General features: G+C 45.1%; 1 non-coding gene and 1 pseudogene across 2 annotated transcripts; both read left to right on the forward strand.

Annotated features, from left to right (window-relative positions):
• Window positions 1-22,101: 22,101 nt before the first annotated feature.
• LOC143984112 (myeloperoxidase-like) lies at window positions 22,102-118,536 on the forward strand (annotated as a pseudogene). The gene is made up of 14 exons (XR_013274712.1): window positions 22,102-22,184; window positions 35,885-35,978; window positions 39,687-39,862; window positions 43,690-43,810; window positions 48,675-48,804; window positions 53,933-54,139; window positions 57,289-57,601; window positions 62,085-62,245; window positions 85,681-85,933; window positions 96,562-96,666; window positions 101,713-101,778; window positions 108,788-109,025; window positions 110,082-110,290; window positions 118,523-118,536. The product of XR_013274712.1 is annotated as a myeloperoxidase-like (transcript).
• An 18,542-nt stretch (window positions 118,537-137,078) lies between these two features.
• TRNAK-CUU (transfer RNA lysine (anticodon CUU)) lies at window positions 137,079-137,151 on the forward strand. Its single transcript has one exon. It is a non-coding gene; the product is annotated as a tRNA-Lys (tRNA).
• Window positions 137,152-144,179: the final 7,028 nt, after the last annotated feature.

Below are 144,179 nucleotides of genomic sequence, written 5' to 3' on the forward strand. Positions count from 1 at the left end.
TTAAAAAATAGAAGACATACAAGACCACTGATAATCTCCCTCGATCTGGGGCTCCATGCAAGATCTCACCCCGTGGGGTCAAAATGATCACAAGAACGGTGAGCAAAAATCCCAGAACCACACGGGGGGACCTAGTGAATGCCCTGCAGAGAGCTGGGACCAACGTAACAAAGGCTACCATCAGTAACACACTACACCACCAGGGACTCAGATCCTGCAGTGCCAGACGTGTCCCCATGGCAGGGGTTATAACCCACCTTTACTCTATCCAAAATTAAAAGTTTTGCCTTTAGCTCTACTGTAACCGATTTGCAGCAAATGCCTAAAGCGAAGCTCCAGCCCCCACACCAAAAATGTAAAAGTCAGCAGCTGAAAATACTGTAGCTGCTGACTTCTAATATTAGGACACTTACCCGTCCAAAGACCCTGCAATGCCGGCACCCCAGCCATTTTTTTAATCGGGTCTTGGGTGTTGCCTCTGCCATTCCTTGTAAGGGAAGCCAGCAGTGAAGCCTTGGAGCTTCACAGCCAGTTCCCTACTGTGCATACGCGAAGCATGCTGAACTTTGTGAATGGTCCAGTGGTGGGGGGAAGGAGGAGAGGGGCTGCTGTGAAGTCCCCCAAAATTGAGAGAGGGTACCTGTCAAAAATAGGCATTCACTCCCCCCTCACCCCTGAAAGGTGCCAAAGGGAGAGGGGGGAGAAATCAAATAAATGGAGCTTCCCCTTTTGGGTGGAGTTCTGCTTTAAGGCCTCTTGCAGACTGTTGCTCCTAAATTGATGTTTTTGGGGCTTTTGGAATTTATTGGCTAAGCCTCAATAAAAGCCTATGTGTCCATGCATACATAGGCTTTTAGAGAGGTTTAGGAGCAGCAGAGTTTAGAGGTAGTCAAAGCGCCTTCACCTGAACACAAAAGAATTTGGAGAGGAGCTTTGGGCATAAAAATGCCAAATGTGGCTAAATACGCCTCAGCGCTAGGTGCGTTTAATCATCTCAATGGCCAGAATAAATTAAAAAGCTGATCAATGAAATAAACAAATGTATAACTAAATAAATGCTAAACTCGCCTAAACTGGTTTGAAAAAATTAGTTTGTAACCACTTCAATACCAGGCACTTAAACACCTTCCTGCCCAGACCAATTTTGAGCTTTCAGCACTGTCGCACTTTGAATGACAATTGCACGGTCATGCTACACTGTACCCAAATGAAATTTTTATCATTTTTTTCCCACAAATAGAGCTTTCTTTTGGAAAAAAATATGTTTTTTTTTGTTTCAGTTTCAAAACTTTGTAAATAAGTAAGTTTTCTCCTTCACTGATGGGCACTGATGGGGCTACACTGATGGGCACTGATAAGGCGGCACTGATGGGCATCAATGAGGTTGCACCAATGAAGTGGCATTGATGGACACTGATATGTGGCACTGATGGGCACTGATAGGCGGCACTGATGGGTGGCACTGATGGGCGACACGGATGGGCACTGATAGGTGGCACAAATTGGCACTGATAGCTGGCACGGATTGGCATGGATGGGTATGGATAGGCGGTACAGATGGGCATGGATAGGCGGCACAGATGGGCATGGATGGGTACTGATAGGTGGCACGGATGGGCACTGATAGGCGGCAAAGGTGGGCACTGATAGGTGGCATTGTATTACATTATACTGTACTAATGGATGCCAATCAATGCCAAACAATAATGCATGGCAATCAGTGATGCCCATTGTGGGCACTGATTGGCATCCATTATGGCCACTGATTGGCATCCATTGTGGGCACTGACTGGCATCCCTGTTGGTCTAGGGAGGATTACCTTGTGCTGGGCATCCCTGGTGGTCTGCTGGCATCCCTGGCGGTCCAGTGTGGGCATCCTCAGGGAGGCTGCGCTGATAATGGATTAGCACAGACCCCCCCCCCCCCCGTCAGAGGAGCAGCCGATCGGCTCTCCTCTACTCGCGTCTGACAGAGGAAAAGCCGATCACCGGCTTGTCGATTGGACGCGGCTGGACGCGGCTGATCATGTGGTAAAGAGTCTCCATCGGAGACTCTTTACCGAGATCGTAGTTGCAGAGTATCAGACTGACACCCCGCAACAACGATCGCTGCGATGTGCGCCCCGGGGGGCGCGCAGCGGCTCAAAATCCTGATCACATCATATGACGTCCAGTCAAGATTTTGAAACCACTTTGCCGCCGTGTATCTGCTATAGCGTGGACGGCAAGTGGTTAACGTGGATTTTCTCCTGTCAGGTGAAACAACGTTTACAATAAACCAGTGTGCATGAGGCTATTGTATAACATTGAGCTGCTTCTACAGGCAGGAGAAAAAAAAACGAAAACTCCTGTAGAAGCAGCATTTTTTAAGCCCAGTGTGCATGAATCCTAAGGGCCGGTTCACACCAGACCCTACAGGAATCGCTCAGAAACATGCTGTGCTTTGCTGTGCCATTAACATGCAGTTATGTGTGGTGAGATTTCAACCCATTCATTTTCAACGGGTTAAAATTGCACCAATCCAAAAGTGGTACATGCACTACTATTAGAAAGCAGTGCAACCGGATTGCATGGTACAAAAGATCTGATGCGGGCAAATGCACTGAGTTTGTGACCTGTGTTTGTGGTGTCATTAACTTACTATTGACACTCGCTGCAAATCGCAAATGGACTGCGTTTTGAATGCGAGCGCTGGTGTGAACAGACCCTTATAGTATACAATGCATGTGTGGAAATGTTCTGCATTGAGCTCAGGAAAGAAAATAAATTGTAACATTTCACCAGAGGGAGATCATGTTGTGAATGAAAGCTCAATAGAATGTTTTCACAGTTTCTAATATTTCTGTGTGAGTTTTTTTTACAGAATTATCTTCATCTGGTGTAGTGTTAACATGTTAAAAAAAATTGTGAAAAAACAGAACTAAGGGTCCTTTCACACGGGGCGGATCAGTTCTGATCCGCCCCGTGGATATCCGTTTGCTCAGCGGGGATCACTCCGCCGATCCCCGCTGAGCAGGGAGATGACAGCTCCGTCTCTGCACACTGCGCAGGGACGGACCTGTCACAGCGCCGCTCTCCCCTATGGGAGATCGGATGACGACGGACCGCAGTGCCCGTCGTCACCCGATCCGATCCGCAGACGGATGGAAAAATAGCTTTTTCCTCCGTTACACTTTTTCGGATCGGAGCGGGTCGGATGTCAGCGGACATGTCACCGCTGACATCCGACGCTCCATAGAGCTCTATGGAGCACCCGTTCAGGTACGCCTGAAAAACTGACAGGCGGGCCTGAACGGGACGTCAGTGTGAAAGAGGCCTTAATCTACTAAATTTAAGTGATAAATATCACAAAACATAAATAATGAATGCATTTAGTAATTTAGTAAATAATGCATGTTTATCTATTGAAGTGACTTTTGAGATAAATACCACATATTAGAGTTAACCACTTCAATACAGGGCATTTATACAGCTTCCTTACCAGACCAATTTTTAGCTTCCAGCGCTCTCACACTGTGAATGCCAGTTACTCAGTCATACAACACTGTACCCAAACAAAATTTTTATCATTTTTTTCATACAAATAGAGCTTTCTTTTGGTGGTATTTAATCACCACAGGGTTTTTTATTTTTTACGGCATAAGTGAAAAAAGAGCGAAAATTTTGAAAAAAAAAAACACTTTTTTTTTAGTTTCTATGATAAAATTTTGCAAATAAGTCATTTTTGTTCATAAATTTGGGCCAAAATTTATACGGCTACATCTCTTTGGTAAAAATAAACCAAATTAGTGGATATTATTTAGTCTCTTTGAAAGTTATAGAGTCTACAAGCTATGGTGTAAATCATTGAAAATTGATCACATCTGATCACACCTGATGCACTGACGGCCTATCTCATTTCTCGAGGCTCTGAATTGTCAGGAAAGTACAAATACCCCCCAAATGATCCCTTTTTGAAAAGTAGACAGTCTAAGGTATTTAGTAAGAGGCATGGTGAGTTTTTTGAAGTTGTAATTTTTTCCCACAATTCTTGGGAAAAAGAAGAATGTTTTTTTTTTGTTTTTGTTTTTTTACAAAATTGTCATAATAACAAGTTATTTCTCATACACAGCATATGCATACTTCCAGTTACACCCCAAAATACATTCTGCAACTCTTACCGAGTATGGTGATACCACATGTGTGGGACTTTTACACACGCTGGCCACACAGAGAAGTCCAAACTGCAGGGAGCACCGTAAGGGGTTCTAGGAGCATAAATGACACCTCTAATTTCGACCTATTACATTTGTGAAGGCCCTGGAGCACCAGGACAGTAGAATTACCCACAAAATGACCCCATTTTGTAAAGCAAACACCCCAACGTATATTCTATGAGGCATAAAGAGTCTTTTGAACAAAGTTATTGTGAGGTTTCTGGCCTGGGAAGGGGGGATGGTGATTCGCCATAGGGAATTGGAGACCAATGTGGGTCTCTATTTACGGAAAGAGGGGGTTCACCTCACGGACGTGGGCATTGACCTTTGGTCGTTGGGACTTCAGGGTATTCAGGCGGCCCTCTGGGTGTGGAGGTGTCATCAAGGTTGAGGTTTCACCCTTTCAGGCTGTGGCGGTATTTATTTGTTGGTCAGATAGACGGTAGCAGTAAAAGAGGTGGTAAAGTGGGTGGGGGCTCATGGGTAGATGGCCCCTCCGGTGTGTACATCAAAAGTTTTGATGATAATGGTGTTGTTGCACTGCGGGAAAGGTGGTTGTCGCCGAGCAGTACAGCTGGAGGCCGGTAAGGTTGTGGTAAAGGTCCCGCAGTGCCCCCTGGTGTGTATACATATATGTATACGGTAAAAGGAGTTAGCCTCCGCGCCCTGGCCCGACTCTCAGCTGCCGCAGCGCCGGCCAAGTGACGCTGTTGTCTTCCCTCCGTGCACGAAGGTGGGCCAGACCTGGCACCACTCCTGCCGTGTAATTCCCTTCCACTGTCTCCCAGTGGTGTCCGCCCACCCACAGCACCATCCACAGAAACGCCTGCACTTCCACCAGCGGCTGCTGATGAAGTCCCCCTTCTGTCCCCCCCTCGGCCCGTGCAGAGCCACCGAGGGGCTTGTAACTGCCCGTCTTGTCGCCGCCGGCCTCCCTCTTTTTGCAGAGCTGCAGGGGTGACTCTCCCAGAGTCAATGTGTCCAGCTGCCAGCCGCCCCCTAGCCGTGCCATGCGCTGCCTGACTGCTCTTCCCCCTCGGCTTGTGCAGAGCTGCTGAGGGCGACACCAGTGTAGCATCCCTGGCATCCCGACCCACCCGCAAGTCTCCGTCCACTCCTCCTGGGCCTCTGTAAGCCTGTCCACTGGTACCCCCCGACTCGTGCAGAGCCGCTGGGGATGACATTGCTGGGGATCTTCTCCTATCTCCCAGGGAAGCGGCGCCATGTAGGCCCGTGCCCCCGCCCCTGTCACAAAGCCGCGGCGTGCAGGCCGTCCCGGCCCCGCCAGGAATGATGGCTGGCTCCCTTTGACTGGGGGGGTTGAAAGGTCCCCCCTGTGACTTCTGGACCCCCGGGAAGGCCCTGCCACAGCCCCTGGAGAGTACCTGGTTGGCGGCCTGGAAATCCTGCCGCTTGTTGCCGCGCCACCGCCTCCCACACGTCCTTCCTCGGCATGCCGTCCTCCCGCCTCCACCAAAACCGCTGCAACCTGACGCTGTATCCATTCGGACCCTCAGGATGCCGCCATCAGCTGCTCCAACAGGTCCGTCGCATCCACCATCTTGGAAAGTAAAACGAGGAGCAGTGAAAAAACTGCCTCCTCGTGTGCTCTTCTGTTCCGACTGCCCGCTCCTGACTCCGCCCCCTTTTTATAAGGGCCGCTCCCCTTCCTCTGTCCCGCCTACTTTTTCCAAAACCCCACCCACTAGTGTGTCACTTGACACACCGTCATGTCCGGCCCTCCCCTACATTCCTCTTCGCTCCATTTTCGCTCCGATCCTCTCTTGAAAATAGGTGAAAAAGGAACAGATGTCCATAAGTACATAATCATACTTTCATAAACCTGCAATAAAAAAAATTGGTATATTTTCATTTAAATTGCTTCCTCTTTCATTTAACCCTTTCATGCCCAGTCGTTAATGTCATTAATTAAAGTCAACTCTTTTTTGGCATTTGTATCTAGCCTATAATAAGGCTTAACTTTAGGTTCAGTAACAATCTCTTAAACCTGTATGGTTTAGGAGATATTCACACTGCATGCAGCCGGTGACATGACATCTGTAGGACTCTAAGCCCAGTATATTCCATGCTTTTTACTCCGACAGGTGCCCTTCTCCACTTCCCGTACCCCACCTTAAACAAATGACTGGACTACATATGGAGTAAATGGCCATCTGGCCATAATTTATTTAACAAAATCTGTTTCATAAATAACATAAATAACTTTAAAATAACCTTAAACCTTCCCAGCCTTTAAACGGGTCATGGGTACTAGCATAATAATATACTAGTCACTGCGAACGACTTCCAACTTTTGACCTCTTGACCTCCAGACGGAATCCCCTGTCTCGGAGGCTATACGCAAATCGTTGCAGTGACCTACCCCTTTTAACCCTTCCAGGTTAACCCCTCGTAACCTGAAAGTACCATTAAACCACCCCCATCCATGGATGGGTACAACAGTTTACTACCCGTACCTCTCATTATTTCCTTAAAATTCCCAAAGAACCTCCACAGCCCGAAAGGGGTAAAGCCTTACCCTTTTGGGCACCTCCACACGCGCAGCCCTCGCTGAATACCCTCCTGCAAGCCTAACGTCCACAGATCTGTCCCTACATCATTCAAAAGGACGCCATCGCTCCTATAAATGCCTCCACATTTCTATTTCTAATTCCCTATGTCTGACTGCAAGGCCCCCATTTCTGATGAAGAACTTGCTCACCTCCTTGTTAACCTTAACCCTGGCCCTGTCCACCTTCTTGTCCCATAGGGCCCACCTCCAAGCCATCCTACTCACCATGTCTGACCAAACCACAACCATATTAGGGTAAGCAGATTTCAACCGTAAAAAAATCACACTTTATATCCCGGATGAGATCTCTCATCGACCTAGCCCCCATGTCATTGCCCCCCACATGGAAAAGCAACACATCGGGTGACCTGTCCAGGCGGGAAAACCTATGCACTTCTCCCAGCACCCTGTTCCACCTCATGCCAGGGATCCCGATTCAGCAAACTTGCACCTCCTGCCTTGCTATGCGAAGTTGCCTGCCGTTCGGCCGCATATCCGCTCTCTCTTCGCACCCCAAAAAACGTATGAGTGGCCCAGTATCCATACCAAGCCCACTTCATAACCTGAGGAGAAATAAATATTAACACATGTGAAAAACCACTAACAACCCACTCTAACCCCCAGACCAATGCATAAAACTAAAAAAAATTCCCATTAATGTAACAGCTGTGGACGGACATCCAATTTAAACCTGTCCGAGTCCCACCTCCCAAGTCGCCTAACCGCCTTGACACCCAACCCCGCTCTGGAAGCCTCAGTGGCAGCCCCAATCCTGAAGGAGTGAGAGGAAAAATGTGTTGGGTCGAAACCCGCTGCCACCACGCACTTACGAAAAACTGTCACAAACTGAAACTTGGACAAGTAAGAGCCATCCAAATGCAGTAAGAATGGGCCGAGACCTGCGGCCGCACCGCCAGGAAGCTTTCCACAGACCTCACAGGGCAGATAGCCACCTCCCCGATCCTGGCCAACTCCACTCGTAACCCCCTACCCTCCTGGTCGGTCTTAGACCGCCGAATCCGGATTCCAACCCCATCCTGGCCCAGTTCCACATCCTCCCGCGCCAACCCCCCCGCAGCCCGTTTGGACGGGCTGACCAGTTTGCTAATCTGGAAAGCCCCAAAGAAGGCAAGGGCGAAAGCCACCCGGGAAAAGCGCTTGTTCATAGCCCGAACTGCAAACCCCCACCACAGCCCGACTCAGGGCCCGAAGTAGGTCGAAGGAGACTGGTCGCCTCCCGTCCCTCTTCTTGTGCGCCCGCCGGTAACCTTTTACCGCTTGCCTTAGCCAAAATTCCTTTGTGTAGTCCCGCTGTCCCTGCCATTTGAACAAGAAAGCCAGCCCAGCCAGTTTTCGATCAATGGTGGCTGCCGATACTTTCTTAAGAGGTGTTTTAAGAGAAGTCCCAAAAAAGGGTTTACAACCACTTTAATTAATTAACACAAACGTAAAACATTTTATTTAACTAATACTAAATAAATGAATAAAACTATATATACACAGTACAATTAAAAGAAAATACAAACGATAAATGAAAATGCATTATTTCAGAGACAACAGTCAGCAATATTATGCAAATTTGCGCCACAATGGCTCTTTTACAAGGCCACAATACAAGTTAGGGAAACCAAGCAGGTTTGTAATTAAGAAATAAAAATGAGAATGCATTACTTCACAAAAAATACAGAAATATTGTACAGACTTCATGTACATTATGTAAGCAGATTTAGGAAGTTTCAGTCAAAATAGCCTCCCAAATCTTACGATAGTTGGTTAGCCTGAAGAAGTGTTACAGTGCCACCTTCAGGTTTATTGACAAACTCCAACCTAACACCTGATTCAAGTATAGTAAAGTGAAAAATGCCATGCTGAATAACATATGTAATAATAAAACAGCTGCTAGAACCGTGAGATACACACAGATACAAATATACAGTACAAAGTAGCAGTGCTGCAAAAAACATATATAAAGAATAAACTAGTCCAAATCAGTAATTGAATGTGAACTAAAATGCACAAATGTAATAGGTAATAGCACTAAATGAACGGTCCATATATAGCACATAAATGTGAGATCTTGTGATATGACACCTCTAGACGACAGTGCACCTCCACCACATGAATTGTGTGCTTACCATAAGGCAAGCTTTTGGGACCCTGCGGCTAAATACCCAGCCAGGGCCTTTATTCAAAAAGGAAGATGGTTATCCACAGCTAATAATGGGAAGGAGCATAGATTAAGCACCAAATGGCCTGGGAAACTCGAGCATCAGCCACCAAGTAAAGAGTTCAAGTGTTACCCAAAAAATACAAAGAAATACTCCATAGTGTAAAAACATACCAAATGGAATAAAAGAATTGCACTTACAATGTAGAAGATAAAAACAATCATAAAACACAGTTGGCCAGCAAGTAAACACCTGTCCACTGAGTACAGCGCTATAACGTCAGCACGTCAACCTCCCTACACATGTTTTGTCACAATCTGACGTTGTCTCAGGGAACAGGCAATTAGGGATGGGAGAACATAAGTTCGGGCCGAACTTTGGTTGTTTGGATGTACTGTGAACACCGAACAATATGCAGTGTTCAGGGCAAATTTGAAAGCCGCCGGAACACCGTTAAAGTCTATGGCATATTAACATGAAAAATCAAAAGTGTTCATTTTAAAGGCTTATATGCAAATTATTGTTATAAAAAGTGTTTGGGGACCCGGGTCCTGCCCCAGGGGACATGTATCAATGCAAAAAAAAGTTTTAAAAACTGTCGTTTTTTCAGGAGCAGTGATTTTAATAACGCTTAAAGGAAGTGAAATATTCCTTTAAATTTCGTACCTGGGGAGTGTCTATAGTATGCCTGTAAAGAGGCACATTTTTCCCGTGTTTAGAACAGTCCCTGCACAAAATTACATTTCTAAAAGGAAACAAAGTAATTTAAAAGTACTAGTGGCTATAATGAATTGTTGGGTCCTAGCAATACAGTTAAAAGTCATTGAAAAATATGGCATGGGATCCCCCCCAGTCCATTACCAGGCCCTTTGGGTCTGGTATAAATATTAAGGGGAACCCCCCAACCAAAATTTTAAAAAAATATTACGTGGGGATCCCCTCCAAATTCCATACCAGGACCTTCAGGTCTGGTATGGATATTAAACGGAACCCTGCACCAATTTATTATTATTTTTTTTAATTTGTACCTAGTACAGTACCTCTATACTGCACCCACCACCTCTATATTGCAACCAGTACTGCACCCACCTCCATACTGCACATAATACCTCTATGCAACACCAACCTCCATACTGTACCTAGTACCTCAATACTGCATCCACCTCCTCCATATTGCACCTAATACCTTTATACAGCTCCCACCTCCATACTGCACCTAAATCCTCCATACTGCACCCACCTCCATACTGCAACTACCTCCATACTGCACCCACCACCAGCTCCTCCATAGTGAAATCACCTCCATACGGCGCCTACTTGTATATTGCACCCACCTCCATATTGCACCCACCACCATACTGCATCAACATTCTCTATATTGCACCAACTTCCATACTGCACCCACCTCTATATTGCACCCACCTCCACCTCCTCCATACTGGCTCCACCACCAGCTCCTCCATACTGCACCCATCTCCATATTGCACCCACCACCATGCTGCACCCACCTTCTCTATACTGCACCCACCACCATACTGCACACACCTCCGCCTCCTCCATACTGCTCCCACCTCCATACTGCACCCACCACCATACTGCATCCACCTCCAACTCCTCTATACTGCACCCACCTTCATCTTCCCTATACTGCACCCACTTCCATACTGCACCAACCTCCATACTGCACCCACCACTACCTTCTCTATACTGCACCCACCTCCATACTGCACCCACCTCCACCTTCTCTATACTGCACCCACCTCCTTACTGCGCCCACTTCCACCTTATCTATACTGCTCCCACCACCATACTGCACCCACCTTCATACTGCCCCACCTCCACCTTCTCTACCTTTTTTTTTTACATTGTGGTCTGAATGCAAGAGCATTTTTATCCAATTGCTGGTCCTTGACCCTCCATTGAAGCCTTACTGCCTTTGTGTCTGATGAGTTCCTGATCTCGTGGTACCTGGTTGTGCCACACAATCGGATTCATCTCTGGCTGATCGATTGACCATTTGGATTGTCGCGCGATCCTTGCATATGTTCCATTGGAGTTGGTGCCATCATTGCCTGCTTTTAGCTGATATAAGCCTGATTGACCCACTGCTGTATGGTAGGTTGGGTCCACCTTGTCTGGTAAGAAGTATTTATCTACAATTTCTATCTTGAATAATACCCGCCTTTTGAATGTGCTACAAGTCCTTTGTCTGCATCTGTGCACCATTTCACACTAAGGACCTACTATCAAGTCACTTGATTGGACTTTTTGCTCATGAAGTTCATTCAAATTTTTTTGGGGTGTTTAGATACACTTACGTCACAATTTTGAACAATATTTTTGCTTTCTTACAGGACACTAGATCAACATTGTTATCTGTGTTTACAGAACTTGTTCACTTATATGTTTTTGGGGTTCAGACACATTCACATTGTTGTTTGAACACTTTGTTATTTACAGGATATTTAAATATTATGTTATTCAGAAGTTTTATATTGTGTGTATAGCACTAATTTTTGTTTTCCCGAATTTTATTTTTATGTTCACTGTTTACATGGTGTCACATTGATACTTTTAGCACTTCAGCACTTCACTTTTATATATTATATTTATCTAGACTTTGTTTAGTGATAGCAGCTTTATATTGTGTGATTTCGTGTAGCAATTTCCCCCCTTCCCCACATTCCTATGTAGCACTGCAGTTCCCCACAGAGTAGTTTGCTGAAAAATAGTCAAATTGTACCTGTACTTTTGAATATTTATATATGGCTAAACATTTTAACCAATTCTATAGGTTTTGATGCATTAACCAACCAGGTATTACATTTTACAGTTTGCATTCTGAGAATTAGTTGACATTAAAGCGGAGTTCCACTCAAAAGTGGAACTTCCCCTCATCCATGGGCGTCCACAGCAGGGGGCAAGGGGGGTCAAGTGCCCCCCCTGGAATCCTCAAAGTGTTGCAGCCGCCGCCATGCTGCATTTTTTTTTTACTGAGTCCGCAGGCGGCTGCATCCTCTGCTTTCTCCTGGATAACAACGCTGGCTGGCTCTGTGTTCGGCGGGCGCTCTGTAACACAGTCCGGCCCCCCCCCCCTAGACCAGCTCGTGTGATAGTAGAGTGAATCAACGTTCTGCCTATCACATGACCCGGTCTGGGGGGGCGGGGCCGTGTTACAGAGCGCCCGCCGAACACATAGCCAGCCAGCATTGTGATCCAGAGGAGTAGATGCCCATCTGTACAGCCCGCCCTGTGTGCCACATTGCCTGGATAGGAGGATCGAGGGGGGGGGGCTGCAGGGCTCTCCTCCACCACCACACTCTCCTGCCCCCCCAGTGCTCTCCTCCCCCACCACCACCACACTCTCCTGCCCCTCCCCCCGTGCTCTCCTCCACCACCACCACACTCTCCTGCCCCCCCATGCTCTCCTCCACCACTACACTCTCCTGCCCCCCCGTGCTCTCCTCTACCACCACCACACTCTCCTGCCCCCCAAGTGGTCTCCTCCACCACCACACTCTCCTGCCCCCCCCCAGTGCTCTCCTCCACCACCACACACTCCTGCCCCCCACAGTGCTCACCTCCACCACCACACTCTCCTGCCCCCCCAGTGCTCTCCTCCACCACCACACTCTCCTGCCCCCCCCCAGTGCTCTCCTCCACCACCACACTCTCCTGCCCCCCCAGTGCGCTCATCCACCACCGCATTCCCCTGCCCCCCCCCAGTGCTCTCCTCCACCACCACACTCTCCTGCCCCCCCAGTGCTCTCCTGTCCCCCAGTGCTCTCCTCCACCACCACACTCTCCTGCCCCCCCCCCAGTGCTCTCCTCCACCACCACACTCTCCTGCCTCCCCCAGTGCTCTCCTCCACCACCACACACTCCTGCCCCCCCAGTGCTCTCCTCGACCGCCACACTCTCCTGCCCCCCCAGTGCTCTCCTCCACCACCACACTCTCCTGCTCCCCCCCAGTGCTCTCATCCACCACCGCACTCCCCTGCCCCCCCAGTGCTCTCCTCCTCCACCACCACACTCTCCTGCTCCCCCCAGTGCTCTCCTCCACCACCACACCCTCCTGCCCCCAGTACTCTCCTGCCCCCCCCCCCAGTACTCTCCTCCACCACCACACTCTCCTGCCCCCGCTAGTGCTCTCCTCCACCACCATACTCTCCTGCCCCCCCAGTGCTCTCCTCCTCCACCACCACACTCACCTGCCCCCCCCAGTGCTCTCCCCCACCACCACACTCTCCTGCCCCCCCAGTACTCTCCTGCCCCCCCAGTGCTCTCATCCACCACCGCCTCCCCTGCCCCCCCCAGTGCTCTCCTCCACCACCACACTCTCCTGCCCCCCCAGTTCCCTCCTCCACCACCACACTCTCCTGCACCCCCGTGCTCTCCTCCACCGTCACACTCTCCTGCCCCCCCCTCACAGTTCTCTCCTCCCCTGTTCTTGCTGCCCTCCCTGCTCTTCAGCTCTCCCTATCCTTCTCTAGCCACCATCCTAGTGCTCTCCCCCCTTGTCCCTCCCCGTGCTCTCCCCCCGTTCCCCCCAGTGCTCTCCCCCCCTGTTCTTTCTCCCCCCCAGTGCTCCCCCCAATGCTCTCCTCTCCCCACCCAGTGCTCTCCCCCTGTTCTTTCCCCCCCAGTGCTATCCCCCCTGTTCTTTCTCCCCCCCGTGCTCTTCAGCTCTCCCCATCACTCTCCAGCCCCCACCCCAGTGCTCTCTAGCCCCCCATTCTCCCCACCCCTGCTCTTTCTGCCCCCCTGCTGCTCTCCAGCCCCCCCAGTGCTCTCTACCCTCTGTGCTCTCCACCCCTGTTCTTTTTGGTTCCCCCCCAGCACTCTCCACTCCCCACCCCTGTACTCTCCACTGCCCCTGCATTTTGACACCACCCATGTGCTCTCCACCCCCCATAGTGCTCTCCAGTCCCCCGTGCTTTCCACCCCTGTTCTTAATGTCCCCCACTGGTGCTCTCAAGCTCCCCCCCCCGTTGCTCTCCACTCCCCCCTGCTCTTTGTACCCCCCCCCCCCCAGTACTCTCCAGCCCCCGTACTCTCCACCCCTGTTTTTCTGTCCCCCCAGTGCTCTTCACCACCCCACACTCTTAGCCCCCCAGTGCTCTCAGCCTACCATGCTCTCTACTCCTGTTCTTATTGTCCCCCCCCAGTGCTCTCAAGTTTCCCCCCCAGCGCTTTCTGCTCCCCACCCCTGTGAACTCCACTCCCCCTAACTCTTCCCCCCCCCACCCATGCGTTCTCCAACTCCACCAGTACTCTTTGCACCACCTTTGCACCCCCTTCTCTCCAACTCCCTCCCATTGCTCTCCACTTCCCCAGGACCAGAGGGCAGGCTGACTGGGGCCGGAAAATGAGGAAGGTTGAAGGTGCAGGTGGGACCACTCCATCTCACAGCAGACAGATCCTCTGGAAGGAGCACCGTCCCCATCCAAAACGAGAACAGACCCTGCCTGCTGCTGGCCGTCATGGATATCCTGCTGGCATGCAATGTACCGTACCAAGCATCAACAACACACCTTCCCACAGACAGGGACTGCAGACTGGGATATTGGGCACAGGAGGGGCTGCAATGATGGGTACAGTGAGACTGCATTCACGGCACAGTAAAGCTGCATTTGATGGACACAGTGAGGCTGCATTTGATGGACACAGTGAGGCTGCATTTGATGGACACAGTGAGGCTGCATTTGATGTGCACCGTGAGGCTGCATTTGATGTGCACCGTGAGGCTGCATTTGATGTGCACCATGAGGCTGCATTTGATGGGCAATGGTGAGGCTGCATTGAGCTCTTGCATCAAGTTTGCAGTCTCTGACCATCTCCTGTAGCATGTCTGCAGTCTCTGAGGGAGTCTGGAGAGGAGTCAAGAGTGGGAGCACCGCCGGGATGGGGGTTATGGGAGAAGTCAGACTTGTGTGGACTGTGGACAGGAGACTATAGGATAAAACCAGAGCCACCAAGCTGGAGCTGACTGACTGAGCCCTGCACAGTGCACCTGAGAGGTCAGTGAAAGCACCACCAGGCCAGTCGGGGTCACTGATGTAAGGGGGGAGTGAATACGATAATGTAAGGGGCACTGATATAAAGGGTTTCCTCCTTATATTAGTAACCCACTCCCCTTACCTTAGAGTATTCTTTCTGCAGAAGGTGGTCCCCCTTGATCATTGATCACTTACCACTATTAACTGGAATTTGAATATACAATATAATTTGAATATATATATATATATATATATATATATATATACATACAGCAAGCCCTATGTGATTGCATATCTATATCTAATACTCTCTTCATCAAATGTGCTTTAAAATGTATGGTTTTCCCTTTCATGAACAAGAAAATAATGACGTTATGCTGTTGGGCTGGTATAATAATGCTGTGAGGCTGGTATGAAATTTTTTACAGGGCTGGTTTTTGAAAGCATGGGCATCCGCAAGGTTACTCAGGTGGCTTCATACCATGCCCATATAGCCTAGAGAATGTACATCTTTTTACATTGCAATACATCTGTTGTTGCCATATTTTTATCTTGATGAAAACAGCCTATACAGTGACAGTATAAGATCAAAATATGGCCACAACAGATGTATTGCAATGTAAAAAGATATACATTCTCTAGGCTATATGGACATTGAACACAGCCGCCAGAGTAACTTCCAATACAAAGTGAAGATGAATTATCTGCTATATAACACATATGTAGTAACAGTGGAATGGAATTGTCGAAAATAGTCCCTCTTCATTGCACTCTGTTTGATGCTTTGGGATGGTGCGTCAGCAAGCCCAGACAGAGATCTACCAGTCGCCTGTCCGTGATCTACTGGTAGATTGTGATCTACAGGGTGCCCCAGACGATGCCACATATGGCGAAACGTACGTAGGGTGGTCTTGACGTGCTTGACGCAAATCACGTGACATTTGGGCGTTCGCTTTGCCGGCCGGCTTTTCTTAACGCTGATTTGACCTTTATGTTTGTGAGTATGTTTTTTATTATGGAATAAAAGATTTTGGTTTACGGTTTTACGCTATGGGAGTCTTTGCTTGCCTTTTATGAATGGTCCAACCACGTGAAAACGAGGTGATGTCCCTGTGTGATGACCCCTAAGATTTCTGATATCAAATGCCTTTCTGATTCTGGGATTTGGTAAGCGCACATTTTTACCATTTATCAGCACGGTATTGGTGAAGGAAATTCTCTCTCTTGTACCCGCATAGGATTTCTTGAGAAGAAACACTTATGATTATTGGACTGCTATGCCCACGATTACATCTTGATGAAGAACTGTTTTCTTATATATAATTTCTGAGCACTTTATTCATAATATTTCTGATTGTTCACAAAAATTCTGTGCACTTTACCACTTATGCTCATTACTACGTCTTTATGAGGAACTGTTGTTTATATATAATTTTTGAGCACTTAATATATATATTATTATTTTTTTCTGTACACTTGATTATTGTATGAGTTATAGAGTACATTTTTATTATTCACTTAGTTGTGTTTCTATACTATAATTTTTGACTAGTTATAGTGTATACATATTATTCTGTTATAGGTTTTAGATATATTTTTTTAAATTTTTGTAATTGTGAGCGCGGTTGAAATTTCTGACTTGTGATCTACAGGTTGCTGACCTCCGGCTTAAAGCTTGTAGGAAGAATGTTTGATGCCACGTACACACGACCGGACTTTCTGGCAGAAAAGGTCTGACTGTCTTCCCGACGGAGTTCCAACGGACTTCCGACCGAACAGACTTGCCCACACACGAACGAACCAACTTGGTTTTCCAGATAGAAATTGATTCCGTCGGACAGATTTGAAACATGTTCTATTTCTAGGTCCGTCTGAATTTTTCAAGAGAAAAGTCAGATGAAGCCCACACACGATCGTAATATCCGACGGAATGATTCTGTCTCACCTTTTCTGCTAGAAAGTCTGGTCGTGTGTACGCGGAATTATTCTCCTCTGGCTATCCTGTGGGGCTCCATGACTCCTACCCTCTGTATTGCCCCTGTATTGATCACAAAAAAAAAAAACTCTCGCAATACACACCAAACTGAGCATGTGCAGAGTGCCTCCTAAGGCTCAGTGCTATCAGCAGATTACTTGTGGACACTAAGCCCTTGTACACACGGTCGGAGATTCCGATCGGACCGTTTTGACGGATATTCCGACTGTGTGCGGTCTACATTGGACTGTTACCGTCGGAGTATCCGACGGACCAAGTTTTCCAACTTGTTGGTAAAATTTTCTGACAAAATGCTCTGGTCGGACATACTCCGATCATATGTAGAGAATTCCGATCGGACAAAGTGCCACGCATGCGCAGATCAAATTCCTACACCAAAGCTATTGGCTACTAGCGTGAAAGTAGTCCCGTCGTAACGAAATAACGTAATCACGTCGGATTTTCCGACAACTTTGTCCGACCGTGTGTATGCAACAGTTTCGGACAAAATCCGTCCGACAAAATCCGACGGATTTGGTTGTCGGAATCTCCGACCGTGTGTACAAGGGCTAAAAGAAGGGGGAAATCAGGGAAGATAGGATCAAACAGCATTTTTACAGTGTGGAAGATTAACCCCTTAGGTTCAATAGTGCGTATAACAAGCATGCTTCACTGCATATACAGACTGATTTTTACTGTTGTGGGTTTAGTAACACTTTAAGGACAAATCTATTTAAAATGTTCATAGAAAGTAAAGCCGGTCACTTGGTGTACTCTTTGACGTGAATCTTTATTAGACATGTGCAGAGTAAAATATTTCGTTTCGGAATTTAGTTTTCGTCCGAAAAATTAATTTATTTAGTTACTCCCGAAATTCGTTTTTATTTATTTTATTTTTCGTTCAAAAATTGCATTCGTCTGAAAATCCACATGAATTACGGTCGAATCTCTCTTTGAAGGCTTATGGTGTCTGTCAAATGTATAAAGAAGATTCGACGGAGCTAGTATATAGCATACTTCATGTGAACTTTAGAACCCTATTAAAGTTTATGGGACTCCAACGTTCAAAATCTAAAGTGCTAATTTTAAAGACTAATTTGCAAGTTACTGTCCTAAAAAGTGTTTGGGGACCCGGGTCCTGCCCCAAGGGACATGGATCAATGCAAAAAAAAGTTTTAAAAACTGCCATTTTTTCGGGAGCAGTGATTTTAATAATGATTAAAGTGAAACAATAAAAGTGTAATATTCCATTAAATTTCGTAAGGGGGGGGGGGGGGGGGGTTGTCTATAATATGCCTGTGAAGGGGCGCATGTTTCTGGTGCTTAGAACTGTCCCTGCACAAAGTGTAATTTATGCAGAAAAAAAAAGTCCTTTAAAATCACTCGCAGCTATTATGAATTGTCGGCTCCGTAATACAGAGAACACTCATTGAAAGTCATTGATAAAAAATAAATAAATAAAAAAGCATGGGGGTCCCCCAAATTCAATTACCAGGCCCTTCAGGTCTGGTATGGATATTAAGGGGAACCCTGCCTCAAATTTAAGAAAAAAATTGACATGGGGTTCCCCCTAAATATCCATAACCAGACCCTTCAGGTCTGGTATGGATATTAAGGGGAACCCCGCGTCAAATTTAAAAAAAAATTGACGTGGGGGTCCCCCTAAAAATCCATACCAGACCCTTTATCCGAGCACGCAACCTGGCAGGCCGCAGGAAAAGGGGGGGGGGACGAGAGAGCGGCCCCTCCTCCCTCCTGAACCGTACCAGGCCACATGCCCTTAACATTGGGAGGATGTAACAGAAATCTGCCTGTGTTACATCAGAGGGGTGCGGGGTCACCCATACGTCACAGGGAACCCTGGGTTTCCCCTTGCATCAGAGGGGGGCGGGGTCAGGTGACGGGTGGCCCCGCCCTCCATATATAAGAAACGTCAGGCCGCCGGAATCCCTGCAGTGTCTCCTCCGTGGAGACAGAAGGTGGATGGATTCGCTGCGCTGATTCAGATCAGCCATCGCTGGAGAGATGATCGTCCGTCGCTGGATGGCAAGAGTGGATTACCACCGCTGGAATCTTTTTTTTATTTTTTTTTATTTTTAATAAAGGAATTTTTCAAAAGTGTGTTTGTCTTATTTAACTATTTTTTACACTTTCTTTGTGAAATGGTAGGGGTACTTTTGTACCCCCTTACCATTTCAAACAGGGGGGGGCGGGATCTGGGGGTCCCCGCAGACCCCCACAACCACCGGCCAGGGTTGTGGGGATGAGGCCCTTGTCCTCATCAACATGGGGACAAGGTGCTTTGAGGGGCCACAGACCCCCAAAGCATCCTCCCAATGTTGAGGGCATGTGGCCTGGTACGGTTCAGGAGGGAGGGGGGGCCGCTCTCTAGTCCCCCCTCTTTTCCTGCGGCCTGCCAGGTTGCGTGCTTGGATAAAGGGTCTGGTATGGATTTTTAGGGGGACCCCCACGTCAATTTTTTTTAAATTTGACGCGGGGTTCCCCTTAATATCCATACCAGACCTGAAGGGTCTGGTTATGGATATTTAGGGGGAACCCCACGTCAAATTTTTTCTTAAATTTGAGGCAGGGTTCCCCTTAATATCCATACAAGACCTGAAGGGCCTGGTAATTGAATTTGGGGGACCCCCACGCTTTTTATTTATTTATTTTTTTATCAATGACTTTCAATGAGTGTTCTCTGTATTACGGAGCTGACAATTCATAATAGCTGCGAGTGATTTTAAAGGACTTTTTTTCCTTCATAAATGACACTTTGTGCAGGGACAGTTCTAAGCACGGGGAAACATGCGCCCCTTCACAGGCATACTATAGACACCCCCCTACGAAATTTAAAGGAATATTACACTTTTATTGTTTCACTTTAATCATTATTAAAATCACTGCTCCCGAAAAAAACTGCAGTTTTTAAAACTTTTTTTTTGCATTGATACATGTCCCCTGGGGCAGGACCCGGGTCCCCAAACACTTTTTAGGACAATAACTTGCAGAATCTTTTCTCTCCGTCAAATCTTTTTTCTCTGTCGAATATTTTCTCTATATAATCTTGGACTAATAGAGGTAAGGTTAGGCAGACTTCTATAGACACAGATTGTTGTCATTGTCAGAGTCACATCGAATCTCCTATTCTATATCAAACTGTTGTAACAATGAAAACGAAAATGAAGCATTTATTTATGTCAGATCTTTTGTTTTTCGGATTCTGTGCTTTCGTTATCGTTTGTCAAAACGAAAACGAAAATAGCTGAAATTCGGACGAAAATGCATTCGGACGAAAACGAATGCACATGTCTAATCTTTATAGGCTACATATATATATTTATATTGTAAAGCGCTGCGTAAATTGCTGGCGCTATATAAATCCTGAATAATAATAATAATAATATATAATGACACAGTATACAGACCGGCTTTACTTGCTATGGACTATTTGTATTAGGGACAGAACATCCCAGCCAGAGCACCGGCCTTCAGCTTTTGAATACTGAATGAATCAGGTGAGCTGGGGTATGGTTTTGTATCTATTTAACCACTTGCCCACCACCCCATAGCAGATTTACTGCTATAGCGCAGCTGTGCTGTGTAGAATCACACATATATACGTAATTCTGCACTTACGGATTTTGGGTGCCAGTGCACGCTGCCAACAGCTTGCTCCTACTGTGATTTTACACGCTGATCAGCGGGTCCCACAGACACGATTTCCACCACTACCCACTAAACGTTGGTTACACAATCTTCCTATGTAAACAAGGCAGACTGTCATTCTATCAGTACAGAGGACATGGATCCTGTGCCTCTGTAAAGCAAACATACCGATCCATGGTTTCCAGTGGTAAAAGCACCCCCCCCCCCCCCACAGTATTAGAACACTAAGCTAGGCACACATTTAATCCTTTGATCGCCCCTGATGTTAATCCCTTCCCTGCCAGTGTCATTAGTACAGTGACAGTGCATATTTGTAGCACTGATCACTGCAATAATGCCACTGGTCCCCCCCCCCCCAAAAAAGTGTCAAAGGTGTCACTTAGGTGTCCGACTTGTCCGCCACAATATCACAGTCCCACTATAAGTCAGTGATCACTGCCCTTACTAGAAAAATAAAATAAATAAAAATATCCCATATTTTGTAGACGCTGTAACTTTTGCGCAAACCAATCAATATATGCTTATTGGAAATTTTTTACCAAAAATATGTAGAAAAATATATATTAACCTAAATTGATGAAGAAATTAGATTTTAAAAAAAATGTATGGGTGTGCTGTAGAGCAGAATGTAAAAAATATTGGATTTTTTTTTTTTTTTTGTCGTTTTGTTTCTAGCGCAAAAGATAACTCAGAGGTGATCAAATACAACAAAAAGACATTTCTATTTGTGGGGGGGGGAATGACATTTTATTTGGGTATAACGTCGCACGACCGTGCAATTGTCAGTTAAAGTAACGCAGTGCGGTATCGTAAAAAAAATGACCTGGTCATTGATGAAGGGGGTAAACCTTCTGGAGGTGACATGGTTAAAATGGTTAGTCGCCACCGGAGAAAACAATAAGTTTGCATGAGGTAAAACGATTGTGCTGACGTTCCAAACTGATGAATTGTTAAAACTTCTTAGGTTAATTTGTTTAAAAAATCCCAATCCTAAAGCCTGTCCAGAAGCAGTTTTTATTCCAGTCATTGTTTGGTGGTTCTACATCAATTTTTGAAACACATTGAGTAATGCAATTTCTCAGGTGAAAAATGTTTGCTATGAAATTTGCATAATTTTTTTTTTTTGTAAGTAAACAGCAATCTGCACGTCTACACTGGAAAAAGACAACAGTGTTCATTTATTGTTAAATTATAGAAAAGAATGATTGATTAATCTGTATAAACAAAACATTTACTGTGTGGCCACCAGGAAGGAACCAGTCTGTAGGTGCTGTCCCATTAATGGTGGCCAAGACCAACCCATTGGCTGTCTCTCTAGAAATTAAACCTTACAAATTCACAGTGTGAAGGGGGTGAGTAACACTCAGGGTTACACCGGTAGGTGATGCTTAGAATCTGCTTAAGACATTCAAATTATTTACTATGATTGCTTTTTATTTTAATTACTATAACAATATATTGTATTTTAAATGCATTGAAACTATGTAAATTACTAATGCATTCAATTCTATTTTTAGGCACACGGAAGAAAAAAAAAAATGAAGTTTCTATTAATATGCACTGTTGTCATTGTGGCATCTAAGACAGAAGCATTCTACAATGAAGGTAGCTATTTCTTTTTGTTTAAGACAATTATTATACTGAATCTATAGCTGAAAACCAACCAAACTAAATTTGATTAGAATTCTGTTCAGTGCTGGTGAATTAAACCCAAAACCTAATATGTAATATATTGCAGTTTACAAAGTATTAGATGTGGTGGCTGCATTCGTTTTTTTTTTTTTTTTAGCCTTTTTTTTTTTCACCTGATGATCCGGCCAAGGAGACCTCCTTTATTAGAGTGCCCTCACTATAGTTGAGATAACACAGGGGGCATATTTGGACAGAGGCATTGTCAGTTTAGGGGGAGGGGAGTGTAAGATGTACTAGTAGATTTAGATACACTAACAAATTGAAGCCAAACTCCAGCTAAAGCCCCATACACACTATCAGATTTTCTGCTGATTTTTGTCTTCAGATTTACCAAAACCTTATAATATGAGGTCAAACCTTAGGAGTTTCAATGTGTATGCTATCAGGCAGGCCCTTCTACTACATGGTTTTGGTAAATCTGAAGACAAAAATCTGCAGAAAATTTGATAGTGTGTATGGGGCTTAATAATGTATAAGCAGTTGGAGAAAAAGTTTTGTCCTTTGGGTTAAAGGTTTTGCAGAAATAAATAAAAGCTCATCATTGTAAGCATCCCTGTCAGCGGTGAATGGTTTATCTCATCTGTGCAACGGATACATCAGCAGAGTGCTTGTTTTATTAAAAACAGACTTGCTGGCCAGATCACCAGATGAGAATAAGAAAAAGAAAGACTAAAAAGAAAAGAAAACAAATGCAGCTACAAGATGGAAGAAATGGTAAGCTGAAATATAATAAATGTATGCTTTTGGTTTTATACTGCTTTAATGTATGTATGTATCTATACATTTTAAATACTTCTGCCTGTAAACATAAAGGTAATCTTTTTCCCCAAAGACGAATGCTTGAACATGTACAAGTTGGTTTAAAAAATGACCTAGACTGGCATATTTTCAGAGTCTTACAGAACAGAATAATGCTGCTCATATGTGGCATGATAAAACAAAGCAATGCTCCCAATATCAAACATCTCTTTTATTTATTGTACTATTTGCCTGATGCTGCTGGGTAAATGGAGTATCATGGTTAGTAGCAGGTTTCTGAAGTAAGCCATTCTTGGGGAGATATTTGAGCATCTGTGGCTAGTGTTGAATTTGAATAATATTAGTTTCACTGCGTAAAGGGTAATTCCACTTTTTTGGGGGAAAGAAAACAGCAAATAAAGAAAAAAGATATATAGTGTATACAAATGCGACACAAGTCATATTGTAATTGAATGTTATTAAAAATGACCTTTCCTTTTCAATCTGCAGTTGCTGTAATTTTCTAAAAATGTAATGCATTATGGCCACCTAGAGGTGCTCTGTAAACCACCTATTAGCCCTAGGAACACACGGTCGGACATTCCAACGGAAAATGTCCGATCGGACCGTGTTGTCAGTTAATCCGACCGTGTGTGGGCTCCATCGGACTGTTTCCGTCGGAATATCTGACAAACAAAGTTTTAGAGCAGGGCTATAAAATTTTCCGACAACATGATCCGATCAGACTTTGTCCGATCGTTTGTAGAGAATTCCGATCGGACAAAGTGCCACGCATGCTCAGATCAAATTCCTAGACCAAAGCTATTGGCTACTAGCCTGAACATAGTCCCATCGTAATTAAATATCATCATCACGTTCTGAACGATCGGATTTTCCGACAACTTTGTCCGACCGTGTGTATGCAACAGTTTCAGACAAAATCCGTCGGACAAAATCCAACGGATTTGGTTGTCAGAATGTCCGACCGTGTGTACAAGGGCTTAGAAACATAATTTCCTGCTTGTGTTATTGGCTCACAAATTTTTCAAAAAGTCGACACTAAGGCCCCTTTCACACCGAGTCGGTTTTCAGGCGCTACAGCGCTAAAAATAGCTCTTGCGTAGCACCTGAAAAAAACGGTCCCTTTCACTCCAGTATGAAAGCCAGAGGGCTTTCACACTGGAGCGGTGCGCTGGCAGCACGGTGAAAAAAGTCCTGCTAGCTCCATCTTTGGAGCAGTGTGTTCACCACTCCTAAACCGCTCCTAGCCATTGAAATCAGTGGCGCTTTGTGGGCGGTTTTAACCTTTTTTCAGCTGCTAGCGAGGGATTAATACCGCCCCGCTAGCGGCCGCATACCGCAGCTAAAACGACGGTAAAGCGCATCTAAAAATAGCAGCGCTTTACTGCCGATGCCCGCACCACCCCAGTGTGAAAGGAGCCTTAGATAAAAGTCAGATTTCAGGCATCCCTGCAACAAAAATTAAATTTTTGGTTGTATACTCCCCAATAGGAATACATCTAAAGGGACGCAGGCCTAGCAGATCTCCTCATTGCTCTGCAGCTGCACAGCTTGTTGATAATTATGAAACCACTCCCATTAGACCCAATGAGCACAGAGGAATAAACAGGGTTTCTTCAAAATAACAAAAAGGTAGTAATGTGCAACAAAGGTTGTTATAATCCTTGCAATGTACATACAGTATCTCACAAAAGTGAGTACACCCCTCACAATTTTGAAAATATTTTATTATATCTTTTCATGTGACAACACTGAAGAAATGACACTTTGCTACAATGTAAAGTAGTGAGTGTACAGCTTGTATAACAGTGTAAATTTGCTGTCCCCTCAAAATAACTCAACACACAGCCATTAATGTCTGAACCACTGGCAACAAAAGTGAGTACACCCCTAAGTGAAAATGTCCAAATTGGGTCCAATTAGCCATTTTCTCTCCCCAGTGTTATGTGACTCGTTAGTGTTACAAGGTCTCAGGTGTGAATAGGGAGCAGGTGTGTTAAATTTGGTGTTATCGTTCTCACTCTCTCATACTGGTCACTGGAAGTTCAGCATGCCACCTCATGGCAAAGAACTCTCTGAGGGGGGGAGGGTGTCAGCCTGCCAGTGCTCAGACCATACACTGCCTACAGTCAAACATGGTGGTGGGAGTGTCATGGTCTGGGGCTGCATGAGTGAGTGTTTCCAGAACTGGGGAGCTACGGTTCATTGAGGGAACCATGAATGCTAACATGTACTGTGACATACTGAAGCAGAGCAAGATCCCCTCCCTTTGGAGACTGGGCCACAGGGCAGTATTCCAACATGATAACGATCCCAAACACAACTTCAAGACAACCACTGTCTTGCTAAAGAAGCTAAGGGTAAAGGTGATGGACTGGTCAAGCATGTCTCCAGACCTAAACCCTATTGAGCATCTGTGGGGCATCCTCAAACGGAAGGTGGAGGAGTGCAAGGTCTCTAACATCCACCAGCTCCGTGATGTCGTCATGAAGGAGTGGAAGAGGACTCCAGTGGCAACCTCTGAAGCTCTGGTGAATTGCATGCCCAAGAGGGTTAAGGCAGTGCTGGAAAATAATGGTGGCCACACAAAATATTAACAAATTGGGCCCAATTTGGACATTTTCATTTTTGTTGCCAGCGGTTTAGACATCAATGGCTGTGTGTTGAGTTATTTTGAGGGGACAGCAAACTTATACTGTTATAGCAAAATATAATTTCTTCAGTGTTGTCACATAAAAAGAAATAATAAAATATTTACAAAAATGTGAGGGGTGTACTTACTTTTGTGAGATACTGTAGATCACCCAGAGGGAAAAAAAAATTCTCAACAAAAGTGGAGTTATGCTTTAAATATATTCAGTATATCTATAGTTTTCATATACACAGCAGTGTTAAAGTGAATCCCCAGTCTCTTATGTGAAAGTTAAAAGACAGCAGCTATAAAAACTGTGGCTGCTGACTCACAACTGGGCACCCACTGCGTATGCGTGAGCAACGCTGCTCTCTGTGACTGGTCCCGCAGTCTTCTGGGACACATGACAGGTCCCAGAAGACTTCAGGAGGGAAGGGAGAAGGAGAACTTCCGCTTCTGATCAGCTAAGGCGAGCAGCTACCTGTCAAAATCAGGTACCCGCTCCCCTCTCCTCCTTTCCCCAATAGCTCCATTTCATAAACAGGAACCGAGGAGGAGGCCTTAAAGCGGAACTTCACCGCTTTAAAACTTCTGATTGCAATCCTGCTAGAAAGTCACAGATGTACAGAACGTCCACGGAGCAGCAGCAGCAGGCTGTGGGCGTAGGGACGGCATGACAGCTGCTTTGAATGCACTGTCGACGTTTTAAGGGGGGTAAGGAGAGTGGCCGCTTTAAGAAGACTGGAGTAGGCGGGGCGGTGGGCGGAGCCTGCCGTTTTGCAGTCACGAGGCAGAGAAAGCCAGGGGCAGTCGGAGAGCGGAGGAGGAAGTGATAGGACATACACCCTCGCCGCTCCGACGGGCAGCATGGCGTCTGCAGCATTTTTAGAGCAGCTGAGAGCGGCAGTGGAGAGAGAGGGCGCCGCATGGCTACAGGCGCAGATAGCGGCTGTGGCGGCGGAACGCGAGGCGGCAGTGAGGGGGGACGGCAGAGACACCTCGGGCGCGGCGTTCCGGGCCGCCCGAACGGTTCAGCCCGGAAGTAGGCCGCAGGGGCCCCCCGCGGACGGCGCACAGCACCCCCGGTAGTGACACAGGCGTGCAGCAGCAACCTCAGGGAGAAGAGATGACCCCGGCCTCCGCCCCATCTGGGGAAGGGAGCAGCAGGTATGCCGCCAGGAGCAGGGCCCGGAGGAGGGGACAAGCGAGTCCGGCGGGGGGGTCAGGAGCGTCCCAGTAGTCGGCGCCCCCTGCATGGCACCAGTGCGTGGACCAGGCCGTGGCGGTTGCGGGAGCGGTGGGGGGCGGCCTGAGGGGATCAGGGGTACAGCGGGTGGGGGTTCGGCCCGGCAGGGTGGCCCCCAGTCCCAGGGACAACAGCAGTGGTCATTTGGCCAGCCAGGGCCCAGGAGGGGCGTCTGAGGGGACACGCAGGGTGAGGAGTCGGTGCACCGGGAGACGCAGGAGCCCTTCTCCCAGGCAGGGAGGCGGGGCTGGCAGCAGGAGGGGCCGGGATTCCAGAGCGCTGCACCACAGACCCCTGGACGGTGGAGCAGGCCCCTCTGGGCGTCCTACTTCTGTGAACGTGTCGGCTGTGGAGAACGGGAGATTGGAGGGTGAGCTGTCCGAGTCTGACGGTGGAGAAGATCGCAGAGAGGATACGGCGCTGGGTCCGAGAGTGGCGGCTGCGAGGCCCAGTCCTGGGCAGCCTGGTGAGTGTAACCCTTCTATTGTGATGTCTACTTTGTTGCATGATTTATTGGGTCTGGGTAGCTTGTAGGGGTCACCTGGTGGGGGTGGGGGGATCGGGGCTGTGGGGCCAGCGGGCCAGCCCCCGGTTTCAAGGGCCTCAGTGGGAGACAAGGGGCAGGAGGGCCTTGGGGGCTTGTTGTTGGGCCTAAAAGAATTGGTGCAGCGGTTTGAGAGTGGGGTGGTGAGCAGGCCAGCCCAGGCATGGACACAGGCCTAGGCTGCGGCCGTGGCGGGGACGACGGGGGGAGCATCTTCGCCTGCGGTCGCTCCGGGGGCACCGGTGGCGGGGGGAGAAGTCCGCGGGTGCTTCTGCCACCGCGGCGGACGTGGTTTCGGAGAAGGTGGGTGAGAAAAGTGCGGATCAGGTGTAGTTGGCTGAGGCGGCGAGAAGCGAGGTCTACGTCTGCTTCGAGGGACCGTTAGGGGCGCATCTGAAGCCGGAAGTGAAAGAAAAAATTTGGAAGGGTGAGTACGTTGAGATTTTCACCCTGCTACCGCTGGAGAAATTCAACCTGGATAGGTTGAAGCCCGAGGAGCGGAAGAAGGAAGACGAGGAGAAGCGGAGGTACCGGTTGATTCCCAGGACCTTCGCTAACTGGCTCCAGGCGTTTGCCATTTTGGCAAGTGTGGTGGGTGAGAAGGCGCCGGAACATTGCTCGGCATTGTTCGTGTATCTGGAAGCCATTAGTGAAGCACACCGGACGTATGGCGGCACAGCGTGGCTCCGGTATGATGAACAGTTCAGGCAGCGGATGGCGCTTCGCTTCGCTGGGACCACCAGGACATTAGCTTGTGGATGAAGCTGATGACGGCGGCGAGGGCTCCTAATCAGTTTTTTCAGCCGGGGGTCGGAGGTTCTGCCACCCCAGGACAACCGGCCGAAAAGCGATGGGGTTATTGTTGGCAGTTTAACGAGGGATCTTGCAAATTCGGGTCGAACTGCCGTTTCAAGCACTTGTGTTCGGGCTGCGGGGGGTCCCATGCCCTTGCAAAATGTTTCAAAAAAGGGAAAGGGCGCCCCGGAGATTCTGTCAACAAAAGGGACGACTCCGGTTCAGGTGGGAAGGATGCTGCCTTTCCTCAATAGATACTCTGACAGGGCAGGGGCACAATTGCTGGAGGCGGGGTTTACTTCAGGTTTTCGGATTCCTTGCTCATTGACGTCGGTGCCCCCATTGGCAAACAATTTAAAATCGGCTCTGCAGCATGCGTCGGTGGTGACGGAGAAGTTGGGTAAAGAAGTCGCGTTGGGCCGCATGGCCGGCCCGTTTCAGGAGGCACCTCTCACAAATCTGGTGGCTTCTCCGCTGGGGGTGGTTCCTAAAAAGGAGCCGAACAAGTTTCGGTTGATCCATCACCTATCATTTCCGAAAGGGGGATCGTGAACGATGCCATCGCACCGGAGGACTGTGCGGTTACGTACACTTCCTTTGACGCGGCGGTGTCGTGGGTTCGGCGGTATGGCCGCGGGACGCTCATGGCAAAGTCAGGCGTTGAATCGGCGTTCTGGCTTTTACCAGTTCACCCGGATAGTTTTTGGCTTTTGGGGTGCCGTTGGGAGGGGGCATTTTACGTGGACCGCTGCCTACCCATGGGGTGTTTGATTTCTTGCGCCCTGTTCGAACAATTCAGTTCCTTTCTGGAGTGGGCCGTTAGGGATGTGTCGGGCATTAACTCGGTCGTCCATTACTTGGACGATTTTTTGTGTGTTGGCCCGGCGGGCTCGAACGTCTACGCGGTCCTCTTAGGAACGCTGCAATACTTGGCGGAACGCTTTTGGTGTTCCTTTGGCTCCGGGTAAGACTGAAGGGCCTAGGAACTGCATCACGTTCTTGGGGATCGAGATCGATTCGGTCAAGATGGAATGCCGCCTGCCCTTGGACAAGTTAGAGTCGTTGCAGGGGGAAATTCGGGGGACCGTAGGGGTCCGCAAGCTGCAGTTGCGGCAGTTACAATCCCTTTTAGGCAAGCTCAATTCCGCGTGTCGGATTATTCCGATGGGGTAAATTTTTTGCCGCAGGTTGGCCATGGCTACGGCCGGGGTTCGGGTCCCCACGCATTTCGTGACACTGAAGCGGGAACACAGGGAGGACCTGAGGGTGTGGCAGGAGTTCCAGGCGGCGTACAATGGACGGGCACTGTGGATGGCGGGTCCCATTAGTAATTGGGATCTGGAGTTGTTTACGGATGCTGCAGGGTCTTCCGGTTTTGGTGCCTATTTCAAGGGACATTGGTGCGTGGCACCGTGGCCCACGGAGTGGGCGGAGGCCGGGTTTCTGAAGAACCTGGTGCTGTTGGAATTGTTTCCCATTGTAGTGGCATTGGAAATTTGGGGGGAGTCGTTTCGGAACCCTAAGGTGCGCTTCAATTGCGAAACCATGGGGGTGGTACAGGTGGTCAATCGGCTGACCGCGGCCTCCGGGCCGGTGGTTAGGCTTGTACGCCGTTGGACTCGCAACAAGGTGGATTGAGTTGTCCGTGAGTAGGACTTATTCGAGGGTGTGGCGGGAATGGTCTGACTGTTTGACAGCGATCGGCATGGCCCTGGGCGATGCGGGCATGGCTCAGGCTGTGTTCTACTTCATTAGCATAGCTATGGAAAAGGGGGTTTCGGCGGCCTCGATTGACAGGAAGCTGGCGGGGTTGGCCTTTTTGTTTAAATGGGAGGAAGGTCAGGACTATACCAAAGAATTCTGTTTGTGTCAGGCGGTGAAGGGTTACCGGAAGGAGCATAGACGGAGAGACGGGCGGCGTCCGGTTTCTTTTCAGGTGCTCCGCGGTCTGTGCGGGGTGTTAGAGACAGTATGTAGTTCCATATACGAACAGTTATTGTTTCGGGTGGCTTTTTCCTTAACCTTTTTTGGGGCTTTCCGGATTGGCGAGATGTTTTGCCCGGCCAGGGCACGACGTGGGGGGTTGGCAATGGGGGAGGTCGAGCTGGGTCAAGGGGTGGTGAGGATTTGGTTATGCAGGTCCAAGACAGATCAGGAAGCGAGGGGGATGCTGGTGGAAGTGGGTTCGATTGCCGAGAGCACTATTTGTCCTGTGGGGGCGGTGGGGGCTTTCCTGCAAGTGAGGCCTCCGGGTCCGGGCCCCTTTTTCGTGCACAGAGATGGTTCCTTTTTGTCCACATTTCAATTCAGGGCTGTTTTTAAAAAATGTGTGATAGCAGCGGGCTTGGATCCAAAAAAATTTTCATCGCACTGCTTCCGCATCGGGGCGGCTACAGAGGCAGCTAGGGCCGGGCTGAGTGCAGGGGCGGTTCGGAGAATTGGGAGGTGGGACTCCGAGAGGTTTAGGCTTTATGTTCGGCCAGAACTGTTAGCATGAGCATGTTGGGGGGTTTAGGTGGGGATATATGTATGTTTTCTGGGGTGGAGTTATGGTTGTAGTGTATTTACTTGGTTTTTGTTTGCAGGATATGATGTTGGCTTAGTATGGATTCTGGGACACTCATACGTGTTTTGGGGTTCGAAGAGAGCAGACATTCGGCCGAATGGGAGACAGCTTCGGATTCCTAGGAACGAGGCGCAGGTTCGCTGGATTGGGGTCCCCAGTATGAGGTGGAACAGGGTGTTGGGTGAGGTGCACAGATTTTCTCGCCTGGATCGTCCGCCTGATGTTCTACTTTTGCACGTGGGGGGTAATGACATGGGGGTCAGGTCCATGAGGGACCTCATCAGAGACATTAAATGTGATTTTCTTAGGCTTAAAGCCGCTTACCCGGGCATGGTCATGATATGGTCAGACATGGTTAGCAGGACGTCGTGGAGGTGGGCGTTGTCGGATAAAAGGAAGTGAGTAGGTTTTTTATCAGGAATGGGGGATTGGCGGGTCGGCATCGGGAACTGGAGTTTGAGACCTGGAGGTATTTGAGGAGTGATGGGGTTCATTTGAACGAGGTGGGACGGATCTGTGGACTTTGGGTCTCCAGGAAGGGATTCAAAGGGGTTTGTGTGTGTGGCGGTGCTCGAAAGGGTAAGGTTTTACCACCTTTCGAGCTGTGGCAGTTTTTTGGGGTCAGTTGAGAAGGTCAAGTGGTGCAGGTGGAAAATAGGTGGTACCCATCCATGGTGATGGGGGTGGTTGGATTTGTACTTCACGGTTACATGGGGTTAACCAGGAAGAGTAAAAGGGGTAGGTCACTGCATTGGTTGGGTATAGCCTCCGAGACAGGGGTTTCCGTCTGGAGGTCAAGAGGTTAAAGGTAATGTGCAGTGACCAGTAGGGTCTATTTATGCTATGACCCAGGATACAGTTTTACAGGAAAGTTGTTTACATGTTAATTATGGTTATTTATTGAAAGTTATATTTTGGTTTAATAAATCAAGGCTTGTCGGCCATTTACTCCAAACATAGTCTGGTCTGGTTTATGGGGGGGTGTTTGGTTTGGAGAGAGGTGGAAGTATTTTGGGTAAGAGTGACATTGAGGTGAGGTGTCAGACAATACAGAGGTCAAGTAAATATTGGGTGTCAAAACTGATTGTTGAGCAATGAAATATGAGATTAAAAAGCAGAATGTATTTCTGCATTGTTTCAGTCCTCTCAACAAATAACAGATTTCACTCCAAATATCTGAGATTTTTTACAAATATTTCAATTTTTTGCAGATCCTGGAGCATTAAAGTGGTTGTAAACTACCCTAACATTACTTTTTTAGGGGCCCCCAGGTGGGTTATGCCATATTGTAGAGAATATTATCACATTATGGCATACTTACCTGTCGAACCAAGCCCTCCAGCTCTTCGATGTGATCAATCCGGTGAGTCTAGGGCGCTTCTATCTTCGCCCGATCCTCCTTACAGGTTCCGTGCCTTTAGCTGCTTGATTGCCCGGGACGCAGTGATGTCACTCCCATGCGCATGGGAGTCACATTGCAGCATTACAGATTGGGATCCTAAAAGTTCACTGAGCTGCGCATGCACAGCTCAATGAACATGATGGCTGATAGGCAGAAGGAAGCATTTATGGCAGAAGAGACCAATAGCAATTTTCTAGCAAACAAACTTTACTACCACTGTAAATCATCTGGCAGTCTTTTCAATTCTAGGCACAGGTCTCCAATTAGACAGTCTTGATAATACATAGTTACATAATAGGTAAGGTTGAAAAAAGACACAAGTCCATCAAGTACAACCTGTGTGTGTGTGCTTTTATGTCAATATTACATTGTATATCCCTGTATGTTATGGTCGTTTAGGTGCTTATCTAATCGTTTTTTGAAATTATCGATGTTCCCCGCTGAAACTACTGCTTGTGGAAGAGAATTCCACATTCTTACCGCTCTTACCGTTTTTCTTCTAATTTTAGTGAATGGCCACGAGTCTTTTTAAATGCCCTTTCGCAGAAAAGTTTTATGCCTATTGTGGGGTCACCAGTACAGTATTTGTACATTGAAATCGTATCCCCTCTCAAGCATCTCTTCTCCAGAGAGAATAAGTGCAATGCTTGTAATCTTTCCTCATAACTAAGATTCTCCAGTCCCTTTATCAGCTTTGTTGCCCTTCTTTGGACTCACTCTAATTCCAGCACATCCTTCCCGAGGACTGGTGCCCAGAACTGGACAGTATACTCCAGGTACGGCCAGACCAGAGTCTTGTAGATTGGGATAATTATCGTTTTATCTCTGGAGTTAATTGCATGCCATTTCTACTAGGACCCCCAGGTCCTTTTCCATCCTTCCACAGAGGTTTTTTCCCCTAGTGAGTAGATTGCATTCATGTTTTTGCCACCCAAATGCATTATTTTAAATTTTTCTACATTAAACCTCATTTGCCATGTGGTTGCCCACCCCATTCATTTTTCTTTTTGCCTAGGGCCCACTTTTTATCTTGCACATGGGCCCACTGATTTCATGATATGCCCCTGATCAGGGGTATGACTTAAAACTGTAAGAGATCTGGTTGCTAAAACTTTCTTCCAGCTGAGGTTCGAATATCTCTTTAATGAACCATAAAAGTAGGCCACATTTCATGTAAAAGAAAATAGAACCAACTTAAGGTGTCGACACCAGAATACCTCTTACATCAGGCTTCCCCATCAGAGTACTTCCATAGGTCAGTTGTCCCCATCAGAGTTCCCCCATACATAAGGTGTCCCCACCAGAGTACCCCCTTACATCAGTTATCACTGTCAGGGTGCCCCCTTACAACAGGTGTCCTCATCAGCGTTCCCTCATAAATAAGTTCCACTATTGTACCCCTGTAGATCAGTTGCCCCCATCACAATACTCCCTTATATCTCGTGTCCCCATCAGAGTGCTCCCTTACATCAGGTGTTCACATCAAAGTTTCCTCTGGTATCAGGTGTTCCCATCAGGGTGGCCCCTTAAATAATGTGTTCCCATCAGAATGCTTCTTACACCAGGTGTCCCCATCACAGAGCCCCTTACATAAGATGTTCCCATCAAGGTACCCCTTACATAAGAAGTTCCCTCCAAAGTGCCCCCATACATCTGGTTACCCCATCAAAGTGCCCCCATACATCAGGGTTTCCCCTCAGAGTAACCCCTTACATCAGGTGCTCTAATCACAGTGCCCCTTCATAATGTGTTCCCATCAATATATTCCCTAATATAAGAAGTCTCCATCAGAGTTCCCCCCAATACATCTGCTGCCCCTATCAGAATACACTCTTTTATCAGTTTCCCCCATCAGAGTGCCCCTATACATCTGGTGCCCCTTATCAGAATAACCCAAAAATAAAGGGACCCTGGATGCTCTCATTTATCGGTTTCCCCCATCAGAGTGCCCCCATACATCAGGTGTCCTACTCAAAGTGCTCCCTTATATCAAGCGTTCTCTTCGCAGTCCCACTTATATAAGGTGTTACCATCAGGGTACCCACTAGGAAGTCGCCATCAGAGTGCCATCCATACGTGTAACCTCATAAAACAGGAACCTCAATCAGAATACCCTCATATATCAGTTTCCCTCATCAGTGTGCCCCTTACATAAGGTGTCCCCATCAGAGTGCCCTAAACATCAAGTTCCCCGATCAAAGTGCCATCAAACATCAAGTTTTCCCATCAGAGTGCCCCCATACATGAGGTTCCCCCATCAGTGTGTGCCCATTTGTCAGCTGCCTCATCAGAGTGCCCACATACATCAGGTATCCATATCATAGTGCCCCTTCCATAAAGTGTTCCCATCAAGGTACCCCCCTACATCTGGTGCCCCTATCAGAGTAAATTATTACATGAGTTGCCCCTATAAGAGTAACCCCATAAAACAGGAACTCCAATCAGAATACCCTCATATGTCAGTTGCCCTATCAGTGTGCCCCCTTACATAAGGTGTCCCTATACATCAGGAGTCTGCATCAGAATTCCCCCATATACAATGTTTCCCCATCAGTGTGCTCCAAACTAGCAGCACCATCAGAGTGCCCCCATACATTAGGTGTCTCCATCAGTGTGTCCCTTTAAATCAGGTGCCACCATCAAAGTGCCCCCTTACATAATATGTTCCCATCAGAGTGCCCCCATATATCAGGTGCCCTATCAGAGTGCCCTAATACATCAGGTACCCCTATACATCAGGTGCCCCATCAGAGTGCCTCTATACATCAGGTGCCCCCATCAGGTTTCCCCATACATCAAGTGTCCTCATCAGAGTGCCCCCACATTCTCAATCGGGGTGCCCCCTTACATAATGTGTCTCCATCAGAGTGCCCCCTTATATAATGTGTCTCCATCAGAGTGCCCCTAACATCAGATTCCCCCATCAGAGTTTCCCCATAAATCAGGTATCCCCTTACATAAGGTGTTTCCATCAGGGTACCCCTTACATAAGCAGTCCCCATCAAAGTGTGCCCATACATCTGATGGTCTCATCAGAATACCCTCATATTAGTTGCCCCCACCAGAGTGCCCCCAAACATCAAGTTCCCCCATCAGAGTTCCCCTCATGCAACAGGTGTCCTCATCAGAGTGCCCCCATACATCAGGTGTCCCCCTCACAGTGCGCCCTTACATCAGGTGTCCCCAGTTGAGTGCCCCCTAATATAATGTGTGCCTATTACAGTGCCCCCATACATCAGATGCCCATGACAGTGCCCCTATACATCAAGTGCCCCATCAGAGTGCCCCATACATTACGTGTCTCCAACAGGGTGCCCCCTTAAATAATATGTCCCTATCAGAGTGCTCCCATACACCAGAATCTCCCCTTACATATTGTATCCCCATTAGAGTGCCCTATGCATCAGATTCCCCTATCAGAATACTTACATAATGTGTCTCTATCAGAGTACCCCTTTCATTGGATTCCCCTATAAGAATCTCACTATAGATCAGTAGATTCCATTACAGCCAGGCAGGCAGACATGTAATGACGTTGGTTTCTATGATGTGGTCCACCATTTAATGAGGACTGGTCTAGATAATGATATCAAAACATCCGACAGCTTTTTAATATCTTTTTTTCTAAACTGACATTGTTTTTCAATGTAGCTATTTTTTATTTTTTAGGTGAGATGAAAAAGATTGATGATAGCTTACTTCACGATAGCCTGATACGAGCAAAGCGCTTAGTCGATAACGCTTATACTGAAACTCGTAAAAGGTAAGGTAAGCTAGGGATGTTGAAATGCAACTTATGTCTTGTTTAATTTCATTTTTTTTTTTCAAAATTTCAGAAAATCACAAACATTATCTTGAAACATATACAATACAATTTATCCTATTAGTTCCTATCCCCTCCCCTGCGATAGCAAAATAGAGGGAGGGGGGTTGGAACCACACAAAATGGTGGGGGGGCGGGATCTGAGGGTGCTCGCTCACCCCCCATCCTATACTCCAGGCTGCATGCTCGGATAAGGGTCTGGTATAGATTTTGGGAGTGGACCCCACGCCAATTATTTTTGTTACATTATGGTGTGGCGTTCCCCTTAATATCCATACCAGACCTGAAGGGTCTGGAATGAACTGGGAGGAAACCACTCCAATTTTAGATTTTTATCTATATTGTCGGGAGCCGGCAATTCATTACAGCCACAAGCAATTTTAAATGAGATTTTTTCCTTTAGAAATATAATTTTGCTGTGGTACTGTAATACACATCGGCCAGGTGCACTACTTTACAGGCAGACTAAGGCGACCCCCCAGGTACGATATTTAAAGGAATATTTAATTTTTATAGAATTTTTTATTTTATTAAATATTGAATTTTTTCACTGTAAGCATTTTTAAAATCACTGCGCCTGAAAAAAATGCAGTTTTTAAAACTTTTTTTTGCATTGATATATGTCCCCTGGGGCAGTACCCAGGTTCCCAAACACTTTTTATGGCAATAACTTGTATAAAAGCCTTTAAAATTAACACCTGATTTTTCATGTTCGTGTCCTATAAACTTTAATGGTGTTTTCATGTTCGCACACATTTTTTGCCTGTTCGTGGTGTACTGGTGCGAACCGAACTGGGGGGGGGGGGGGGTTTCAGCTCATCCCTAATGATTATAATCGTCTCAGCACAACTTAATGCTAGGGTCTACTGCTGTAATCTGTTTATTAGGGTGTTATGTGTTCACTGTTAAAATAGTACTTAGCCCACAACAGTAAAAACAGTCTATATATGCAGTAAAGCATCCTTGTTATACTCACTGTGGAACCTAAGGGGTTAATCATCTGCATTGTGGAAAAAGGCTGTTTGAACCTGTCTTCTTTGACCCTTCCCTTCTTACACAGTCCTCAAACCATCTCCTGATAGTACAGAGTCTTGGGGTGCTCTGCATAGCTCAGTTTGGTGTGTATTGCTAGAGAGCTTTGTTTTCTTTCTTATGAGAGTGCATGTGATCAACACTGGGTCTATCAGCACTGTCCAGACAGAGGGTCAGGTATACTGCAGCCTCATAGGACAATCAGCGTAAAATGAAAACTCCTCCTACAAGCTTTAACCAGACACTGATAGAAATCACAAGACTGCTCTAACTGTTGAGAAAAGTTATTTAGCAGTTTATATTTACTAAAATATTTGCATTTCCATGTTCTCTGTACTTTACTATACCAGATATAGAGCTCAGTGGAACCACAAAAAAATGCAGTTTAAAAGAAAGTAACTATTGTTTCTATGGGGGGGGGGGGGGGGGTGTTGGGACAGACACCTCCTTCTATGCCTTTCCTAAAGATACTCCTACTCCAGGTTTTCATACGGCTGGTCACATGGTCAAAAACTGACCAAGTTGTAGCCACTGTAAGCCACTGTCGTATGCTAAGGTGACCAGATTTTTAAAATGAAATCCGGGGACATCTTTTTTTTTTTTACTAGTAATGGCAGCAATCAGCGACTCATATCGGGACTGCGATATTGCGGTGGACAAATCGGACACTAATGCCGCGTACACACAACCGGTTTTCCCGTCGGAATAAGCTCCAAAGGTTTTTCAGACGGAGTTCCGCTGAAACTGTCTTGCCTGCACACGATCACACCAAAGTCCAACCATCTAGAATGCGGTGACGTACGACGGGGCTAGAAAAAGGAAGTTCAATAGCCAGTAGCCAATAGCTGCCATCTCGTACTTGCTTCAGAGCATGCGTAGTTTTTAGTCTGTCGGAACAGCATACAGACGAGCGGTTTTTACAATAGGAATTGGTTCCATCGTAAATATTTAAAACATGTTCTATTTCTAGGTCCGTCAGAATTTTCGAAAAAAAAAGTAAGATGATGCCCACACACGATCAGAATATCCGATGAAAAGATTCAGTCTGGCTTTTTCTGTCGGACATTCCACTCGTGTGTACGTGGCATTAGTGACACTTTTCACACTTTGTGGGAACCAGTGACACTAATACAGTGATCAGTGCTAAAAATATGTACTGTCACTGTACTAATGAAACTGGCTGGGAAGGGGCTAACATCTAGGACAATCAATGGGTTAAATGTGTGCCTAACAAGTGTTTTCTCACTGTGGGGCAGGTGATTTTACTAAGGGAAAACATAGATCCTTGTACCTGCTTTGCAGTAACACTGGATCAATGTCTTACTGGCAGAATGGCAAACTGCCTTGTTTACATAGGCAGACCACTAGGTGAGTCCGCCGGATCCGATGATTGGCTCTGATACCCAGAAATGCAGGATCACGTATATAAGTGATCCTGCTATCAGGTGATCCGCAACTGGTTAAGATCATCAGCATTATGACAAATCACAGGCAGCAGGCACTCTATCATGGCTCTGGCTGGCTCTGTCACAGTGTGTCACATAACTTGACTGCTGGGTGCTGATTTTGTTAACTTATGACCAATAAGTGCCCGCTGCCTGTGAGTTCTGATACCATCCATTATGCCAGAGAGACAGACACAGTGCAATGTAGTCTATTCACAGACACCCCCAAAACACACCTGTATTGAAGCCTTGAAGGCACTGGCAGCCCCATGATTGGATCTGCTTCCCCTCTATTCCTGCTGCTGGACATCATCAGCTGAGCTCTGCTGCCTCTCTCTGCCCGTTGCCTCCTCCGCCTGCCTCACAGCCTCTCAGGTCTCACTCCGGATCGATTTCTTCAGTTTCAGCACATGCCCATTCAGCTCCACTCACACGTTCTTCTGCCTTGGCTCAAATCCCTACCAGCCGCCTACCTGATTATCTCCTTGCCTTCCCCGGCAGAGTCATTTTCCTCCGCTCCCCACCCAGTTGTAGACAGGGCCCGGAGGAAAATGACTCTGCCAGGGAAGGTAAGGAGACAAGCAGGCGGGCGGCTGGTCGGGATTTGAGCCAAGGCAGAAGAACATGTGAGCGGAGCTGAAACTGAAGAAATAGTCCATCCGCTCTGACCAGCACATTTAATCATAAAGGGGCACAGATAATGGAAAAAATACACCTCCCTAAGCTAGTAGGAGCGGGGGGAGTGTAATTCAGATTATTTTTTTTTATTCTGCACTGACTGTCTTTGAAAATTGCCCCAGCTCCTGTTGAAGTCAATCCGGGGACAAAACCGGGGACAGAATTGGTCCGGGGACAGTGTCCTCAATCCGGGGACTGTCCCCTGAAACCAGGGACATCTGGTCACCCTACGCTATGCAAAAACCCACTCTGAGAAATCACTTGCATCCATTATTGCAGCATATAAATATAGAGGGGAAGGCAAAATAAATATCATTCAGTTAGTGTTTAAAGGCCTGTGAGTGGTTTGATCAGCTAAATGGCACCATGACAAAGGGCACAGGCATACATAAAACAAAGAGGAACACCAGTCTCCTGCATTCTATGGTAGGTTTTTACCTTTGTCAGAATATTTAGTGCAACTTGCAGAATAATGTGTTTTTTGTCTTCTCAGCCTGAAGGAACGAGCAAAGAGAGAGTCTCCGAGACCTGCTGATATTATAGCATACTTAAGACAACCCGTAGGCCAATGCAGAAACTTAATAAGAGCTGCTGATTACATGGATGTGACCCTCAAGCTTACTGCTGAGAAACTAAAATATATCTATCCAAATTCCGTTAATATTTCAGGTATCACATTAAAATAAATATTTCAGAACTGCCCAGAAAACTAGAAATGTTATAATTTTTAAAATAAAAAGCACAAACTGTATACTGTGCAGCCATGACCAAAATTTTTCAGAATGACACACAAATATTCATTTTCACAGTCTGCTGCTTCAGTGTTTTTAGATCTTTTTGTCAGATGTTACTATGGTGTACTGAAGTATAATTACAAGCATTTCAAGCGTCAAAGGCTTTTATTGGCAATTAGATTAAGTTATGCAAAGAGTCAATATTTTCAGGGTTGACCCTTCTTTTTCAAGACCTCTGCAACTCGTCCTGGCATGTTGTCAATCAACTTCTGGGCCTGACTGATGGCAGCCCATTCATGCATAATCAGGAGTTTGTCAGAATTTGTGGGGTTTTTTTGTTCACCCGCCTCTTGAGGAATGACTACAAGTTCTCAATGGGATTAAGGTCTGGGGAAATTCCTGGCCATAGACCCAAACTGTTGATGTTTTGTTCCCCAAGACACTTGGTTATTACGTTTGCCTTATGGCAAGATGCTCCACCATGCTGGAAAAGGCATTGTTCGTCATCAAAATGTTCTTGGATGGTTGGGAGGGGTTGTTTTTAGAGGATGTTTTGTACTATCCTTTATTCATGGTTGTGTTCTTGTGAATTTCAAAATTGTGAGTGAGCCCACTCCCTTGGCTGAGAAGCAACCCACACATCAATGGTCTCAGGATGCTTTACTGTTGACATGACACAGGACTGATGGTAGTGCTCACCTTTTCTTCTCCAGATTCTCAAGGTTTTTTCTGGATGCCCCAAACAATCAGAAAGGGGATTCATCAGAGAAAATGACTTTACCCCAGTCCTCAGCAGTCCAATCCATGTACATTTTGCAGAATATCAGTCTGTTCCTGAAGTTTTTCCTCAAGAGAAGGGGCTTGAAGATAATTCTATGCATGAAGATAAAAAAAACCTTCTGTGTGTAGCAGCCTCCCCAGCACCCTCTAATTACTTAGCTGAGCCCCATCTCTCTCCAGCGATGTCTACGAGTATTCTAGCCATCTGGGACTCTCCTGATTGGCTGAGACACAGCAGCAGCACCATTGGCTCCTGCGGCTGTCAAAGTCAGTTAGCCAATCAGGGGAGAGAGGGGGTGCAGCCGGGTTAGGGCTCCATGTCTGAATTGACACAGGGAGCTGTGACTTGGCTTGGATGCCCCCATAGCAAGCTGCTTGCTGTAGGGGCACTTGACAGGAGAGAGGGGCCAGGAGCACCGAAGAGGAACCCAAGAAGAGGAGGATCCAGGCTGCTCTGTGCAAAACCAACTGCACAGAGGAGGTAAGTATAACATGTTTGTTATTAGAAAAAAAAAAAGATACTTTACAATCACTTTAAGCCTGCTTTTCTCCTTGAAGTTCTTGATGATCCGATAAATGGTTGATTTAGGCACAATCTTGGTAGCAGAAATATCCTTGCTTGTGAATCCCTTTTTTGCAGGTAGCCATGAAACAGAGGAAGAACAGTGGTTTCAAGCATCACCCTTCTTTTAAAGCTTCCATTCTGTTATTCTAACTCAATCGGCATTACAGAGTGATTTCCAGCCTTGGCCTCATCAACACTGACACCTGTGTTAACGAGAGAATCACTGACATGATGTCAGCTGGTCCTTTTGTGGTAGAACTGAAATGCTGTGGAAATGTTTTTGTTAGGGGATTCATCTTCATGGGAAAGAGGGACTTTGCAATTAATTGCAATTCATCTGATCACTCTTCATAACATTCTGGAGTATATGCAAATTGCGATCATAAAAAATAAAAAAAATGAGGCAGTAGACTTTGTTAAAAATTAATATTTGTGTCATTCTCAAAACTTCTGGCCAGGGCTGTATTATCCAAATTTAGAAATTATATTTCAAATATGGCTATGATTTCTACTTTAGATAATTTGTTAATTGTGTGTTAATTTCATGTTTTTTGAAATAGCATTGTCAGCAAATCACAAAATTCAGATACATTAAATTCAGATTTTCAACAAGAATTGGAATAAATACACCCTCTTTTCTCCCCCCAGTCAAAGAGGGATATTCATACAAGTGTACATGAAGCCAGTTGATGTCAATTAATAATACTAGGCTCTTTCCTGTAATAATCATCTATACCATTCACAGCTGCAGACTGTTAGTAGAGTTGCCTGTATCTAGCAGGGAGATCTGGACTCCAGTACACTTATTTCGCTGCTGTATTCCTGTGTAGCCTTGCCCCTATCCTGACCAATAGTAGTGTGTATAGTTGGCAAAAGCAAAGAACTTAATATCATTCTTCAAACTTAAAGGAGCTGGAGAGTCCATTATATACATTGCTCAGGATACAGCCTCAACACATTTCACCCTTTTCCAGTTAAATAGAGAGTGGCTCATATAAAGAAAAATTGTAGGAACTACTGTGTAAAAGTTCCTGAAGCTCTAAATAGGGTAGACAAAGCAGACACAGTGGGGGTTATTCACGAAAGGAAAATCCACTTTTGTACTTGAAAGTAAAGTTGCTGTAGATCCGAGCGGGACATACAAGGAAAATAAAAAACTGAATTTTAGCTTTTACATGATTGTATGATAAAATCAGCAGAGCTTCCACTTTCAGATCTACCCCTTAGATCTAGAGCAGAAATAAGCAATTAGCGGACCTCCAGCTGTTGCTGAACTACAAGTCCCATAAGGCATAGCAAGACTCTGACAGCCACAAGCATGACACCCAGAGGCAGAGGCATGATGGGACTTGTAGTTTTGCAACAGCTGGAGGTCCGCTAATTGCATATCCCTGATCTAGAGCAACTGCATTTTCAAGTGCACTTGTAGTGCAAAGTGGATTTTCTTTTCGTAAATAACCCCCGTATACTTACATATAAAATTATACTTTGGAAGTACAGTATCTCATGCATTTAAAACAAACATTTTAACCAGGCCTTTTTTTCTCAGAAAATAGGTTCAGGAACTCAACCACAACCTCCCAGAAACCCCCTACCCCCACACACACCCTCCAAAGCACATCGAATAGTGGATGTGGTCAAATTTCACAAACAGTTGAAGTGTCTTAAAGGGGCATTAAATACCAGGAGTGCATTATGTACAGAATGTAGAGTTTGGGTTTTGTTACACACCTTCTTCAACAGGGGCCTACCTCTGCATCCCCTATTCACATCTCACTTTCACCCCTCTTCAGCTCTGACCTTTGTATGCAACCCCCTTCCACTGCCACTATCTTCTTCCTCATTAAAAGCTCCACCATCTTCTACTTGTCTTAATTGTGTTGCTGTATTAAGCTGAAGCGCCCAGGGGGCTCTAGTACCTACCTACACACTGTAGGTGGCTCTGCCTCTCTCACTTGCAGGGAGATCATCTAGTGGGGGTATCAGCACCTGCACCTCCCTTGTCTCCATCATACACTCAGTGGGAGCCACTCAGATGATCAGATCTGTGGGAGCTGTTGGGAGACAAGCTGTCACTTGTAAACACAGAAGCCAAACTTCTGTGTTTACAAGTGATAGTGTTGAACAGGAAGCTGAGGGCCTGAGCCAGAGGTATTGGAAGTTGAGTTCCACCAAAAATCCCTGAACTATTCCTAACTTCTGATTTCTTTTGAGAGATACTGTATAGCAGTATAGCAGTTATGGTGAAACGTGGCACCCCAGATGTTTTGGAACTACATTTCCCATGATGCTCATGCACTCTGCAGTGTAGTTGAGCATCATGGGAAACGTAGTTCCAAAACATCTGGGGTGTCAAGGTTTTCCATCACTGCCCTATGGGAAAAGATGCCAATTAATGTGTTTCCATTATTGTCTAGATGTGCTGACTGCCCAGCAGAAGGAAATTCTTAATAAACTGACGGGATGTGCATACCAGTTCCTGCCTAAGGTTTGCTCTGAATCTCCCTACCGCACTATCAATGGGGAGTGTAATAATAGGTGAGAACCCCTCGTTATTTGCAGCACTCACTCCCAGGATGTTCCCAGTCAACCTGTTTTACAAAAGCATCATCTCAAAAAAAAGAAAAAAGACAGAAAAGGAAATGAATGGAACTCTTTGTGACAGTGACAAAGGCAGCACTAAAAACATGTGTAGCACTAACCCCCGAAGGAGCTGCTGATTATTTTTGAGCTTACTGTTACCTTCCGCTTCTTCTTATGGCACGCTTGGGTGATGTCCCGTGGTAGATGACCCAGCAACTTGAGACTGACAATAGATCCAGTTGAATGGATTTTATTTGCAATCTTCAACCATTGAACCGTCTTTAACTTGGGATCAGAGGGTTGGAAAGGAAAGTTCAGGTACTCTCAATGTCAAAGTCAAAAACGTTAAGGAACTTGCTTACTTTGATTGCATCCAGAGAATAGCCATTCGCAGCTGGATGAACACTCAGGTTGGACAGTCCCTCTCTCACAAGGCCTAGCAGCCAACAAGGTGCTTACTCAGGAACAAAGTCTGTATCACCGACGTTGTTGCAGAACACATAGGAAATTAAGCTGTAGAACACTTGTAGGATACCTGGATCTTTCAACCAGCTTGGTGATATCCACAAGACCGAATTCTCTCGGTTACTTCAGCCCTTCCAGGCTCAAGAAACCGTAGACGGCACCCAACTACCTCAGAATCCTCCTTTAGTTTCCCTGCCATGAGCTAGCTAGCCCCGAGGCATTCAAGTTGGGTGGATCCGCACCCCAGGCCATAGCCTTCCTGTGGGCTGGTCAGGAGGACCAGGACCAAGTACTCAACACTTCATACGGGATTAGAACCCCCGAACCACATGACAGCCGTGTCTTAAACACCCTCTCCCAGAAGGCACAGCAGGAGGGCCATTCCCACTGACCTGGCTCCGAAAGAGAGTAACTAAACCTGACTAGACCATAGTTACACGCCTGCCACCAGAGACAGCGCCCCCTTGTGGTCAGACTGAACATTTCACAGCCCAGTCAGACTAACACAAAAGTCCAATTTAGACAAATAGGCCCAAACCAAACTTTAGTCTGGGTAAGTTTTAACTTTGAAAAACATAGAGGGTGCTCTTCAGGAGCCCACCGCTACACATGTTTTTTCTACTTAAAATCTCTCTTAGGGGTTTTATTGCTGTATTTGCCCCTTTTATAAATAGGATCAGGAAATCAGGGGAAACGTCAACTGCATTTAAAGCCCAAAACTACCTTAAGGCCGGGTTCACACCGCTGCGATGCGGGAACGCCGCGAATCCGCGGCGTTTTCCCGCATCGCATGACTCCCGCCGGCAGTTCACACTGCCCTATGCGGACGGCTGGGAGTGTCAATGATATGTTAATGACACCCCCAGATCCGTCCGCATATCGCAGTGCGATCTGCCGACCCGCACAGGAATCGGATCGCATGGTGTGAACCCCCATGCGATCCGATTCTGTTGCGGACCAAAAAAAGGGTCCCGTGCGAGTTTGCTGCGGGAGCGATGCGAATTCAGCCATACTATCTGTATGGCTGAACTCGCATCGCTACGGAGATCGGATGTGATTTGCGGTGCGAATCACATCCGGATCTCCCCCCGCAGCAGTGTGAACCCGGCCTAAAGAAGACCTTACCTCCTTCACCCCTATTTTCCCCCCTCCCTTATTTCATTCTTTTTTTGGCGGGGGGTTGTTTTTTGGGTCATTTGTTATGACCGAAATTAGTACTTTTGAATAAATTTGTAAACTCAAAAATTTGAAAATAAGAAAGAAAATCTGAAAATTCTAAATAATAACTAACTAATAATAACTAACTATTAAATTATAGATATTGGAATTTCCTTTCAAATTTGGCTGTTTGTGAACCTAACAAATATGAATTTATCAGAGATTAAGAATTATTCAAAATAACGAATGCCGCATCTAAACAAATGTTATGTAATGAAGTAATAATAATGAATAAAAATATTAAAAAAAGGTTTTATTATTTATTATTATTAATTTGTTATGTTCCATTCGTTTAGATGCTGCATTGGTTATTTTGGATAATTCATAACTTGGAAATTCCAATACCTATTATTTAATAGTTAGTAATAGTTATTAGTTATTTCAGATTTTCGGATTTTCGGTTTTTCTAATTTTCAAATTTCCTAATTTTCGAATTATCGAATTTACAGTTTTTGGATTTTCAAATATTTGAATTTTCGGATTTTCATTCTTATTTTTGGATTTTCTGATTTTCAAATTTTATAATTTCCTAATTTTCTAATTATCGAATTTCCAGTTTTCAGATTTTTGGATTTTGAAATATTAGAATTTTCGGATTTTTTGAATTCCACATTTTTGAATTTTCAATTTTACTATTTACGAATTTCCAAATCTTCAAATTTGGTAAAATTTCATTAAACAGGTTTTCATTAATTAGAATATTTCCGAATGAATGAATTTGTCTAATTTCGGTGAAAAATTCATTCGGAACAAAACAAATTGCACTTGTCTAATAGCCAGGTTGTTAAATAAAATCATAGTCAGAAGCATGGTGATCAAGTGGTGTTCTTTAGGGGTCCTTTTCACCACAGCACACCTGGTCCCACACCACCATATTCTTCTAATGTCACTAGGGGGCCATCTGTCTCTAATGGGTTGATGAGCAAGTGTTTTGTGCATAATCGGGGGGGGTTGTGACTGCAAAAAAAAAAAACATGATTGCAAAGCTAGCCCCTCTGACCCTCTGATGATGCAGTGCATGTGTCATAGAGTACACCAGGAACTAGGATATGGGTATCCCAGGCAAATGTCATTCTAGCTTGAGCAGAAAAGAGGAAGTATAAGGAGAGGTCCCCCAAAAATATATCCCCCCCCCAAAAAAAAACATCCAATTCTGTTAAATAAAGTAGATATGTAAAGTTCTGCTTTAGGGTCAGTGCAGGTGGCAAAAAAGTGCGATACGACTGGTGAGGGGTTGAGGGATTTAATATACAGGAAAGGAGGCCCGGATATCAACTGCAGCATGGATTCGCTTCAATGCACAGTAAGGACCACTGGATAGCAAGGGCTCAAACTTGATTATTACAGTAAACTTTATCTTACAATATTCAAAACTAAGAAAAAAAAAATATTTGTTTTCAGTCATACTAAAGTAAAACTCCAGGGAGACATACAGCGGTGATTATTGTAATTATTTTATGTCAAATCATTGAAATTATAAATCGTTTGTACACTGGTGCACAGTCATGGTGGAACAGGAAGGGGCCATCCCCAAACTGTTCCCACAAAGTTGGGAGCATGAAATCGTCCAAAATGTCTTGGTATGCTGCCACCTTAAGAGTTCCCTTCAGTGGAACTAAGGGGCCAAGCCCAACCCCTGAAGAACAACCCCAAACCATAAACCCCCCTTCCACTAAATGATTTGGACTAGTACTCAAAGCAAGGTCCATAAAGATATGAATAAGCGAGTTTGGGGTGGAGAAAAAAGACGGGCCTCAACCCGATAGAACACCTTTGAGATGAATTAGAGTGGAGACTGCGAGCCAAGCCTTATCGTCCACATGAGTGCCTGACCTCACAAATTGGCTTCTGGAAGAATGGTGAAACGTTCCCATAAACACACTCCTAAACCTTGTGGACAGCCTTCCCAGAAGTGTTGAAGCTGTTATAGCTGCAAAGGGTGGGCCAACTCAATATTGAACCCTACAGACTAAAGGCTAGTTAACACAATCGGACTTTCCGCCAACAAAACTGTAGATTTTTGTCCGTAGGATGTCTCAAACTAGTCTTGCATACACACTGTGACACAAATGTTGGCCCAAAATTCCGAACGTGGGAACGCGGTGACGTACAAGAAGTACGTCGAGCTGAGAAAAAGGAAGTTCAATAGCCTTCTGTTTGATTCAGAGCATGCGTAAATTTTTGTGTTATGGACTTGTGTACACACGATCAGACTTTCCAACAACAAGTTTTGTTGGCGGAAAATTTGAGAACCTGCTCTCAAACATTTGTGGGCGGAAATTCCAACAGCAAATGTTCGATGGAGCATACACACAGTTGGACTTTCCGACAACAAGCTCACATTGAACATTTGTGTGTCTGTGTGTATATATATATATATATATATATATATATAGCTTGTTTTGGATGTGTTTGTGTATATAATGAAAAGATGATTAACTAGAATGGCCAAATCAAAATTGGTGAGGTGCTCCGTTACAGTTAGCGATAGAATTTAAGAAAAGTTATAGTTTCTGTTATCTGATAATGGCTAATGCCGCGTACACATGATCGGAATTCCGGACAGAAAAAGACAGATGAGAGCTTTTCATCGGAAAATGTGACCGTGGGTATGTTCCATTGGAATTTAGCTGTCCGAATTTCCGCCAGACAAAAATTTATAGCATGTTCTCAATTTTCCTGACGGAAAAACTTTCTATTGGAAATTCCGATCGTGTGTATGCAATTCCGACACGCCAAAAATCACGCACGCTCAGATTCAACTACGAGACAAAAGCTATTGGTTACTGGCTATTGAACTTCCTTTTTCTAGTCCCATTGTACGTGTTGTATGTCACCGCTTTATAAACGATTGGAATTTGGTGAGACCGTGTGTAGGCAAGACAGCTTGAGCGGAATTCGGTCAGGAAAACCATCAGAGCTTTTTCGGACGAGAATTCTGATCGTGTGTACGCGGTATATGAGTTTAATACACAGTTCAGAAAATATAGGTCCTGTATGAGTGGAGTCAGTGTAAGTCATTGTGCAAGAAACTTGATGTACAGTCTAAATTGTGAGTTTACATTTGCTGTCTTTATTATCAAAGTGCCCATTGTTTTTTTCAAAAGCTGATTTGGTTCTTATGCACATTTTGCAGGAGGAACCCAATGCTTGGTGCTTCAAACACAGCTTTCATGCGTCTCCTTCCACCAGAGTACGACGATGGTTTCTCTCTTCCCAAAGGATGGACAGAAAATCATAATATCAATGGATTCCCTCTACCCAAGGTAATATTAGCTTTCCAAGGCAAAAATAAAATAAAAAATTCTATGTGTTTATGTGTAAATAGTCATTTAAGTTTTGCTATGACATGCCGCATATAAATGTTGTCATTAGTGAAGCCGGCATATCTTTCATGAATACTGTGTACAAGTACATAAAAAAGATGCACATATATGGAAACACGGGTAATACCTTAGAAAAAGAAGGATCCTGCTGAGATCACTGCATCACCCACAAGTAACAAGGAAGCTGTTAATACATGTTCTAGTAGCCCAGTGAGAATGCAGTGAAAGAGGCAAAGATGGGGACATGCATTAACTACTTTAGACCACCGTTCTCTAAGACGTGGTCGTAGATGTGGACGAGGGTTGTCTTATTGATTGTTTGTTTAAGTACATTTGTTAAACCTCTCTTCTTTTAAAGCGGTTGTAAAGAGAGAAGTTCTTTTATCTTAAGGGGTAAGTTCACCTTTACAGAAAAATCTGTAAGGTGAACTTACACTGGATCCCCTCCCCATCCCTCCCGTTCCCGCTGACCTGAAGTCCCACGATCACCTGCTCTGACACATTGTTAACCTGATTAACCATTGTTATTCTGACACCACTTTAAAAAAAGAGAGGTCCAGTGTAAGTTCACCTCACAGACTTTCTGTTTTTCTGTAAAGTTGAACTTACACTTTAATGCATTCTATGCAATAAGATAAAAAGCCTTCTGTGTCCAGCAGTCCCCTCTCAGTCCCCCTAATACTTACCTGACCCCCCTCTTGATCCAGCGATGTTCACAAGTGCCTCTAGTCCCTCCTGATTGGCTGAGACACAGCAGCAGTGCCATTGGCTCCCGGCTCCCGCTGCTGTCAATCAAAGTCAGTTAGCCAATGAGAAGAGAGAGGGTACAGGGCTGAACTGTGGCTCCATGGCTGAATGGGCACACAGAGCTGCCGCTCGGCTCAGGTGCCCCCATAGCAAGCTGCTTCCTGTGGGATCACTAAACAAGAGGGAGGGGCTAAGAGCACCAAAGAGGGAACCGAGAAGGAGGATCTGGGCTGTTCCTTCCTGCCCAGACCAACACCCTTCCTGCCCAGACCAATTTTCAGCTTTCGGTGCTCTCACACTTTGATTGACAATTACTCAGTCATGCAACACTGTACCCAAATGAAATTTGTGTCCTTTTTTTCCCACAAATAGAGCTTTCTTTTGGTGGTATTTGATCACCTCTGGGGATTATATTTTTTGTGCTATAAATGAAAATTTCTTTGTTTCTGTGACAGAATTATGCAAATTATTAATTTTTCTTCATAAAATTTGGCCACAATTTATACTGCTACATATCTTTGGTAAAAATAACCCAAATTAGTGGATATTATTTGGTCTTTGTGAAAGTTAGAGAGTCTACAAGCTGTGGTGTGAATCGCACAAAATTGATCACATCTCGTGTACTGGTGGTCTATCTCGCTTCTTGTGACCCGAACAAGTCAGGAAAGTACAAATACCCCCCAAATGACCCCTTTTTGGAAAGTAGACATTCCAAGGTATTTAGTAAGAGGCATGGTGAGCTTTTTCATGTTGTCATTTTTTTCCCACAATTCTTTGCAAAATTAAGATTTTTCATTTTTTTTATTTTTTTCCACAAAATTGTCATTGTAATAGGTTATTTCTCTCACATGGCATGTGTATACCACAAATGACACCCCCAAAAAAATTCTGCTACTCCTCTTGAGTATTACAATACCACATGTGTGGGACTTTTTTGCAGCCTGGCCACATAGAGAGGCCCAACATGCAGGGAGCGTCATCACGTGTTCTAGGAGCATAAATTATACATCTAACTTGTTGACTACCTATTACACTTTTGAAGGCCCTGGAGCACCAGGACAATGACACGTGACACTGATGACATATGGCACTGATACGTGGCAATGATGACACTTATACGTGGCACTGATGACAGATGGCACTAATATGTGGCACTGATGACAGATGGCACTTATACGTGGCACTGATGACACGTGGCACTAATACGTGGCACTAATAAGTGGCACTGAAGACACGTGGCACTAATACGTGGCACTGATGACAGATGGCACTAATACGTGGCACTGATATGTGCCACCGATGACAGATGCCACTAATATGTGGCACCGATGACGCGTGACACTGATGACAGATGGCACCGATAAGTGGCATTGATGACACGTGACACTGACAACAGATGGCATGTGACACTGGCAGGTGGAACTGATGACAAATGGCACTGATACGTGGCACTGATGACAGATGGCACTAATATGTGGCACTGATGACAGATGGCACTAATATGTGGCACTGATGACAGATGGCACTATGTGGCACTGATGACACATGGCACTGATGACAGATGGCACTTATACGTGGCACTGATGACAGATGGCACTGGGGACAAATGGCACTGACAACAGGTGGCTCTGGGGACAGATAGCACTAACAGGTGGCACTGGGGACAGATAGCACTGGGGTGGATGGCACTGGGGTGGATGGCACTGGGGCAGGATGGTTCGGGGGAGAATGGCACTGGGGGAGAATGGCACTGGGGGAGGATGGCACTGGGGCGGATGGCACTTTTTTAACTTTTTTTTTTTACACTTACGGCCGCTGCAGCCGTTCATCTCTCCCCTCTCACACGCTGTCTGTGTGAGGAGGGAGAGCGGTGCTGAGAGATGATCTCATATGTTTACATATGAGATCATCTCCATTGGACACACCGATCGCACTGTAAGTGATCTGTGTTTGCCTGTCTCCGGGGGACACAGCAAACACAGAACTTCCCCAATGCGCGCCCGCGGCGGCGCGCATTGCGGAGGTAAACAACAGGGCGTCCAGGGACGGCCTCCCGGACGAAATCGCCTGCTTTATAGCCGTCATTCGGCTATAGGGCGGGCGGGAAGAGGTTAAAGTGGTTGTAAACCTTCAAGGTTTTTCACCTCAATGCATTCTATGCATTGAGGTGAAAACCTCCTGTAATGCTGCAGCCCCCCCCCCCCCCCGAGCCCCGCGTTTTACCTACCTGTACCCTCTCTACCTCATCCTGGGACAAGCACACCAGCAAAAGCCAGTGTCTCGGGTCCCGATTGGATGGATGGATTGATAGCAGTGCAGCCATTGGCTCCCGCTGCTGTCAATCAAATCCAATGACGCTGGTCCTGGGGGTGGGGCCGAGTCTAGCATTCATGTCTATGGACACAAATGATGGACTTGGGAGCGCGCCTGCAATTTAACCCCCCTTGGGAGAGTGCTTCTCCTAGGGGGTTATTTGATGCAGGGAGGAGCCATGAGAGCCACCGGGTGACTCCAGAAGAGGATGTTTGGGGCCACTGTGTGCAAAATGAGCTGCACAGTGAAGGCAAGTATGACATGTTTGTTATTTTAAACAAATAAAAAAACAAACCTTTAGTATCACTTTAACCATTACCGCTCGAACCATTTTGCTGGCCAAAGACCAGACCACTTTTTGCGATTCGGCACTGCGTTGTTTTAACTGACAATTGTGCGTCCATGCGACGTGGCTCCCAAACAAAATTGATGTCCTTTTTAACCCACAAATAGAGATTTCTTTTGGTGGTATTTGATCACCCCTGCGGTTTTTATTTTTTGCGCTATAAACAAAAATAGAGCGACAATTTTGAAAAAAAAAACGCATTATTTTTTACTTTTTGTTATAATAAATATCCCCCAAAATTATATAAAAAAAAAACATTTTTTTCCCTCAGTTAAGACCTATATGTATTCTTCTACATATTTTTGGTAAAAAAAAAAAAAATCACAATAAGCGATTATTGATTGGTTTGCGCAAAAGTTATAGCGTTTACAAAATAGGAGATAGTTTTATGGCATTTTTATTAATAATTTTTTTTACTAGTAATGGCGGCGATCAGCGTTTTTTATTGTGACTGCGACATTATGGCGGACACATCAGATATTTTGGACACATTTTTGGGACCATTGTCATTTGTACAGCAATCACTGCTATACAAATGCAGTGATTCCTGTGTAAATGTCACTGGCAATAAAGGGGTTAACCAGTGGGTGGCAGTGTAGGGGTTAAGTGTCCCTAGGAGTGTGTTACTAACTGTTGGGGGCTGGGATTTTATTTAGTGAACACTGATCTCTGCTCCAATCACATGGAGCAGAGATCAGCGTCACTTGTTGCTAGGCAGAACGGGGAGATGCTGTTTACAACGGCATCTCTCCATTCAGCCCCCCATGAGACGATCACGGGTATGCCCACGGCGATCGCGACCGGACTCACGGGGGCCCCGACCAGCGATGGCAGGGCGGCATTAAAGATTGGACGTACCTGTACGCCAATATGCCTGCCCGTGCCATTCTGCCGACGTACATCGGCGTGCGCCGGTCGGGAACTGGTTAAGCTATGCTTGGCCAAAGAAATTTTTGAAATACCTCAAGGTCTGTCAGTAAGTACTGATTGAATGGAGTGTGTCATTTCCAAGTGTGCAGAGAAATCACAAAACAATTCCGCTGCTCCTCTGGGGGTAGCGCTACAATAATTGCCCACAATTCTACTTTAAAGTTTCTCTAAAACACAAACCAAAAAGTAAGATAAGAACTGCACACATGTCCTCTTCCTTTCCATTACATTGGGAACAGAGCTATTGGTAGTTTACAGAAGATAGTGAAGAAGGAAGGTATTTCTTGCTACAGCTTACACAAAGTGAGTCAAAGGCACACTGCATTTCTGGCAGGAGATTTCTGCGTTCGCTGAAAATGTTCTTAGCTTTAAAAACAAAAAACAAAGCACAAAGATTGCATCTAATGACTGTAAGCTGCAAGTAATTGCATTTTTGTTGTCGGATATAATTATCCTTTAAAAACACCTTACATGCAGAGTCACATGACACTAAAACAAACCTTTGAACAGTAACACATTTTCTAGTTAATATAAATACATGCAGTCTACATAAATTTATAAATGTATATATACTGCATATGCAATAAATGGGAAAGGGGAATAATTATTAATTGGGGGATGGGGGTTCGGCAAGGCACATCACATGAGCTCTAGGTCTTGTTTGCTGTCTTTGCTACTACTGTTGCTATATTTGTTTCCTCAGTCTCAAAACTCTACCCATACTTTCCCCAGGCACGTGAAGTATCAAATAAGATTGTCTATTACAATAAGAGTCTACCGATAGGGGATGCAGACAGATCACAAATGTTCATGCAATTTGGACAGTTCATTGATCACGACATGACCTTCTCTCCTGATACACCAGCAAGAACGGCATTCTATGAAGGCGTGGACTGCGAAACCAGCTGTGTTAAGGCACATCCCTGTTTTCCTCTAAAGGTAAGGATAATGGTGAAAAATTGGGACTGGAATGAGGTTTTCTAAGATATTTATTGATAAATACTTACATTTATTTAGGCATCAAAGATCACATAATATCCTAAAATCTACTACCACTCTGAATATAACCTTCCCTTCTCCACTCTCATTTTCTCATACTTCTGCATCCTGAACTTCTCATGAGCCTTTTCCTTTCTCTTGGGGTTCTTTATGTAGTGGGTTCCCAGCGGCCCCGCACTTCCTGCCGGCCACCACTGGGACTGACACACGCTCAGGGAGACACAGCCTGTCAGCTTCTGCAAGGAATACTCCCCCTTCCTCTACCTCTCTTCCTCGCTCTGCAGTGTGTACAAGCAGCGCTTGCAGGGAGACCAGCTGCCCATTCTGTTCCCTCCCCTGCTTACCTATTGGCAGGGGGAGGGAACCAATGAAAATTAAGGAGTGCCGTAACGGTGCATCTTGTAGATGACATGTAGTCCCCATTACAAAATGGGGACAGGACTACATACACCAGCAGGCAGTGGAGGAACAAGAAGAAAAGACACAGAGGCTGGGACAGATGCCACGAGTGGAGGGAGAAGACTGGACCCAGGGGAGAGGTGCTGCCTCCTGGGTCAGTGTGCCATTCCTCCCACAGATCCACGGCCGGTTGGGGACATCCTGCCTGAAAGGGGGGATTCCAGGTGCATTCTCCAGGTGCAACTGCACAGATGGTGTGAAGCGTTCCAGTTGTGAGGTATCTAGTCGGGCTACCTGAAGAACGTGCCTGATCCAGGACACTTTGCTTGGGCCTTGATCACCGGATCGGTGAGTGGGCACTTGCACATTTTATAGAGATATAGAGACACTGCATGCAGACAACATTGCCTGTGGTTACCTACACTAAAAGAACACTGTGCTGCACTCTGCCAAACAATAAAAGTGTATACAGTACACTTTGCATCACTCCTACTAAAAAGGATTTCTAAGTGCGCCAACTAAAGTGGCTAGCTGAAAATTCAAAGCCTTCTTCTTTCAATTGACAGAAGTTATTGATGCTATATGAGCACACACACACACCCAGGGCTGAGTATGTGTAGTGTTTTAGCGGGGTAGTCTAACTTGGGAATTAAACTATTGACCACTTAACTAGGTGCAGTGTTTATAGTTTGTGGGCCTGTGGTGTCAGGAGACAGAAGGGAGAAGTCTGCCATAAGAGAGGGTCATTCCTATGCTCTCCTCCTGCCTGGACTCATAAAGCCCAAATAGAGTAGTGACCAATCGTTAAAGTGTTTTGCCTCTGCTCTCGGTGTTACTCACCTTGAGGAGTCCCTTAAGAGCAGCCATATAGTACTATTAAATTCTATTGCTCCTGCTTTCAGTCATTACTACAGAGTTGACTTGTTTGAGATACATTTGTCTACTGTATAACCATATTGCTTTTGTTTGATTCAATTTAAGAAATTTCCCAGTAAAGACCATTTTTTGTGTTTTACTATAACATGTGCCTTTTATTGGTGGTGTTCACACTAACACTTACACTAGGTGTGCCAGACTACTGGCTATGAACTTCCTTATTCTAGTCCAGTCGTACGTCATCACGTTCAAATCCGTCGGACTTTGGTGTGATTGTGTGTGGCCAAGTCCATTCATTCGGAAAGTCCATCAGAACTCTGTCAGAACTCCGTCAGAACTCCGTCAAAAGTCTGTCGGACTTAGTCCCTCGAAAAGTCTGGTCATGTGTACGCGGCATAACTGGACTGGGAGTGAAATGGGAGTGAAATGCAAAAAGCCCTGAGTACTAATACCCTTTGAACTTCTAAGTTACAGCTCTCTTGCCACAACTGGATCAGTTATAGAGATTATACTGTAAGTGCTTACAGCGGGGTTCCACCTATTTTATGCACTTTCTCTTGATGGTATCCCCTTAGCTCATCCTTTTTCCAATGGAATTTTTTTTTATTTTCTAAATTGAAATGCCTTTTATTTCCTTCTTTATCCTGCACTTCCGGCAGTCCCCGCCTAGGCGATTACATCACTAGACAATTCACAAGGGTTCCTGGGATCCCATGTATCTCATGTATCCCAGGAGCCCTTTGCGAATCGCCTACTGCCGAAATCTCGTAGGAAAGAAAGAGAGCTGCGCAGAGGCATTACTGAGCATGCATGAGATCGGGAGGTGCATGCTGGGTAGCCAGCTGCATGGAAATCCCGGAAATTAAGACAGGAGGGCTTTAGTTGCCCACAGCTAAAATGGAACCTGCCTGCTTCAGAGATCTGTAAGTAATAAACAATTTTCAAAGAAAGTAAAATTGCAACACATATGACATGTGGTATATGCCTGCTGCCAATCGCAAAGTGAGCGGACCTGATGAGGAACTAGTGTGTGCGAATCCCCATCAAGCTTTGTCAGTGCTGTCTGCATGACAGCAGCAATGGAGAGAGGGAGTGCAGCTGCACTGAGAGTGGATTGTCCTTATGGTCCTAGTGCATCTTTGCACATGGTGCATGCCCCAGATTCATGTACCAGTTTATAACACGTATGTGAATTTGATGCTCACATCGACATTTGTTGTGTGTAGGCACTTTGGAATTCCAAAGAGTGTCAACAGAAAGGCAACTCTTAAAAACTTAATTTTATTTAATGTTTGTGTTTTTTTTTTTTCAGTCTATGAGATAAACAGAAGAGGTTTATTTAAAGTTATCTGAATCCTCTTTAGATCCAGCACTGTGCTCATCTGCAACTACTCTTGTCTCTCTCCCTGCGAGGAGAGGAGCATGCCAGCGGGGGACTCCAGAATAGAAAGAAGGGGGCCATTTTGGGCAATATCCTTTTTTGGTAAAAAAGTGATCTTTTGGTATCACTTTAAACAATGTTCTAAAATAAAAACGTATAATTAAGTTTGCAAATAAGCTATAGAGTTGTTGGCAACATTTAGCATGGGCATCTAGGCATAAATTGCCTCTGGTCACATAATGATTAATATAACACTAGCAAAGTAAAGTGCAATTTAAAGAATGGATGCTATTTTTAAAGTGTGGCATAGTGTTATTGTGTAAATCACACAGCAGAAAAACAAAGTCTGCAATAGTAAAGAGAAATAATACTGGGTGTTTTTTGTAGATACATGTGCATGTTTTAGTACTAAGTAACACTGTTCTGTTTGCAGATTCCAGCAAATGACCCTAGTAGAGACCAGAATGACTGTATTCCGCTTTTCCGCTCAGCACCTGTGTGCAATCTGGCCACTAGTTTTCGGGAGCAAATCAATATTCGGACAGCGTTTATTGATGGAAGCCAAGTGTATGGAAGTTACATCTCTATTGCTGCTAAGCTTCGTAACAATACCAACAATCTGGGGCTATTGGCTATTAACCAGAATTACACAGACAATGGCCGATCGTTTCTGCCATTTGATGAAAATAATTGAGAGGCATGTAAAACCTCAAACTTATCAGCTGGAATTCCTTGTTTCTTGGCAGGTGGGTTTACAGTGGTCTCTTAATGAGACTTAATATTTTTGTAGCCACTGTAACATAATTTGTATCTGGTGCTGGTAATAGTTTACTGCCTTTACATCCATTTCCAATAAGATCACCTTAAGCGATAGACTACATTAAACATATTGAAGATATGTGCACACGATAATCAAGCATTTCTATCTTCAGGAACATTAACATTTCAATTACGGTAACCACTTGATCACTGGGCACTTAAACCCCCTTTTTAATCAGACCAATTTTCAGCTTTCGGTGCTTTCAGATTATGAATGACAATTACTCAGTCATGCAACACTCTATCTATATGAAATTTTCGTCCTTTTATTTCACACAAATAGAGCTTTCTTTTGGTGGTATTTAATCACCATTAGGTTTTTTTTATTTTTGCACTATATAAGAAAATTCTGTAAATTAATTTTTCTTTGTTTCTGTTATAAAATTTAGAAAAATTAGTAATCTTTCTTCATAAATTTTGGTCAAAATGTATACTGCTACATATCTTTGGTCAAAATAAGTACAAATCGGTATATATTATTTGGTCTTTGTGAAAGTTATAGAGTCTACAAGCTATGGTGCCAATATCTGAAAATTTATCACACTTGAAGTATTGATGGCCTATCTCATTTCTTGAGACCCTAACATGCCAGAAAAGTACAAATACCCCCCCCCCCCCCATGACCCCTTTTTTGGAAAGAAGACATTCCAAGGTATTTTCGAAAGAGACATGTTGAGTTTTTTGAAGTTGTCATTTTTTTCCACAATTCTTTGCAAAATCAAGATTTTTTTTTTCTTTTTTTCCACAAAATTGTCATATTAGCAGGTTATTTCTAACACACAGCATATGCATACCACAAATTACACCCCAAAACACATTCTGCTATTACTCCAGAATATGGCGATACCTCATGTGTATGACTTTTACACAGCGTGGCCACATACAGAGGCCCAACATGCAGGGAACACTTTCAGATGTTCTGGAGCACCCAGCCAAATTCTGACATTTCTCTACTACATGTAAAAATCATCATTTATTTGCTGAAAATTACATTTTTTTTTTTTAGCAAAGACCCTAGAGAATACAATGGCGGTCATTACAACTTTTTATCTCACATGGTATTTGTGCAGCAATTTTTCAAACGCGTTTTTTTTTGGAAAAAAACTGTTTTGTGCTTTTAAAAAAACAAAGCCTTTAGTCAAAAAAAGTTAGCCTAATGTTTTTTGCATAATGTGAAAGACGAAGTTACGCTGAGTAAATAGATGCCTAACATGTCCCCCTTCAAAATTACACACATTCGTGGAATGGCGCCAAACTTCGCTACTTAAAAATCTAAAAATTAAAAAGACAATTTTTAATTTTTTACTGGTTCATGTTTTGAGTTACAGAGGAGGTCTCGGGCACTTTGATCTAGGTATTTTTTTTAATTCTTTGATTTTTTTATTATTATTTTTTTAAACACAGTTTTTTTTTTCTCTCTGCAAAGGGAAGAAAGCAATGCGATGTATTTCTCTCGTCCATTCGAAGACTTAAAACACGGACGCGGGTGTCACAGTGACTGATCACTGGGATAGCCAATTACAGACTATCCTGGCGATCAGGTGACCTGGAATCGAGAGTTCTGGGTCCCGATTGTTAGCACAGAGCTTGGGCTCTTGGTGTAACCCTGGTCTCTGTTCTGGGAGCATGCCCAGCACAAAGTCAGATATGAAAATATGCAGCCCCACGTTAAAAAAAAAAAGCCCATTATGGTGCCGACGTTGCTGGACTTCAGGACAGGTAAGTGTCCTATTATTAAAAGCCAGCAGCTTCAGTATGTGTAGCTGCTGGCTTTTAATTTTTTTGGGGGCGGACCTCCGCTTTAAGGACATGACATGGCCTAGCCAGTCTCCAGACCTTAATCCTATAGAAAATCCAGGGAGGAAGCTGAAACTTCGAGTTGCCAAGCGATAGCCAAGAAACCTTAAGGATTTAGAGAAGCACTGTTATAAAAAAAGATTTATTGCGCATGGGGATTGGTACTTACAAAAAATACGATAAAAGCAGGCATAAACATGGAGCTGTAGATGCAGAAAACGCTGTTCATAGCGTGTATTCCACCAGACTGGAAGTGACGTCAATCAGAACTAGAAATTACGTGAAGCCTGAAGTGACCCCTAAACTGAAAAGCTGGGGGTTGTTTCGTTCTGGTGAGTGGGGACACATAAGGGGGTGTTTCTGCACACCTGAAAGTCTGTGAAGCAATTTGCACTTTTTCCACTGTTGATTAATACTTCAGTCACATTTATTTGGACTCTTATATTTATTTTGTTTCACTTACATTGTGTGTTGCGAGCGCTGTAAATCCGTATCCACAAGAAACGTTTAACCTCTGTGCTTGCCACCTAGGGTTTCTCCACCAAGTACTAAGACATGTTTTACTTGGGGATCAAATATTTATATTACTGAACTGCAACTTAATTTATAGCAGTTTTATGTATTTTTCTGGAATTTTGGTTGATATCCTGCCTCCATCATTTAAAATACACCCTTCATTTCTTTGTAAGTGGGCAAATTTACAAAATCTATCTATCTATCTATCTATCTATCTATCTATCTATCTATCTATCTATCTATCTATCTATCTATCTATCTATCTATATAGATATGATGTAGATACAAGTTGGTCTTGAGCTCTATCAAAAGGCATGAAGAAATCACTGGAGTACAGTATTTTCCAGGTCACATTTTAATGACACATATAGGGTTATATGCTATTTTAAACATAGTTTGGTGCAGTATATCATGTTTACAAAGCCTCAACAACTTAAAGAATATGTAAACCTAGCATTTCATATTTCTGTGTGCCTGCTATACCATGTACCTGCACAAAAAAGTATCCTCTTTTCTTTGTAATGCTTCCTTTGTGTGAAATCCCTGGTGTTCATGCCAGCCCTTCTGCTTCCCTATTAATAACTGCCCACACTAAGCAGAAGAACACACTGTGGTCAATTCTTTAGCTGGTGCTTTTTTTTTGGGGGGGGCTCAAACTAACTGAAAAACTCATCAATTGCAGCCTCATTGTGCCATCAAATGCCGCCACTGTGCCATCACATGCAGCCACTGTGCCCCATCAAACGCAGCCACTGTGCCCCATCAAAAGCAGCCACTGTGCCCCATCAAAAGCAGCCAATATGGCCATCAATTGCAGCCACTATGCCCATCACTTGCAGCCACTGTGCCCATCAAATGCAGCCACTGTGCCCATCAAACGCAGCCACTGTGCCCATCAAACGCAGCCATTGTGCCCATCAATTGCAGCCACTGTTCCCATTAATTGCAGCGCCTGTGCCCATCATATGCAGCCTGTGTCCGCATCATATGCAGCTTGCCCCGATCATATATATAGCCCGTGTGCCCATCATATGTAGCCTGTGTGCCCATCAATTTCAGCGCCTGTGCCCATCATATGCAGCCTGTGTGCTCATCATATGCAGCTTGTTCCCATCATATGCAGCCTGTGTGTCCATCATATGTAGCCTCTGTGACCCATCATATGTAGCCTCTGTGACCCATCATATGTAGCCTGTGTGCCCATCATATGCAGCCTCTGTGACCCCCCCACTCGCCGTCTGACCTGCACACACTTACCCCATTCTGGTGGCGAGTTAACAGCGGTAAGCTGTTGGAAATGCAGCAGATGACAGCGGCGAGCTCCTGTGTCCTCCACAGATCTCTGTCCTCTGCGGTTCCATTCCTCTGCTCTCTTGCATTCCGTTAGGCGTCCAATCAGGACGCCTGTGCCTTCAGCCAATCAGGTGACGGGTATTAGATCCACGCCTCTTGATTGGCTGAGAGGTGGTTCAGTGTTAGCAAAGCAAATATTAATTTGCTTTGCTAACCCACCTGGGTGAACTGGGAGCGCAATGCTTTGCGCTCGCAGTTCACCTTTTTTTGAAGCCTATTAGAGCCTATGGCTCTAATCGGGTGTATCGAAAACATCCCCCACCACTTTAATTCAGGCACCCAGTGACCGAAAAGGGGACAGTGGCCATGGATAGATTAATGCAATGCATGAATCTATCCATTATACACAGAGGGGGGTCGCTGGAGAGAGGGGGCAGCACTCGTGCGCCCTTATGGACACACTGCCACTGCTGGGAACTCAGCCTGCTCTTCTCCAATGATCAAGCTTGACCTGACACCCCCCCCCCCCCCACATGCACGCAAACACACACACACACAGCCTTTCCCTACTGGGAAGTTCAGTTTAATGGTGCTTCTCCTCCCCCAGCTCTTATGCAGCTGAGAACAGATGGAATGTAATCACTTATAAAGGGGGAAAAGGAATTTATCATTTTTTTATATCTATACACAAATGTTTTGACTTTCATTTCTATTTTAAACTGTTTTGCAAGGTGATCGTTTACAATCACTCCAAATTCACTTAGCATTATATCAGAATGTCCTAATTAATTTTACCTTTTACAGGAGATTCTCGGGCGAATGAACAGCTTGGTCTTACAACATTCCAAACACTCTTTCTTCGGGAACATAACCGCATTGCCTATAAGCTCCATGAATTAAACCCTCATTGGTCTGGGGAGACGTTATACCAACAGACCCGCAAGATCATAGGGAGCACTATGCAGGTGTGTAACTTTAATGGACCACAGTTATCAAAGCATATGATAAATAACCTGCACTTTTTTTCCCCATATCCAGAAGTTTAAAAGTGGACCTTCAGTTTAAATCAACTGAGTACATTCAGGTGCATTAAAAAAGGCATGTAAATTTGTCGTTTTTTTCTTAGAAAGTAGCCACAGTTTGAGTAGAAAAGGCTGTCCCCTGCCAACAAGCTGCAGGTAAAACCCTTGCTTTCTGTGTGGAAGCAATGGACTACAGAGGTCCAATATGTCCTCTGCTGAGTCAGAGCTGGAGCTCTCCAATTAGCAGGGAGTATGAGCTTTCTCATAGCAGAGCTACTTGAGCTATAGAGACCATTGCATCATTCCACAGTACCAATACCTAAAAAAGTTGGGCCTTTTAAATTCCCAAAATATCTTGGATTTTTATAATACTGTACAAGTTTCTGAATAAAATGAAATCTAGATTTCATATATTCTGCTTTTTTTTCTTCCCTTTTTTGCACACCTAGTTCCTACTCAAGTTAAGAGCAGACTTTCACACCTCTCCTGGGAGAGCTGCCTAATGCCGTGTACACACGGTCGGACTTTCCGGCGGAAAAAGTCAGACGGAATTCCGATCCTGTGTGGACTTCATCTGACTTTTTTTTTTTTAAATTCTGATGGACCTAGAAATAGAACATGTTTTAAATCTTTCCAACGGAATCAATTTCTATCGGGAAAACCGTTCGTCTGTATGCTGTTCCGACGGACTAAAAAAAGACACAAGGGCAGCTACTGGCCATTGAACTTCCTTTTTCTAGTCCCGTCCTACGTCACCGCATTCTAAACTATCGGACTTTGGTGTGATCATGTGTAGGCAAGTCCGTTTCAGCGAAACTCCATCGGAACTCCGTTGGAAAGACCGTCAGAGATTATTCTGATGGAAAAAACAGTCATGTGTATGCGGCATAAGGGTAATTATTCACTCTTTGCTGCTTAACCACTTCAGCTCTCGGAATGTGTCCTATCGGACCGTGTTGTCGGATAATCCGACTGTGTGTGGTATGCATCAGACTGATTCCGTCGGAATATCCGTCGGACCCAATTTTCCAACTTGTTGGAAATATTTTCCGACAAACTGGTCCGATCGGACATACTGCGATCATGTGTAGAGAATTCCGATCGGACAAAGTGCCACACATGCTCAGATCAAATTCCTACACCAAAGCTATTGGCTATTAGCCTGAACGTAGTCCCGTCGTAACGAAATAACGTCATCACGTTCTGAATGATTGGATTTTCCGACAACTTGGTCCGAACGTGTGTATGCAACAGTTTCGGACACAATCCGTCGGACAAAATTGGCAGAATGTCTGACCGTGTGTACAGGGGCTTATGGTCCAAAGCAATTTTCAAATTTCTGCTATGAGCCTGTTTATTCAGTGATAATTATTTCACTATTTTAAGATAAAACAATACATACAGGTCTATTGTTTTTTTTAATGCTAAACAAGGCTTTCTTTTTGTGACTATTGTCCTGCAACAATTATTTTTTTCCTCAATCCTTAGACAAGTAAATGAAATAAAACTAAACAAAAGGCACATTTTCTTTTTTTGAGCAGTGTTAGTGTAAAAATAAATAGTGTTATTGCACATAAACAATGTGCATTTTATTCTACAATATGTCCTGTTTAAAACAAACAAGTTCTAACTCTATATTCCCAAGGGAATTTGTGAATTTGTGATCACTGGTATCTAATCTGGAACACTTGATTCAAATTTTCTTGAATTTGAAATAGAGGTAAATGAAGTAGTGTATTTACTCTTTACCATGTGACATCTGTATGGATATGCTGGAAAAACAAGTCTGATCCTTGAAGGACCCACTTCACAACTTACAGGACTTTAAAGCGGAGCTCCACCCTAAAGTGGAGCTTCCGCTCATTGGAACCCTCCCCCCCTCCGGCGCCACAAATGGCACCTTTCAGGGGGAGGGGGGTGCAGGTACCTGTACAGTACAGGTATCTGCACCCACGTCCGGCATAGATATCTGCAGAATATACGCCCCTTTCCGCAGAATCTACGCCCCTTTCCGCAGGTCCCCCGCTGTCTGCTGGGAAACACACCATCCTTATTGCGCAGAGCGACTCGCGCATGCGCAGTAGGGAACCGGGAAATGAAACCGCAAGGTTTCACTTCCTGATTCCCATACCCAAGATGGCGGCGGCAGCACCCGAGAGACGATTGAGAGATCGGCTTCGGGTGCCGACATCGCGGGCGCGCTGGGCGGTTAAGTGTCCTTATTTTAAAAGTCAGTAGCTGCAGTATTTGTAGCTGCTGGCTTTTAAAAAAAAAATGGCGGAACTCCCGCTTTAAGTGGTTGTAAACCCTGTTACACCACTTTTACCTATGGGTAAGCTTATAATAATTGTTGTGGGCTGTTGGCGCTACCTCAGGCTGGTGTTAAATCCGAACCTGCCTTAACCATTTATTATCCCTAAAGGCTATATGTATATATATATATTGCACCCGTGTTTAATATTGTATTCCTATTATTGTGATTATACCAAAAAAGGTTTTTTTCTTTATATCCTTAATCCAACCAAATGTGACTATACACCACTTCTGTTAATTACCACATATAAATTCACTGGTTTCAAAAGAGCTGAAAACAAAAGCCATACCCAAAACACAGAAAATCAAAAACCGAATAATATTCACACTATTCTGTGATGGTGAAAAAAATCCCTATATATATGGGAAGTATAACATCTATACCTCCACTGCACGTGCACAATCCTTGTGCTAATTGTTATTTATTATACTATAAAGGCCCCCAAGCCTTAATAGCTAGATTTGTGTGTACCACCAAAACCTAAAAAATGCAACCTTATTCAAAACCAAAAAAAAATTCTTATAAACAAAAAACAAAAAACAGAAAATGTGAAAAAATAAATGTGAACAGAAACATATAAAAAATCATATATATAGTCCAAAGATAGTCTTTCTTCAGGTATTCCCAGAAGTACAATTATTTTGCTTCAAGTGACAGGAAGGTGACTTTTGTGATTATGCCTATTTATTGGTGACTTCCGTGCTTTTCCCCCTCAAGGGTCCCCACTCACCGAATCCACGCACCCCCTAGGGGGTTACACGCCTGTAATCTGTGTTCCACTTTATTGAGGATCCCACTGCTTGGCTCTGTCTTCAACAGGTCCTCTCCAGGATTTTTAAAGGAGATGGGAGAAAAACTCTCTTGTCCGCCAGTAGTTCCTCAAAATGAAAAAAATCCACTCATGGTGTAGTATTTTGGTTTACTAAATACTTAAGTTGGGGAGAAGGGGAGCAAGCTACAAAAATCTTAAAAAACTTAAAAAAAGGAAAGATTTTCTTTATAAATATGTATATATGGTGGGAGACTGGTAGCCACTTAAAAAATGCTTTATTGCAGAAAAATTATTACAAAAAGATAATAATTAAAAAACTTTTCCATATGCCACAAAAATTTCTGCACAACACTTTGTACAAAAAAATCTTTTTAGATTTTCCACAACATTGCAATCTATAACAGTTGCACTGCAAAAAAAAATTTCTTATATATGTATAGCAGTCATACACTTCAGAAGATATAAAAAATAAAAATAAAAATATATAAAAAATTGTATAAGAAAGCAACAATACAGTCCTTCTTTATATACTTATGTATAGCAGCGCTGTGCTCAGTCATATGAGGCCTATATCCCTAAGTATACACCCTCCTTCTATGGTGGGGAGCTCTGATCTCTCTTTAGGGGGTACCGTTTTCCAAATATAAAGAAGGACTGTATTGTTGCTTTCTTATACAATTTTTTATATATTTTTATTTTTATTATTGCCAATTCTTTTTGATTTTTTATATCTTCTGAAGTGTATGACTGCTATACATATATAAGAAAAATTTTTTTTGCAGTGCAACTGTTATAGATTGCAATGTTGTGGAAAATCTAAAAAGATTTTTTTGTACAAAGTGTTGTGCAGAAATTTTTGTGCCATATGGAAAAGTTTTTTAATTATTATCTTTTTGTAATAATTTTTCTGCAATAAAGCATTTTTTAAGTGGCTACCAGTCTCCCACCATATATACATATTTATAAAGAAAATCTTTCCTTTTTTTAAGTTTTTTAAGATTTTTGTAGCTTGCTCCCCTTCTCCCCAACTTAAGTATTTAGTAAACCAAAATACTACACCATGAGTGGATTTTTTTCATTTTGAGGAACTACTGGCGGACAAGAGAGTTTTTCTCCCATCTCCTTTAAAAATCCTGGAGAGGACCTGTTGAAGACAGAGCCAAGCAGTGGGATCCTCAATAAAGTGGAACACAGATTACAGGCGTGTAACCCCCTAGGGGGTGCGTGGATTCGGTGAGTGGGGACCCTTGAGGGGGAAAAGCACGGAAGTCACCAATAAATAGGCATAATCACAAAAGTCACCTTCCTGTCACTTGAAGCAAAATAATTGTACTTCTGGGAATACCTGAAGAAAGACTATCTTTGGACTATATATATGATTTTTTATATGTTTCTGTTCACATTTATTTTTTCACATTTTCTGTTTTTTGTTTTTTGTTTATAAGAATTTTTTTTTGGTTTTGAATAAGGTTGCATTTTTTAGGTTTTGGTGGTACACACAAATCTAGCTATTAAGGCTTGGGGGCCTTTATAGTATAATAAATAACAATTAGCACAAGGATTGTGCACGTGCAGTGGAGGTATAGATGTTATACTTCCCATATATATAGGGATTTTTTTCACCATCACAGAATAGTGTGAATATTATTCGGTTTTTGATTTTCTGTGTTTTGGGTATGGCTTTTGTTTTCAGCTCTTTTGAAACCAGTGAATTTATATGTGGTAATTAACAGAAGTGGTGTATAGTCACATTTGGTTGGATTAAGGATATAAAGAAAAAAACCTTTTTTGGTATAATCACAATAATAGGAATACAATATTAAACACGGGTGCAATATATATATACATATAGCCTTTAGGGATAATAAATGGTTAAGGCAGGTTCGGATTTAACACCAGCCTGAGGTAGCGCCAACAGCCCACAACAATTATTCAATTTTCAAACCCAGGTTGTTTTATGCAGCCTGTGGTTTTCAGGGAGGCAGCAACCTCATAAAAACAATTACATTTTTTTGCGAAATTAATTATTAAGAGAAAAAGGATCTGGGGGTACATAAATATTCATATATATCACTGTTCGATTGTAGCCTATTCCATAAGCGCGGCTTTTTTTGCATAATTAAGCTTATAATAAGGCTTACCTGCAGGTTCCCTTGAATATCTCCTAAACTTGTACAGTTTAGGAGATATTCACTGTATCTGCATGTGCCGACGTCATCGACACATGCGCACTGATGGTGGGTGATCATAACGTTATAGCTGATTGGTGTGTGTGTACATATACATTTACTGTATATTGTCATCTGGAAAGCCCAAGACCGCCAGCCAGCCACTTGTAAAAGTGAGTAATCTTCATTGCACTTTTAAAACACATAAACCTAAAGTGTCTTTCTTTGGAAAACCTAAAGCAAACAGCTTAGAACTAACATCAGCCAGGGTGTTGAATTTGCATGGTAGATTTGGTATGGTTTGTGCTTCCTGGGTTGGGGTACTTTAAATTTTACCTCACCAATCGTTTCTGCCACTTTGAATAGTCCATGCCACCTGGCCAGGAACTTACTTTCGACTGTGGGCATAAGTGCACTCACATGGAACTGTCTAAGCTGGGTTGTACAATAATCTTTGTGCTACTTGTGCTTTCTGCAAATGTTGTCTTCTCTCCCATCTGGGTTAAATGTTTCGCCACCATCCTGTGCAGAGAAGATACTGTTTCTCAGGTTTTTTTTTACCAGTTCAAGCAACCAAAGTGACCTTCACCCGTACATCAACTTGAGAAACCAGAGAATACTGTAAACAGACATGGGCCAAATGTTCGGTCGCAGCAGAAATTTTGAACATCGCAAAAGTTTGTAACCGAATAATGAACTCCATTAAAGTCCATTTAAAGACCATTTAAAGACCATTTTGAAAGCTTATATACAAGTAATTGGGCATACAATGGTTATGGGGGTCTGGGTACTGCCCTGGGGGACATGTATCACTGAAAAATTAAGTTTGTAAAAAAACATAATTTTTAAATGAGCAGTGATTTACTGATGCTTAAAGTAAAACCATCAAAATGAGAAATACAAATAAAAACAAAAAATCCTTTAAATATAGTGCCTAGGGGTCCCCTTAGTCTGCCTGTAAAGTGGTGCAGCTGTACCTTGTATAGAACCTGCTGCAGCAATAATGATATTTATAAAGCCAAAAAATGGCATTTTCCCTGCAAGCTTTCTTTATTTTGCACACAACAACTTGGGGAGCCAGTCTGTGTGATGAAGTCACAATTTAGTGCACTCGGAACAAAATTAGAGATTTTTTTGGATAAATTCTGGTGTTATTTTCACAGACTTTGGATAGAAGTAACAGCTGCACAAAAATTGGGCTTTGGGTGTTAGTGGTGCTTTCACATCGTAACCCTATAGAGATACCCTTGATGAAAGCAAGAATTGGCCTTGCTAACCCAAAATTGAAATTATATTCCTCCGGCCAAACAGTGGCAGAGAAATTGGTCTTTGGGTGTCGGTGGTGCCTTCACACCAAACCCTATACAGGTACTGTTGATGAAAGCAAGAATTGGCCTTGCTGTCAAAAATTGAAATGATATTCACCTGTCAAAGTTTCTTCCCGATAAAATCAACACCCACAAAACTAGGCAGCCTAGACAGTCTTACACAGATTCCACATGACAAAAAAACGTAATCGTCAACATCGGCATCAGAGTTTGACGGCTGCTGCTAATCCAGGACTGATTAATTTTGATACATGTAAGCTGCTCCACTCCACTGAGAGATTCCCCCGTCGCTGGATATGATCATCCATCGCTGGACCCCGGAGATCCGTCGCTGGATAGCAAGAGTGGATTAGCACCGCTGGAATCTTTTTTTTTTTTTTCATTTTTAATAAAGGAATTTTTCAAAAGTGTGTTTGTCTTATTTAACCATTTTGACACTTTCTTTGTGAAATGGTAGGGGTACTTTTGTACCCCCTTACCATTTCAAACAGGGGGGGGCCGGGATCTGGGGGTCCCCTTGTTAAAGGGGGCTTCCAGATTCTGATAAGCCACCCGCCCACAGACCATCACAACCAACGGCCAGGGTTGTGAGGATGAGGCCCTTGTCCTTATCAACATGGGGACAAGGTGCTTTGAGGGGTCACAGACCCCCAAAGCATCCTCCCAATGTTGAGGGTATGTGGCCTGGTACGGTTCAGGAGGGAGGGGGGGCCGCTCTCTCGTCCCCCCCTCTTTTCCTGCGGCCTGCCAGGTTGCGTGCTCGGATAAAGGGTCTGATATGGATTTTTAGGGGACCCCCACGTCAATTTTTTTTTAAAATTTGATGCGGGGTTCCCCTTAATATCCATATCAGACCTGAAGGGTCTGGTATGGATATTTGGGGGGACCCCCACGTCAATTTTTTTTAAAATTTGACACGGGGTTCCCCTTAATATCCATGTCAGACCTGAAGGGCCTGGTAATTGAATTTAGGGGAACCCCCACGCTTTTTTTTTTTTTTTTTTTTTTTTTTAATCAATGAATGAATGAATTGTCGGCTAATACAGAGAACACTCATTGAGTGTTCTCTGTATTACGGAGACCCGACAATTTAGCCGCAAGTGATTTTAAAAGACTTTTTTTCCTGCACAAATGACACTTTGTGCAGCGACAGTTCTAAGCACCAGAAACATGCGCCCCTTCACAGGCATACTATAGATACCCCCCAGCTACGAAATTTAAAGGAATATTACACTTTTATTGTTTCACTTTAATCATTATTAAAATCACTGCTCCTGAAAAAACGGCAGTTTTTAAAACTTTTTTTTGCATTGATCCATGTCCCCTGGGGCAGGACCCGGGTCCCCAAACACTTTTTAGGACAGTAACTTGCATATTACCCTTTAAAATGAGCACTTTAGATTGTGAACGTTCGAGTCCCATAGACTTTAATAAGGTTCTAAAGTTCACACGAAGTTTAGGTCTGTTCGCAGGTTCTGGTGCGAACCGAACAGGGGGGTGTTCGGCTCATCCCTACTCATGACCCAGTAACCCAGTGGATCGTCAACTGGAAAGTTTGCAGAGGCATGAGAAGCAGGCTCCTTGGCGTCACTGAAGATTATAGTATCTGGAACTGCCTCCCCCCAGCCGTATACTACTCCCAAGGGCTCTGGGGATAGAAAACCATCTGTTAAGGGTTGACATATGTCTTCCTCTGCTTCAATGCCTCCAAATCTGCCAGAATCCTCCTCCTCCTCCCTCTACTCTTGTGTGTTGTGTGGTATCGCAAGAATGGTGTCTGCATAAAGCGGATCTTGAGAGGAAAAGAAGTCCTCCTCTTCCACCCACTGCTCTGCCTCCAGTGCCCTGTCCATAATGCCATGGAGAGCCTGCTCCAGCAGGAACACAGTAGGGATTATCCATTGTCATGGCTCACCATCCTTGTCAGCTACTCAAACGGTGACAGTACTATGCATGCATCCTTTATCAGCAGCCTTTGGCGTGGGGAGAAAAAAAGCTCAGCCGGCCTGAGCCTGTCATTGTGCCATACTCACACAGGTACTCGATGGCGGCCCTCTGCTGCATGTACAGCCGCTGCAGCATTGCCAAATTCGAGTTCTACCTGGTGGACATGTCACAAATCAGGCGGTTTACAGGCAGGTGGAATTCCTGCTGAATTTCAGCCAACTGAGCACTGGCTGTGTATGCCTAAAATGGCTACAGACTTTTCTGGCCAGCTTTAACAGATCTTCCAACCCTCGGTACATATTTAACAAATGCTGCACCACCAAATTGAGGACATGTACCAGGAATGACACATGTTTCAACCTTCCCTGTCTAAGTGTGGACAGGTAGTTTGTGCCATTACCGCACACCACCAATCCTGGCTTCAGTTGGCATGGCATGAACCACCTCTGCAACTGCTCCTGCAGAACTGCAAGAATCTCTGCTCCAGTATGGCTCTTGTCCCCGACACAGACCAGCTGAAGCACTGCATGGTGCTTTTTAGCCTGACTCATTGAATAGCCCCTTAAACGCTTAGGGGGTACTGGTGGTTTATAGGACAATTCAGTAGAGGAGGGCATGGAAGTGGAGGAGGGAGTGGAACTGACAAATCTCACATCACCACTAGCTGTATGGAGACGTGGCTGCACAACAAGCTGCAGCACTGAGCTCTGTCCGGCATCCTTCCGAATTACAAGCAGAGTTACCCAGTGTGCTGTGAATGAAATATATCAGCCCTGACCATGCTTGCTGGACCACGTGTCAGCAGTAATGTGAACCTTGAGGCTGACTGCCTTGCCCAACGATGCCACAACATTACCTTCCATGTGATGGTACAGAGCTGGAATAGCTTCATGTGCAAAGAAATAGCAACTGGGAACCTGTTATGCCCTGTACACACATTCAGACATTCCGATGACAAAATCCGTTGGATTATTTCCCATGGATTTTGCCCCAACCTTGTCTTGCATACACACGGTTGTTGGAAAATCCAATCGTTTAGAACGCGGTGACGTACAACACGTACAACGGGACTATAAAAAGGGCAGTAGCCAATAGCTTTTGTCTCGTAATCTATTCTGAACATGCGTGGCACTTTGTCCATCGGAATTGTCCACACACGATCGGAATTTAAACGATCGGATTTTGTTGTGGGAAAATTTTAGATCCTGCTCTCAAACTTTGTGTGTCGCAAATTCCGATGGAAAAAGTCAGATGGAGCCTACACACGATCGGATTTTCCGACAACAAGATCCGATCGCACCTTTTCCATCGGAAAGTCCAACCGTGTTTTCAGGGCATTATTGTGGTACAGCACCTTAAAGAGGAAGTAAACCCTGATGGGTTTACTTCCTCTTTCATTCCCTGCAAAGGCAAAGCATAATGGACTACTATGCATCGCATAGTAGTCCATTATGTGTCACTTACCTGACAGAGGAGCCAGCGAAGTCACCGCTGTCCCCTGTAGTCCGGCGCTTCCATCTTCTCGGTGGGGTCTCACAGCTCCGCCGCTGTAATTCGGCGAAGCCGCGATGACGTCACTCCCGCGCATGCGCGCGGGAGCCGACACACGCGGCATCTTCGTCGTTGACGATGCCACGCTCAGTGCGTCTGCGCGCTGCTGTCTACGCATGCGCCATAGACAGCGGTGCCTGTCTTCGGGCAAATATCTCCTAAACCGTATAGGTTTAGGAGATATTTCTTGGACCTACAGGTAAGCCTTAATCTAGGCTTACATGTAGATCAAAGTGTGTTGTAAGGGTAGACACTGGGAATGTGGGTGGCAGTGACTGTATTTTTTTTTCGCTGCAGCAGATGGGGCAGAGAAATTTGCCTGCTATAACCTACAGCTGGCAGTGTGCTACTGGCAGCCATGCTGCAAAGACCTGTGACACCCTTCCCTATACTATCATTCCTGTCAGTGGAGGCTGCTGAAAGGTCATGAGGTATAGCTGGGGTAGACCAGAAAGGGGAGGAGGAGCAGAACTGTGCCCCTTTTGTGCGGCTTTCAGGTGCTCTTGTCAATAGACTGATTGGTGGGAGGGTAAATGCCTTGTCAAGCATGTAATACCCAAATGGCTGGTGTTTGTAATTTTCAACAGTGCGATCGGCTGCACGTGTGCTAAAAAAGCCCAGGCAGCTGAGCTGTGGGAATTGGGCCGGGAAATAATAGCCCCACAATCTGGGGGAATAGGGTGGCTGCTTTCCACTTTTCCATGATGGCGGCCTCGTTGGGGTTGTGCCTCACCCTCATTTTCCTCCTCCGCTCTATCCGACCCAAGTTGCATCAGTGACCTCATCGTCATCATCCCCTCCATCCTCATAATCAATGGAGCCAACTTGGCAATACATTGCAGCTGGGGGGAACATGACTGCCAATTTGTTGTTTAACAGGGTTCTCCCCTCTCTGTAAACTCATGTTCCTACCTTTCCCAACCTCAGAACCAACATCAGAATCAAGTAATGCCTGTGCATTGTCAAGGAGCAAGTGGCTGATGCTGTGTTCAAATAACTCATCTGACTCCTCCATGCATGATTTTGGGCAGTGGCGGGACAAGGCCATCCAGTGCCCAGGGCTAAGATGGCAAACTGCACCCCCCCGTCCCAATGTGTACTTACAGTTCCCATCTCGGTCTCAGTATAGCACTCACTGGGCATAGAGACAACTTCTCCTTTCCCTTCTCCTTTCCTTCTCCTTTCTGGTTATGTGATATGTCACATCACAAGGGGAGACTGGGGTGTGACTAATGCCGCGTACACACGATCAGACTTTCCGGCGGACTTAGTCTGGCAGACAAACCACCGGACTGTCTGCTGGACTGTCCGAACGAGCGGACCTGCTCACACACGGGACTTTTCCGGCAGACTAGATCCACCGGACTATCCTTCGTATAGTCCGCCGGACTATCCGCCGTACTTTTTGAAATGAAAAGACTTGCCCACACACGGAGAAAAGTCTGTTCATTTTGAACACGGCTCCAGGTAGCCGGGACTAGCGAAGGAAGTCAATTGACACATCGCTGGCCCTGTCACCTGGTATGGAGTTAAAGGGGAAGCCCTACACCGAAAAAACAGCGTGAAGGGTCCCCCCTAGGTCCATATCAGACCCTTATCCAACCCTTTAATAAGGGGGCCCCGGATACCGGCCCCCCACCCTATGTGAATGAGTATGGGGTACAATGTACCCCTACCCATTCACCTGTGAAATTTTTTTTAAATAAAACACAACACACAAGGGTTAAAAATAATTTATTGCACAGCTCCGGGGTCTTCTTCCGTCTTGGGGGGTCTTCTTGCTGGACTCCTCCGATATCTTCTGCTAGCTCTTTTACTAGCGGAGGAGCCCAGCTTTCTTCTTCGTCGCCTCCCTCTTCTTCTGACTTCGGGGGTCTTGTCCCCCTCTTCGATTTTTTTTTGCTGGGCCTCCGCGCCTTCTTCCAGCTCTTTTACAAGCAGTGGGCCGGTCTTCTATCACCGCCGCCGCCTCCTTCTGTTCTTCTCTTCTTCTTCCTTGAGGTGTTAACTTGTCGCTGTCTCTGGCCGCAATGACTAGGATGGGAATGCGGCAACTTATATAGGGACATCGCCGGGTGATGTCCCCACCCATTATGATGTCACAGTCCCAGAGGCAAGAAAAACCGAAAAGGGGGACAAGACCCCCGAAGAGGGGGACAAGACCCCCGAAGTCGGAAGAAGAGGGCGGCGACAAAGAAGAAAGCCGGGCTCCTCCGCTAGTAAAAGAGCTGTCCAGTCATGGCTCTGACAGTGCTATGTGTCCTGATCGGGCAAAGCTTTCATTGCTTCAGCCAATCATGGCTTCCAATACACTGTGCAGCGGGCTGAACAAACAGTCAAACGTCCCAATAATTTAGGAGTTCATCGAACGGACGAACAGCCAATGTTCAGCCCAGACTCATGCTCGGGCCAAGCCATTTTCCCAACACTAACTGTAAATCAGTCCTCTCTTCTCTGACCAGATTGCCCTAGATCCCCTCACCCTTCAGGACATATTCCCAGTTTCCGGTTATATATATATATATATATATATATATATATATATATATATATATATATATGCACACACACATACACATACACAGTGATACCTTGGTTCCTGGTAGGGATGAACCGAACACCCCCCGGTTCGGATTGTACCAAAACCTGCGAACTTTAGAACCTTGTTAAAGTCTATGGGACTCAAACGTTCAAAATCAAAAGTGCTAATTTTAAAGGCTAATATGCAAGTTATTGTCATAAAAAGTGTTCAGGGACCCGGGTCCTGCCCCAAGGGACATGTGTAAAGGCTGGCCGGAGGCCAGTCTGTATTTGTGGGAGGAGTCAGAGAGGCTATTTAATCCTCCTCCTCTATCAGGGCCAGTGTTGGCGCTTTCTGGGTTCAGAAGGGGTGGGGCCGGTACAAGTCACTTCAGGGTCCTGGCCAAGACATCTTCAGCTGGAACTGTGGGGGCGGTGCCTCTTGGAGCCCGCCCACCCACCCGCCTCGTTGCCCTGGGTACAGCTGACAGCACAACGGGGCCGCCCACTTCTCCTGGTGTTTGCTCGGGCGGGGTCGATCGATCGGCTGCCCGCCAGCCCACCAGCTCCCTTCTCCCTGAGCAGATCCAGATTCAGGAGGGGCCGCCCCGCCCTCTCCTCCACATGTTTGCGTGGGGGGAAGTTGATTGGCCGCCCGCCGACTCCCCATGCACATTCAGCTCCACGAGGGAGCTGCCCGTCTGGTAATCGGCCGCCCGCCAGCTACTCTCTCCCCATGCACATCTTGCTCCATGTGGGGGCCGCCCGCTGATTCTCCCGGTGTTCGGGAGGGGTGATCAGCCGCCGACGACTCCTCCCCCCATGCACATCCATTGCTATGAGACAGCTGCACGCCTGGTGTGGGGGGGGGGTGGGTTCAGCCGTTCCACTGATCTTCTTCTCATGTACATCTAGCTCCATGAGGGGGGCGAGCCACCAGTTTCTCCCAGTGCTCATGGGGGGGATGGGCAGCCACCCGCCCGTCGCTCCTCTCTCCCCACAAAACTGGCATCTCTGCAGCACAGTAACAGAGGACATCAGACCTACCCACAGCAGTCATGGCAATGGCCAGACGTGAGGTGACAGGTCTGCTGAGGTTTACAGTAGCTGTACCATGCTGGAGTATCATGGTGTAGTCGAATGTCATTCTCAAGCTTGCATAGGTCACATTCATTGTCAGCAGGGCTTGGCATACCTGGGAGGCTGGCAAGACAAGGAGGATGTAAACCATATACATTGCTGCTTTTACTTTATTTTGCTTTCTTTTGTCAGTGTTTCTATCATAGCATTTCCCAGGACTTCTGTCACAGCGTTTTTCTTTCACAGCATTTCTGCCCGGCATTTCTGTCATAGCGTTCTGCCCAGCATGTCTGTCATAGCGTTCTACATAGCATTTCTGTCAGCGTTCTGCACAGCATTTCTGTTACAGCATTTCTGCCCGGCATTTCTGTCATAGCGTTCTGCCCAGCATGTCTGTCATAGCGTTTCACACGGCATTTCTGTCAGCATTCTGCACAGCATTTCTGCCCCAGGGTTGCTGTCATAGCGTTTCTGCCCCAGGATTTCTGTCATAGCATTTTTCTGTCATAGCGGTCTGCCCCGGCATGTCTGTCATAGCGTTTCTGCCCCAGCATTTCTGTCATAGCGTTCTGTCCCAGCATTTGTCATAGCTTTCTGCCCCGGCATTTCTGTCATAGCGTTCTGCCCCGAAATTTCTGTTATAGTGTTCTGCCCCAGCATTTCTGTCATAGCGTTCTGCCCCGGCATTTTTTGTCATAACGCTCTGTCCCGGCATTTCTGTCATAGCGTTCTGCCCCTGCATTTCTGTCATAGCATTCTGCTCCTGCATTTCTGTCTTAGCGTTTCTGTCACAGGATTTCCGTCTTAGCGTTTCTGTCCCAGGATTTCTGTCTTAGCGTTTCTGCCCCAGGATATCTGTCTTAGCATTTCTGCCCCAGGATTTCTGTCATTGCATCCCTGCTTCAGGATTTCTGTCATTGCATCCCTGCCCCAGGATTTCTGTCATTGCATCCCTGCCCCAGGATTTCTGTCATAGCATATCTGCCCAGGATTTCTATCATTGCGTCATGCCCCAGCATTTCTGTCGTTGCGTCATGCCCCGGCATTTTGTCTCGCCGTACAGTCTCTGCGTTTCTGTCATAGCATTTCCTGCCCTAGCATTTCCTGCCCTAGCATTTCTGTCTTAGTGTTCTGCCCACTATTTCTGGCTCAGCGTTCAGTCTCAGCATTTCTGTCATAGCATTTCTGCTCCAGGATTTCTGTCATGGCATTGCTGCCTCAGCGTTTCTGCCCCAGGATTTCTGTCATTGCATTTCTGCCTCAGCGTGTTTCTGTCATTTACATTTCTGCCCAGGATTTCTGTCATGGCATTTCTGCCTCAGTGTTTTGCCATAGCGTTCTGCCCCAGGATTTCTGTCATTGCATTTCCGCCTCAGCATTTCTGCCTTATCGTTTCTGCCCAGGATTTCTGTCATTGCATTTCTGCCTCAGCGTTTCTGCCCAGGATTTCTGTTATTGCTTTTCTGCCTCAGTGTCCTGTCATAACGTTTCTGCCTCAGCGATTCTGCCACAGGATTTATGTCATTGCATTTCTGCCTCAGCGTTCTGTCATTGTGTTTGTGCCCCTGGATTTCTGTTGTTACATTTCTGCCTTAGCATTCAGTTTCAGAGTTTTCTGTCATAGCGTTGTTTTCTGTCATGGCGTTTCTTCCCCAGGATTTATGTCATTTAATTTCTGCCTCAGCATTCAGTTTCAGCATTTCTATCACAGCGTTCTGTCATAGCATTGCTATTCCTATTTCTGCCCCAGCATTTCTGTCTTAGCCTTTCAGCCTTGGTGTTTAGCCTCAGCATTTCTCAGAGGGGCGTTGTTCACTCATGGCATACTCCGGTAGCTGTTTTCAACTTCGTTGGTTGTCATGTCTCATCGTTTGTGTGTTCATGTTTTTACCTGGGGGGCAGTTAGCTAGGGCTCACACGTCAGGATCTGTCATGTCTACAGATCCATACAGGCTGAGGTTTCGTTTGTTAACGATTGTTGACCACAATCTTCTTGCCCGTATACCATACATCATACGATGCATGTTCATTCACCACACCTGTACGACTACCCACCACGGTCTGTGGGTACACTAGCCCTAAGTTTTCTGTTAATTAGCCGCCTCTGCGCTGCAAGTTACTCGGGCTCACTCACTACTTACATGGGGGGGGGGGGTTCAGTGGTCTTGACATTTCTGCTCATGTTCTCATTCTTAGGTAGGCATAGAGGGGCAGTATTGTTCTCATGTCTGGTTGTCTGCATCCATACCGATATCAACCATGCCTGCACTCACTTCCATCAGCCCTGCCCATTGCTGGGGCTAATTGATTGGTGCAGATGTTGTTTCGCCACTGGGCTCACCCTTGGGTCAGAAGCAGTCGTCAATTTTCTTTAGCTGACATCATCTTGCATAGAGGCCCTGGTTACCTCCCTGGTATTTATAGTCTCTCAGGGTGTGTCCTAAGCCATGGTCCTTAGGTGGTAGGTTTGGGCAACATCGTCATGATTCTGGATTCCACTCTCAGCTCCGATCTCTTGTCTAGGAGGTTGCCTGGAGTGCTGCTCAGGGAAGTTGGTCCAGTCATATTTTCCGATCCCCAGCCTGTTCCAGGTAGGGGGGGCTTCAGTCACTTTGGGTATGACTGTATCATACCATGGGACTTATTTCCCTGGGATGGAGTCTGACCCTCCTTCCTCGGTTCAGGATTCAGTCTCGGTTGTTAGGTCTCAGGCTGAAGCTTGATCCGATCATATCAGGTGGGACCAGTGTTGGCATGGTTTCGCCATGTTTGACGATGCTCATTGCCATGGCACCTACTCCATCACATCCATCAGGCATCCAGCATTTTGCACTCTTGCCAGTGGTCTTTTTTTGCACTCTCACTTCCTCATACCAAGTATGGGTAGGCCAGGGGTTGGGGGGCATTTCACTGAGCTACTTCACTGGTGTCCGTTGAAGTATTTCAATCTTCTTGGCCATCCTTTTGCAGGGGTTTCTCGGCCCAGCCCTTGCTCCCTTTCCCCCACATATCCTCTCATTCACAAGTAGTTCATTTTCATGTCTGGGTTGCCTTGGGCATCAGGCTCAATCCTATCCTTCATGGGATGTTCAGTTGGGTTCTGCGTAGCTTCGCAGGTTCTACAGGGGGTTCCTTCTCATCACCAAGTCAGGAGTCGGTGGGTTCCCCTGTCACAGCAGATACTTACCAGTTACTTACTGTTGCCATCCGGGCACGCGTTATTCTACGTGTTGGATCATTACCTTCCCTTCTTCACCTACTTGTGTCTTTTTGCCCTCTTTCCAGGCATACGGACCAGCTAGGCCATGGCACACCTCAGGCCTTGGTTCTTAGGAATATCGCATTTCCCACTTTAAGACTCTGACTACAAGTGTAAAGGCTGGCCTGTATTTGTGGCAGGAGTCAGAGAGGCTAGTTAATCCTCCTCCTCTGTCAGGGCCAGTGTTGGCGTTTTCTGGGTTCCCACCCACCCTTTACCCCCAGCCTTTCATACATACTCATAGTATTTTCTTATTCTTACATTCAGGGTATGCCCTCTATTCAGGCATACTGACCAGCTAGGCCATGGCACACCTCAGGCCTTGATTCTTAGGAATATCGCATTTCCAACTTGAAGACTCTGACTACAAGTATCAATGCAAAAAAAAGTTTTAAAAACTGCAGTTTTTTTTCGGGAGCAGCGATTTTAATGATGCTTAAAGTGAAATAAAAATGAAATATTTCTTTAAATATCAGACCTGGTGGGTGTCTATAGTATGCCTATAAAGTGGCGCATGTTTCCCGTGCTTAGAACAGTACCTGCACAAAAGGACCCTTTTAAAGGAATAAAAGTAATTTAAAACTGCTTGCGGCTTTAATGTAATGTCTGGTCTTGACAATATGGATGAAAATCAGTGAGGCATGGGTACCCCCCGCCGCAGTCCATTACCAGGCCCTTTGGGTCTTGTATGGATATTAAGGGGAACCCTGCACCCAAATTACAAAAAGGAAAGGCGTGAGGCCCCTAGGCCCTATATACTCTGAACAGCGGTATACAGGTGATGCAAACAAGACAGGGACTGTAGGTTTGTTGTTAAGTAGAATCTGTTTGTAATTTTGAACTGGTACATTTTTAAAATGTAGCTCCAGCCAAAAAATCTATTTTTAAGCTTTTTGGAAAACATAGCGAAGGGTTGTCATCCCTGTAACATTTGTGTTGCTGTCTGTGCACCTCTTCAGAAGATTTCATCTCACTTTCTGTCCCGATAACAAATGTTTTTTTTTTTTAATTTGTGGTTTTTAGTGAAACAAGGATTGGTGATAAAGCACCAGTGGAGAGGAGACACTTTTTTCCCATATAAACGCTTACAGGAGAGAATTTCCCTTCCTAGGGGTAGATTTCATCTAACTTCCTTTTGTCTCCTCCCGTTTGCAAGTAGGAGTCGTTTGTAAGTTGGATGTGTAAAACTAGGGGCCTGCCCTATATGCTCTGCAGAAATTTGGGCCTTAGGTGTTGGTGTTGCCACAACACTGTAAGCCCTCACAGTTACTCTTGGTGGGCGCTGGAACTCCCTGCTGTGAACTATTATATCAAGAATTGTAATTACATGCCATTGTTGAACAGTGGTAGAAAAATTGGGCCTTTGGTGGTGGTGCTGGTGCCACAACGCTGTAAGTCCTCACAGTTACTCTTGGTGGGTGCTGGAACGGGCCCTGCTGTGAAATATATCAAGAATTGTAATCACATGCACCTGTTGAACAGGGGCAGAAAAATTGGGCCTTTGGTGGTGGTGTTGCCACAACACTGTACGCCCTCACAGTTACTCTTGGTGGGCGCAGGAATGGGCCCTGCCGTGAAATATTAGATCAAGAATTGTAATTACATGTCCCTGTTGAACAGGGGCTGAAAAAGTGGGCCTTAGCCACTGGTGCTGGTGCCACAACACTGCAACCCCTCACAGATACTCTAGTTGGAGTGCAGGAATGAGCCCTGCTGCAAATTACTGCCTCAAAAATTGTAAATACACGCCCCTGTTAAACATGGGCTGAAAAATTGGGCCTATACCCACTGGTGGCAGCGCCCAGAACTAAAAATGTTCTTAAAAGCTATCAGCATGATCTTTGAGGAGGAAGAGGATAGTCACTCAGCATCAGCATAGGCAGTCTTGAAGGGATCTGACATTTCCCAAAAAATTATTCAGATACATCAGCATCAGGTGCTTGGTAGCTGGTGGTGATCCAAGACTGATTCATTTTTATGAAGGTCAGTCGATCAACCGAGTCAGTGGACAGGCGCACCCTGTGATCAGTTACAAAGCCTCCAGCAGCACTGAATGTACGTTCCGACAGAACGCTGGATACAGGACAGGCCAGTAGCTCAATTGTGTACTGTGCAAGCTCTGGCCAGTGATCCATCCTCAAGACCCAATAACCCAGAGGATTTTCGGTGGGAAAGGTGTCCAAGTCTGATCTTGCCCCTAGGTTTTCCTGCACCATGTAAATCAGACGCTGGCGATGGTTGCTGGAACCGATCATACCTTGGGGCTGCGGATTAAAAAAATTATCTGAATGCATCGGTCAGATGGCCACCTTCTCCACCACTCCTTCTGTGACTGACCGAAGCCCGAGCAACACGTTGTCCAGGACCAGGAATTTGTAACCTCCCAGTCTCTGGGAACGCATTGCACAGACCGTTCTGCAAGGCCTCCCGAAGATGTTTGATCATGTGCTCTCGCTGCGACGGCAAGAAAAGGTCTGCAACCTTACACTTGTAACGTGGATCAGGGAGGATTGCCAGACAGTAATGATCCCTCTCCTTGATCCGATGAATATGAGGATTCTTCCGCATCCTTTGCAGGATCAGGGAGGTCATGCAGTGTAGGTTAGCTGAGCCATTCAGACCGGAGTCCTCTGAGTCACTAAGGACGACATGATCTGCAGCCACCTCCTCTCAGCCACGTACAAGTCCATGGGTTTCTTGGGAAGGTAAATGATCCCTTAAAGACTGCTGCTGATGCTAGGCTCCACCTCCATGCTGACACAATCCTTCTCCTCCTCTTCGTCCTCTTCCTGCGTGATCGGCGGGCCAACAGGAACACTGTCCAGACAAAGGGGGCCTTGAGAGGTAAGGAAGTCCTCCTCTTTCTGCTTCTGTTCTGCCTCAAGTGCCCTGTCCAGCTGGGGCAGGGAAATTTGCCTGGTACAATGTGACGTTGATGTACCGATAGCAGATTGCCCGCAAGTACTTGGATGTGACACACCTAATTCTACACCTTCATTCCTCTCAGTGCAGGTTTCAGAGAGGAATAAAGGTATAGTGAGGTTGGAGATCCCAGCTGATGAGGAGCAAGGAGAGGACCACTTTGTTCTTTGGTGAGGGTCTTTTAGGAACGCTTGCCAACGAACTGCGTGGCAGGTCGACATATGTCTGGTCAAGCATGTGGTGCCCAAGCGGCTGATGTTTTGGCCACGTGAGATACCCTTGAAACATATGTTGCAAATAGCAGTGGTGCGATCTGATGCACTCATTTAAAAAAAGGCCCACACCAAAGAACTTTTGGAATAACGCACAGAGACAACAGCGCCTTGCACCACACTGCGGTGTGATGCATTCAGTGTGCTGCCCTTAAGCTGGCCCCTGGAGGGTATCCTGCCTCATTGGAGATGTTCCTCCTCCTCCCCCTCCCTCCTATCAGGCACCCACGTGGAGTCAGTGACCTCATCATCCCCTCCCTCCTCATTACTGGAGCAAACTTGGGAGTATGCTACAACTGGGGGAACATGACTGTCAGATTGCTGCCCTTCTTCGGCACCCCCTCTCTCTGGGCTCATGTTACTGCCTTCTTCTAGCTGGGTACCATCATCAGAGCCTTCAAAACGCTGGGCATCCTCCTGATGCATGTACCCAACACTGTGGTCAAACAGTTTGGGGGACACCTCAAGAGAATATAGTGGAGCAAGGGAAAGAGTGACTGATGCCATTTAGCCGAGGGAAGAGGCCGCGTTGGCAGCTGCTTTGCCAGACAAAGTACCCTGAGCCTGGGTGAGAGAGGATGAGGAGGATGAGGACAGCTTGGTCATCCACTCTGCCAAGTCTTCAGCATGTTGCGGCTCAACGCGGCCAGCTGCCGAAAAAAAGGACAAGCATGTCCCATGGCTACATGCTGATGAAGACGCACCGTGTCCACGACCAGCACTGTTGCCTCTAGACACAGTCTGCTTGCCCTCTTTTACTGGCCTGTGATCTCCTTGTTGGCCTTCCAGACATACTAATGGCCTGTAGGGAGATGTAGCTGCACAAACGGTATATATATTCTGATTATACTGCAGCTAGCAGAATCAACTGCCTGCCTGTAGTATTATTAGTATGAGAACACCGGCAATTGTATTCGGGTAAGCTTTAGGTGCACACTGTGCAAAGGACACTAATACAAAATACTGCAGCTCCTTGCCTGTATTTGTATGAGAACACCGGCAATTGTATTCAGGTAAGCTTTAGGTGCACACTGTGCAAAGGACACTAAAACAAAATACTGCAGCTCCCTACCTGTATTTGTATGAGAACACCGGAAATTGTATTGAGGTAAGCTTTAGGTGCACACTGTGCAAAGGACACTAAAACAAAATACTGCAGCTCCCTGCCTGTATTTGTATGAGAACACCGGCAATTGTATTCAGGTGAGCTTTAGGTGCACACTGTGTGAAGGACACTAAAACAAAATACTGCAGCTCCCTGCCTGTATTTGTATGAGAACACCGGCAACTGTATTCAGGTAAAGCTTTAGGTGCACACTGTGCAAAGGACACTAAAACAAAATACTGCAGCTCTCTGCCTGTATTTGTTTGAGAACACCGGCAATTGTATTCAGGTAAAGCTTTAGATGCACACTGTACAGAGGACACTAAAACAAAATACTGCAGCTCCCTGCCTGTATTTGTATGAGAACACCGGCAATTGTATTCAGGTAAAGCTTTAGATGCACACTGTGCAAAGGACACTAAAACAAAATCCTGCAACTCCCTGCCTGTATTTGTATGAGAACACCGACAATTGTATTCAGGTAAAGCTTTAGATGCACACTGTGCAAAGGACACTAAAACAAAATACTGCAGCTCCCTGCCTGTATTTGTATGAGAACACCAGCAATTGTATTCAGGTAAGCTTTAGGTGCACACTGTGCAAATGACACTAAAACAAAATACTGCAGCTCCCTGCCTGTATTTGTATCAGAACACCGGCAATTGTATTCAGGTAAAGCTTTAGGTGCACACTGTGCAAAGGACACTAAAACAAAATCCTGCAACTCCCTGCCTGTATTTGTATGAGAACACCGACAATTGTATTCAGGTAAAGCTTTAGATGCACACTGTGCAAACGACACTAAAACAAAATACTGCAGCTCCCTGCCTGTATTTGTATGAGAACACCAGCAATTGTATTCAGGTAAGCTTTAGGTGCACACTGTGCAAATGACACAGTACACTTATTGAAAATACTGCAGCTCCCTGTCTGTCAGTATATTATGAAGAAAATAACAGGAATGGATCTAGCTAAACTGAATACAGTGTATAAATATATATACAACACCTGGGATGCATATATATCCTCTACACACTGTAACTGAAGCTAACTGACTCGCCTGCCTACTCTATCTAACTCAAATTAAATGACACTGTTTCTCTCTCTCTCTCTGTCTTTAACCACCGCTGCAACACACTACACAAGGCCACCACGCAGGCAGTCTTATATAGTGTGGAGCGTGTACTAAACCCCCTGAGACATAATTGGCCAAAGCCACGCTGCCTTTGGCCAATTATGGCTCTCTGCATGCTTGGCCAATCAGCAGCCAGCAATGCACTGCGATGCCGCAGTGATTTATGGGACTTGACGCACCACTCGAATTTGGCGCGAGCGGATCATAATGTTTGGAATTCGGCGAACAGACGATGTTCGCGACGAACATGGGTTTGACTCGAACTCAAAGCTCATCCCTAGTTCACGGACTTAATTCATGAAATGACTCGTGAATCTAATTGGTTGTGAACCGAGGCAAACTTTCCCATAGGGTTCCATGTTAATCAGGTTAATCCATTCTGAACTTTTTTCTTGTTTATATATACAGTAAAATTATAAAATGTATGTGCAAAAAAAGGATTTTAAACATGTATTACATAGGATCTTTTACATTAAGCTGACCTCTTTCATGTGTACACCTAAAAAGGAAAAAAAAACGATAGCTCCTCTTTAATCCTTGTTTGAAACAATCCCAAACTCCAATTTAAATAACTAATCTAGGGATCAGAAAACAGCACTGGGCATCCAGGAAAAGATCACCTGATGGCATGATAAAGTTGTAGAATTCATATGAACTGTTTTTTCCATGATTCCCAATCAAGTGAGCCCACCCTCATGGTAGTCAGGGGGCAGACACCCCTATCTGAGTGCACAGGTTCACTGCTCTTCTCAATATGAACGTGTCAGAGCAGAGAAGATGGCCCTCATGTTTGTGAACCGAAGTGGAGTCCGTGAACCAGAGCAAATTTTTGTGAACGCTTCTGTTCATGAGCCAACTTGTTTGCGTTTGTGAAAAGAGGTATTACTGTATATATATCCTCAACACAAACTATTTATCTGTCATCTATCTATCTTTGTCTGACTGTCGATTTGTTTATGTAAAGTATGTGATTTTTTTAAAATATATATATATTCTCATTGATAGAAAATACTATACAAGGATTGGCTTCCCCTAATGCTGGGCAGTGAGATGCCACACGTTCTACCTCCATATACTGGTTATAATGAGACAGAAGACCCAAGAGTGTCAAATGTATTCACTAATGCTCTGCGTATAGGGCACACTCTGGTGTTTCCATTGGTGTACCGTCTAGGAGTTGGATATCAGCCCCATGAAATAGATCCTGTTCTCCCCTTTCATATGCTTTTCTCTGCCACATGGAGGATAATACAAACAGGTAAGCTAGCCCATTATGATAATGTTGCTTGTCAGTTTATTAAGTAATCTGTCCTATGCACTAGCTTTTCTCAACTTAAGAGAAGAGACATTGCACTAAAAAAAGCTACGTCTGCTTAATACATCAAACCTTCCTCCCCCAAATATGATAGCGACAAGTTAGACAGAGGAAAAACATATTCCTTATTCCTACCTCCACTCCCGGCCAGCAGGTTTTGGGAAATGATGAGTATCCTGAATCTAATGAAAAGACACTCTTGCACAATGCTAGAGTGTCTTCTCTTCCGATTAGGAATACTGAGCATTTCTCAGGATCTGCTGTGGGAAACTCGTGGGTAAGGTAATAATGACAGGATTATCATGACAATTATAATCAATTGGGATAATTATGACATTATGACAGGAAAATGGTATGTAGTGGCGCTAGAGAGTTATGTTAAAGCACATATAGCTTGAACATCATTGTAAGTTGAATCAGACAATGAAAAGTCCAAAAAAAATGGGGAATGGCAAAGCACATAATTAAAAAAACATCACAGTATCAGTCCATGAAGGAAGTCCATGAAAGTTTTCAAAACACACTTGATGGCAGCACCCTTAGAGCAAAGCAGTCAACTCTGTGGGTAAAAGCAGGAACAGAGGGGCGCTAGACAAAGCGCAGCATATAAAATCAATGGTTTAATAAAAAATGACAAATGGCAAGTCATGAGCTAAATAATACAGGCATAATGTGTATAAGAACTCTGGCTTCTCCAGACCGTCCTGATGCTGTCGCAGCCTCGCGTACAAGTTGCGTTGCCTGGATGGAAGCGGGAAGCGGCCGAATGCCGGCGTAACTAGCTTGGAATGCAAGATGCCACTGGACCGGACATTATGTCACATGGAGGGCGTGTTGGACATGCTGAGGTGGAGTGAGCGGTAACGCTCTTCGAAGCAACAATTTTATATAAAGGAAACAATTCAAAGGAACAGGCGCAATTGGCTGGCGAATGTGTCAGTTATTTATAAGGAAATGATGGGAGCGAACGGGCTAAAAGGATGGCATAATATTCTATCTAGTAGAATGGGACTATCGTGTCTTAAGACTATTGTTATATACACATACTAAGCGGGTATATATATATATATATATATATATATATATATATATATATATATATATATATATACACACACACACATACATACACATTAAAATGAAATACATTGAAAGGAAAGGAAAGTGAGATATAAAATGAAATAAAAAAAATGAAAATAAAAGGTATAATAAAAATGAAAATGAAAGTAAGAATAGATAATAAGGTATACAAATTATAAGTAAGAAAAGAAGAAGAAATAAAAAAAAAAAAAAAATTCAATAAAACAAAGAATAATAATAAAAAATAAAATCTAATATATATAATTATCATTTTTATTTCATATTTTTTCATTTTATTTTTTATTACTATTCTTTCTTTTCTTTTTATTTTTCTTATTATAATTTGTATCCCTTATTATCTATTCTTACTTTTATTTTCATTTTTATTATAACCTTTTCTTTATTTTTGTTTCCATTTTCATTTTTATTTCATTTATATCTCACTTTCCTGTATTGTCTTAATTTTGATTTTTTTTTTATATAACATCTTCTTAGACAGATAATCCATTTCTTCCTTCATTGTATTTCATTTGAATATACAGTATCTCACAAAAGTGAGTACACCCCTCACAATTTTGTAAATATTTTATTTTATCTTTATATGTAACAATACTGAAGAAATTACACATTTCTACAATGTAAAGTAGTGTACAGCTTGTATAACAGTGTAAATTTTATGTCCTCACAAAATAATACAAAACACACAGCCATTAATGTCTAAACCGCTGGCAACAAAAGTGAGTGCACCCCTAAGTGAAAATGTCAAAATTGGGCCCAATTTGCAATTTTTCCTCCCCGGTGTCACGTGACTCGTTAGTGTTACAAGGTTTCATGTGTAAATGGGGAGCAGGTGTGTTAAATTTGGTGTTATCACTCTCATTCTTTCATACTGGTAACTGGAAGTTCAATAATGGCACCTCATGGCAAAGAACTCTCGGAGGATCTGAAAAAAAGATTTGTTGCTCTACATAAATATGGCCTAGGCTATAAGAAGATTGCCAAGACCCTGGAACTGAGCTGCAGCACAGTGGCCAAGACCATACAGTGGTTGAACAGGACAGATTCCACATGCTCAGCTTCATATCCAGAGGTTGCCTTTGGGAAATAGACATATGAGTGCTGCCAGCATTGCTGCAGAGGTTGACTGGTTGGGGGGTCAGTCTGTCAGTGCTCAGATCATACGCCGCACACTGCATCAAATTGGTCTGCGTGGCTGTCAACCCAGAAGGAAGCCTCTTCTAAACATGATTCACAAGAAAGCTGCAAACCGCAGACTAAGGATATGGATTACTGGAACCATGTCCTGTGGTCTGATGAGACCAAGATAAACTTATTTGGTTAAGATGGTGTCAAGTGTGTGTGGTGGCAACCAGGTGAGGAGTACAAAGACAAGTGTGTCTTGCCTACAGTCAAGCATGGTGGTTGGAGTATCATGGTCTGGGGCTGCATGAGTGCTGTCGGCACTGGAGTGCTACAGTTCATTGAGGGAACCATGAATGCCAACATGTACTGTGACATACTGAAGCAGAGCATGATCCCCTCCCTCCGGGAGACTGGGACGCAGGGCAGTATTCTAACATAACGACCCCAAATACACCTCCGAGATGACCGCTGCCATGCTAAAGAAACTGAGGGTAAAGGTGATGGGCTGGCCAAGCATGTCTCCAGACCTAAACCCTAATGAGCATCTGTGGGGCATCCTCAAATGGAAGGTGGAGGAGCGCAAGGTCTCTAACATCCATCAGCTCCATGATGCCTCCATGGAGGAGTGGAAGAGGACTCCAGTGGCAACCTGTGGAAATCTGGTGAATTCCATACCCAAGAGGGTTAAGGCAGTGCTAGAAAATAATAGTGGCCACACAAAATATTCACACTTGTACTTGTATTGACTTTGTACATTTTTACTTAGGGGTGTATTCACTTTTGTTGCCAGCGGTTTAGACATTAATAGCTGTGTGTTGAGCTATTTTGAGGGGACAGCAAATTTACACTGTTATACAAGCTGTACACTCATTACTTTACATTGTAGCAAAGTGTCATTTCTTCAGTGTTGTCACATGAAAAGATATAATAAAATATTTACAAAAATGTGAGGGGTGTACTCACTATTGTGAGATACTGTATATGTACCCGCTTAGTATGTGTAAACAATAGTCTTAATACACAATAGTCCCATTCTACTGGATAGACTATTATGCCATCTTTTAGCCTGTTCTCTCCTTTCACTTCCTTAAATAACCGATACATTCGCCATCCAATGTTTCTTTGCATGTTTCCTTTTATATAAGATTGACAGGTCTGCTGGTCAATCCGATCTGAAGAAGAAGCTTGTTGCTTCAAAACGCATTACCGCCCACTTCACGTGAGGACGTCCAACATGCCCTCCATGTGACAGCCCATCCAGTTTGGTGCCATCTTGCGTTCCACGCTGGTTGCGGCAACGTTCCCCCGCTTCCTGCCTCCATCCAGGCAACACAGCTTGTAAGTGAGCCTGCCGCGGCATCATGAAGGTCTGAAGCAGTCCTGAGACGGATGTTTTTATATACATTATGCCTGTATTATTCAGCGTGAGTTGCCATTTTTTTGAAATTATTGATTTTATATGCTGCACTTAGTCTGGTGCCCCTCTGTTCCTGCCATAACATTAACCCAACTGACAGGTAAAGTGAATATATTAGGCAGCAAGTGAATATGTTGTCTCTGAAGTTGATGTGTTGAAAGCAGAAAAATAGGCCAGCATAAGGAATTTAGCGGCTTGCACAAGGCCAAATTGTAACGGCTAGATGACTGGGTTAGAGGAACTCCAAAACTGCAACTCTTGTGCGATGTTCCTGGTCTGCAGTGGTCAGGACCTACCAAAAGTGGTCCAAAGAAGAAAAAACTGGTGACAGGGTCATGGGTGGCAAAGGCTCAATAACACACATGGGGAGCATAAGATGGCCTCAAATTGCTGAAATAGTTAATGCTGGTACTGATAGAAAGCATTAAAATGTGACCACATAGCAATTGTCTTTAAAGAGGACGTAAAGGCACTTTTTTTTTAATGCAACCTGCAAGGAAAAGGCACAATGAGCTAGTATGCATAGCATAACTTACCTGAAAACGAAGCCCCCGAAGAGGTCCTCCTCCTTTATCTTCACCGCTGCTATGTATCCCGGAGGGCCTTCCAGGTCTTGCTGCTCCGGCGCTGTGATTCGCTGGATGCCGTGATGTCACTCCTGTGCATGCTCACGGGAGCCGACATAAGCGGCATATTGCCGTGATCTGCAGCGTGCTCAGTGTGCCTGCGCGCCGCTGTCTACGGCGCATGCGTGGTAGACAGCGGTGCCTGTCTTTTTGTAAATATCGACTAAACCGTATAAGTTTAGGAGATATTTCTTGGACCTACAGGTAAGCCTTAATCTAGGCTTACCTTTAGGTCAAAGTGGTTTGTAAGGGTTTACAACCACTTTAAGGTGTTGACTTGGACTCCAAATTCTCCAGCTCTCAATCCAATCGAGCATCTATGGGATGTGCTGAAAAAACATCAAATACATAGAGACCCCTCTTGCAGCTTTTTTTCTTTTTTTTTTTAACAATCCAGAGTGCTTCATTAAAGCAGAGTATAGTACATTACAGGAAAAGGAAAAAAGAAACTGTTTGACATGGCATAACATAAGAGCACATTAATGCCACGTACACACGGTCGGAATTTCTGGCAACAAATGTTCGATGGGAGCTTATTGTTAGAAATTCGACCGTGTGTAGGCTCCATCGGAAATTTTTTGTTGCAATTTCCGACAACAAAAATGTGAGAGCTGGATCTCAAATTTTCTGACAACAAAATCCGTTGTCGTCTATTCCGAGCATGAGTACACAACACACAAAATTCCACGCATGCTTTGAATCAAGTACAAGACGGAAGCCCTCGGTCTGGTAAAACTAGCGTTTGTAATGGAGATAGCACATTTGTTATGCTGCACATTTTTTAAACGTTTAATGCAGCGTGTTCTCTTCTTTATAATGCTAGAATTATGAAGTTGTTTTGCTGCCGATATTCACACAAATGTCATTCTGACAAACTTCTTTCTTTATTATTTCTTGTGATCCCATCAATAATCTTTTTTTATTTTTTCTCCAGATCTCCAGAATAATGTTTATAATTTTTGTTCATAGTGATCTCCTTTCTTTTTATTTTAAATCAAGATCTCCTCTTTTTTTTTCTTCTAGTGATCTCCATATTATTTTTTCTCGTTTTGTGTGTCAAGTTACCACAACACCATTATTATTGTCAGGTCACCTTGAGGCGAGGTGACAGGTGCACACCGTAGGGATGCGGAGTGCACCGCGAGGTTGTGGACGCTACGGCTGACTGCTGCAGACGGGGACAGATCCCACTGGGGATAGAGCGTGAGATTCCCTGGGGCGCGGAGTCTAAGAGCCAGCTGGTGTTCACCAGAGCTTCGAGTGGTGAAGATGGTCTTGGCTGCAACTGGCTCCAGGTCGCGACCCCCAGGGTCCCCCAGCTCACACCCACAGTAGGCAACAGGAGGATAGGGATGGTGAGGGACAAAGCCAAGGTCGGGGCCACAAGCAGAACAGAATAGTCGTGTACACGCCAATAGGTCAGGGTCACAGGCAAGCAGGGATGGTCAGAACACGCCAAGGTCGGTAACGGAAATCAGAAGCAGAGCACACGACAGGAAACAGGAAGCTAATACACAAAGGAATACACAATGGTTGATCAGCACTGTTGGCTTGCAGTGTACAGGTTTATATAGGCTCCCTGATAGGGCCTGGGGTGGAGCCATGCTTAGAGGAGAGGTTATAAAAACCACCAGGTGGAAGTAGCTGGCTTCTTAGTCTGAAGACATGAGGGAAGGTAAGCAAACACAGGAAGATCACTGCATAACCATGACAGTACCCTCCCTCTTACGAGGCCTCCCCCTTCCCTGCCTGGGTCCAGGCTTAAAGGGAAACTCCAGATGGAACCTCCCTAACAGACAGGGAGCAAAGACCTCAGATGCAGTGATCCAAGACCTCTCCTCAGGACCCAACCCTTTCCAAAGTACGAGGTATTGAAGAATGCCTTTACGGAGCCGGGAATCCAAAACTTGACTAACCTCGTATTTTAGATTATCCTCAGAAACCAAAGCAGAGGTAGGGAGAGGACGAGAGGACTTGAGGACTAAAGGCTTTTTAGGAATGGGTAAGGGCATGAGAAGATCAGGAGTCTGAGCAGGGACCCCCTCACCCTTAAAGTTGAGTTGGGCATCCATCACAAGACCACCAAACTGGGCAGAGGTCAGTGGATCCCTGAGGTCAGGTTGGTTAGAGGGTGACATGTCGCAAGATTTAAGCTGGATAGCAGAAACACAAACAGAACCCTGAGAAAAAGATTGAAAACCCCTCTTGGCCGAATGAGGTATTCTATCCAAAGGATGGATTGAGCCTCTTAAATGGGTTTGAACGGACATAGTAGTAGTAGGGTGAGACTGGGTCACAGAAGGTCCTGAACAAGAAGCAGGAAGCTCATAGGGCATGGGCTGGACTGGCATAAGTGGTGTGGAGGCCGACTGATTAGTATAGTCAGATATAGCGACCATCGCATCACAAGGCATAGCGACTCTGGAACTTGCAGACAAGTTAACCTGGCTGTGTGTCCAAGGGAGATTAGGGACAGGCAAAGGTAAATGGTTATGCGAACTGGAGTGAATGATCGACTCAGGTTCATAGGTGGGCTCCTCATCCAGAGTACCACATGACCTAGAGACTGCTCCAGTCCGACTATTGCAGGACGTATCGCAGGGATCGCTATATACAGCAGGAAAAGCAGAAGATACTGGGATGGTGGAAACAGGAAGTCTCTCCTTTGGGGTACCCTTGAGTAGGCAGGAAGAGGAACAGGAGGAACCCCAAGCCAGGATCTGTCCAGCAGACCAGTCAACGTGTGGAGAATGGAGCCGAAACCAAGGAAGACCTAATATGATAGGAGATGAAGCCTTAGGTAAGACAAGGAAGGAAATCCACTCCTGGTGGAGGGTCCCTACTGACATCTTAACAGGAATAGTCTGGAAGCGGATAGGGCCCTCTGGGAGGACCGTGCCATCAATCGCCAAGACCACCAATGGTGTAGTAAGGGGCAAAAGGGTAAGTCTCATGGAGGATGCAGTTTCCCAATCCATGAAATTGGCAGCGGCTCCGGAATCCAGATGTGCTGAGACCGAACGAGAGGAAGCACCGACATGAAGCAACACAGAAAGGAGAAAACGAGAAGGTGAAGGTGATATTTCAGGGTCTAATACTCCACCTTCCAGATGTATTAGCCCTGAGCGCTTTTCCGGACGAAGAGAACAAGTGTCACGGAAATGACCTTTGGCCCCACAATAGAGGCATAGGCCCAGAGTTCTGCGCCTAGCGCGTTCTTCGGGAGATAACTTAGTCCAGCCCAACTGCATAGGTTCCTCGGTAGGCAGGGGGTGCTCCTCGGATCGAGGAGAAGGGACTGGGGACTCAGGCTGCCTAAAGAACGGGGAGTGCTGGCGTCTTTTTTCCAGGGCCCTCTCCTGAAAGCGAATATCGATCTGGTTACACAAGGTGATGACACTATCCAGATCAGCAGGAAGGGATCTTCCTGCTAATTCATCCTTCACTCTATCAGAGAGGCCATGTAAAAAGGTTGCAACTAGGGCCTCATTATTCCAGCTCAATTCAGCTGTGAGGATACGGAACTGAAGAGCATACTGTCCCACAGAAGCGGACTCTTGACGGAGACGTAAAAGAGCGCTAGCCGCTGAGGAGACACGACCCGGTTCCTCGAAGATATTCCGAAAAAGTTTCAAGAAATCAGACAGGTTAGAAACCACTGGATCATTCAGTTCCCACAGAGGAGCGGCCCAGGCTAACGCCTCGCCGGACAGGAGGGATATGATATATGCGACTTTTGCCCGATCGGACAGGAAGTTTTGGGGCAGAAGTTCAAAATGAATTGTGCATTGGCTGAGGAAGCCCCTGCAGGCCTTGGAGTCCCCAGAGAAACGGGACGGAGCTGGCAGTACTAATGAATGCGTGGATGCGACTGGTGCGATAGGTGCAGTCGCAGATAGCGGTTGAGGTTGTTGAACTGGGGGTCCTAATGAGGCCTGAACCTGTTCAAAACGGGATGCCAAATCCTGAAGGAATTGCATCACCTGCGTCTGATGCGATTCTTGGGTCTCAAGTCGCCGAACTAAGCTCTGCAATGGATCATCTGCAGGAAGCGGCACGTCAGCCGGGTCCATGGCTGATCAAACTGTCAGGTCACCTTGAGGCGAGGTGACAGGTGCACACCGTAGGGATGCGGAGTGCACCGCGAGGTTGTGGACCCTACGGCTGACTGCTGCAGACGGGGACAGATCCCACTGGGGATAGAGCGTGAGATTCCCTGGGGCGCGGAGTCTAAGAGCCAGCTGGTGTTCACCAGAGCTTCGAGTGGTGAAGATGGTCTTGGCTGCAACTGGCTCCAGGTCGCGACCCCCAGGGTCCCCCAGCTCACACCCACAGTAGGCAACAGGAGGATAGGGATGGTGAGGGACAAAGCCAAGGTCGGGGCCACAAGCAGAACAGAATAGTCGGGTACACGCCAATAGGTCAGGGTCACAGGCAAGCAGGGATGGTCAGAACACGCCAAGGTCGGTAACGGAAATCAGAAGCAGAGCACACGACAGGAAACAGGAAGCTAATACACAAAGGAATACACAATGGTTGATCAGCACTGAGCCCTGCAGAGCACAGGTTTATATAGGCTCCCTGATAGGGCCTGGGGTGGAGCCATGCTTAGAGGAGAGGTTATAAAAACCACCAGGTGGAAGTAGCTGGCTTCTTAGTCTGAAGACATGAGGGAAGGTAAGCAAACACAGGAAGATCACTGCATAACCATGACAATTATCCTGTATTTTTTAACCTAAAGGATGTTGGTTGGTGTTGGTTTCCCCATGTTAAGTTGACATTGTATTTTTGAAATGTACCTGCCTACTCATAAACAAACTGTCCTTTTTTAATTATAACACATAGCCAATGATTTACGAAAAAATATACATTTATTAAGGGTTCATAACAAAATAAAGAGGAAGGCAACACTGGATAAACTGGTGAAATTAGAAAAGCCTTTGTACCCCAGGGGACACATCACCTATTTGACATGCAAAATTGGGAGTCTGAGGAGTCCATTTAATAGGGAGCACAATCCGTCCAGGACTCAGAGAGATCAGGAACAGCAGCAGGTGACATATATGTCCCCAGGTTGTGGCCTTACAACAGGCTGCGTCAGACCAGACCGAACCCAGGCTATCACTCTCTTGTCTTCCTTCCACGCTTCCTTCCACGCGTGCTTCCAGACTGTGGCTCTGGTGTTGGAGTTGTGGCAGGAGGTGGAGGAGGAGGAGAAAGAGGAGGATGGTCCAACTCACACAGGTGGGCTTTGCTTGTGAGTTTGCCCCTCAACTGCTTATTTAGGACCAGATAGATCACTTCCTCACAAAAGAGGCGTTGGCCCACCTCCATTTCCTGCATTTTGTTGGCAGCCTGAGCTGAGGTGCAGGAAGAAACAATGAGCGATGAGGACACTTACCAGCAGTGCACTCTCACAGTTCATTGAGAACTACAAGTTGTCTGCCACGGTGGAAGGCAGGACTTGTAGTTAATTTATTTAGAGGACTCTCTGAATGAAGGGCCTTGCTTTGTCTTACATGTTACACCCTAAATACAATTGTACCATGTTACATGTTACAAAAGGTGAACTTATCTTTTAAGAACTTAGACTTCCAGAGCCAAAAAAAAGCATATACAGTATCTCACAAAAGTACACCTCTCACATTATGGTAAATATTTTAATCTTTTCATGTGACAACACTGAAGAAGTTTGCAACAATGTAAAGTAGTGAGTGTACAGCTTGTATAACAGTGTAAATTGTCTGTCCTCTCAAAATAACTCAACACACAGCCATTAATGTCTAAAGAGCTGGCAACAAAAGTGAGTACACACATAAGTGAAACTGTCCAAATTGGTCCCAAAGTGGCCACCATTATTTTCCAGCACCGCCTTAACCCTCTGGGGCATGAAGTTCACCAGAGCTTCACAGGTTCCTCTTCTACTCCTCCATAATGACACCACGTAGCTGGTGGATGTTAGAGACCTTGCACTTTTGTGAGATACTGCAAATGTTTTCCAAACAGTCCAATATGTTTTAAAATGCCTGATTTCTATTTTACATGCTGTATGATGTCATATTTGTTGAAACTGTTATGATAAATGTACCTGAAGAAGTTGTCTTCCCTTGAATTCATCAAAGTTCCCTTGGGGAGGCAAATATCTCAGTGGTTGAGGAACAACTGGTAGAAAGCTATACAAAATTTATAAAATGAAAGTAGCATTTTGCAGAAAACTTTTACAGAATATAGTTCGAGCAAAGCAAGTTTGTAAGCACTCCTCCTACATTCATGTTTACAATACTACCAGTGTTTTCTACTTGTAGGTGGAATTGACCCTTTTGTTCGGGGTATGATGGCCCATTCTGCCAAACTGAACAAACAAGATCAGATTATGGATGATCAGTTGAGGAATCAAATGTTTAAATTGGACAGCCCTACTGATCTCAATCCAGCAGAAACCAATAAACGGAGAAAGAGAGAAGGAGAAAGAGATCCTGGCCTGCCAGGTAACATAAAACAAAATCTGAAGATAAACTTTTTGTTCTGAAACAATATAATCAAGCATCTCTTTAATAAGGGGCGTGTATTTGTATGCATTTTTCTCTATGGGATAAAAATGTAATAAATATTCCCATCCACAACACCACCACTCTCTCACAACTTTTGAAACAAAATAATATAATTGACAGCACCGACGTTTACAGGAGAATTCCAGCACATGCAAGGTAGGGGTAAATGCAGAGCCGGTGCTACAGTAGCGGCCCGTCCATAAGGGGCGCCCGGGCGCCACCCCTCCCATAAAAAAAAGTTTAAAAAAAAAGTTTAATTTTTTTTTTATTTAAGCATGTCCCTTTAAAAAAAAATGTTTTAAATGTCCTTTGGTTCACTGTTTCCTGGTGCCAGGCACCAGGCAATGTACTTTAGTGCACTGTTTCCTGGCGCCAGGCACCGGGCGCAGTGCAATATGGGAAGCGCCATGTCTGTGCAATCACGAGACTGCAGACACGGCACTTCATTTGCCCCCCAAAAATTGGCTCTGTGGCGCGGTCGACCACGCCACAGCTTCCGGCGTGGTGTCCTGGCCGGGCAGCGAGTGCATAGACTTGCACTTTCAGTTATAATGGGTGGTGCTTCTGATGTCACTCCAGGAAGTGGAGAGGAGCAGGTAAGCCATGCTTTTCATTGTTCGGCAGCAGAACCCCCCCCCCCCCCCCTCTTCTCTTAACAGCAGTGTTACCACTTATCACCTGCACACTTTCGCTGGTCGGCGGCAGGACACCTCAAAGCCCCCACCCCCCCCTCGCTTGTCATCTCTCACATATTTGGAGGTATCGCACAACATGGTTTTTATTCGGTGGTCGGCGGTACCCCCCCCCCCCCGGGCTCAACAACATGATCTTTCTTATTCGGTGGTCAGCAGCAGAACTGAACACACACACACAGAATGCAGATATGTGAAACTTAAAGGTTGCAGAATGCAGATATGTGCGATTTACAGAATGCAGATATGTGCGATTTATAGGTTGCAGTTATGTGCAATTTACAGTTTGCAGAATTCAGTTATGTGCAATTTAGAGTGTGCAGATATGTGCAATTTACAGGTTGTTGAATGCAGTTATGTGCGATTTACAGTGTGCGGATATGTGCAATTTACAGGTTGTTGAATGCAGTTATGTGCGATTTACAGTTTGCAGAATGCAGTTATGTGCGATTTACAGTTTGCATAATCCAGTTATGTGCAATTTACAGTTTGCAGATATGTGCAATTTACAGGTTTCTGAATACAGTTATGTGCGATTTACAGTTTGCAGATATGTGCAATTTGCAGGTTGAAGAATGCAGATATGTATGATTTATAGGTTGCAGAATGCAGATATGTGCGATTTCCAGGTTGCAGATATGTGTATAATGTGAAGCCTGGTATATGATAGAGATTCTGTAAGGGGTGTGGCTTATGAGAAGTGGGATGGAAATGGGATTTGGGTGCTGGTCCCTTTGAGGGCGCCTTATCCACGCAATGTCAGATTACTCCTGTGCCATGTCAAGATAAGGAGGATGCCCCCCAGTAGTGTAATATTGTATGGTAATGCTTTATTTTAATTTAATATGTGTTAACATAACATTAATGGCAATCACATCACTTCTGCTCCGCGATTCCACAGGCTCCGCTCTACACACCGCGTGACTTCATCAGGGGAAAAACCCTGATTTCCATTGATAAGGCTATGGGGCATGGGGATTAATAAGCGTAGTGATATTAACTTCACTCATTCAGAAATATGTCCCTTCACGAATACTTAATACGTTTGAAAAGTTTATAGATGCCAGGAAACGTACCTAATCCCTACACTGACCTACTTGATTCCTACACTGTCCACTACACTGACCTACCTACACTGACCTACCTGATTCCTACACTGTCCATCACACTGACCTACCTGATTCCTACACTGACCTACCCGATCCCTACACCGACCATTACACTGACCTACCTGATTCCTACACTGATTGCTGCACTACTCACCCATACCCCCTTCATGTACAGTGTACATTCGGTTGCTCACCTCTTATTTGCCTCCATGATAATCCATGGGAACAGGGCTCCATTGATAAGGCAAAGGGGCATGGGGATTAATAAGCGTAGTGATATTAATTTCACTCATTCAGAAATATGTCCCTTCACGAATACTTAATACGTTTGAAAAGTTTATAGATGCCAGGAAACTTACCTGATCCCTACACTGACCTACCTGATACCTACACTGTCCATTACACTGACCTTCCTGATCCCTACACTGACCCACCTGATTCCTACACTGTCCACAACACTGACCTACCTGATTCCTACACTGACCTACCTGATCCCTACACTGACCATTACACTGACCTACCTGATTCCTACACTGATTTCTGCACTACTCACCCGTGCCCCCTTCATGTACAGTGTAGATTTGGTTGCTCACCTCTTCATTGCCTTCATGATAATCCATGGGAACAAGGCTCTCCCCAGCACCAGGTACTGTTGCAGCCATCCAGCCACTCCTCTGCTGAAAGCTCCTCCAACAGCCTCTGCCACACGCTCTGTACCACCCCGCCCCCTCCGCTGTTCTCACACACATGGCGTGCCCACACCTGAGGGATCATGAGGGACACAGGATGGGTTGGACCATAGAGGTCCCTGGGCAGCGGGCGGAGGGGGAGAGGCTGTGCACAGCAATGACTGGGACATGCCACACCAGAGGTGTAGGTGGCAGAAGAAGGCGTGCTGCATGTGCCCACCCTCCCCCCCCCCACACCACTGCAATCCGGGGACACATCCGGGGACAGTGTCTTACTGGGGACTTACTTTCTGGGGACTGTCCCCAGAAAAATGATCACCATAGATTACACATCAAGTGGGACATCAATTGTTTTATTGGTGCGGTGGGCCATGCTTGCTGGGTTCCAGAGGGACTAGCAGGTACCAGGATCTGTCGGTAGCTGTAGTAATATTGTTGCAGGAGAGCCGTGGACCAGGAGCTCTGGAAAAAAGCCTCCTCATGCCACCATGCCAAGACCAAGCACCCAATATCGTCACTTCTCCCCTCGGTCAATCGAGTCTCCGAACCCACTTCCTGATTGGCCTGGAGGAGAAGCAGGGAGACAATAGTAAATATATTAATTTGCTATTGTCACACAACTGGCACGAGCCCACCCTTTTTGAAAGCCAATTAGAGCCTAATGCCGCGTACACATGAGCGGACTTTCTGGCAGACATGGTCCAACGGAACGATTCCGTCAGACATTCTGCTCGTGTGTGGGCTTCATCTGACTTTTTTTTCCCCAAAATTCTGACAGACCTAAAAATAGAACAAATCTTTCTGCCGGAACTCCACTGGAACCAGTTCCTATCGAGAAAACCATTTGTCTGTATGCTGTTCCGATGGACCAAAAATGACGCAAGGGCAGCTACTGGCTACTGAACTTCCTTTTTCTAGTCCCATCGTATGTCATCGCGTTGTAAACAATTTGACTTTGGTGTGATAGTGTGTAGGCAATTCTGTTTTGGCAGAATTCAGTCGAAAAGTCCTTGGGAGTTCAGTCCAACGAGAAGTCTGTTCGTGTGTATGCGGCATCAGGCTCTAAACATGTGCTTCAAAAAAACAAAACCCTATTGAAATCCATGCATCCAGCACCTTGCATGTAGATTAAGGGCCGGGCGCATGGACTGGGGGGCGACGCCCCTGCTCCCATAATGGAGCAGCCACCACTGGTCACTGGATCAAATATTTTTGGTGGACTTTTATATATTTAACTCTTTATGTGATTTTGCACAATTGGGTAATAACTTATACACATTGATTTAATAATGCAAAGGTATAGTGCAATATTTCTATTTGATTGATAGGTACAGTGCAACAGTTTTTTGTATTTTATTTCACAGAATCTGCAGTGTGAAACCTGTGCGTAAGATATTAAGTTTTTTCTTTTAGGCTCCATGCACACTGAAGCTGATAAACTGCAGTTTATTGGCGTTTGGGCGTTTTTTGTAAAAGCCCATAAACTCCACTCTATGTTAGCCTATGTGTCCATGCACACATGGACGTTTTTCAGCTTTAATGAGCAGTGGAGTTTATGGGCTTTTTTCTGAACGCCAGAAATTCGCGTTCAAAGTGCCGTTTTCAGCGGCAAAAAACGACAAACGCTCATTAACGCTCATTAACGCTCATTAACGCTCGTTCATTAGTGTTCGGCATTCTATTTTTCAATGCATTGTGGGATTTTTGGAGTGTCCTCTGTGTATTTTTATAAAAAACGCCCATTAACGCTAACGCTGTAAAACGCTCATTAACGCTCATTAACGCTAGCATAAAACGCTGTTAAAAGCAGGTTTTTCAACCAGCGTTTTCTGCCAGCAATCTGGCGTCCAGAAATAGCTTTTTTGAGCTTCAGTGTGCATGGAGCCTTACTGAGAAGTTTGTAACTGTTTTTAACTTTTAATAGAAGCCAGTGTTTACTACAGTATGTACCTTGTGGGTCACCTAATCTGAAGTGTACCTAAAATACTTATAACTCCCCCTTCTGGGGCCTCCAGCTGTCTGTAAATGTTTTCCAAATAATTCAACATGTTTTAAAATGCTTGATATTTATTTTTTATATAATTTATTATGATATATTTACCTGAAGAAGTTTTCCTCCCTTGAATCCATCGGTGTCATCGGGGGAATATTGTATTGGCTGAGGAACAATTGGTAGAGCGATATACACAATTAATACAATTTGAGTGTCATTCTGCAGAAAACTAATACAGAATATAATTCAAGCAAAGTGGCTTTTTACTCACTCCCTACTACTACTTTCATGTTTACAATACTACCAGCGTTTCCAACTAATAGGTGGAATCAAACTAATCAAATCTTCCTTTCTAGATACGTCAGTGGATTCAGTCGAACAGATTGTGGATGAGGAGGTATTGGAACCCCCGCCTAACAAGTTGAACTCTACTGGTCTTGATCTAGCAGCAATCAATATACAAAGAGGGAGAGATCATGGCCTGCCAGGTAACATAAAACCAAATATGAAGGTTAGCTTTATGTTTTAAAATTATAAGATCAAAACATCTCTTTAACTACTTCAGCCCCAGAAGGATTTGCCCCCTTCCTGACCAGGCCATTTTTTTGCGACACAGCATTGTGTGGCTTTAACCACTTCAATACAGGGCATTTATACATCTTCCTTACCAGACCAATTTTTAGCTTCCAGCGCTCTCACATTGTGAATGCCAGTTACTCAGTCATGCAACACTGTACCCAAATAAAATTTTTAGCATTTTTTTCATACAAATAGAGCTTTCTTTTGGTGGTATTTAATCACCACAGGGTTTTTTATTTTTTGCAGCATAAATGAAAAAAGAGCGAAAATTTTGAAAAAAAAACACTTTTTTTTAGTTTCTATGATAAAATTTAGCAAAATTCATTTTTGTTCATAAATTTGGGCCAAAATGTATACGGCTACATCTCTTTGGTAAAAATAAACCAAATTAGTGGATATTATTTAGTCTCTTTGAAAGTTATAGAGTCTACAAGCTATGGTGCAAATCATTGAAAGTTGATCACATCTGATCACACCTGATGCACTGATGGCCTATCTCATTTCTTAAGGCTCTGAAATGTCAGGAAAGCACAATAACCCCCCAAATGAGCCTTTTGAAGTTGTATTTTTTTCCCACAATTCTTGGGAAAAGAAAAATGTTTTTTTTTGTCTGTTTTTTACAAAATTGTCATAATAACAAGTTATTTCTCATACACAGCATATGCATGCTTCCAATTACACCCCAAAATACATTCTGCAACTCTTTCCGAGTATGACGATACCACATGTGTGGGACTTTTACACAGGCTGACCACACAGAGAGGTCCAACATGCAGGGAGGACTGTAAGGGGTTCTAGGAGCATAAATGACACCTCTAATTTCCTAACGACCTATTACATTTGTGAAGGCCCTGGAGCACCAGGACAGTAGAATTACCCACAAAATGACCCCATTTTGGAAAGCAAACACCCCAACGTATATTCTATGAGGCATAATGAGTCTTTTGAACAGTTAATTTTTTTCCACAAGTCTTCGGAAAACGTGGAAAGAAAATGAAAACATATTTTTTTTTACACAAAGTGGTCAGTTTATAAGATATTTCTAACTCAAAGCATGTACATAGCAAAAATTACACCCCAAAATACATTCTGCTACTCATCCTGAGTATGGCGATACCACATGTGTGTGACTTTTACACAGCGTGTCCACATACAAAGGCCCAACATGCAGGGAGCACCATCAGGTGTTCTAGGAGCATAAATTACACCTCTAATTTCCTAACAACCTATTACATTTGTGAAGGCCCTGGAGCACCAGGACGATGGAATTTCCCGCAAAATTACCCAATTTTGAAAAAAAAACACCCCAAAGTATATTCTATGAAGCATTATGAGTCTTTTGAGCGGTTCATTTTTTTAAACAAGTCTTCAGAAAATGTGAAAAGAAAATTAAAAACTTTTTTTTTTTTTTTACACAAAGTTGTCAATTTATAAGATATTTCTAACACATAGCATGTATATAGCAAAAATTACACCCCAAAACACATTCTGCTACTCCTCCTGAGTATTGTGATACCACATATGTGAGACTTTTACACAGCCAGGCCATATACAGAGGTCCAACGTGGAAGTGGTACCTTCAGGCATTCTAGGAGCATAAATTACACATCTCATTTCGTTCCTACCTATCACACTTTTGAAGGTCCTGGAGCACCAGGACAATAGAATTACCCACAAAATGACCCCATTTTGGAAAGCAAACACCCCAATGTGTATTCTATGAGGCATGGGCTGCAAATAGGTACTTGGATACTCTGACAGGCTGGTGACAGGTACTCTGTTACTCCGGGCTGGTGACAAGTACTTGGATACTCCGACGGGCTGGTGACAGGTAGTCGGGTACTCAGACGGGCTGATGACAGGCATTCGGGTACTCAGATGAACTGTGAAAGGTGCTCAGGTACTCAGATGGGCCGTGACAGGTACTCAGGTACTCGGGTACTCAGATGGACTGTGACAGGTACTCAGATGGACTGTGACAGGTACTCGGGTACTCAGATGGGCTGTGACAGGTACTCGGGTACTCAGATGGGCTGTGACAGGTACTCGGGTACTCAGATGGGCTGTGACAGGTACTCGGGTACTCAGATGGGCTGTGACATGTACTCGGATACTCAGGTACTCAGATGGGCTGACAGGTACTCGGGTACTCAGATGGGCTGACAGGTACTCGGGTGCTCGGGTACTCAGATGGGCTGGGACAGGTACTCAGGTACCCGGGTACTCAGATGGGCTGGGACAGGTACTCGGGTACTCAGATGGGCTGACAGATACTCAGGTACACAGATGGGCTGACAGATACTCAGGTACACAGATGGGCTGGGACAGGTACTCGGGTACTCAGATGGGCTGGGAAAGGTACTCGGGTACACAGATGGGCTGACAGATACTCAGGTACTCGGGTGCTCAGACAGGCTGGGACAGGTACTCAGGTACTCGGGTACTCAGATGGCCTGGGACAGGTACTCGGGTACTCAGATGGGCTGACAGGTACTCGGGTACTCAGATGGGCTGACAGGTACTCGGGTACTCAGATGGGCTGTGATGGGTGATGACAGTTACTTTGATGGGTGGTGACAGGTACTTTGATGGGTGGTGACAGGTCCTCTTTATTGGGGGGGTAATCGGTGTGTGTTGGTGTACACTGAGCGGTAACGAGATGTTACCGCAATCTCCTCCTCACACACGATCAGTGTGTGAGGAGGAGAACCCGGTATCATCTCGTTACCGTGGTTTGTTTACATTCTGTGACCGGCTGTGATTGGACACAGCCGGTCATGTGGTAAAGAGCCAATTTCATTGGCTCTTTACTGCAATCAGGGTTGGGCTGTGTCAGGGTGACAAGTCGCATCCCCGCTCCCTATGCGTGTGCACGAGCGCTGTAATGCCATAGTACATGTGACTGGCTGTGATTGGACACGGCTGGTCACATGTATCGGGGGGGTCGATGGGGAAAATCCCACAGATCGGGGATGGGCTGTGTCCGAGGGACACATCTCATCTACGCTTGCCGCGCTGCGGGCCCCCTGGGGGCCCGCAGGAGCGATGCAATACCGAGGCCATCATATGATGTCCACCCAGGATGGGAGATCCCATCTGTGGCCGTCATATGACTATGGCCGGGTATTGAAGTGGTTAATAGACAATTGCGAGGTTGTGGGACATTGTACCCAAATAAAATGTATTTTCCTTTTTCCCCACAAATAGAGCTTTCTTTTGGTGATATTTAATCACCTCTGCAGTTTTATTTTTTGCGCTATAAACAAAAAAAGTTTTTTGGAAAAAAAAACAATTTTGGAAAAAAAACACATTTTGTACTTTTTACTATAATAAATATCCCCCCAAAAAATGTAAAAAAACAAAATTTCTTCATCAGTTTAAGCCGATATGTATTCTTCTACATATTTTTGGTGAAAAAAAATCTCAATAAGCGTATATTGATTGGTTTTCACAAAAGTTATAGCGTCTACAAAATAGGGGATAGATTATTCTTTTTTACTAGTAATGGCATTTGATTTTTATCGGGACTGAGACATTGCAGTGGATAGATCAGACACTTTTTTGGGACCAGTGACATTTATACAGTGATCAGTGCTATAAATAGCCACTGATTACTGTATAAATGTCACTGGCAGGGTTAACACTAGGGGGCGATAAAGGGGTTAAATGTGTTCCCTCAGTGTGTGTTCTAACTGTGGGGGGAATGTGGCTGACTAGAGGAGGAGAAAGATCGTTGTTACTACTTGGTAGGAACACACGATCTGTCTCCTCTCCCCTGACAGAACCGGGATTTGTGTGTTTCCACATACAGATGCCGGTTCTCGCTCTATGAAGAGTGATCGCGGGTGCCTGGCAGTCGTCGTGCATGCCAGGCACGTGCATGGGCTCTGGGGACACGCTGTGTGCTGTATGGGGGGGACTCTAGCGCATGCAAGGTATAGGGCAAATGGAATTTGGGAGTTGTGAGGTGAAGAAACTCTCGCACTAGTTAAAAATGTAAAACAAATTGTAACAAAAATTTTATTTCTCACATAATCTTACAAAAATGGCAAAGAGTGTCCAAAATTAATTATATGGCCATTATTATTTGTCCTTGTTTGGCTTTGCTGACATTTTAGGAATAATCCTCTTTGTGTCTCTTTTGGTCCCAGTATAGTAAAGTTTAAGAATCTCTGCACTAAATTAAGTTCTAACAACACTTAACCCCCTTTCACACTCCCCTTATCCTTACCAGGAGACTTCATGCCATGCCAATTACGATCTGCATTAAAAGCATGCAGTGGCAAAATTCTGGCACCAAGATAACCCACTTCATCCTTTGGTGTATGCTTGTCAGCATTTTTTTCATGGACCTTAAACTTTTCAGAATTGAAAATAAGCCTTGAGAAGAAAACAGGAAGCTAGGCTTGCTTGATGAATACGTCATGCAGACATTGCAGTAGTGTGCCAGCCCACCCCTGGTAAACTAAGAACTCTTTTAATAGAGCTATTCCCAGACATGCTCACAGCAGGGTCATTGCTGTTTCTTTTAAGGTTGCACTTTCACTGTCACTTTGAACTGATCCTGGGTGCGGTTCACCTCCAGGGGCTGGTTCATCTGTATAGTGTGAGTGCTGCAAACATCATCTGGGATTTTTTAAGTCTACCATGCCTGGAACCACTTGGAAGATTTGGTCTTGGGCATGGTAGACCTGTGTTCTGTAATGGTTCACACTGATACGATAATCGCTCCTACTTTGGAGCACTTGTTGCATCAGAAGTGGGACCCCATTCGGTGCAATGGAAATGTTCTAATCGGCTAAGCCTGGATTAACACTGCCCGGGACTCAAGTTGCACTGATTAGAACAGTTAAATTGCACTGAATGGGGTCTGACTTCTGCTGCGACAAGTGCTCCAAAATTGGAGCGATTGTCACATCCGTGTTAACCAGGCCTTAGTGTGATTGTAGACAGTGCCAGAGCACAGAAGTTGCTGTAGAAGTCTAGCAGGGATGACTGTGGGCTGTTTAGCTTGTAAGTGTACCCAGACACTCTTCCTTTTAGTGCAGTGTGAGTGCAGATCAGTGGGGAAGTGGGGAGGGGGCACGGGTCCGTTAGAATGTTACCAGTGTGAGTGCATCCTTACTTTCAGTGTAAAAATGTCAGTACTAATAATTTTCTCTAAGCCACCTATTAGATATACTGTATGATTGGTTATAGAGAAAGCATAGAGAGAGGAAGTCACACTTTGGGAAGTCTATGTCCAGTGACTTTTTTTGAGGAGCTACATAAAAGCTTGTTGCAATCATTGCAGACAGTTCAGAGGGTCATGTCTAGTGGTCCTGTGAGGAGCTACATATGGGCTAATTGCAGTGATCCCAGAGAAGTCAGAATGGGATAAATTAAAGAAAAGCTCCAGTCTCCTATTTAAAAATTTAAAGTCAGCAGCTACAAAAAACTGTAGCTGCTGATTTTTAATAAACAGTCACTCACCTGTCCCATGAACCAGTGCTGTGCTCGGCCAAGCCGTTTTTACCTTGTGCACCATCATCTTTACTATGGGCACATGACTGACAGCTTGTGGATTCACAACTGGGTGCAGGGGCGTAACTATAGGGGGTGCAGCAGTCGCGACCGCAACTGGGCCCTGTACTGCAGGGGGCCCATGCAGCTCCCTCTACATATGGCTGGCAGCAGCATAGGCAGCTAGGGGTACCAGTGCACCATGCACACGGGTGGCTGGAGGTGGAGGGTGACTAGCAGAGCTCCATGCTCGACCATCGCACTGGGTGCTCTTTAGTTGTGCATTCGCCGCATGACCTGTGTCCTCAGCCGGCTCCTCAGAGTACCCCTCTCCTGCTCCATGCATTGCCGCTCAGTCCGATGTCTGTTCTCCCCAGCCAGAGTCCCGCCCCCCCCCCCCCCGAGTCCGGCCCACACTGCACTGCATACTTCTCCCGGGTAAACAAACTTTAAGCACACAGATGCAGTGCAGCCCTATGAGAGCCCCCCGGAGGACACTGCAGGCTTGTCTGCCAGGCCCCCTCCTCCCCCATCATACACAGATGATGAAAGGTCTTTGTGGGAGATATGCTGATCACCCGTCCAGCACACTGGATGGAGCCCAGGCCAACATGGATGAGTGCACGGCCTGCAGCTTGGTCATGGTGAGGGAGAGGACCCCATCCCCCACACCATTACATACCCCGTCCATCTCCCCCTGGGGACAGGGACCCCTTTTCACCTGGGGGCAGTAACTTCATCTGCCCTGGAGAAAAGGACCTCATCTCTTCTGGGGACAGGGACCCCATCCTGCCTAGGGGCAGTCCCCCAATGGGGCACCTAAAAATAAAAAAAATAAAATAATAAAAGAAACTACTGATGCCAGTGGTGGAACTACAGGGCTCACAAAGGTCATACCTGTGACCACGCCCTGGAGTTCCACCGCCGGACTCGGAGGGAAGGGCCCTGGCTGGGATTCAGGGGGGCCCTTCATGGTTTCTTGCATCGGGGGCCCTGAAGGTTCTAGTTACGCCATTGACTGGGTGCCTTCTGTGCATGCGCAAATGGCGCTGCACATTGTGAATGGTCTGCCAGTCTTCTGGGACCTGTCACATGTCCTAGAAGACAGCTGGGGGGATGGGGGGACTTCTAGTTCTGATTGCCTAGGCAAATGTCAAAATTGGGTACCCGCTACCCCCTTCCCCAATAGCTCCATTTCAAAAACAGGAGTGGGGGAGGAGCTCTTAAAGATGGAGTTCCCCTCGTGTGTGGGGCTCCAATTTGCATGAATCTGTTGATTTTAGTACAGCTGCAGTGTTTTAGAATGCATTATTAACTGACTGATCAATATCACTTACATGCCAAGAAATTGTTCTCTAACAGTCTTGTTTGCCTTTTTTTTTTTTTTTGTCTGTCATATTTTTTCGTTCTACCTAGGATACAATTCATGGAGGAGATTTTGTAAACTTTCTGCCCCCAGCAATCTGGATGAGTTGGCCATTGTTCTAAATAATACGGAACTAGCCACAAAATTTATGGATTTGTATAAAACAACTGAGAACATAGACATCTGGCCTGGAGGAGTTTCTGAACCCTTGGTGAAGGGTGGAAGAGTAGGAAAGTTGCTGGCTTGTCTTATTGGAATCCAAATGCGCAGGATCCGAGATGGAGATCGGTATGCTTCATTTACTAAAATACACTGAAGGCTCACAGGCAAAATATATTTCATTCATTAGTAAGACCCACAATGAGCATTCAATGTGTTGCTTTACAGCAGGGATATACAATTAGCGGACCTCCAGCTGCTGCAGAACTACGAGTCCCATGAGGCACAGCTACAACCATGACACCCAAAGGCAGAGGCATGATGGGACTTGTAGTTTTGCAACAGCTGAAGGTCCGCTAATTTCATATCCCTGCTTTACAGGGATAAAAAGCAGAGAAATCATTCCCCCCGCAGCAGGGATAAGAAACAAAGTGATGTGGTATTAAAAGTAGCACATATTACACACATTACACATTGTTAGGCACACATTTACCCCTTTATTGCTCTAATCTTAACCCCTTCCCATCCAGTGTCATTAGAACAGTGACAGTGTATAGTATGTTCACTGATCACTATATTAGTGTCACTGGTGATGTCAGTGGCAGTTAGTCAGTTCCCCCCAAGTGTTAGATTACCCGCCCATTATAAGTCGCTAATCACCACTATTAGTAGTATAAAAAAAATCCAATATATATACCATAGTTCGTAGACCCTATAACTTTCATGCAAACCAATCAATACACACTTATTGAGGTTTTGTTTTGTACCAAAGGCACGGAGCAGAATGCATTCTGGCCAAAATCTATGAGAAAATTTGATCTTTTTATTTTTTTTATTAGATATGTTTTATAGCAGAAAGTAAAAAAAAAAAAAAGTTTTTTTTTTAATTAGCGTTTTTTTTTTGTTTTGTTTATATAAAAGAAAAAAAACCCAGTGGTGATCAAATACTACCAAGAGAAAGCTTTATTTGTGTGAAAAAATGACTGAGCAATTACCAGTTAAATTAGCACAGTGCTAAATAGTAAAAAGTGGCCTGGACATGTAAAGGGTAAAAACTTTCGGAGCTGAAGTGGTTAAAAATATCATGTATATGATATGCAAAATAACTACATTATGGTTAGGTTAAAGTTCATATACAAGTTTATGCAAAAGGGTAATTGATTAATAAGTTATTCTTCTGTTTAGATATTATTATGAGAATGGTTCAGTTCTCAGCGAAGCTCAGAGACATTCCATAGAGAATGTGTCTATGTCCCAGATTATTTGTGCCAACACAAACATCACTGAGGTTCCTATAAACGTCTTCTCGGGGAATCAGTACCCTATAGATTTTGTTCCATGTTCCAGTATCTCAGCAATGAACTTGTCCCCATGGAAGGAGGAGCCTAAACCTGGTAAGTGCATAGATACTTTTACCTGTCTTGCATTTAGCTATTGCCTACGATAATGTAAATTTTATAGATTAACATTGATAATAAAACATACCTGATTTGATTTTTTTTTACATAATTTACACATTTACATAAGTTTGCATAATGTGCATTTAGGTAAAAAACCTTCTTTGCCACAGATTCCCCCCCAAGTCCCCATTTATACTTACCTGAGCCTCATTGCGATCCAGTGCTGTGCATAAGAGCTGTTGCTCTCCTGGTTTTGTCCCTCCTCCCAGGGCATATCGATAGCAGCAGGAGCCATTGGCTCACACTCCTGTCAATCATCTTTAGTGAACGGGGGGCAGGGCCGACTCCAGCTGTCTGTCAGCAGCGAGTCTCAGGAGGGAGTCCGCATGAGTGCCCCCATGAGAATCGGCTTCCTATTTGAGGTACCATTAAGAGGGGAAGAACCAGAAGAAGACCCAAGAAGAAGATGATCGGGGCCGCTCTGTGCAATTCTATTACATGTTTGTTATTGTTTTTGTTTTAATTTCCATTACAATCACTTTAATGTGGCCTGCCATTATAAAACTAAAGCTTTACCTGTCCTTGTGTGAGGGATAAGCTGCTAATGACTAGATCAAAAGGGTCTACTCTTTACCAAGGTATCCAAATAGTACAGGTGGCAAAAGTAGCAATGTGATGCGATGTGAAAGCCATATGCAAGAACATATGTCTCTGCACACTTATATTTTGCATAATCTACATGGTATTGTTCAAAACATTTGAAGGCCTCTTGAGCCCCTCCCTAGGGAAAGAGAGCCTTGACTGATGGGGGCATGGCTAGGTGCTGGACAAGGAGAAAGATTCGGACATGTGGAATGGGATGGGCCTGAGCTCAGGAAATCGTGAGCCCCAGGGAATTCTGGGTCTTTCGGAAGAATTGTTGGAAGAGCTGCTGTGGACCCTGCACGCTCTACCATAGACACTGATCTTCTGCTGGCCTGGGTCCACAAACTGGCTCTCCAAGGCTAAGCTGGCTGGTTATTCTCCCTCCTTACTCCTGGGATGACCCCCCTCTTATCACACTTCTTTCCCAGGGGTCTCAGGCTCCTATGGCCAGGAGACATACAGTAGGTGCCGCCGACATTGTGTTTCCAGCGCGACAGGCTTCTCTAACCAGCGTGATCCCGTTGCGCTGGCTGCAATAGGAAAATGTCATTTTCCTATAGCAGCCAGAGCGAGGCGACAATGTCGCCTCACTCATGAAGCCTGCATGCCTTCTCGGGGGCATACCAGGCCCTTAGGTCTGGCAGGGATTTTAAGGGGAATCCCCTTCACCGAAAAAAACGGCGTGGGGTTCCCCCACAATATCCATACCAGGCCCCTATCCGAGCACGCAGCCGGCCGGTCAGGAAAGGGGGTGGGGACGAGCGAGCACCCCCCCTCCTGAGCCATACCAGGCCGCGTGCCCTCAACATGGGGGGTGCCTTGGGGAAGGGGGGGCCACACGCCAAAGCACCTTGTCCCCATGTTGATGAGGACAAGGGCCTCTTCCCGACAACCCTGGCCGTTGGTTGTCGGGGTCTGCGGGCGGGGGGCTTATCAGAATCTGGGAGCCCCCTTTAATAAGGGGGCCCCCAGATCCCGGCCCCTTGTCCCTATATAAGTCGCCACGCACCGCGTCCCTGGCATTGCGGCCGGAGAGAGCGTTGAGTCAACATCTCCAGGAGAAGAAGAACGGAAGGCGGCGGCGACAGAAGACCGGGCCACCGCTAGTAAAAGAGCTGGAAGAAAGCGCGGTGGCCCGGCAAGAAGCACCGAAGAGGGGGACAAGACCCCCGAAGTCGGAAGAAGAGGGCGGTGGCGAAGAAGAAAGCCGGGCTCCTCCGCTAGCAAAAGAGCTAGCAGAAGATAGCGGAGGAGTCCGGCGAGAAGACCCCCGAAGACGGAAGACCCCCGGAGCTGTGCAATAAACTATTTTAACCCTTGTGTGTGTGTTTTTTGTACATTTTTTTCACAGGTGAATGGGTAGGGGTACATTGTACCCCATACTCAGTCACATAGGGTGGGGGGCCGGGATCCAGGGGCCCCCTTATTAAAGGGGGCTCCCAGATTCCGATAAGCCCCCTGCCGGCAGATCCTGACAACCAACGGCCAGGGTTGTCGGGAAGAGGCCCTTGTCCTCATCAACATGGGGACAAGGTGCTTTGGGGTGTGGGGCCGCGCGGCCCCCCCTTCCCCAAGGCACCCCCCATGTTGAGGGCACGCGGCCTGGTACGGCTCAGGAGGGGGGCCGCTCGCTCGTCCCCACCCCCTTTCCTGACCGGCCGGGCTGCGTGCTCGAATAGGGGTCTGGTGTGGATTTTGGGGGGGACCCCACGCCGTTTTTTTCGGCGAAGGGGATTCCCCTTAAAATCCCTGCCGGACCTAAGGGCCTGGTATGCCTCCCAAGGGGGAACCCATGCCGTTTTTTTTTTTACATTTGGCGTGGAGTTCTCCCTTAGGATTCATACCAAACAGTGCCTGGCAGGGCTCGAGTCCTGCGGGAACGCATGGGAACGGCGTTCCCGTACTATTTCCACAACGGGAACGCCGTTCCCATTAGCAGTCCAAGTAGCCCGCCGCTCGTGCGTAGCCCGCAGCTCCTCTGCCGCCCGAGTCAGTGACTGGTTGCTAGGCTAGGGCCGCTCCGCGTCTAGCAACCGGTCACATGACATCGGCCGTACACGTGGGCACGCACGGAGTCAGTGGGCAGTGCGCATGCGGCCTCCAGCGCAGCCAGCGGCAGACACACGCCGCTGGCATACGGACTGTCTCCTCCCTCCCCTCTACCCAGTTCTCTACCCAATACTCTGCATTACTCCACCAATACTCTGCATTACCCCTCCGCCAATACTCTGAATTACTCTGCCAATACTCTGAATTACTCTGCCAATACTCTGCATTACTCCGCCCATACTCTGCATTACTCCGCCCATACTCTGCATTACTCCGCCCATACTCTGCATTACTCTGCCAATACTCTGCATTACTCCGCCAATACTCTGCATTACTCCGCCCATACTCTGCATTACTCCGCCAATACTCTGCTTTACTCTGCCCATACTCTGCATTACTCCGCCAATACTCTGCATTACTCCGCCAATACTCTGCATTACTCTGCCCATACTCTGCATTACTCCGCCAATACTCTGCATTACTCCACCAATACTCTGCATTACTCTACCAATACTCTGCATTACTCTACCAATACTCTGCATTACTCTACCAATACTCTGCATTACTCCACCAATACTCTGCATTACTCCACCAATACTCTGCATTACTCCACCAATACTCTGCATTACTCCACCAATACTCCGCCAATACTCTGCATTACTCCGCCAATACTCTGCATTACTCCACCAATACTCTGCATTACTCCACCAATACTCCGCCAATACTCTGCATTACTCCACCAATACTCCGCCAATACTCTGCATTACTCCACCAATACTCTGCATTACTCCACCAATACTCCGCCAATACTCTGCATTACTCCACCAATACTCTGCTATACCCTGCCAATACTCTGCAATACATACCCTGCCGATACTTACTCTGCAATACTTACCCTGCCAAGACTCTGCAATACTTACCCTGCAATGCCCTGCCAATAATCTGCAATACCCAGCAATAATCTGCCATACCCTGCCAATACTCTGCAATACCCTGCCAATACTTATCCTGCCAATATTCTGCAATACCCTGCCAATACTTACCCTGCCAATACATATTCTGCTAATACCCAGCCATACCCATCCATGCTCAGCCAAAATATTATTTGAGGAGATGACGTGGATATTACAGTAGGGGAGATGTATATTGCAGTGGGGACTATATGGTGGTGACATTTTTCACAGGTTTTTGCAAATTCAATTATTATTTTCTGATCCGAAAAAAGATCCGATCTGTGACTCAGATCCAAGGAATGATCCGATCCGTGAGTTTTTTGATCCGTTGCCGATAATCTTGCACGGCAAGGGCAACGTTATTCCAGTTTGTGTGATATTTTCTAATTTGCTGTATTTGAATATGGAACAGGGTGTATTTGTGTTAGAAATTCCCTGCGAGGGAAAGATCATCACCCATTGTGTTGATTATTCTGTTTGACAAGTTAACTTATTTTGTATTTGTAAACTGGCACTTTACAATAAATGTACTGTATTTTCTGTGAAATATATATGCATATGAGCGTACCTTTATTTATTTTTATTTTTTTTGGTGGGGGAGTGGATCTTGGGTGAGAGTTCCCACACTTTTTTCCCCAGCACCCCAGCACCCCTGGTGCCTGGTATTGGCGGGAATCCAATTCGGATCCCGGCACCAGTGTCAACCCGGCCAGCGATGCTTGTCGCTTATCGGGAAAGGAAAAGAAACATTTTTCCTTTCCCGATGCGAGGCAGCTCGGCACCGGCTCCTGCGACGAAGCTCGTAGGGTGTCAATCTCGCGGTCACCTACTGTACCCGCCTGTGCTCCTGCCTTAGCCCCAGTCCCTCCAGGCCTTCTTACTTGCCACCCACCCCTCCAGCTTCCTCCAAAGCCCCGGTTGCCATGCTTACTGGCTCTCCCCAAACCCCCGTGTCTCCCCATTTCTCCCACCGCTCTCTCACGCCTCTAGTCTGGTACACTCCAGGAGCCCCAGAGTCTGGCTGCCAGTGGAGTGGGGGATGGGGGTACCAGTCTGAGATCACCCCGTGGTGCCAGATACCGGGAACACCAGCCCGGAGCTGCTGAGCTGGCCGCCCATCCTCCTCCCTCCTCCATGTTGCACAGGATGTCTCAGCCAGTGTATCTCCCTGCGCCCAGCTGGGCGGGAGATTCACACATGACTCCAGTCACACAGCCTGTGCAATGTTTCCTGTGCAGCCACATCCCCCTGCACCCGGCTGGGTGGGGGATGGCAGGGCTACACAGGCTGCTCACCCCCTGCCACTGACCCCTACTTTCCTGCATCCCCCTGCACCCAGATGGGTGGGGGATGGCAGGTCGGCACATGCCACTCACCTCCTGCCTCTGCCTCCGACCGTCCCGCATTCCCCCTCCCTTAGCTGGGTGGGGGATGGCAGAGCCGCACAGGCTGCTCACCCCTGCCACTGACCCCTGCCTTCCTGCATCCCCCTGCACCCGGCTGGGTGGGGGATGGCAGAGCCGCACAGGATGCTCACCCCTGCCACTGACCCCTGCCTTCCTGCATCCCCCTGCACCCGGTTGGGTGGGGGATGGCAGAGCCGCAGAGGCTGCTCACCCCTCCCACCGACCCCTGCCTTCTTGCATCCCCCTGCACCCGGCTGGGTGGGGGATGGCAGGGCTGCACAGGCTGCCCACCCCCCGCCACTGACCCCTGCCTTCCTGCATCCCCCTGCATCCAGCCGGGTGGGGGATGGTGGGGCGGCACATGTTGCTCACCCCCTGCTGCTTCCCCCTACTGTCCAGTGTCCCCCTGCGCCCGGCTGAGTGGGGGATGCCTGTGCTGCTCACCCCCTGCCTCAGACCCCTGCCTTATCACATCCCCCTGTGCCTACCTGGGCGGGGGAAGGCCAGCGGTCGTCTGCTCCCCTCCCCTCATCATTGACCTCTGCCCACCGTCAGCTGCCTGCGCACGGCTGGGTGGAAGATTCCGTCCAGACGTCCGCTGACACAGCCTTGCCCCTGCCTGTGGCTCAGCACCATCTCTCTGCGCCCGACAGGGTGAGAGATGCCCATTTGATGCCTGCCCCTGCGGCCTTGCCCCTGCCTCGGGCTTGGCACCATCTCCCTGCGCACGCCACGCCTAGGATGTGGGCTGCACCTGGGCCGCTCCAGAGGCTGCTCGGCAGCCAAAATCGCCCCCCCCCCCCCCCCCCCGGGCTCCTCAGGTTTGGTGGCCGGACCGCCACCCCTGAACCTCTCCTTCCTCCATCCCTTGGCCTCGCCAGCCATCAACATTCCCTAATAAGGATGGACGTCGCCTGCCAGCTCCTCCCACGGATGATCCTGCACCGGGCGTTCCTCCAGTACCTGCCTTTGGTCACCCTTCTTCGGCCAGATGTCCGCACCTCAGTCAGTACGATTGTGATTTGATTTGGGGTAGGAACAGTGACACTGCCGTATTGGGTCCGCTGGACGAACGCATTGTTACAGTTGTAAAATCGGTCCTGTCGCGCATGGGTGTGTTGGATCCGGCATGCAGTACGGCGTTGCAAATTTATGGATTTCCCCACTTTAGTCCCTCCCAATCGAGAGACGATCAACAAATTCCATCGGGTTGACGTTACTGCGCAGGGCGAAAAATCTAAGCAGCTTCCTCGGACGTTCAGAAACTGGCTGCAGGGATTCTTTGCTTACGCCAGAGTGCTTCTCTTCATTCGAGACCCTTCTCTTCCAAGTGGCTTTCTCGTGGCCGTTTTTTCAGGGCCTTTCACATCGGCAAACTCGTTTTGAAATCCACCTCCTCCACGGGCAGCGTTCTGGCAGGGGTCTTCACCTTCCCTGGGCGCTGTGTGTTGTTTTTGTTGCGCACATCAAAAACTGTCAGCTTTGACAAGGGCAGAAGGGTTGTTTTGTACCCTTGTGGGACCCCATTCTACCCTGTTTCTTTGGCATACCCCTTCCTGTCCTTACGTCCCTCGTCCCCTTATTTTCTTTGTCCGCGCCGATTCCTCCTCTGTAGCAGGTTCCAATTTCTGCGTTTTTTTCTTTTGTTGGTGCCTCAAAAGTAAAACAAAAAAACTGGGTCTCCCTTCCCGTGTGTTGCGACCCACTCCTTTTGAATCCACGCTGTCACCGTGGCTTTGGGTATGGTTTTTTTCTGATACTGATTTAGCGTTTGGGTAGGTGGGAATCGTCCCATTTTCCTTGTATGTCTGCCCATACCTGTTTTTTTTATTTCAGATTGTTAACCGGCCATGGTATGGAGCGTGGGAGATTTTTTCCCTATGATCTCACCAGGATTGGTTTGGGATTCGCAGTTTACGCTGGCCTCAGGTTCTTCCAGAGTGTTTACGCCTTCGGTCCCACGTGTCTGGCCCTATCATCTTGATTCTTCATGCTGGGGGGAATGATGTGGGTTATACACGTTCTGTGGATCTCTGCCATCAAGCAGTATATTGCTCAATGTTATGCAGTTTACACCAATTTGGTGTTTATCTGGTCGGAAATTGTGCCTCGTCTGCTGCGGGCCGAGGAATTACCTGGCCCCTGGCTATAACGCTTCCATCTGAAACGCTCAGGTCGCCAAGTTTGTTTGGCAATTAGGGGGGTTCTTCATCCGTCACAAGGATCTGGGGGGTTATAATGATGATCTGTTGAGACTAGATGGCATTCACCTTAATGACATTGGGTTGAACATATTCAGCCTTGGCCTGCAGCGGGGTGTGGAATAGGCGCTGGCTGCGGCGGGGCGCTCATCAGTCATTAACTGATGGGCAGTGGTGGTTTTCTTGACCTTGCCAGCAGTTAAAGTTGCTGTAATGGGCTATGCCCTTGATGGAAAATTGGAAGTAGGCTGTCTGTCCAGCACTTATGGTAAGGACAGGCCCCACTTCCCTCTTTTGGTTAAGTGCTCACAGTACGACTGTGATTGGCACTGGTTAAATATGTTCACATGTTATGTGTTGGAATTTAATAAAGCTGTGGCCTTGCCCTTTCCAACCTAATGGCTGTAAGTGTTTTATTTAATGGGGTAAAGGGCAAGGGTGGTGGGGGACTTGATCCCTTGGTGTTACATTAAGTAGGACCTAAGCCCATTGCACCTCAGCAGTCATGCTGCTTAGCAATATTTGATGGTTCTTAATCAGTTAATATAATTTACATTTATACAATGCACAGATGCACAGTTTACATTGTTACTGGGTTAATATGTTATCTTTGCTTTGCAGACAGGCAACAATGAGAGACATATGCTGATAAATTTAAAGTATAACTAAAAGGCAAAAAATGTTCTTTTAGTTTTTCTGCATCCAATTTGCATGACAGGAGAGTGTGCCTGGCTCTCTATGGAGCCAGTTCACACATCTCCGGGGCGGTTGTGGAGCGCTTTGCACAGGAGACCTGTGCGTCTTTGGCTCCATTTCAGGTCTGAATTCAGGCAGAAATTCCGGCCTGATTCGTCCCTGGAATGGTGAACAGGGATGCACCGGACCCCTGCTGCAAGTCACATCCGATTTAAAAGACAATCAATTTCAATGTATGTTTATTTTATTTATTTTATTTTTTATTTCTAATTGCAGATGAAGCCAACTGACGGCTTTAATAAATGGAACGAACTCCAATGTTTCAAGATGGCAAGACTTCCCCAGTTTTTTTTTTTTGTTTTTGTTTCGAATTTTGTTTCCAATTTATTTAGCAAATCACATTGCTTATCACATTTACCTTTACTCTCTTTAATAATGCTGCTTTCACATCCCATGTCCATAAGACATATTAATTACCTGGTGATGTAAAATGAAAACTTTTGGCTTTCTGATAATACTTTTTGCTCTCAATTTGTTATACTGTTGTAAACATTACAGAGAAGTGGCGATGTATAGCTGCCTATGAAGGGTAGAAGTATTTCATCAGATAAAAGACAGAAATAAATATGTTTTTAAAAATATATTAAAACACACCTGTCCTATAACTGGCAGCGTTCATCGGTTTATACTGACGGCAGGGAAGCTGACTCATGTAAGGAACTATTATTTTGCCGTTTACTGAAAGTGAATTACACCTGTTACAGGAAGAGCTACTGTGCCTACTGCTACAAGTATTATTACTCCTGGTTACCTGCAAATGTTGTATCTGTACTGCAAGAGTTCTGTACCTGCAGACATCAGTGATTATATTAGTGCAAATTACTATGCTCTGCAAGCATCTTTGTTACTCTTTAATCTGCATATTATTAAAATATAGCAACAGTTAACTCTTCATGGACTCTGTGTGTGTGTTGCTTCCTTACATTGGGTACCCTATCCCTGGCTCCGCCCACAGTTTTCTTTCTATGCCCATGCTAGTGAGACTAGCCCTCACTTTGTGTGCCAGTGACTACCGTCACTCCAGTGGAATACAAGGTACATAGACCCTCCAACAGGACTCCAGAAGACATAGAACTCTGCTTCTGCTCATCATCTTTTTGCCTTTTCAATTACACTCATCTGATATTTGGCGAACCCATAGAAAAGGTGTTTGATCAGGGGGTGTAATCTGAATGTTTCCAGGGTAGTGACAGAGGTTAATCCTCAAAGTGGTATTAAACCCAAAAACAAAAATGAAATATATTGCAGTTTACCAATTCTAAAGCTGGGTACACGTTAGTTTTTTTACTTTTTTTCCCAACTAGCAGACTGAATGGAAAAAATAAATCTAACAGATTCCTGCATCCAGGCAAGCAAGGTAGATGCAGGATGTGTTCTGACAGTGAGGACTGCTCCTATGTCAGAATACACTATTCAGCAGCTGCAGTCATTGGCCTCAACCACTGATCAATAAAAGTTTGCCAGCAGGACCATTTAAGAAAAGCCATTTCAATGGCTGACTTCTGTCAAATATGGAAGGCCACACATAGAACTTCCCACTTAAGATATGATGACTGCATTCCTTTTCTTTTTTAGGCTTTTTTTTCCCTTTAATTACACCTGGTGATCCGGCCAGTAGTACATGTCCTGTATCATGGTGGTTCCATTCTGGATGGTGGGCAGCAGGTGGACATGATTAACACATGAAATCCAAACTCCAGCTAACACCTTTTAAGCAGTTACTAACACCATTTAAGCAGTTTTGGGGAAAGGGTATTAATAAAAGCTGACCATTATAAGCACCCCTGTTATGCCGCATACACACGATCGGAATTCTCGTCGAAAAAAGCTCTGATGGTTTTCCCGTCGGAATTCTGCTCAAACTGTCTTGCCTACACACGGTCACACCAAATTCCGACCACCAAGAACGCGGTGATGTACAACACGTACGACGGGACTAGAAAAGGGACGTTCAATACCAAGTAGGCAATAGCTTCCATCTCGTAGTTGAATCTGAGCATGCGTGAGTTTTTGCGCGTTGGAATTACATACACACGATCAGAATTTCCGATAGAAAGTTTTTCCATCGGGAAAATTGAAAGCATGTTCTCAAATTTTTGCTGGCGGAATTTCCGATCGTGTGTAGGCAGCATTAGTGTTAAATGACTTGTCTCTACTTTCTAACTGCTACTTTTGCCTGACAACTTGGTCTGTTAAAGGAAGTTGAAAAACAACAAACTTACTGGTGGAATCACCAGGTGAAAATAAATGAAAAAAGCCTAAAAAGAAGAAAACTAAATACAGCCATCATTTTAAACACTCTACTAAAATCTTAAAAAAAAAAAAAAAACACACCCTACTAAAAAAATGTTTTATTTATGTGTGCGTCCTTATTGGAGAGATTACCCCTCACACCATCCCATTCAGTTGGGATACCAGATCATATACACTAGTGGTGGATATGCTTTAATATTTTTAAAGACTCAAAAATGGCCTCTGCCCCATCCAAAGGGTCTTCCTTTATACATTGTTTTTCTATATTTTTCAGTAAAAGATATAATACTGAGATTCATATAGTTCTTAATATAGCCTTCTGAAATGTGACAGGAGGTATAATTCCTGCCTTAGTCACAAAGAAAAACATCACAGTCATGGCATGTGCAGGCCAGCTAAGGAACGATTGAGAGGCAGTAAAAGCGTGACTCAACCACGTGTCCCCAACCACTAGCCTTTGTCTTCTATCCCCCCGCCCTCCTTATGATGAATATGTAGGATTTTGCTGCATGAAGATCTTCTACTGACGTCTTCTTTGAACTGAATTGTATTTTTCAGGCCCAATGCAGTGCAATTTTAGGGAACCATTTAGGCTGAACTGGTTTCCAGGGCAGAGTCCAAATAACTGATTGGTGAAGGTATAAGCAGTACAAGTCTTGCTGGTTATTACAGCACAAACCGGGATTTTTCAGTCTCATGGCTTGTAGATGATAAACCCAGAAGTGGCCAGTCCATAAGGGGTGCAGGGGCACCGCCCCCCTAGTTTGCACGTTGGGATGCGTGCATGGCGGGAGACTCAAGGGTTTCTATGATTTTTTTTTTAAGCCACACGATTAGTGACAGAGTCTCTAATTGGCTTGAACTCACTTGTGACACTAGCGAATCAATATTCACTATTGTCTTTCAGCTTCTCCTCCCGGCCAATCAGAATGGGAGGCAGATCGGTGTGTCGGGAGAAGAAGCCAAGGAAACCATGGAGGGGCTGAGTGCAGGGAGCGTGGGGGGCTGAGCATGGGCTATCGTGGAGGGCTGAGTAAGGGGCACCATGGAGGGCTGAGTACTTGGGTACCATGGAGTTCTGAGTGCGGATCTGGGGTAGGGAGGTTTGTTTGCTCCCTCCCTCAAAAAAAAAAAGTTTTGCACCAGCCGCCAATGGATAAATCCCTAAATGAAAAGGTAATACCATATTAAAACAAATCTCTTTTACATTCCACATTACTAATAACATTCATGAAAGACAGAAGTTGTCAAACAAACCTGAGGAAGTAAAACCTTAGACAGAGGGATGGCTGTGGACGTGGTATACAGTCCCCACACACGGCTCATGGGTAAGGTAAAGTCTACAGGTTTGGAAAGATCAATTTGTAAATGGATAGAAAACTGGCTAAAAGACAGAATCAGAGAGTAGTAGTTAATGACTCTTATGTCACGTACACACGACCGGACTTTCCAGCAGACTAGGTCCGACAGTCTTCCCGACTGACTTTTGACGGAGTTCCGAAGGACTTCCCAACTAATGGACTTGCCCACACACAAACAGACTAAGTCCGTTTGTTTTGAGCGTGATGATGTAAGACAGGACTAAAAAAGGAAGTTCAATAGCCAGTAGCCAAAAGCTGCCCTTGCGTCATATTTGGTCCGTCGGACCAGCATATAGACGAACAGTTTTCCCGATAGGAATTGAGTCCGTCGGACTGATTTGAAACATGTTCTATTTCTAGGTCCTTCTGATTTTTTAAAAGACAAACGATCGGATTATCCCACACACGATCGGAATGTCCGATGGACTGATCCCGTCTGACCTAGTCTGCCGGAAAGTCCGGTTGTGTGTACGCGGCATTATTCTGAACGGTCCAAGGTTATCAGTGGTGTACCCCAAGGTTCAGTGCTGGGACCCTTAATTTTTTGGGGGCTAAGAATATGCATGCATCATCCTTACTAGGAGGAGTGCAACTGGGGGGCTCAATGGGGGGGGGGGATCTGGTAGATCAGAAGCTCAATAATAGCATACAATGCCATTCTGAGATTTCCAAAGTGTGCAAAGTCTTTTCTTGTATTAAAAGATATGAACTCCAGAGAAAGAGATATAATTTTGCTCCTGTACAAATCATTAGTAAGACCTCATCTGGAAAATGCAGTTCCGTTTTGGGCATTGGTTCTCAAAAAGAATATCAGGGAACTGGAGAAAGTGCAGAGAAGGGCAACCAAACTGATAAGTGGCATGGAGGAGATCAAATATGAGGAAAGATTAGAGCAACTGATTCTATTCCATATTGAGAAGAGGGGATTAAGGGGGGATATGCTCAACATGTACAAATACATAAGTGGTCCATATAGTGAACTTGGTGTTGCGTTATTCACTTTAAAGTCATCACAGAGGACAAGGGGGTGCGCTTTACATCTAGAGGAAAAAAGATTTAATCTCCAAATACAGAAAAGGTTTCTTCACAGTAAGAGCTGTGAGAATGTGGAATAGACTCCCTCCAGAGGTGGTTCTGGCAAGTTCAGTAGATTGCTTTAAAAAAGGCCTGTATTCTTTCCTAAATGCAGCACGGCGGGAAAAACCCGTACGTTACTTTGCCCAGCCATGCCTTTCTGCCGACGTATATTTGACGAGAGTGGTAAGCAAGTGGTTAAAGAAATATTTAATTTTTATTGCTTCACTTTAAGCATTAAAAAAAAAAATCACTGCTCCTGAAAAAACTTCTGTTTTTTTTTGCATTGATACATGTCCCCTGGGGTGGGACCCAGATTTCCAAACACTTTTTATGACAATAACTTGCATATAAGCCTTTAAAATTAGCACTTTTGATTTTTCACTAAATACCCCATCTGTCATTTTGCAGAGTGTGTCAGACAGTACTGTGCAGGGGCAGACTGACAACACTCAGGGCTCCTGGACCAAATAAAGCAAGGACCCCCTACCAGGCACTGCCCATGACCCGCCCATGACCCCACTCCTACATTTTGCACAAAGTACAACTTCTGCCTTTCTTTTAATGCGACCCGAAGGGGGGTCCCTCTCTAACAGTGTCCATTAGACAGTCTGTTAGAAAGCATCCCCTCCAGGCCCCATTAGAGTCTACAACAGGGTCTAATGGGACCTGGGAGGGGGTTTCTCTCTAATAGCATCCATTAGAGACTACAAGCGAGTCCAATGGGACCTTAAGAGGGGTCTCTCTCTAACAGTGTCCATTAGAGACTACAAGGGAGTCAAATGGGACCTGGAGGGGGTCTCTCTAACAGAGGCCATTTCCGTGTCCATTATAGAGTCTGTTAGAAAGAGTCCCCTCCAAGTCTCATTAGAGACTACAAAGGAGTATAATGTGACCTGGAGGGGGGCATCTTTCTAACAAAGTGTACACTGAACATCTTCATTCACTCTGGTCCTCACAGGACCCCCTCCTTGTGCCATGATTCTCCCCCCTGCCTCAACCTCTCACAAAGTAGAAATAAAATTGGCACTGTGTAGCTCTCCTCTTACCTTAACTATGGGTACTGTAGCTGTGGCTGGTTGCCATGTCTTCTGTGGCTAGCTGGCTCCCATGTCCTCTGTGGCTGTCAGGTTTCTGCATCGTCTGTGGCTGACTGGCACCCCTCTGTGGTCACCCTGGGTGGCTGGCTGGCTGGCCCCCTGGCCCTTATGTGGGTGGATCAACTTGGGTGGCTGAGTCGCACCCAGGCCCTGGTGTGGATGGGTCACATTGGGTGGCTGACTGGCACCATGGCCCTGCTGTGGGTGGGTCACCGTGGGTGGTTGGCTGGCACCCTGGCCCTGCTGTGGCTGGCTGGTGTGTCCTCTCCTCTTCTACCATTCTGGGCACGGTTTGTCGAGGCGAGGGAGGGACCCGGAGGGAGGCAGCGGCGTTTGTCCTATTGGTAGAACTAGAAGGTTTGCAGCAGGCCCAGTGTGTGGAGGCCCATCAATGCAGCCTGACCAGTGCCCATTAATTCAACCTCACCAGTGCCCCTCAATGCAGCCTTATCAGTGCCCATCAATGCAACCTCACCAGTGCCCATCAATGCAACCTCACCAGTGCCCATCAATGCAGCCTGATCGCCATCAATGCAGTCTCACCAGTGACCATCAATGCATACACTTCTTCCTTCTTGTATATAGATAATCTCTATATACAGGAAGCAGGGCCGGTGCAAGGTTTTCTGTCTACTTAGGCTAAGGAGCATTTTGCCACCCCCCCCCCCCCCCCCATATCACACACACACACTTCTGTCACCCCACACTGCCATGCTGGTACCTCCTTCCCATTATGCAATGTGATGAATGTCATACAGCATTGAAAATTTAAGCTGTGCTGAACTGCCCCTAAACAGCATTGCGTAATGATGGGGCAGGGTTATGCATTCTCTTCTTCCCATTACTGGCTGGCACAGGAAAGAGGATGCCGCATTAGGGGACAGAAGATAGGTGTTTTAAAATTCCAAATCCCCAGCAAGTGGCTGGAGATTCATATTTTTCTGCCTCCCCAACCTGGTGCCCTGATTAGCCCCATTAATATGGGTATTGTATTAATTTATTTCTATGTGTAGCACTGACCCCGGAAGGAGCTTGTGGTTTGGTTGGGCTTACCGTTACCTTCTTGACCTCATGTGCATCTAGAGGTTTCCCGAGGTAGAGGGCCCAAAGAATTGGAGAAACTGACACTGGATCCACTTTTGGGATATTTATTTGAGAAAAAGTAGACAAAACAGTCTCTCCATGAAGGGTAAAGGGTTAGGTAGGAAATTCAGGTACTTTTGGAACTGCAAAAGATAGGAAGTCTCTCTCTATAGAAATCCAGAGAATTACCATTCTCAACTGGATTCTCACAGCTACCGGATAGACCTCCTCTCACTAGGCCTAGCAGCCGATGGAGTGTTTAAGTAGAACAAAGTTCCTGCCACAGACTTGAATGTAGAACACTTAAATAAAGTCTCTGCCACAGACTTGAATGCAACCGAGGGACGTAGATAAATTCATACGGTACCAGTATCTTGTAGCCGGTCCGGCGATACCGTATGAGTGTAGATCCACTTAGTGACCTTCATCTGAGCCTCCAGGCTCCTTCTGAGAAGCCAGCCTTATGCATGACCTTCTCCCAAAGAGTCCTCCCCTGGTTGCTTCTCCAGTTGCTGGGCCTCTTCACAGATGAGACAGCACCGGACTACCTTTGAATCCTCTCAGTTATTTTGCCTCGGGATAGCCAGCCCGAGACTCGGAATTGGATGGATCCACACCCCAGACCATGAGGGCCATGGGGGCTGGTCAGGAGGACCAGGACCAAACAGACAGGAAGATCTTCTGGATCGGAACCCAGAAGTACGTAATGTCATTACCTTAAATACTCTTTCCCAGAATACACAGTAGGATGACACACCCACTAGGTTGGTTCCGAGAAAGAATGACACTCAATACGCCTAACTAGACTGCTTTCTCACACTTGCCAGTGGTGACAGCGACACCTGTGGCCAAGGAGAACCCAGCGCAATCCAGCTAGACTGGCACTGAAATCACAATTTGACATAATTAACCCTAAAACCCAACTGTGATTTTAGGAACTTTAAATTGGAAAAAACACATAGCGTGTGCTCATCAGGAGCAGGCGCTACATATGTATATCTCTATAGGTTGTGTGTGTGATTAGGAGGCCACATTCTCCTTACCCTTCTGCAACTTTGCACTTTGCCACCTGACAAGCAGAGGACACACATTCTCTATCACATAATATGCGCTTTATACATGGACTGTACCATGTATGTCTACACTCTGTATGGTCTCCTCAGCCTTCCACATATACACAGCATGTCATGCCTGTATTCACACACATACAAGGGACCGGGCTGCTGCTGCTGAGGTAAACTAAGGCTATGTACTGTGAGGAAGGGAATCAGTGGAAGATGGGTGCAGTGAATACAGACATCCCAACCTGCAAAAACTAATTTCAGGGAGGTGGAAAACTCATTTCAGGAAGGTGGGCATGGCTTATGCCCTGAGAGAGTATAACATTGGGGGGACAGTTTTAGCTAGCACTACAGCAGAAAATATTAGGGGTGCTTATTTCAGATGATTGCAAAATGAGCAAACAGTATGACCAGGCAGTGGGGAAAGCAAATAGAATACTAGGATGCCTCACTAGAGGTATCACCAGCAGGAGTAAGGAGGACTTGATTCCCCTATACAGAGCTTTAGTGAGACCTCATTTAGAATACTGTGTCCAGTTCTGGAGATCTCACTTACAGAAAGATATTGATAAGATAGAACGAGTCCAGAAACGGGTAACAAAAATGATGAAAGGTGTGGGGGATAAAACATATTGAGAGCAACTTCAGGAACTTAATATTGTATGTATGGTCTGGAGGAAATAAGGGAAAGGGGATATTCGTAGAGTCAACTTTTTAAAGTATTCTTTGCCCAGCTGTAGTCTCACAGGCATACAAAAACAGTTTCATGGACTTCCATCCGTGACCTTGATGCTAGGCAAAGCCAGCATTGTCTTAGCTAGTTGTAGCAACATCCAACTTTGTTGGTGAGGTTGAAAAAAGACACAAGTCCATGTGTGTGATTATATATCAGTATTACATTGTATATCCCTGTATGTTGTGGTTGTTCCGGTGCTTAACTAATAGTTTCTTGAAACTATCAATGCCCCTCACTGAGACCATCGCCTGTGTAAGGGAATTCCACATCCTTGCCGCTCTTACGGTAAAGAACCCTCTATGTAGTTTAAGGTTAAACCTATTTTCTTCTAATTTTAATGAGTGGCCACGAGTCTTGTTAAACTCCCTTTTCCGAAAAAGTTTTATCCCTATTGTGGGGTCACCAGTATCGTATGTGTATATTGAAATCATATCCCCTCTCAAGCGTCTCTTCTGCAGAGAGAATAAGTTCAGTGCTCGCAACCTTTCCTCATAACTAATATCCTCCAGACCCTTGATCAGCTTTGTTGCCCTTCTTTGTACTCGCTCCATTTCCAGTACATCCTTCCTGGGGACTGGTACCCAGAACTGGACAGCATATCCCAGGTGCGGCCAGACCAGAGTCTTATAGAGCGGGAGAATTATCGATTTATTTCTGGAGTTGATCCACTTTTTAATGCATGCCAATATTCTGTTTGCTTTGTTAGCAGCAGCTTGGCATTGCATGCCATTGCTGAGCCCATCATCTACTAGGACCCCCAGGTCCATTTCCCTCCTAGATTCCGCCAGAGGTTCTCCCCCCAGTGTATAGATTGTATTCCTATTTTTGCCACCCAAATGCATTATTTTAAATTTTTTGTTGTGTTTGATTTATATACTGTATGTCTGTAGGTTTCAGATTTTTCTCAGACTTACATAGAAGAATCTGTTTGTTTGTAAAAGCATAAATCAGGGTTCTTTGAGTGTTTGAGTGGATACTTCAATAAAAATGCCATATAAAAAAAAAAGCTTACACTAGCTATCCTCTAAAACAATGATAAATTAGATACCATTGTTGTATGTGGGCTAATGTGAGCTGCCAATTAGATGTTATCATAGTTTTTACATTAATTATGTTACCAAAGTCAACAAGTCGGGTAACCATGGTCAAACATAACTTGACCTTTTGACATGTAAAATGTCTCTCTATGTGGTATCCCCAAACTCGGGAAAAGTAGCAGAATGTGTTTTAGGTTGTAAAGCCACATATGAATGAATGAATGAAATACTTGTATAGCACACAATGCGAACTGAATCGCCTCTAGGCGCTGTGCATATACTCATGACATTTGTAAGAAATATAAATGAAACCAATTAATGTACACTTATTGGGATTTATTTTACCAAACACATTTAGCAGAATACACACATAGTGGGGAAGGGGGAAAAGGGAAAATTTGGGACTTTAAATGAGGTCATAGCCTCCATCCCTATCCATTGTAAGGCACAAAGTTAAAAACAGGAGCTGAGCGGGACTTTAAATGAAGTACGGGGTTAAAAAAGACAAATTGGTTTTTGAAAAAAAGGGAAAAATGTATTATTCGTTTTTCTAACAAGACATAATAACATGTATATTGGAGAGGTGCGCGGACAGACACATTATTGATATTAACATTTTGCTTTATACAATCATCATGACCAATACAGAATAAGTTAAAAAAGCGCACCTCCATTATATACATGGAATAACCAAATATAGTAATAGATTAGACAAATAATACAGTATAGGCAACAAAGGCTTTGGGTGCCTGGTGGCTTTCGAGACTGCTCCTCTGACTGCATGGCTATGTGTAAGTGACCACTAGGTGGGTTTTTCAACCTCCCTATGTTCCATCACTGCAAAAATTAATTTACTACTATTCTGTATTTTCAGACCAATCACGAGTTTGCTCCTGATGAGCGGCAGTAAGCCGCGAAACGCGTAGAGCTAATAGTTGCCGTGCATTTTGGTACCCCAACTCTAACCAGCATTAATTTTTGAAATACTGCATTAATTATGTTCTTTTTACTAATTTATTGCAACAACCAAGAAGTCATAGATTCAAAGTTGTTGCCTATACTGTATTATTTGTCTACTCTATTACTATATTTGGTTATTCCATGTATATAATGGAGGTGCGCTTTTTTAACTTATTCTGTATTGGTCATGATGATTGTATAAAGCAAAATGTTAATGTCAATAATGTGTCTGTCCACGCACCTCTCCAATATACATGTTATTATGTCTTGTTCGAAAAACGAATAATACATTTTTCCCTTTTTTTCAAAAACCAATTTGTCTTTTTTAACCCCGTACTTCATTTAAAGTCCCGCTCAGCTCCTGTTTTTAACTTTGTGCCTATTTAGCAGAATACATTTTGGCCTACATTTATGAGGAAATTCGATTTTATTGAATATGTTTTATAATAGAAGGTAGAAAATATTTTTTTCAACATTTTCCATAATTTTTTTGTTTATATAATAGAGAATAAAGAAAACCCAGTTGTGATCAAATATCACCAAAAGAAAGCTCTATTTGTGTGAAAAAAATTTGTATAACTTTCATTTGTGTACAGTGTTGCATGACTACGCAATTGGCAGTTAAAATAGCACAAAGCTGAATAGGGTTTTACCCCCTTCCAGATATCAAGTGGTTAAAGGGGTTGTAAACCCCTCAGGCTTTTTCACCTTAATGCATCCTCACACACAGACAGAGAGAGGAGGGGGAGGAGGACACAAGAGCAGAGAGGAGAGCAGATAGCAGGCTGCTGATGTCAGAGGCATGTAAACTGACCACAGTGTCTGGTCTCAGAAGCCATGATACACAGTGGTCAGATTACAGAGGGGTGGGGAGAAACTGGCAGGATCCGCCAGGTTTTTTAGGTGTTACAGGGGGCCAAATGACACAGGACAAGCACTGTGTCATACACCATGCTTTAAAGGAGTAGAATCCATTTTTTTCAGGGGTTAACAAACGCTTTAAGGTCGGGTCAAAGGTCGTATGTCAGCATATTTTGGGTAGAATTAAAAAAAAAGTTTAAATTAGTATCAGTGTCAGTTACAGTCAGTATCAGTGTGTTTTAAGCAGGATAAAAAAAATTGCAAAATGCAAACCATTGCTTCTGGGCTGTACTACGGGTACAAACAACAAGCTAATATACACATATGTGGTATCGCTGCAATCATCAGGAGCAGGAGAATTTATTTTGGGTGTTTTTTTTGGTGGTAAAGTATAATAATAGCAAGAAATATACAGCTAAATTTTTTTCAAATGAGTTTAAGGCCAGTTTTACTTTGATAATAAAACAAAAGTCAGTAGATTACCATTAACATTTACCACCAAAAGAAAGCCCAATGTGTCCTGATAAAAAGGTATAATCCACCCGGATACACAAAGTAGTTGTGGTTATATATAACATGTCAAAGTTGCAAAATTGTACTACCCTTAAGAGTGAAGGGGTTAAAGGAAATTGAAAAATACAGGCCAGACCACCAGGTTTATTTTTTAGCTTAATACCGCTTTAAGGCTAGTAATAGATGGGACAGTGTTTCAGAACAGTCCATCAGGGCTGGACTGGGACAAAAATTTGGCCCTGGACTTCATCCATCCAGGCCCACTTTAATTTTGCAAACACACAAAAAACAGTATATAAACTGTACACAATTGCGCAAAAAAGCCCCTAGAGAGCCCCCTTTACATCAGGGTCCCCAGAGAGCCCCTCCTTACATCTGGGTCCCCAGAGAGCCCCCCACTTACATCAGAGTCCCCAGAGAGCCTCCCCGTACATCAAGGTCCCCATATAGCCTTCCCCTTACATCAGGGTCCCCAGAGAGCCCCTCTTACATCAGAGTCCCCAGAGATCATCTGCCTTACATCAGGGTCCCTAGAGAGCCAACCCCTTACATCCGGGTCTCCACAGAGCCCCCCCCTTACATCCGGGTCCACAGAGAGCCTCTCTCTTACATCAGGTTCCCCAGAGAGCCTCCAACTTACAATAGGGTCCCCAGAGAGCCTCTCTCTTACATCAGGTTCCCCAGAGAGCTTTCCGGCTTACATCAGGGTCCCCAGAGAGCCCCTTCTTACATCAGGGTCACCAGAAAGAGGGCAGGTAGTGGGCCAGGACCCTGTGGTTGGGGACTCCTGGACTGACTCTGGGCTATGGGCCCCAGATTCGGGACTATAGCCCCAAAAGTCCCCCTCCCCCAGCGATGCCACTGGCTGTCACTGAAACCGGCCCACTAAGCCATCGGCCCACCGGGAAACTCCCTATAGTCCCTATGGCCAGTACATGCCTGTAGTCCATGAATGGTTGGCAAAAGTCTAAATAATAATTAAAAATAGGGACAACCACAACATTCTGCATACAGACGAGGTGGACATAAACTGAAACTCCCAACCTGCGGATCAATCATGCTTTGTAGGTAATGGTTTTTTAAGACATATCATGCCTACAAACGATATTTAATAAAGGCACCACTATCCATCCTTCAACATGCAGACATTCCAAAAACTGATCAACCTAGAAATGTATTGAGTCAAATACAATCACTGCTAAATCTAAATCAATTTAGGATATTTTTTTATATAAAAATAATAATTGAACTTCTCTTAAATCTTATGAAATATCAGCTATATTAGGCTGGCTATACACCTTGCATTGTACAATCGCCTTTATGTTTAACAACCAAGACCATGTCACCGATGAGGCTAACTGAGATGGCATCCTCAGGCAACAGTCATGGAGGCATGGTGGGGGGAAGGGGCAGTACTGAGGCCAGACCAGCCATTCCATCCTAAGTGCATATGTGGGAGGGTGCATTATGGTATGGCGACAGTAACTCACACACAGTCCAGTTACAAATAGAAAGAACAATCCACAAGAAGCCTGACAGAAGGCAGGACAACTAGGAACACTCACAGGTGAACAGCAGATTGTAGCAGAGCAGATTTTAGGTGAACTGACAGCATCTGTTTTGAGGGGTGAAATGTAGCCTGGCAGGTCTGAGCACAAATGGGGAGGGAGGGTTTCAGGAGGAGTGGAAGACCCCTTTATTTTCCCTACTCGTCTGAAACCTTCTCCTGCCACTATTACTGTCCCTGACAGACGGTTGACCTGTCCCTATACCACCCACATGCTAAATGTGCCGATACTCTGGAACCAGGGTCTTAAACAGACTCCGCCTGACCCAAGATGGCCACCAGCATTACATGATCTGTCAGCATCCAACTGGATCGTTGTCCCCGTGACTCAGGAAACCATAGAGGAGATGTTCCCTGACGGAACCATCCCAGCACCCAGCTTTGGTACTTCCATCAGTATACCGCTTCCCCCAGTCTGGGCATTGATACCAAATATTATAGCCGATTGTACAAGACTAGCTGAAAAATAGCTTGTATGAAACTGGAATTTTTATTGAACAAACTCACACATAATATATGCCCCACAGGAGACTATCCCCCTCCTGACCATATTATCCTTACAATACAAACTGTACACAGAAACATAATTAACATGCTCTAATTAACTAGTCACTTAAACCAGCCTAGGTGACTCAATGCCCACCCAGACAATGTTGTGATTAATCAGATATCCCCACTTCAGGTCATACTTGCCGGCACCAAGCTCACAAAGTACATTATACATTATCATAAGTATAAACACAGTACACCTTCAGACAATAGCAGGGGACCCCAGTAGCAGACTGTCTGGCTCCTACATTGGAGTACATGGAACAGAGGCCAATGTGACCAGCTCTTTCAATGAATATATGATATATAGTCTTCATATATTTCCTGAGAGAAATTGTTGATAAATGTTCTTGTCCCATTTAAAGTAATCCAAACCACATTTTCACTGTGCATTAAGTAGTTGTCCATCACTTTCTTGGTCACCCTGTGCTCCTAATAGACACAAAAACTTACACATAAGGGGGACCGGGGGAGCTGAACCAGGAGTTTTCTGACCTCTCTAGGGTAAGCTGATTTCCACTGGCCCCTCCCCCAAAGTGACTCCCATCACATGTTTCTCTTGTCTCTGCACTGCTGCTGAAGTTGAGCGCCCCCTGCAGTGGAGAAAATAAACTGCACCTGCCTACACACGTTCAGCCCAGTGTATATTCACTCCCTGCTGGCACAGCATCTGTGGTTGATATGGTGCAAGCAACTGCCCATATGCATATTTATAACACAAGCACAATTAAAAGTAAAAATCAGCCCCAGCACAGCCCTGCTTACAACAACTGTACTGTGCGCACAAGTCTTTCTGACTGCATACAGATGGAACAGATTAAGCAAGGGCTTCTACTGCATACAGCAGGGTAGGCAATCAGTAGCCCTCCAGCTGTTGTAGAACTGCATTTCCCATGAGGCACTGCAAGTCTGGCAGTTACAATTACTCCAAGAGGCATGATGGTACTTGTAGTTCTGCAACAGCTGGAGGGCCCCAGGTTGCCTACCCCTGGCATACAGTCAATTTAAAGGATTCAAAGATTGTAGCATTAGACTGGTCAACTTTAGATATCTCCTCCGTAGCCTTTTAACATGGCTTCACAATTCTCCGGCTGATCCTTTAGAGTAGATTCACTGTTGTGCTGAAGTAATATGCACATTCATTCTGAATGGAGCCCCAAAGCACCGTCCCAATGGAGCAGTGATGTAAAAAATAGTACTTGTATCGTTTATGGAGTTTTGGTGCATAACCCATTTAATCAAATGAGCTGACTTAAAGGGGTTGTAAAGGTTTGTTTTTTATTTTCTACATAGGTTCCTCTAAGCTAGTGCATTGTTGGTTCACTTACCTTTTCTTTGATTTCCCTTCTGAATGTTTTTTTTTCTTTGTCTGAATATCTCACTTCCTGTTTCTCCTCAGTAAACTTCTCACCATCATCTGAGCTGGTGGTTAGTCAGCCAGAACAGCTTACTGGACAGCTTACTGAGGAGGAACAGGAAGTGAGAAATTCAGACAAAGAAAACAAAGAAAAAAAACATTTATAAGGGAAATCGAAGAAAAGGTAAGTGAACCAACAATGCACAACAACAACAGTGAACCAACAATTGCTTTAACGCAATCTATGGTAATATACATCGTAACATGTGTCCATTAACGAACTGCACTTTATAGATTGGCCCTCTAGTATCTCCTGCTAGCAAACATTTGGACCCTTTGTAAAGAGAGTAGGTTTAATCAAGCAAAATGGAGACAGTAGTCATCTAGGATATTCCATTAGGTAGTGGCTAAAGGTGACAGCTCCAAACAATCATCGTCTGACACTAGATAGGGGAATAGATGTCTGCATGCAGTGTCTTTACTGTCTTAAGAAGGATGTTTGGGTTTACACCTGCTCACCAATCCTCTGTGCGATGACACAACAGAGATTCCCAATGCTGGTTCAGGCTCCAGCAATGTTGAAAGGCGACGGATCACCTCCGGTCATCTGATCAGGATAGCTGGAAGATAAACTGGCAGGGTGACCGGACAGCTGACTGAACACCTGGATGGATATTGCGATCCTTGAAGCAGTGTGGATTGTCTCTGCTGGGTGGCAATGGGTTGCTAAGCAGGGTGTCTAGGCTGAACGGTGGCAAACTGTGTAGCTGTCACTGTTCCTGGCTCCCCTCAGCCTCCTGTCAGCATTCTTACAGTAGTCTCAGGAAAAGCGTGGCTAGCGGGTGCCACTAGAAAGTGTGTCTCTCTCTCTTTGAGATGGAGTTTCACCACACAGTCCTGTTACCTCTCCTCCACTCTCTTCTTCTGCTGACAACGCTCTCTCTATAGTTCTGTGTGGAAGTCTGTCTCTCTCTCTTTCAATCACCTTAGCCTTCCCTCTCTTCAGTCTCCTGTCAGCACTCTCTCTGTAGTTTTGTGTGAAAAAAACTCTCTCTCGCTCTTTCAATCACCTCACCACTTCCTGAAACTCCCATTTTTCCCAGTGTGCTCTGTGTCTCTGAATTTTCTGGAATGACAAGTCAGCATCTCCCTATCTCCATCTTGTGGCCAAAAAGAGAAATTGCATTACAACATGCTTGCTACATACATTTTTCTTTGTTTCTGTTATAACGTTTTTGTTAAGTTGTTCTTCATCAATTTAGGCCAAAATGTATTCTGCTACATTTCTTTGGTGAAGTACAAATTTACAACAATCAATTTACAAAAATATATACATTTATTATACACAAATACACACATCATAAAAAGCCTTCAATAGTAGATAAATTACATTAGATGCTGCTAATCATGGAGCATCAGCTTGTCTGACACAAATTGGAAGAAGTTAGATAATATAATACTGATCCTGCTCTGTTACACACAGAGATTTGTTCTTCCAGTTACACACTCTACATGTTTCGGGGTTACCCCTTTCTTCAGGAGTATATTAGGTAAGAAAATGATCTCCAAGAAAGTATATAAATCAAATATAAATATTAGAATCAAAAACACATAACTAATAATCAACCTTCATGGTATACTGTCATTCATCTTAAATCAATAAACATAGAGTCTACTATGCCCTTCCATATATCCCTCAATATTAAGGCTTACGCCCATGTGAATTGGTTGATTTTGGAGGGAAAAAAAGGAAACTCACCCACATAGCCAGCACCAGAATTTTGGGTGTTACAAGGCCAAAAATTAGCTATCTCCCGGGCGAGTGCGGGAACCAGGAAACGTGAAGCCACATAAAGAGACTGATGTATAAAAAAGAAAATACTTTTAAAATAGAAAACTATTAAAAAAAAAATCATAGGGTGGAGAAATCTATCTCACAGCCATCATAATTCAGATAATTAAATTCAAAGAATACAATAAAAGCATTTCAGTTGGTGAACTGAATTGGTATTACACACCTATGAAGTCTTCACTAAACAGTGCATGTAATTTGGGCAGGGAGAGAGTTTGTTATCCAAATGGATATTGAAGTCAGGTGTAGATGGAAATACTCCAAGGAACCATCCAAAGCCACATAGAGATTCTATATAATACATGAAGAGCATTAAAGAAACTTATTGGTAGAATGGTTGAAACATCTTAGCACCATGCAAACTGCCACAGGGAACATCTGAAAAATCAGTTCCCTTAAATACCATAAGATACACCTGATTCCTATCCGTTGAGACGGCATTAGCGTGTGCCGAGGCACCGCAATATGACATCAATGGATACAACTCCAGACTGTGCTTGTGGACATGCGGAATACTGCACAAACTATTGTATAAATCTGAAAATTGATCAAACCTGATGTACTGACGGCCTATCTCATTTCTTAAGGCTCTAAAATGACAGGACAGTACAAATACCCTCCAAACGACTCCTTTATGGAATGTAGATAGTCCAAGGTATTTAGTAAGAGGCATGGTGGGTTTTTTGAAGTTGTATTTTTTTGTCATAATTGTTTTAGAAAATGAAGAAATTAAAAAAGAAAATTCACAATATTTTTTTACATACTGTTGTCAGTGCAGTACAGCATCATCATATAATAAAGGTGTGGCAGTGATCAGGGACACTGACTGGTGACAGTACGTAAAAAAATAAAGATTTTTTTTTTTTTTAACACTGTGACCAGAATAATATAATCTTACCATAGCAACTTTGTACTGCTCTGGGGAAGTGATGACGATTTTTTTTTATTTACACATTATGCTTGCTTATAGCATAAAGCAAGCCTTTTACTCAATGAAATCCATTCATTCAGTCTGTTTTGTTGTGATTAGCTGTGATTGGTCAAAGCTAATCACATGGTATAGATAGGCTGTGATTGGCCCTGTCTATACCATGTGATCGAATTGGCCAATCATAGTTAGCAACACATTGTACACGTTGGATGGGTTGAAAGGAAGCCATCCATTGTGTACAACTGTCATGTAATCTGCTGTTATTTGACATGGCGGCCACATAGTACCGGCAGCGAGCCGATGCTCATATCGGTCATTGACTGTGTCCCGTGGACACGGCCTGTGACAGATTGTGCCGTTTCATATGATGTCCAGTCAAGATGGGAAAGCACCCACCCAGCTGTAATTTTAAGTTAAGTGATAAGTCCACTTATTAACAAAAAACAATAAATGTAAAAACATTTTCACGTAAAATGCGCCCCGCTAGCTCAGTCAGTAGAGCATGAGACTCTTAATCTCAGGGTTGTGGGTTCGTGCCCCACATTGGGCGATAGCATTTTAACAAACTCACCACCATCAATGACCTATTTATCACAAACTCCCTGAACCTGTTGCAATTACTGGGACCTGGATTCAAGAATCTGACCTTCCTTCTCCTGCTTCCCTCTCCTATGGTGGCCTTCTGTGGACTCACTCTCCCAGGCCTAGTGGACGGAAAGGAGGTGGTGTTGGAATCCTCCTATCCCCTCAAAGAACTTTTCCAGGTTCTTCATCCACCCCCCTCTCTGTCCCTCTCCTCATTTGAAGTTCACTGTATTTGTCTATTTTCTCCAGTTTCATTGAAAATTACTGTGATCCAGCGGCCCCCTCGACCGTTATCAAACTTCCTTGACGACTTCTCTACCTGGCTACCCTACTTTCTCTCTTCTGAAATTCCAACAATCATTCCAAAAATCTCATTGTTGTCCTGCCCTGACTTGGCCACTTCTGTCTACAACAGTTCACTGTCATCCATCCTGGATACCTTTGCTCCCCTCACTACGCACAGAATTTGACCACAACTGCTACAGCCCTGGCAGACAGACTATACCAGAAACATGAGCATCTGTGGCGTAAAACGAAGTCACAGCAAGATTTCAGGAAATATTTGCCCTCCAAAAATAGCATTCCTGCTTGCACACTGCCAAACAGACCTACTTTATCGCTCTCATTAACACCCTCTCACGCAGTCCCAGTCAACTCTTTTCTACCTTTACCACTCTAATTCGTCCTCCATTACTCCCACCCACTAATTTACTGCCCAGGAAATTGCTAAACACTTCAAAAATAAGATTGAGATCTCTGCTCTACAGCTATCTCCCTCACTTTATACTCCTTGTCCTCCTGCACAATCAATACTTCCCTCATTTGACCCAGCTACTATAGAGGAAGTCTCTAAACTTTTTTCTAATGCCCACCTAGCCTCCCTGGACCCTGTGCTTTCTCAAATACTATGGTCACCATCTGACTTAATCCTACACTCCTTAACTCAAATCTTCAACCACTCACTTTCTACTGACATCTTCCCCAACCCTCTAAAACATGTGCTAGTCACTCCCATACCAAAAAAGGCCTCAGACCCCACCAATCTTAACAACCTAAGACCCATCTCTTTACTCCCTTTTGCCTCCAAACTCCTTGAAAGTTTAGTATACAACCGACTGAGCGACCACCTCATTGAGAATAACCTTCTTGATCCCCTTCAGTCTGGATTTCGCCCACGGCACTCCACAGAAACTGCCCTCCTAGAACTCACAAACAACTTACTAACAGCCAAAACCAATGGTCATTATTTGTTACTCTTACTCTTGGACCTTTCCACTGCCTTTGATACAGTTGACCACCCCCTCCTCTTAAAAAAACTCAATTTGCTTGGTCTCCATGGCTGCACTCTCCGTTGGTTTGAATCTTACCTATCTGATCGCACCTTCAGTGTCACTTACAACTCCACTTCCTCTTCTTCAACTCCTCTTACCGTTGGAGTCCCCCAAGGTTCTGTCCTTGGACCTCTACTATTCTCAATCTACACGTCCTCCCTGGGTCAGCAGATAGCCTCCCATTGCTTTCACTACCATTTATATGCTGATAACACCCAAATCTATCTCTCTGCCTCTCAGCTCACCCCATCAATCTCATCGTGCATCACTGATTTACTTACAGACATATCAGCCTGCATGTCAAACTACTTCCTCAAACTGAATCTATCTAAAACAGCTCTTAATATTTCCACCCCCAAGTGCCCCTTCCCCTGACTTCTCTGTCAAGATCAATGGCACGTCTATCAGTCCGTTCGCACATGCCAGGGTGCTAGGGGGTAACTTTAGACTCTGAACTGACCTTTAAGGCCCACATACAATCCCTGTCCAATTCATGCCACCTTAGCCTCCGCAACATTTCCAAAATACGCCACTTTTTGACCAATGACACCACCAAGCTTTCACTCCCGGGTTATCTGTCACCTTGACTACTGCAACTCCCTCCTCATTGGAATACCTTTACATAGACTATCCCCCCTTCAGCCCATAATGAATGCATCTGCAAGACTCATCCACCTTACCAACTGTTCAGTGTCCTCCACCCCTCTCTGCCAATCCCTCCACTGGATTCTCCTCACCCAACGAATAAAATTCAAAGTGCTAACAATAACTTACAAAGCCATCCATAACTCTGCCCCCAGCTACATCACTAACCTAGTCCCAAAATGCCAACCAAGCCTCTCTCTTCGGTCATCCCAAGACCTCCTGCTCTCTAGCTCCCTTGTCACCTCCTCCCATGCTCGCCTCCAAGATTTCTGCAGAGCTTCTCCCATCCTTTGGAACTCCCTACTTCAATCTGTCCGACTGTCCCTTTATCTATCCATCTTAAGGCGATCCCTGAAAACCCTTCTCTTCAAAGAAGCTTATCCTGCTTCGAACTAACACTGTTTTACTTCCTCCATCAGCTCATCCCCCCACAGCTATTACCTTTTGTATCAATTGACCCTTCCTTTTTAGATTGTAAGCACTAACAAGCAGGGCTCACTGATTCCTCTTGTACCAAATTGTTATGCAACTGTAATTTCTGCCTTCGTGTTGTAAAGCGCTGCGCAAACTGTTGGTGCTATATAATACCTGTATAATAATAATAATAATAAAAAAAAGTAGTAAAATGTGCATTTACTATTTTTGTTTTGGAAGAATGTACAGCGATCAGCCAATTGCTGGTACCATGCAGGACTCCTGCAGATCTGTCAGTGTATCTGTGTGCTTGTAACTCATATTGGCAAGCCGATAATGAAGAATGACTGAACTACCACATCACTCAACAGTGCCATGGTAGTTGAGTACTACAAGGACTTGTAGTTTACCATTTACAGAGGACTGTGAATGAATGATGTGGCTGGACAGATGGAGCTCCGCATGGCCAAGTTCCTTTCAAAGAGTGAAGAGTGACAACGGGCACCGGGAGAAAATGCCCACCAACTGTCACGGGGGGGGGGGGGGGGGTGGCTGCAGCTGCTGGAATTCATTACATGTCTTACCCTAAATACAGGTAGAACATGTAACATGTGCCAAAAGGTGAACTTATCCTTTAAATATGAAATCAATAAGTTTATTTGTTTGAGTGGGACGTTTATGAGGGAAAAAGGGAGTGCCTGTTTAAGGCTCCCCTTCCCTCTGGGACTGTGGCAGTTAGAGAAGTTTTGAGGCTCCCCTGTGGGGAGTGTGGGGTTAAAGGGGTTCAAGTTCCCCCTCCAAGGGATCCTTGAAACTTAGGCAGGCGTCAGGGCTCCGCACTCACATGTTAAGACGTGAGTTTCGAGGCCTTTACATGTTAAAACATGTGAGGGGGGCCTTGCAAGGTCAGACGATTGGCTAGGGCAAATTTTTTGGGGGTCACATGACCCCCTGGAAAATTCTACAACAAATTGGGGGTCTATATAAAGGGGGTCTGGACCCCAGTATTTCACTTGCCCCAGGATGGAGCTCTATGGTGCTTGACCTATACAGGGCAAGCAGAATTTCCCCCTGGGCAGAAGATGACATCCCTCCTGCAGCAAGTGATCGAGTGAGCCGGCAGTGTTGGAGGATAAGAATAGCTGAGAAGATGCCTTGGCTTACCGGTAGCATCAGATCAAACTATCCCCGCTGGAACAGAAGACCCGGTTGGCAAAAGGGATGGCTTCAACCCTGAGAGAAGACGCCATCCTGGTCCGGGCACACATGAAGAGGAAGCTGAAGATCAACTTCCAGGCCGTGGCCGGCAAATCAGCAGTGTGGGTGGAGCCAGACCTGTGATGTCAGCGAAGAGGCGGCACAATACTCCCCTTCCTATTGCAAGGAGAAGTGCTGGGCGGAGATCCCCAAATGGTAGAAGAGCAGAGGGGTGTGGCTTCGGCAGAGCCAATGGTGATCACGTGATGATGAGGCAGCAAATTCAAACAAGCTAGCAGACTGATGGTAGAGATGAAGAAGAGAGAAGGGCGGTCACAGCGTCTGCTGGCCCCCCTGAAGAGGAACAAGCAGGACAAGCACCTTTCATCACTGTCAGCACAGCTGTGGTGGGGAGTAGCATTCCAGTCATCAGTTCTCAATCTCCGCTGTCTACTGAAGAATCTGGCTCTAATGCTGGCCATATGCCTGCATGTGTGCTCCTGGAGCGGTGAGATCCCTTCTCATGCTGGCTATACATGGTCAAATTTCGAAAGAATTTTCTTTTGAATATCAAAAAATTTGTGCGTTTTGCAATGGCAATGGTGCCACCATTGATTCAACCAGCCAAGCCTCCAATTTCACCTCAGAAAATTATTTTCGTGGCTGGGAATCTTCTTTTCTTTCTGGGAAATTTATTTTCTTGCACATGTGCATTTCTTTTACGACTACATTTCTGGCACGATTCTCCCATCACTGATTAGAAAATTGTTTGTTTTTCAAAAAATTTCCAACATGTCCGATTACTCAAATTCAATGCCCGCACGAAAATCGGCTGATGCTGCAGCCCACTAATTTTGCGAAATATAAAGGAAAATTCTTAGATAAGATTTTCGAAAGAAAATTCTTATGAAATTCGACCCATGTATGGCCTGCCTTATACTTCAGGTGACCTGTTCAATGTAAATGTCTTATCTTATGTTGCTGTTAACCTTCTTAAAGTAGTGCAGGATTTGCCCAAGCTGAATAGTGTTGTGTCACTTGACAATTCCAAGTCTATTGCTGACACTGCTGCTATGGTGGAGGGGCCATCTAGTGACCATTATACTTATGGCAGCCCTTCCATTGACAGTTTGGCAGTGCCTGCAGGGCAAAAGAGATGACAAGTCTGAGGACGATCGCAGAAGGCCTGTAGCAATATCTTTTAATAATTGGCTGCAGGCCTTCCATATCTTTTCCAGTATTTTATGTGAAAAATTATCAGACAAAAGTAGCAGTCTTTTTCATCATATTGATATTGTTTTAGAGGTGTATACAAATTTTGGAGGAATAGGATGGTTTGCGTATGACGAGTATTTTCTGCCGAAACTCGCAGTCCAACTTACTTTTGCTTGGGGCACCAAAGATGTGGGCTTGTGGTTCAATCTTTTTCTGCCACAAAGAACGTCATAAACTAAACAGCAACAGGTTTCTAATAATGTCCACCAATCCTCTTACAAGAAAGGAATCTGTATTTCCTTCAATGATGCTCAATGCCGATGGCCTGCAACCTGAAAATATCAGCACAAGTGCGTTTTCTGTGCTGGATCGCACCCTGTCACAAAGTGTATTAGAAAATTGTCCGAAACAACAACATCCCCAGTGAAGTTGGCAGAAATGCTCCCATGGCTGCAGGTATACCCAGACCACTAGCAAGCTCTTCTGCTTTTTAATGGTTTTAGCCAAGGTTTCCCATTGCCCCTCGTGTGATGTTTTAGGATGTAGGATCATAAAAAATCTTAAGTCAGTGAACAGTTTATGTTTAGTTAGGTCAAAATTGAGGAAAGAACTGGAAACGAGGAACGTTAGTGTGTCCTTTTAGTTCTCCTCCCTTTCATAACTTTAGGATTTCTCCATTAGGTATCATTCCAAAAAAAAGAACCAAATGAATACTCTTTAATTCGCCACCTATCTTTCTATTCAGGGGCTTCCCTCAATGACCAAATTAATAGTAACTTTGCTACTGTGTCCTATGCTTCATTTGAGGATGCTCTAAAGCTTCTCAGAGTGGTAGGTGGTGGTGACCTTTTAGCTAAGGCAGACATAAAATCGCCATTCCGCCTATTACCTATTCATCTTAACAGCTTTAACTCACTAGGTATTTTTTCTTTGAGGGCTACTTTTACTTTGACAAATGGTTGCCCATGGGGTGTTCCCTGTCCTGTTATTTTTTTAAATCATTTTTTAACGTTTCTTTAATGGGTAATCTATGAAAAAAATGGTTCAAGTTTTCTCATCTATTATCTAGATGATTTTCTATTTATGGGTCCGGCAGCTTCTGACGATTGTTTAAAACTGCTGGACTCCTTTTTTGAGATTTTTTCACTTTTTGGTATACCTTTGGCTTCTGAGAAAACGGTATGGCCTACCTGTTGTCTGGTTTGTCTTGGTATTACCTGTGACTGTACTATTTACAGTGACCCCACAGGCGAGCAGGTGACATGGGATCCCCCAGGGCGTGGAATCTAAGAGCCAGCTGGTGTTCCGCCAGGGACCCCCTCATGAGGGTTTGGGCTTAGCTGCGTGCTGACCCCAGGTCACGACCCCTGGGTTCACCCTGCTCGCTAGGGAAGTAGCAGAAGACACTGTTAGACAAGGATGGATGGATGAAGCAAAGGAAGCCCGGATAGTGAGCCAAGGTCAGGGCAGGCTGCAGGCAACGTAATCAGAACAAGCCGGGTGCACAAGAAATCAGTTCATGAGAGGTCAGGTAAAACAGGTTACACAAAGGGAGCTCAGAAACAAATGTTGCTCAAGCAAGCAGTAGCTGGTTTGAAAGGGATTTAAATCTAGAAGCACACGAGGGGCTGGACAGGAAGTAGCAGGAAGGAATCATATATTAGGCAACGGGTGAGCTGAACACCAGCTAGTGGAACAACAGATGCCAGCTGACCTACAGCAGTAAAGGTGAGACACAGATCAGCTCCACAGCTGATCTGTGACATTACCATTGATACCACTGATGGAATTCAGACTGCCAGTAGAGAAAATATTAAAAATTAAGGATCTTATAAGGTTTTTTATAAGGAAAAAAATATTACTTCAAAAGAGACACAATCTCTTCTTGGTTTACTTGCTTTTGCCTCCAGAATATTACCTGTTGGTAGAATTTTCTCCCACAGGTTATATTTAGAAATTGCTGAGGGAAGACCTGTTGGTTTGGAATCAATTTTTAGACAACTTTATTGGCAGGACGGTTTGGCAACAGGAGTTCATTTTGGATAGACATTTTTTACTTTTCGCAGATGCAGCGGGTTCAGTGGGTTTTTCGGCAATCTGGAAGACTCACTGGTATGCTGCCCCTTGGCATGCATCCTGGAGAATTAAAGGTTACTTAAAAAACATAATGTAACAGGAGCTGTTTTCCCTC

The sequence above is a fragment of the Lithobates pipiens genome, unplaced genomic scaffold, assembly GCF_037356315.1.
Source record: "Lithobates pipiens isolate NorthernLeopardFrog02 unplaced genomic scaffold, aLitPip1_a1.2 Scaffold_16, whole genome shotgun sequence".
Lineage (NCBI taxonomy): Eukaryota > Metazoa > Chordata > Amphibia > Anura > Ranidae > Lithobates > Lithobates pipiens.